We start from the raw sequence: 144,179 nt of genomic DNA, 5'->3' as shown, positions 1-144,179 counted from the left end.
GTTATTATTATAACTTACACTTTTCAAATTAATGTTGACTATGTTTGACCAAGGTTGACTTTTGAGTTGACTTTCGGTTGACTTTGACTTTCAGTTGACTTCTGTTGACTTTCTAAATAAGGAAACTTTCCTAACTTCAAAACTTTCTAAAAATAGAACTTTCTAAATTTGGAAACTTTCCAAAAATAGAAACTTTCCAAAAATAGAAACTTTCCAAAAATAGAAACTTTCCAAAAATAGAAACTTTCCTAAAATAGAAAACTTTCCAAAAATGGAAACCTGCTAAAAATAGAAAGTGTGTGTCCGTATGCTGTTCCAGTCAAACCGATGCTTGCCGAGTGTTATTCTATGTCTACTTGCAACATGTACAATAGCTATCATACTAAGACTTGACCTAAGTTAGTTATTTATTTCGACCTGCTTTATTTATAGGTCGGCGTTGTGATCTTTCTTGGTCACTTTACTTTACTTGCTGTTCGCTTGTTTGTGAGATTTCTTCAGTTGCTATTTAAGGTGAGTTATAGTCCCATTTTTCTATTTAAATCTTTTGGGATAAGAATACATGCAATTTATTTTATATTTTGGACAAGTGGAAGTTGGTTTAAATTATTCATTGTGAGTTGAACAAAAATATTCCCTAGTCTGGTAACTGTAATCACTGGTTTCTACTGGTGAACGCGAATCCTATGGATAGATCTATCGGGTTTGACAACCCCATTTCGAGCTAGTCGCGCTAGCAATTTATAATCGGAATGTTTAGTACTTCGTATTTTGTTGTAGATACACTTGTTCGGTGTATATTATTTATTGTGTTTGGCAAGGGTAAATAAAGGGTTAAGTGGTTACCAGGTGGCTCACGGAAAATGGAATAATGTTTTATTATATGTTTTCTAGCATATAATTTGGTGGTTTAAAAAGGAGTTTTATGTTTTCAAACATAAATTTTTATTGTTTAAATTAAATATTGTTTGCAATATTAAACCTATAATTCACTCAACATTTTTGTTGACAGTTACTCGCATGTTTTATTCTCAGGTTCATGATTGATTGCTTCCGCTGTGCTTATAGAGTCTGCATATTTATGATGGCAGCTTTTGTTAAACATTAACTTGCATTCTATTTTGTTACATTAAAAAGTGGTTGTTTGTTGACTTTATTTTGGTCAACTTTTGGTTAAAGTATTATTATATAGTTTTTCTAAACTTATACATTTTAGTAGATTTCCTTTATAGGAAATCATTTTTAAATAAAGAATGCAAGGTTGTTTTATTAAATTCATATAGATTTTCGATCAAGCTGTGGGACCAAGTGACGGAGCCGTTAAGTGTTTTGACGGAGTCGCCACAGTTGGTATCAGAGCTCTGGTTGTAGGGAATTAGGCTGCATTGATGTCGTTACCCGGGTCAATAGGGTGCATTAGTGAGTCTAGTCTACAGCCCGGCCTATTATATATTATTATATGTGATTATTTGTGTCGTGTTGGTATGTATATTGTTATCATACATACATTTCTATTATGTTCTGAATCCGGGAGGAACTCCCATTCCGATTTAAACGTATTCTCCGACTCATGCGAGTTCATCTTTTAAAGGAACACCTCGGTTAGTGAAACCGAGGGGGTGTCATTCTTGACTTCTGGAATTCTCGACATTTCTATGTCATAATTAGTGTTTATTGATATAACGTTTAAGTTACATTACGTGTTCTAGAATTCTCGGCATTTCTATGTCATCTATTATGGTTATGTATATAACGTTTGAGTTATATTACGCGAGATGTCATTCTTAACTTCTAAATGCTCGGCATTTCAATGTCAGCTATTATGTTTAGGTATATAACATTTTTGTTATATTACGTGCATTTGTGCCGTTGTGCCTATGTGCTTTGGTTGTTGAAACGGAAAACGTCATTCTTACTTTTAGAGATTCTTGGTACTTCGAAGATATTTTTATGTCATCGTTACTCCTATTCATTACTTTCGATGTCTTTGTCTCTTGTGCTATCCTTAGCACATTGTTAAGAAATTGTTTTAGGGAAATTGTGTTGAAATTCGAGGTTGACCACGTGTCCTGACCTTATGTAGTGATATTGGAATGGAACTATGAGTTAGTGAAATATAATGGCGTCAGGCCAACGTGATTATATTACTTTAATTCATAAAAAGTCCCAATATTGTGACATGAGGAATAGAAAGCGAGTCAAAGAAAATTTGTACACCACTCATTCGGAAATTCTAACGTTATTACATGAGTAAGGAAGATACTCATTATCTTATTTGTTGATATGCGGGAGACTCATCTTAACCGAACTACCTACCCCATGTTTTATCATTTATAACTCGCTTGTTAGTGACAGCTTCGCACGTGAATAGTTTTGACCCAAGGACTTGTGTTCTGATAAAAGTCAAGACATTATTTAACTCATTGGTTTTCATGACCTCGTAGCATTTATTGAAGAGATGTCGCAAGACGATTCAAGTCCATCACCCGAGCTTTAACGATCTTACTTCAACTCGTAACCTCTGTGATGCGGATACCCTGCTTTTCATTAAAAATTTTACACATTTGTGTAATTGGGCGGTTCTCACGAGATTTATGGGCGAATAGAAGTAATGAAATACTTTGTCATGTATACTATTTATAAAATCATATATGTACGTATGAATTCAAATGGACAAATTTACCCTTACCTATTTTGGCTAGTATACACTAATTTATACCTTCAAAATTATTTTAAAACCACTCTTATTGAGTTGTCTAGTTAACTCAAATTGATTTACGTAAAATGGTACACGTTGTACATACTTCTAAATTTACTAAGAGCTTCGTTCCATTTATGGGGTTACATTAGACGTTTAAAGCTTTTTCAAAACTTCTTTGATTGATTACATTAGAATTTTCGCATTACTCTATAGAGTGTTTGGATCACATTTCTTCTCATCCTCCGTTTAAGGATGAAAATTTACCATTAAGTCCATTGATAGAAATTCTTACACCAGTTTGGATGCCGGTTTTATAAAATTTATTGGAAAGTCTTTGCGCTCATAGAATTTTCCCTCTGATGGTTGGACATGGCCGAAACGCAGACCGATAAATCAAGTTTCTGGGGTACACTCGATGGTCACCTTATTGTAGAAAAGGCGCTAGGTGGGTTTCTACCCCAACTGTTGTTATAATGGGTATCATGGATATATATTACTCTAGACCGTTTGAGAAGTTTCTACTCTCAATTTTTGCTGTCAACCGCAACACCCTCGTAAACATCAATCCTAGGATTCGATACTTTAGGGTGCACGAAATTATTTTTGGAGATTCATCTCACCTGGAGTCGGCCATTCTTTATAACCCATGATTCGCGTTCTTTTCATCCGCACATAAAATTAAGAGTATGGATGAATCCTAGACTTCCTCGCTCATTGTACAAGGAAGTTCACTCTCGTTGAATTATCACACCTTTCATACGTCTTCCTTTCGGAAATATAATGAAAATTTACTTTGGAGTCCATGATCCTCGTTAACTCCTTTGAGAGAATTGCCTTAAATATCTATGCCACCGATGTGACTACTCCATATTTATTTCTTCCTTCATTATTGCAACTTTATTTCATCCGTCCCAGTTCGTCCCCTTGGGGAGCTCCCGTTTTGTTCGTTGAGAAGAAAGATGGTTCATTTCGTTTGTGTATTGATTATCGTGAATTGAACGAGCTTACTGTTAAAAACCGTTACCCTCTTCCGAGAATTGATGATCTGTTCGATCAACTTCAAGGTTCGTCCGTTTATTATAAGATTGATCTTCGTTCCGGTTATCACCAATTACGCGCTAAAGAAACTGATATTCTGAAAACCGCTTTCTGTACCCGTTATAGTCACTTTGAATTTCTTGTTATGCCGTTCAGATTGACAAATGCACCTGTTGTGTTCATGGACCTCATGAACCGTGTGTGTAGACCCTATCTGGACAAATTCGTTACTGTTTTCATCGACCACATCCTTATTTATTCTAAGAGTGATGAAGGGCGAAGAACATTTGAAGTTAGTGCTTGATCTGTTGAGGAAAGAAGAGTTGTACGCTAAGTTCTCTAAGTGTGCTTTCTGGTTAAGAGAAGTTCAATTTCCTCGGACATATTGTTAGTAAATAGGGAATACAAGTTGATTCTGCTAAGATTGAGGCGATTGAAAAGTGGGAAGTTCCGAAAACTCCTACTCAGATTCGCCAGTTTCTAGGATTAGCAGGCTATTATAGAAGGTTCATTCAAGATTTTTCACGAGTAGCGAAACCTCTGACTGCTTTAACGCATAAGGGGAAGAAGTACGAGTGGAAGAGTGAACAAGAGTCTGCTTTCCAAACTCTGAAGAAGAAGTTAACTTCTGCACCGATATTATCACTACCTGAGGGTAATGATGATTTTGTTATCTATTGTGATGCTTCGTGTCAAGACTTTGGTTGTGTTTTGATGCAACGAAAGAAAGTTATTGCGTACGCGTCACGTCAGTTGAAGATTCACGAGCAGAATTACGTAACCCATGATTTAGAGTTGAGAGCTGTTGTGTTTGCGCTTAAGATTTGCAGACATTATCTATATGGGGTCAAAGGTACATTGTACACTGATCACAAAAGTCTTCAACATATTCTTGATCAGAAACAGTTAAATATGAGGCAACGAAGATGGGTTGAGACGTTAAATGATTATGATTGCGAACTTTTATATCATCCAGGAAAGGCCAATGATGTGGCTGATGCATTAAGTCGTAAAGAAAGGGCTGAACCTCGCAGGCTTAGGGCCTTGAATATGACAATTCAAACAAACCTCGCTAGGCAGATCCTTGAGGCACAATAAGAAGCCTTGAAGGAGGAAAATTTCGTAACGGGAAGGTCAAAGGCCTAAGTAGACAGTTTGAGGTACGAACCGATGGCACTCGGTAATTTTTGCGGGATGCCTTTGGGTTCCGAAGTTTGGTGATCTACGAAAACTTGTTTTAGAGGAGGCTCGTAAGTCTAGGTACTCTATTCATCCTGGTTCAGGAAAGATGTATCATGATCTTAAGGAGCTGTATTGGTGGCCTAATTTGAAAGCTGGTGTGGCTACGTATGTGGCTAAGTGTTTGACCTGCGCTAAGGTTAAAGCTGAACATCAAAAACCGTCTGGACTTTTGGTGCAACCTGAAATTCCCGAGTGGAAGTGGGAAGGTATTAAGATGGACTTTATTACGAAGTTACCGGGAGTTGTGGGTGGTTATGATACAATTTGGGTGATTGTTACCGACTCGCTAAGTCAACTCTTTTCTTTCCAATTAAGGAAACAGATTCAATGAAGAAGTTTACTCGTTTGTATTTGAAGGAGATTATTCTGAGACATGGTGTTCCCGTATCGATTATGTTGGACTGAGGCAGTCCTAACAAGGTGCTCTAGGAACTAAATTGGATATGAGCACCGCTTATCATCCACAGACGGATGGTCAGAGTGAAAGGACCATTCAAACGTAGAAAACATGTTAAGAGCGTGTGTTATTGATTTTGGAAATGGGTGGGATAAATATTTGCCGCTGGATGAGTTTTCTTATAACAGCAGTTATCATGCAAGTATTAAAGCCGCACCATTTGAAGCTCTGTATGGTAGAAAGTGTAGGTCTCCTGTCTGTTGGAATAAGGTTGGGGATGCTCAACTCACATGACCAGAGATCATTCACGAGACTACCGAGAAGATTGCACAGATTAAGGAAAGATTGAGAACTGCCAGGAGTAGGCAAAAGAGTTATGCCGATAAGAGAAGGAACGATATCGACTTTCAGGTCGGTGATCGTGTTATGTTGAAAGTTTCACCTTGGAAGGGTGTGGTACGTTTTGGTAAAAGGGGAAAGTTGAATCCTCGATTTGTTGGACCTTTTGGGATTATTGAGAGAGTTGGACCAGTGGCTTATCATTTGAAATTGCCACAAGAACTCAGTGCTATTCGTGACATTTTTCATGTATCGAATTTAAAAAAAGTGTTTGGCCGAGGCCAATGAAACTATTCTTTTTGATGAACTTCATGTTGATAAGAAACTTTATTTTATTGAAGAACCTGTTGAAATTATGGACCGAGAGGTAAAGACTCTTAAGCAGAGTAAAATTCCCATTGTTCGAGTTAGATGGAACACCGGACACGGTCCCGAGTTCACTTGGAAGCGTGAAGGTCAGATGAAGCAGAAGTAACCGCATTTGTTCCCAGATGCCGAGGAAACCCCTGCACCTGCTTAAATTTCGGGACGAAATTTCCGTAACGGGAAGGTACTGTAACGACCCTACTTTTTCCGTTATCTTTTGCCGTTAATTATTTAACGACCGTTAATTATTTTTCGTGCCACGTCATTTCTATGACCTATATTATTATTTTTGTAATAATATATTAATTATTATGTGTTATATGAATATTTGTATTCATATCTTTAATTGTACGTTTCTACGTGTCGCGGATTTCTATCCGGCGAATCTTTTCGATTTTCAAACCAACGGTCGAACTTTTGGAATTTTAAAATCCAAATTATCTTAAATATGATATTTTGATGTCATATGATTATATATAGTGTTTATATATTTTATTCGTCGCGTATTTGTTATCTCTCCGAAAAATCAATCGCGTAGCGGTGATTTCGCGTTTCGGGCTTCGTTCGGGCATTCGAGCCACAAGACTTCTTTCATTTATCAAGTTGGCCCACAAGTGGGGTCCACCCTTCATAATTCAGCCGAAAATACCATAGGGTAGGGGGGTATTGTGCCATTTTTCCAAACTTGAAGTTTTATTGATCAAAACCTAATCACTACTCTTCATTCTACCCTAAACACATTTTTTTTTTCTTTTTTTCTCAATTCTCCTCTCCTCCTCTCCCATGGCCGTCACCTATCACCTCTAACATCATCACCATCATTTGATTTCTAGCTTGGATCATCAAGTCATTCACATAACCGGATTCTACACAACGATCTCTACGCGTTCATACCATTCAATTCTTGAATAGGGTATAAACCCTAACCCTAGAACTTTTGATTTTTCATTATATTTCTGTATTTTGATTATAAATTAATAGTATGATGATTACTTGTTGTTGTAATGGTGTTTGTATGCATAGAATTACTCGTAAACATATGTTTTCGGTTTGATATAATTTGGACAGCAGCTTTTTCGTGTGTTTCTGACTTTGTAACTGATATAAAAGTTAAAATAAAGTATATAAATGAGTTCCTCTCATCAAGACATTAATTTTAGACACCGGATTCATGTCGTTTCGATTCCCGGAACCCTAGTTACGATCAAAGTGGTATTTTGTTAAGATTGAAATGTGATTTGGTATGAACCAGGTTTGGTCCGACCTTGTGACCATATTTGGTGACTTTAGGGTGTGTTAGTGTGTTAGGACTGATGGTGGGGCGAACTTTCATGTTCGGGTCATCTCAATCCGAGCCACGAATCACCCGTTACGTCTAAAACACGTTTTTGATTTAATTGAAGTTCCAAGTAATGTATTGGCTGTATATCACGACTTGTGGCCTGTTCTTGGTGTGTTCTTGAGTGTACCAAAGTGTCGGGTGGTTTGATTAGGCAGAGATATATGTAAGGCTCGCCGAAAACCGACACCCGGGACTCAAGATACGACCCGATGAACTTTTGATTTAAAATTTATGATTAACTATTGAACTTATGATAAAAATAATGGATTTCATTATCATTTAATTACTTATGATAAAAAAGTAATTATTATTATTTAAGACTTATGATATATATTTATTATATCATTTAATTATTACTTATGATTTAATTAAAATTTTAATTAAACTTTTAATTAATAATACTTTTATTATTAATGGAAAATACTTATGGTAAGTATTAAACTTGTATTATGAGATTATTATAATGAGACTTATAATAAGGATTAAATAATTAATTAATTATTATAAGGCTTAGTTATTATTTAATTATAATTTAATTATTAAATACTTATGATTTAATAATTTTAATTAGAAACTTATGATATAATTAATAATTCATTATTAATTTATAATACTTATGATATGATTTAAAATTTATTATTAATTAATAATACTTGTATTATGACTAATATTTAATTAATTAATTAAATACTTATGTTATATTAATTATATCATTTAAACTTATCTAAACTTTAATAATTCATTTTTATTTAATTAAACTTATGTTAAGACATAATTATACACTTTTGACTTTAATAAACATTATAACCTATGTTATTATTATAACTTACACTTTTCAAATTAATGTTGACTATGTTTGACCAAGGTTGACTTTTGAGTTGACTTTCGGTTGACTTTGACTTTCAGTTGACTTCTGTTGACTTTCTAAATAAGGAAACTTTCCTAACTTCAAAACTTTCTAAAAATAGAACTTTCTAAATTTGGAAACTTTCCAAAAATAGAAACTTTCCAAAAATAGAAACTTTCCAAAAATAGAAACTTTCCAAAAATAGAAACTTTCCTAAAATAGAAAACTTTCCAAAAATGGAAACCTGCTAAAAATAGAAAGTGTGTGTCCGTATGCTGTTCCAGTCAAACCGATGCTTGCCGAGTGTTATTCTATGTCTACTTGCAACATGTACAATAGCTATCATACTAAGACTTGACCTAAGTTAGTTATTTATTTCGACCTGCTTTATTTATAGGTCGGCGTTGTGATCTTTCTTGGTCACTTTACTTTACTTGCTGTTCGCTTGTTTGTGAGATTTCTTCAGTTGCTATTTAAGGTGAGTTATAGTCCCATTTTTCTATTTAAATCTTTTGGGATAAGAATACATGCAATTTATTTTATATTTTGGACAAGTGGAAGTTGGTTTAAATTATTCATTGTGAGTTGAACAAAAATATTCCCTAGTCTGGTAACTGTAATCACTGGTTTCTACTGGTGAACGCGAATCCTATGGATAGATCTATCGGGTTTGACAACCCCATTTCGAGCTAGTCGCGCTAGCAATTTATAATCGGAATGTTTAGTACTTCGTATTTTGTTGTAGATACACTTGTTCGGTGTATATTATTTATTGTGTTTGGCAAGGGTAAATAAAGGGTTAAGTGGTTACCAGGTGGCTCACGGAAAATGGAATAATGTTTTATTATATGTTTTCTAGCATATAATTTGGTGGTTTAAAAAGGAGTTTTATGTTTTCAAACATAAATTTTTATTGTTTAAATTAAATATTGTTTGCAATATTAAACCTATAATTCACTCAACATTTTTGTTGACAGTTACTCGCATGTTTTATTCTCAGGTTCATGATTGATTGCTTCCGCTGTGCTTATAGAGTCTGCATATTTATGATGGCAGCTTTTGTTAAACATTAACTTGCATTCTATTTTGTTACATTAAAAAGTGGTTGTTTGTTGACTTTATTTTGGTCAACTTTTGGTTAAAGTATTATTGTATAGTTTTTCTAAACTTATACATTTTAGTAGATTTCCTTTATAGGAAATCATTTTTAAATAAAGAATGCAAGGTTGTTTTATTAAATTCATATAGATTTTCGATCAAGCTGTGGGACCAAGTGACGGAGCCGTTAAGTGTTTTGACGGAGTCGCCACAGTTGGTATCAGAGCTCTGGTTGTAGGGAATTAGGCTGCATTGATGTCGTTACCCGGGTCAATAGGGTGCATTAGTGAGTCTAGTCTACAGCCCGGCCTATTATATATTATTATATGTGATTATTTGTGTCGTGTTGGTATGTATATTGTTATCATACATACATTTCTATTATGTTCTGAATCCGGGAGGAACTCCCATTCCGATTTAAACGTATTCTCCGACTCATGCGAGTTCATCTTTTAAAGGAACACCTCGGTTAGTGAAACCGAGGGGGTGTCATTCTTGACTTCTGGAATTCTCGACATTTCTATGTCATAATTAGTGTTTATTGATATAACGTTTAAGTTACATTACGTGTTCTAGAATTCTCGGCATTTCTATGTCATCTATTATGGTTATGTATATAACGTTTGAGTTATATTACGCGAGATGTCATTCTTAACTTCTAAATGCTCGGCATTTCAATGTCAGCTATTATGTTTAGGTATATAACATTTTTGTTATATTACGTGCATTTGTGCCGTTGTGCCTATGTGCTTTGGTTGTTGAAACGGAAAACGTCATTCTTACTTTTAGAGATTCTTGGTACTTCGAAGATATTTTTATGTCATCGTTACTCCTATTCATTACTTTCGATGTCTTTGTCTCTTGTGCTATCCTTAGCACATTGTTAAGAAATTGTTTTAGGGAAATTGTGTTGAAATTCGAGGTTGACCACGTGTCCTGACCTTATGTAGTGATATTGGAATGGAACTATGAGTTAGTGAAATATAATGGCGTCAGGCCAACGTGATTATATTACTTTAATTCATAAAAAGTCCCAATATTGTGACATGAGGAATAGAAAGCGAGTCAAAGAAAATTTGTACACCACTCATTCGGAAATTCTAACGTTATTACATGAGTAAGGAAGATACTCATTATCTTATTTGTTGATATGCGGGAGACTCATCTTAACCGAACTACCTACCCCATGTTTTATCATTTATAACTCGCTTGTTAGTGACAGCTTCGCACGTGAATAGTTTTGACCCAAGGACTTGTGTTCTGATAAAAGTCAAGACATTATTTAACTCATTGGTTTTCATGACCTCGTAGCATTTATTGAAGAGATGTCGCAAGACGATTCAAGTCCATCACCCGAGCTTTAACGATCTTACTTCAACTCGTAACCTCTGTGATGCGGATACCCTGCTTTTCATTAAAAATTTTACACATTTGTGTAATTGGGCGGTTCTCACGAGATTTATGGGCGAATAGAAGTAATGAAATACTTTGTCATGTATACTATTTATAAAATCATATATGTACGTATGAATTCAAATGGACAAATTTACCCTTACCTATTTTGGCTAGTATACACTAATTTATACCTTCAAAATTATTTTAAAACCACTCTTATTGAGTTGTCTAGTTAACTCAAATTGATTTACGTAAAATGGTACACGTTGTACATACTTCTAAATTTACTAAGAGCTTCGTTCCATTTATGGGGTTACATTAGACGTTTAAAGCTTTTTCAAAACTTCTTTGATTGATTACATTAGAATTTTCGCATTACTCTATAGAGTGTTTGGATCACATTTCTTCTCATCCTCCGTTTAAGGATGAAAATTTACCATTAAGTCCATTGATAGAAATTCTTACACCAGTTTGGATGCCGGTTTTATAAAATTTATTGGAAAGTCTTTGCGCTCATAGAATTTTCCCTCTGATGGTTGGACATGGCCGAAACGCAGACCGATAAATCAAGTTTCTGGGGTACACTCGATGGTCACCTTATTGTAGAAAAGGCGCTAGGTGGGTTTCTACCCCAACTGTTGTTATAATGGGTATCATGGATATATATTACTCTAGACCGTTTGAGAAGTTTCTACTCTCAATTTTTGCTGTCAACCGCAACACCCTCGTAAACATCAATCCTAGGATTCGATACTTTAGGGTGCACGAAATTATTTTTGGAGATTCATCTCACCTGGAGTCGGCCATTCTTTATAACCCATGATTCGCGTTCTTTTCATCCGCACATAAAATTAAGAGTATGGATGAATCCTAGACTTCCTCGCTCATTGTACAAGGAAGTTCACTCTCGTTGAATTATCACACCTTTCATACGTCTTCCTTTCGGAAATATAATGAAAATTTACTTTGGAGTCCATGATCCTCGTTAACTCCTTTGAGAGAATTGCCTTAAATATCTATGCCACCGATGTGACTACTCCATATTTATTTCTTCCTTCATTATTGCAACTTTATTTCATCCGTCCCAGTTCGTCCCCTTGGGGAGCTCCCGTTTTGTTCGTTGAGAAGAAAGATGGTTCATTTCGTTTGTGTATTGATTATCGTGAATTGAACGAGCTTACTGTTAAAAACCGTTACCCTCTTCCGAGAATTGATGATCTGTTCGATCAACTTCAAGGTTCGTCCGTTTATTATAAGATTGATCTTCGTTCCGGTTATCACCAATTACGCGCTAAAGAAACTGATATTCTGAAAACCGCTTTCTGTACCCGTTATAGTCACTTTGAATTTCTTGTTATGCCGTTCAGATTGACAAATGCACCTGTTGTGTTCATGGACCTCATGAACCGTGTGTGTAGACCCTATCTGGACAAATTCGTTACTGTTTTCATCGACCACATCCTTATTTATTCTAAGAGTGATGAAGGGCGAAGAACATTTGAAGTTAGTGCTTGATCTGTTGAGGAAAGAAGAGTTGTACGCTAAGTTCTCTAAGTGTGCTTTCTGGTTAAGAGAAGTTCAATTTCCTCGGACATATTGTTAGTAAATAGGGAATACAAGTTGATTCTGCTAAGATTGAGGCGATTGAAAAGTGGGAAGTTCCGAAAACTCCTACTCAGATTCGCCAGTTTCTAGGATTAGCAGGCTATTATAGAAGGTTCATTCAAGATTTTTCACGAGTAGCGAAACCTCTGACTGCTTTAACGCATAAGGGGAAGAAGTACGAGTGGAAGAGTGAACAAGAGTCTGCTTTCCAAACTCTGAAGAAGAAGTTAACTTCTGCACCGATATTATCACTACCTGAGGGTAATGATGATTTTGTTATCTATTGTGATGCTTCGTGTCAAGACTTTGGTTGTGTTTTGATGCAACGAAAGAAAGTTATTGCGTACGCGTCACGTCAGTTGAAGATTCACGAGCAGAATTACGTAACCCATGATTTAGAGTTGAGAGCTGTTGTGTTTGCGCTTAAGATTTGCAGACATTATCTATATGGGGTCAAAGGTACATTGTACACTGATCACAAAAGTCTTCAACATATTCTTGATCAGAAACAGTTAAATATGAGGCAACGAAGATGGGTTGAGACGTTAAATGATTATGATTGCGAACTTTTATATCATCCGGGAAAGGCCAATGATGTGGCTGATGCATTAAGTCGTAAAGAAAGGGCTGAACCTCGCAGGCTTAGGGCCTTGAATATGACAATTCAAACAAACCTCGCTAGGCAGATCCTTGAGGCACAATAAGAAGCCTTGAAGGAGGAAAATTTCGTAACGGGAAGGTCAAAGGCCTAAGTAGACAGTTTGAGGTACGAACCGATGGCACTCGGTAATTTTTGCGGGATGCCTTTGGGTTCCGAAGTTTGGTGATCTACGAAAACTTGTTTTAGAGGAGGCTCGTAAGTCTAGGTACTCTATTCATCCTGGTTCAGGAAAGATGTATCATGATCTTAAGGAGCTGTATTGGTGGCCTAATTTGAAAGCTGGTGTGGCTACGTATGTGGCTAAGTGTTTGACCTGCGCTAAGGTTAAAGCTGAACATCAAAAACCGTCTGGACTTTTGGTGCAACCTGAAATTCCCGAGTGGAAGTGGGAAGGTATTAAGATGGACTTTATTACGAAGTTACCGGGAGTTGTGGGTGGTTATGATACAATTTGGGTGATTGTTACCGACTCGCTAAGTCAACTCTTTTCTTTCCAATTAAGGAAACAGATTCAATGAAGAAGTTTACTCGTTTGTATTTGAAGGAGATTATTCTGAGACATGGTGTTCCCGTATCGATTATGTTGGACTGAGGCAGTCCTAACAAGGTGCTCTAGGAACTAAATTGGATATGAGCACCGCTTATCATCCACAGACGGATGGTCAGAGTGAAAGGACCATTCAAACGTAGAAAACATGTTAAGAGCGTGTGTTATTGATTTTGGAAATGGGTGGGATAAATATTTGCCGCTGGATGAGTTTTCTTATAACAGCAGTTATCATGCAAGTATTAAAGCCGCACCATTTGAAGCTCTGTATGGTAGAAAGTGTAGGTCTCCTGTCTGTTGGAATAAGGTTGGGGATGCTCAACTCACATGACCAGAGATCATTCACGAGACTACCGAGAAGATTGCACAGATTAAGGAAAGATTGAGAACTGCCAGGAGTAGGCAAAAGAGTTATGCCGATAAGAGAAGGAACGATATCGACTTTCAGGTCGGTGATCGTGTTATGTTGAAAGTTTCACCTTGGAAGGGTGTGGTACGTTTTGGTAAAAGGGGAAAGTTGAATCCTCGATTTGTTGGACCTTTTGGGATTATTGAGAGAGTTGGACCAGTGGCTTATCATTTGAAATTGCCACAAGAACTCAGTGCTATTCGTGACATTTTTCATGTATCGAATTTAAAAAAAGTGTTTGGCCGAGGCCAATGAAACTATTCTTTTTGATGAACTTCATGTTGATAAGAAACTTTATTTTATTGAAGAACCTGTTGAAATTATGGACCGAGAGGTAAAGACTCTTAAGCAGAGTAAAATTCCTATTGTTCGAGTTAGATGGAACACCGGACACGGTCCCGAGTTCACTTGGAAGCGTGAAGGTCAGATGAAGCAGAAGTAACCGCATTTGTTCCCAGATGCCGAGGAAACCCCTGCACCTGCTTAAATTTCGGGACGAAATTTCCGTAACGGGAAGGTACTGTAACGACCCTACTTTTTCCGTTATCTTTTGCCGTTAATTATTTAACGACCGTTAATTATTTTTCGTGCCACGTCATTTCTATGACCTATATTATTATTTTTGTAATAATATATTAATTATTATGTGTTATATGAATATTTGTATTCATATCTTTAATTGTACGTTTCTACGTGTCGCGGATTTCTATCCGGCGAATCTTTTCGATTTTCAAACCAACGGTCGAACTTTTGGAATTTTAAAATCCAAATTATCTTAAATATGATATTTTGATGTCATATGATTATATATAGTGTTTATATATTTTATTCGTCGCGTATTTGTTATCTCTCCGAAAAATCAATCGCGTAGCGGTGATTTCGCGTTTCGGGCTTCGTTCGGGCATTCGAGCCACAAGACTTCTTTCATTTATCAAGTTGGCCCACAAGTGGGGTCCACCCTTCATAATTCAGCCGAAAATACCATAGGGTAGGGGGGTATTGTGCCATTTTTCCAAACTTGAAGTTTTATTGATCAAAACCTAATCACTACTCTTCATTCTACCCTAAACACATTTTTTTTTTCTTTTTTTCTCAATTCTCCTCTCCTCCTCTCCCATGGCCGTCACCTATCACCTCTAACATCATCACCATCATTTGATTTCTAGCTTGGATCATCAAGTCATTCACATAACCGGATTCTACACAACGATCTCTACGCGTTCATACCATTCAATTCTTGAATAGGGTATAAACCCTAACCCTAGAACTTTTGATTTTTCATTATATTTCTGTATTTTGATTATAAATTAATAGTATGATGATTACTTGTTGTTGTAATGGTGTTTGTATGCATAGAATTACTCGTAAACATATGTTTTCGGTTTGATATAATTTGGACAGCAGCTTTTTCGTGTGTTTCTGACTTTGTAACTGATATAAAAGTTAAAATAAAGTATATAAATGAGTTCCTCTCATCAAGACATTAATTTTAGACACCGGATTCATGTCGTTTCGATTCCCGGAACCCTAGTTACGATCAAAGTGGTATTTTGTTAAGATTGAAATGTGATTTGGTATGAACCAGGTTTGGTCCGACCTTGTGACCATATTTGGTGACTTTAGGGTGTGTTAGTGTGTTAGGACTGATGGTGGGGCGAACTTTCATGTTCGGGTCATCTCAATCCGAGCCACGAATCACCCGTTACGTCTAAAACACGTTTTTGATTTAATTGAAGTTCCAAGTAATGTATTGGCTGTATATCACGACTTGTGGCCTGTTCTTGGTGTGTTCTTGAGTGTACCAAAGTGTCGGGTGGTTTGATTAGGCAGAGATATATGTAAGGCTCGCCGAAAACCGACACCCGGGACTCAAGATACGACCCGATGAACTTTTGATTTAAAATTTATGATTAACTATTGAACTTATGATAAAAATAATGGATTTCATTATCATTTAATTACTTATGATAAAAAAGTAATTATTATTATTTAAGACTTATGATATATATTTATTATATCATTTAATTATTACTTATGATTTAATTAAAATTTTAATTAAACTTTTAATTAATAATACTTTTATTATTAATGGAAAATACTTATGGTAAGTATTAAACTTGTATTATGAGATTATTATAATGAGACTTATAATAAGGATTAAATAATTAATTAATTATTATAAGGCTTAGTTATTATTTAATTATAATTTAATTATTAAATACTTATGATTTAATAATTTTAATTAGAAACTTATGATATAATTAATAATTCATTATTAATTTATAATACTTATGATATGATTTAAAATTTATTATTAATTAATAATACTTGTATTATGACTAATATTTAATTAATTAATTAAATACTTATGTTATATTAATTATATCATTTAAACTTATCTAAACTTTAATAATTCATTTTTATTTAATTAAACTTATGTTAAGACATAATTATACACTTTTGACTTTAATAAACATTATAACCTATGTTATTATTATAACTTACACTTTTCAAATTAATGTTGACTATGTTTGACCAAGGTTGACTTTTGAGTTGACTTTCGGTTGACTTTGACTTTCAGTTGACTTCTGTTGACTTTCTAAATAAGGAAACTTTCCTAACTTCAAAACTTTCTAAAAATAGAACTTTCTAAATTTGGAAACTTTCCAAAAATAGAAACTTTCCAAAAATAGAAACTTTCCAAAAATAGAAACTTTCCAAAAATAGAAACTTTCCTAAAATAGAAAACTTTCCAAAAATGGAAACCTGCTAAAAATAGAAACTTTCTAAAAATAGAAAGTGTGTGTCCGTATGCTGTTCCAGTCAAACCGATGCTTGCCGAGTGTTATTCTATGTCTACTTGCAACATGTACAATAGCTATCATACTAAGACTTGACCTAAGTTAGTTATTTATTTCGACCTGCTTTATTTATAGGTCGGCGTTGTGATCTTTCTTGGTCACTTTACTTTACTTGCTGTTCGCTTGTTTGTGAGATTTCTTCAGTTGCTATTTAAGGTGAGTTATAGTCCCATTTTTCTATTTAAATCTTTTGGGATAAGAATACATGCAATTTATTTTATATTTTGGACAAGTGGAAGTTGGTTTAAATTATTCATTGTGAGTTGAACAAAAATATTCCCTAGTCTGGTAACTGTAATCACTGGTTTCTACTGGTGAACGCGAATCCTATGGATAGATCTATCGGGTTTGACAACCCCATTTCGAGCTAGTCGCGCTAGCAATTTATAATCGGAATGTTTAGTACTTCGTATTTTGTTGTAGATACACTTGTTCGGTGTATATTATTTATTGTGTTTGGCAAGGGTAAATAAAGGGTTAAGTGGTTACCAGGTGGCTCACGGAAAATGGAATAATGTTTTATTATATGTTTTCTAGCATATAATTTGGTGGTTTAAAAAGGAGTTTTATGTTTTCAAACATAAATTTTTATTGTTTAAATTAAATATTGTTTGCAATATTAAACCTATAATTCACTCAACATTTTTGTTGACAGTTACTCGCATGTTTTATTCTCAGGTTCATGATTGATTGCTTCCGCTGTGCTTATAGAGTCTGCATATTTATGATGGCAGCTTTTGTTAAACATTAACTTGCATTCTATTTTGTTACATTAAAAAGTGGTTGTTTGTTGACTTTATTTTGGTCAACTTTTGGTTAAAGTATTATTGTATAGTTTTTCTAAACTTATACATTTTAGTAGATTTCCTTTATAGGAAATCATTTTTAAATAAAGAATGCAAGGTTGTTTTATTAAATTCATATAGATTTTCGATCAAGCTGTGGGACCAAGTGACGGAGCCGTTAAGTGTTTTGACGGAGTCGCCACACTAGGTCAAAAAAAGAAACAAGTAGTAAAACATGAAAGTAATTTGTGAAATGAGCTAAACCACCCCCTATGTGGGATTTTCGGCCAAAAGAGGGGTAACATGGGCCCCTTAGTGGGCCAATTTGATAAATGGAAGAATTCTTGTGGCCCTAGTGCCCGAACGAAGCCCGAAGCGCGAAAACACCGCTACGCGATTAAATATTCAGAGAGATAACGCGTACGCGAAAAATAAAATATATAAAACTATATATATTCATATGACATCAAAATATCGTATTTAAAATAATTTGGACTTAAAAATCCTAAAAGCTTGACCGTTGGTTTGAAAACCGAAAAGATTCGCCGGATAGAAATCCACGACACGTAGAAACGTACAACTTAAAATATGAATACAAATATTCATATGACACATAATAATTAATATATTATTACAAAAATAATAATATATATCATAGAAATGACGTGGCACGAATAACAGTTAACGGTCGTTAAATAATTAACGGTAAAAGATAACGGAAAGAGTAGGGTCGTTACAATTACATACAACGATAATTGGTGTAATTGTTAACAAAGTATTAAAACCTTGGATTGCACGTAGTCGATAACCTGGTGTATTCATTAAACTAAGTATTAAAACCTTGTTACAGTTCGAATCTCCAATTAGTTGGAATATTTGATTTCGGGTATAAGATTAATTTGACGAGGACACTCGCACTTTATATTTATGACCGATGGATCGTTATGGAAAAAACCGTATGGACATATCGAATAAACCAGGACAAAGGACAATTAACCCATGATAATAAATTAAAATCAACACGTCGAACATCATGATTACGGAAGTTTAAATAAGCATAATACTTTTATTTCATATTTCATCGTACTTTTATTTGCCGTCATTTTATTACTCGCAATTTTATATATTGCTTTTTATTTATCGTTATTTATTTTACGCACTTTAATTATTGCCATTTATCTTTACACCTAAAAATATAAAATCGACAAACCGGTCATTAAACGGTAAAACCCCATTTTTATAATAATAATACTACCTATATATAATTATATATATTTATATAAATATAGTTATATAAAAATATAGTACGTTTTCAATTAGCTCCATGTGGAATGAACCGGACTTAATAAAAACTATACTACTCTACGATTAGGTACACTGCCTATAAGTGTTGTAGCAAGGTTTAGGTATATCCATTCTTTAAATAAATAAATAACTTGTGTAAAATTGTATCGTATTTAATATTATTTCGTAGTAAAATAATAACTATTATGTAGCCCCTCACTATAACGTCAAGTTTTTGGCGCCGCTGCCGGGGACGCCGAAGCAAAACGCTATATTTTTGTAAACTATATTTTTGTAAAAATATATTATTTCGTATTTCGTAAAAATATTTTGTATTTATAATAAGTGTTAAAAACATTAAAAAGAAAAAAATAATATATATATATCTATTTAAGTGTTCAAGTAAAAAAAAAGAAAATATATTATTATATAATTTATATAAAGTATAAAAGTGTTTTTTTTAGTTCTTAAAAACATAAGTTTACTTTAATAAATATTTTTAGGGTTTAATTTAATTATTATTATTTTAGGGTTTAATTTAATTATTGTTTTTATTAATTAATCTAATTAGGGTTTATATTTAATATTAATTAGTCATAGTTTAATTAAAGTTGTATTTTAAGTTTTAAGTGTTAATTAGTTTTATAAATACTTTTATACAATAATAAAAATAATATTTTTATAAAAATTGTATTTTAATAACTTTAAGTATTATTTTTATATTTCGTATCTTTTTAATCGTTTATTCGTAATATTTATATTTTTCGCTCGTAATTAGTTTAAGTTATAGTGTTTGCCGTCGTTATTTTTATACTTTTAGATTTTTAGGATTTGCCGTAAAATCCCTTAAGTACTTTTTCTTTAGACTAAAAATTAGGAGCTTTAGAATTTTACGACGTCGCTTATCGTTTTAGTATTTAATAAAATTTAGTGCCTAATTAAGATATTTCCGTTTTGGATATAGAATTTCTTTTAAGTTTTAATACCTTTAGACGCAACTTTTAATATTTAATTTTTAGAATTTTAAGTTTCGACGCGCTACTTTCTTATTTTATTTTTCAATTTTTTATTTTTCGACGTTTTTCGACGCTACTCTTTTTCTTTCTTATTTCTAGCCGCTCTAGTTTTTAGGACTTAGAATTTTCTCTATTTCTTCTCTAATAATTCAAAACGAAAAGTTATTTTAAGCGGTTAAATTGATAGACATCCAAATTTTCTGCTTCGTAGTAATAGTTGGATTTGTTAGTGGCTGAGTTGTGAGCTTCCGATTTAAAGGGTTCTGGTTCCCTGCTACATCTTTTGGCTATTCGAAACGTGGGCAAAAGCAAAAAAGTCTATTAATTTGATAACTTATATAATTTTTCTATCTTTTTATAACTAATAGGATATTCTGTGAATGCACCGATCAAAACGTTCACCACCTTTCATACGTTCACTACCTGTAACTCGATCAAGACATCTAGCCAATATTGTCGCCGATGATTTTTCTTTAGAATCGTCATCAAGTCGACCAAGTAATCCAATTCAAATTTCCGATAATCCATTTTTTAAACCCGACTTCACAATTGAGAACCCGGAGGATATTCAAGGACAATTCAGAGATCCTGAACCACTAATCATTCCTCCTGAACCACAAACCGTTAAATCAGATTCTTCTAGTAATTCGGATTCAAAAAATTCAATTATGGAAGTAACGGAACCTCTAAGTATGGAAGACCGAATGAGAGCCACACGCACTGGCCAAGGTCACGCCATTATTAAGCCAGACATTAATGCGCCAGATTATGAAATCAAAAGACAAATCCTACACATGGTAACTAATCAATTCCAATATAGCGGTACGCCAAAAGAAGATCCAAACGAACATCTTCGAACCTTTAATAGGATCTGTACTCTATTCAAAATCAGGGAAGTTGAAGATGAACAGATCTATCTCATGTTGTTTCCCTGGACTTTAAAGGGAGAAGCCAAAGATTGGTTAGAATCTTTACCTGAAGGGGCGATTGACACATGGGATGTTTTAGTTGAGAAATTTCTTAAAAGATTCTTTCCGGCATCCAAAGCCGTGAGACTTTAAGGAGAAATAGTTACGTTCACACAAAAGCCAAATGAAACTCTATATGAGGCGTGGACAAGATTCGGAAAGTTGTTGAGAGGATGTCCACAACATGGTTTAGACACTTATCAAATAGTACAAATATTCTACCAAGGTGTCAACGTTGCTACACGAAAAGACATCGACACAACAGCTGGTGGTTCCATTATGAAGAAAACCGCAACCGAAGCTCACAAAATCATTGATAACACAGCTTCCCACACGCATGAGTGGCACCAGGAAAAAGATATTTTTCGTTCATCTAAAGCGGCTAGAGCCGATTCTAGCCATGACTTTGATTCCGTTTCCGCAAAAATAGATGCTTTCGAAAGACGAATGGAAAAGATGAATAAAGATATTCTCGCAATACGAATCATTTGTGAGCAATTAAGTGGACCACACTTAACGAAAGATTGTCACATTGAGCAAACAATGGAACAACGTGAGAATGTTTTCTACATGAACCGAAGGCATGGAAATAATTATCAAAATAATTATCAACTGCCAAGGCCAAACTTCAATCGAAATCAAAACATTCTTTACAATCCAAATGGACCCAACAATAACTCGTACAACCAACAAGGTCCAAATAACCAACCAACTCAAAATAATATTTTCAATCAACAAAGACCTAGCTTGTATAAACCACCACAACAAACCGAAGAGAAAAAGCCAAATCTGGAAGAAATGATGGCAAAGCTAATGAAATCTCAAACACAATTCATTACATCTCAAACCCAAACGAATGAGAGGTTTGATCAGTCATTAAGAATTCAACAAGCTTCCATTTTGAATCTAGAAAAACACTGTAAGACCCAAATATTTATTGTACATAATGTATTTATGGTGTACGATGCGTGTATGAAGGGTACGTGTTGCTTGCTCGAACGCCAAAGGAAACTGGACGTTGTCTGAAGTGACAAGGTGTGTACGTATCTTTTCAACCCAAAATAAAGTTTGTGTTGATGTTTCAAAGCCTTACCATTGGAAAGGAAATCTTATTACGTTTCCAACGATATTTGATTCATCGAAAACGGAGCTACGGTCAAAAAGTTATGGCCAAAACAAGTTTCTGAAAACTGACCTGTAGGTTGGAGCGGCGCTCCACCTTTCAGCGCGGCGCGCCGAACCCGTCTGATGCAATTTTCAGCCTTTTTTAAAGGTTTAAATGAAGGGTACTTTGGTCTTTTTACTTGGGGTCGATTTGGGGTCATCAAAGCTGATCTAGAACTCCATTGGAGCTCATTTCTCACCCACACAAACACTCTCATCCACATATAGAGAGAGAGGAAGAGTTCTAGAGTGAAAGAGCTTGAATTGGAGAAGAAGGAGCTTGAATTGATTAAAGTCTCGGGTTTTAAAGTTGTTCACCTCGTTTCTAGCAACGTTTTGGTTGTTGTGATAAGTTTTAACTCCGAATTTCATTGTTTGATTTGATATTCAAAGTTAGGGTTTGAACTTAAATTGTTAAGAAACCCATTTAAACTCATGAAATGAGTTTAGTGATGCTAGTAATCAGGTTTATTGTTAGTGTTGGTGGATTTCGGGTTGGTGAACAAATTGGCCTTGATTAGGACTTGTAATTGGGTTTAATCACTAGGTTTAGTGATTATGGAAGTGTTGGAACACTTTTAGGTGTGTTTGGTTGACTAATTTTGACTAGAGTCAAAATTAGGGTTTGGTGATGATTATGATCCAATTGTCGATTTAATAAGGTTTATAAACTTAAAATGGATTAAGTTGAAGTATAAAACCGGATTAAATATGTTTTGGTGTCAAAACTTGTAATTGGTGAGATTTTGACTTTATGGGTCAAAATTAGGGTTTATGGGCGATTTTGAGAACGATAGGTGTTTAACACTTGTGTTCGGGTTTAATTGGCATATTAGGACCATTCTCACTTATGTTAGTGATAATTGGTTAGTTTGGGCACGGTTGTGCTTGGTAGTGCATTTGGGTCGAAATTGCACTAAGTGTTGTTTTGGGTTGGTTTGTAAATCTACTCTAAGTGTGTTGATGTATTTGTGAAAATGGAATAGGTACTTTCCATTGATGAGTTGCGGATTATTCGGTGGCATTCTTCAAGGCTACAAGGTGAGTGTTAATATCCTATATGCATATGTATGTGTAGGATGGGTGCGGGTCGGGTGAAGTGGTTCTCGATTATAGAGCTCACTTCACATATAGGTGGATTTGATGGACTTGTGTATAGGTCCAATTGGCACGGTTGTGCGTTATGGTTGACCACCTTTGGCGAGGTGCACACTTTGTGTGTACTTTATCACATGGGCATGTGATGTGGATTATATAACCCCAGTGGCGAAGGGTTAATATTGTGAGTGGAGTAATTATACATGTATGTATATGGTATATTTATTTGTAAGCTATGGTGTGACCCACGGAGCCAGGAATGCCATAGTGTGTGTGTGAATGTGCTATGATGTGAACCACGGTGCCGGTAGCATCATAGTGCATGTTTGAGATGTGAACCACGGAGCCGATAGCATCGGAGTGTGAACCACGAAGCCGGTAGCACTATAAAATGAGGTGTGAACCACGGAGCCGGTAGCACCAAAGTGTGAACCACGGAGCCGGTAGCACTATAAAAGAGTATGACTCAAATGCGTAGTGACGTGAACCACGGAGCCGGTAGCGTCATAGCATTGCGTACGGTGTGAACCACGGAGCCGGTAGCACCATGACGCGTTTATGGTTAACCATATAGTTGTTTATGTATATGTTGTGATGTATCGTATTATGTTGTTGGATATTGTTAGCATGTTAAATATCGAATACGTATAATGTTGTATTGTCGTGATGTAGCTAACCCTCCGGGTGTAGCTTATTGGCATTGTTCACATCGTTGCTGGTGAACTTATATTTTGTTGATATATCTTTAGCTCGTTGCTTAGTGATCGTACGGTATGCTTAGACTAGCTTGCCTTTATGCTTGGATGCTCCGGTATGCGGTATTTGGTTTTGTGTGGCGTGTCCATTTTATGCATACATATGTATGTAGTATATTCTCACTCACTAAGCGTTAGCTTACCCTCTCGTTGTTTACCTTTTTATAGATTTGCATGGATTCGGTGGCTCGGGTAAGCGTGGGACTAGTGGACTCGCGTAGGTGCTTTAGAAGGCTTGCTTTTGGATTGATTAGGATTGGGTAGCGTATCCCCAATCGCCATGCTCGGCTTTATTTTGTGTTAAAAGTCGTGTGGTCAAAAACTTGAAATTGGTACTTAAAGGGTAATTTGGGCATATGTGGGCCCAGTGTCGTAAAACCCTTTTTATTAATGGAACGTGTTAGTTTTATCTATTACAATATGTTGTGAAAACCGTTTAGTCTAAATGTGTCGGGAAGTGGTCAAACATTTTCGCATTTGGGACTTTTTGGGACAGCAGCCTGTCCAGGCCCTTTTGCGCGCCGCGCGGGGTCATGGCGCGCCGCGCCATGTGCTGCACAAAGAAATTTATTTTTTTTATTCCGCGTAATTGGTTGGTTAACGGGTTGGGTTTTTACAAGTGGTATCAGAGCGTGGTCTAAGGGATTTAGGTGACTTGAGATAGGTACCTAGACTTAGACTTTTGTGTGTGCTTAATTTGTTGCGGGACTTGTAGGATTACGGGTCGGAATAGGTTATAGTTAGTGCCTTGTTTGTAGGTGGACTAACGTTTATATTAGTAATGTGGATATTATTAATATACTTTTGTGTTGTGATAATAATTCTCGCGTGTGTTTATATCGCGTAGAATTTTGTTTGTGTTTGTTTATATCATCAAGAGAGGCGGTCGTTATACTAACAAGTTGATACGGCGTGTATGCATAATAAGGACTTGCAAACCTTATTACGGGTGCAAATCATGTCTAACAAGTGATGTACGACGAGTGTTTAGCAAGATGGGACGGTGTTGTGCGTGTGGTCTATACGTTCGTGATCTAATCGTTTGCATCCCTTAGAATGAAAATGGAAAATGGATGCAGAACGAGTGAGCCTATTCACGAAGGGAAGGATGATTTAACATTAAAGATTGAGGCCGTGTTTGAGAAATATGTCTCAGTTTTCACCGGCAAAGTTAGGGAAGTAACTAAGGAGTTGGTCGAAGGACAAATGACGGAAATGGTCCGAGACCAAGCGACTAAAGTTGTAAAGGAAGAGTTTGAAAAGAGGTTTCCCAAACCTCGAGGTAGTGATGATGAAGATGTACATGCAAGGTTAGGATTACATGGTGCTCATGGTAAGAGGGCACGAAGTACGCCTGAAGGCGTCGGAAATGTGAAGAAGAAGAGTAAGAAGGGTTACAAGCTCACGTGCTTTAAGTGTGGGGAATGGGGTCATTTGGCACAAGATTGTATGGTAGTACCTTTAGGCTCAATCAGGTGTTTCATTTGTCGGATGGAGGGACACCGGAAGTCAGAGTGTTCCGAATCGCATGACGATCGGGTTAGGAGGTTAGAGCGCGAATACATGATGGGTAGTGGAGCACGAAAGCCCAACAGCGCTACATCAGGTACCTTTAGTACGAAATTATATGTTGTTCGTTTGTAATAACATGCGGTATGCGCGTAAGTCTTAGCTAAACTTTATTCTCCGTTGGAGATAATTCACAGCAAGCAGGCGGTTTACGTTTATGGTTTCGGTTTGCTCTCAATAGAGTGTATAAGTAGAGTGTTGTGCCTTGATCCTATGGTGCAAATCCTTGGGTGCTTAAGCATTTTGGTTGGTATCGGGTCGTTAAGCTCGTTTGAGTGAGACCCTTAAAGTCTCAATGGTGTTGTGCATGTTACTGATATGGGTGACGTTCCTAATGGAAGTACCCTATGGTGACGTTTGATTATCGGGCGAAGGGCGTAAGACTTGGTGCAACCAAGCATTCCTTAGTATTTGGGAAATGTTTCTACCAAACCATGGAAATGGGTTTTGGTGTTCGGTCGTTAAGCGCGTGTTCGCTTTCGCGTTGAAGTTGATGAACCATGAGGTTCGTCGAGTGGATTGAGATTCTTGAAATCGAGTGTTGATCTCGATGTATGTTGGTAAAGGAGTCTACGTGACGCGACATTAGGTGCCTTTTTATACCTACTACCGTGGTGTTCGACTTCGATTGTGTCGCGGTTACATTGTACTTAGGGTACCGAAGTGAAACCCTTAGGTACATGAGCGATCAGGTGAAATTCAAAAAAAACTAAAGCAATTGGATGATTGCGAGTGTATAGTTCGTGTAAATTGTGGTACACTTTTTGTTCGAAGTGTTTAAGGATAGGTTAGGATCCTTGGTATGCTCAAAATTGAAGGAAGACGTGGTGATGGGCCGTGTGAACCCAATTATTGGTAAAGTCTGCCTTTGGTAGCATTGTACGGGTGTACGAGATGCGGTTATGGAACGTAGTTCCAAGTGGGGGAGTTACACTCCCGCACGCGGAGGTTTTAGTGTGAGATTTCGGACAATGCTTTTGGTAGATCCAAAATTTGTGTCGGGACCTAGATTTGGTCGATTTGTGGTAGAGTACAATTTCGGATAAATTGTACTTATGATTTTGGATTTGAAATATCACCAAGGTAGTAATGTTGTAAATCTCGTTGAGAGATAATGGACGGGTATGGTGAGCAAGGTGAAATCCCTCGGTTAAGGGATGTGCGTATCGGATCCTCTTTTAGAGAATTTTTGTTTTGTGCCTATGTTTGATATAGGCGGTTCTTGCTCGATTGTGTGAATGGTTAGTGGTATCCGTTAGGATTCACTATGGCGTAGCAGAGCGCAATGTTACGCTACTCGTTGTTCGAGGCCAAAAGGGATCGTGGATTGGTGGAGCATGACCTTCGGGGTCCTCTGACTTCATCATGAGATCGTTGATTGGTGAAGCATGACCTTCGGGGTCCGCTGACTTCATCATGAGATCGTTGATTGGTGAAGCATGACCTTCGGGGTCCGCTGACTTCATCATGGGTGTAGTGTTATATCGGTGAAGCATGACCGTTGACGGGGTCCGCTGACTTCATCCGGTGTTGAATGATCTATCGGTTGTTTTATACATCGATGGTGGGGTCGTAAGGACCATGTGGTGTGATCTATCGGTTGTTTTATTCACCGATGGTGGGATCGTGAGGACCAGGTTGTGTGATTAGTAGGGCGATAGCCGTGTTTCGCTCACATGTTGTTACGGGTGTGACAATAGTCGATTTTGTGCACCTTAGGTTTAGCGTTTCCATAGTCGTTTTGGGCGCTTTTGGTTTTAGCCATTGCTTATGATGTTAGGATAGTGGCGTATTGGGTGTATTGCGCACTACAAAGGATGTTTAGTGGTAAGTGTAATCCGTAAGGATTCATGTGGTTCGATCTTCAACATTCGGATCGTTGACTTTAGGTTGAGGCTTGGTCATTTATTGCGTTGTCCTTGGTAAAGGTACGCTAAGGAATTGATATCTCGGTACGAGATTGGTTAAGTTTTTCCCGATATGGGAAAAAGAGCAGGTTTTAGTGCTCGGATAGTGGTTTTGATAAATCGCGGGTGACGATTTTAGTTGTTAGAGGTGATTCATTGGGAAGAATTGTCTAGGAAAGTTCGGATTGGAACTTAGGATTGAGGGCCGTTGAGAAGTTCTGGATTGGTTAAGTGGAGAAGATCATGAGGATGTGATCGAGTTTAAGTGGGGGAGAGTTGTAAGACCCAAATATTTATTGTACATAATGTATTTATGGTGTACGATGCGTGTATGAAGGGTACGTGTTGCTTGCTCGAACGCCGAAGGAAACTGGACGTTGTCTGAAGTGACAAGGTGTGTACGTATCTTTTCAACCCCAAATAAAGTTTGTGTTGATGTTTCAAAGCCTTACCATTGGAAAGGAAATCTTATTACGTTTCCAACGATATTTGATTCATCGAAAATGGAGCTACGGTCAAAAAGTTATGGCCAAAACAAGTTTCTGAAAACTGACCTGTAGGTTGGAGCGGCGCTCCACCTTTCGGCGCGGCGCGCCGAACCCGTTTGATGCATTTTTCAGCCTTTTTTAAAGGTTTAAATGAAGGGTACTTTGGTCTTTTCACTTGGGGTCGGTTTGGGGTGATCAAAGCTGATCTAGAACTCCATTGGAGCTCATTTCTCACCCACACAAACACTCTCATCCACATATAGAGAGAGAGGAAGAGTTCTAGAGTGAGAGAGCTTGAATTGGAGAAGAAGGAGCTTGAATTGATCAAAGTCTCGGGTTTTAAAGTTGTTCACCTCATTCCTAGCTACGTTTTGGTTGTTGTGGTAAGTTCTAACTCCGAATTTCATTGTTTGATTTGATATTCAAAGTTAGGGTTTGAACTTAAATTGTTAAGAAACCCATTTAAACTCATGAAGTGAGTTTAGTGATGCTAGTAATCGGGTTTATTGTTAGTGTTGGTGGATTTCGGGTTGGTGAACAAATTGGCCTTGATTAGGACTTGTAATTGGGTTTAATCACTAGGTTTAGTGATTATGGAAGTGTTGGAACACTTTTAGGTGTGTTTGGTTGACTAATTTTGACTAGAGTCAAAATTAGGGTTTGGTGATGATTATGATCCAATTGTCGATTTAATAAGGTTTATAAACTTAAAATGGATTAAGTTGAAGTATAAAACCGGGTTAAATATGTTTTGGTGTCAAAACTTGTAATTGGTGAGATTTTGACTTTATGGGTCAAAATTAGGGTTTATGGGCGATTTTGAGAACGATAGGTGTTTAACACTTGTGTTCGGGTTTAATTGGCATATTAGGACCATTCTCACTTGTGTTAGTGATAATTGGTTAGTTTGAGCACGGTTGTGCTTGGAAGTGCATTTGGGTCGAAATTGCACTAAGTGTTGTTTTGGGTTGGTTTGTAAATCCACTCAAAGTGTGTTGATGTATTTGTGAAAATGGAATAGGTACTTTCCATTGACGAGTTGCGGATTATTCGGTGGCATTCTTCAAGGCGACAAGGTGAGTGTTAATATCCTATATGCATATGTATGTGTAGGATGGGTGCGGGTCGGGTGAAGTGGTTCTCGGTTATAGAGCTCACTTCACATATAGGTGGATTTGATGGACTTGTGTATAGGTCCAATTGGCACGGTTGTGCGTTTTGGTTGACCACCTTTGGCGAGGTGCACACTTTGTGTGTACTTTATCACATGGGCATGTGATGTGGATTATATAACCCCAATGGCGAAGGGTTAATATTGTGAGTGGAGTAATTATACATGTATGTATATGGTATATTTATTTGTAAGCTATGGTGTGACCCACGGAGCCGAGAATGCCATAGTGTGTGTGTGAATGTGCTATGATGTGAACCACGGTGCCGGTAGCATCATAGTGCATGTTTGAGATGTGAACCATGGAGCCGGTAGCATCGGAGTGTGAACCACGGAGCCGGTAGCACTATAAAATGAGGTGTGAACCACGGAGCCGGTAGCACCAAAGTGTGGACCACGGAGCCGGTAGCACTATAAAAGAGTATGACTCAAATGCGTAGTGACGTGAACCACGAAGCTGGTAGCGTCATAGCATTGCATACGGTGTGAACCATGGAGCCGGTAGCACCATGACGCGTTTATGGTTAACCATATAGTTGTTTATGTATATGTTGTGATGTATCGTATTATGTTGTTGGATATTGTTAGCATGTTAAATATTGAATACGTATAATTTTGTATTGTCGTGATGTAGCTAACCCTCCGGGTGTAGCTTATTGGCATTGTTCACATCGTTGCTGGTGAACTTATATTTTGTTGATATATCTTTAGCTCGTTGCTTAGTGATCTTACGGTATGCTTAGACTAGCTTGCCTTTATGCTTGGATGCTCCGGTATGCGGTATTTGGTTTTGTGTGGCGTGTCCATTTTATGCATACATATGTATGTAGTATATTCTCACTCATTAAGCGTTAGCTTACCCTCTCGTTGTTTACCTTTTTATAGATTTACATGGATTCGGTGGCTCGGGTAAGCGTGAGACTAGTGGACTCGCGTAGTTGCTTTAGAAGGCTTGCTTTTGGATTGATTAGGATTGGGTAGCGTATCCCCAATCGCCATGCTCGGCTTTATTTTGTGTTAAAAGTCGTGTGGTCGAAAACTTGAAATTGGTACTTAAAGGGTAATTTGGGCATATGTGGCCCCGGTGTCGTAAAACCCTTTTTATTAATGGAACGTGGTAGTTTTATCTATTACAATATGTTGTGAAAACCGTTTAGTCTAAATGTGTCGGGAAGTGGTCAAACATTTTCGCATTTGGGACTTTTTGGGACAGCAGCCTGTCCAGGCCCTTTTGCGCGCCGCGCGGGGTCATGGCGCGCCGCGCCATGTGCTGCACAAAGAAATTTTTTTTTTTTATTCCGCGTAATTGGTTGGTTAACGGGTTGGGTTGTTACAGACACGTAGGTACTCTTGCTAGCTTGATGAGTGAGAGGGAACAAGGAAAGCTACCGAGTAATACTGAAGTAAATCCTCGGAATGAGAATGTTAATATGGTGTCAACAAATTCTGAAAAACCATCATCGGAAGATGGGAAGGTTTTAGATGTGAGTAACAATGAAGAAGTTACGCCACCACCACCACCCGAGTATGTAAAGCCAGTGGTGGCACCATACAGACCACTCATCCCATTTTCAAGAAAAGGAGTTGAGTATGAGCAAGTAGTAGGTAATAAAGTTTGTGATACCTCTGGAAAGAAGAAGAAGAATAAGAAAGTGCAAGAAACAAAAACCGTAAAAGTAAACCAGGTAAAGACAGATCCACCAATACCTCCACCAAGGTTGCGTGATCCGGGTGAATTTATTGTTCATTGTCTACTTAGTGATTGTGTCATGTATGATGCACTAGCAGATTTAGGTGCGAGTGTGAGTGTTATGCCTCTTTCATTATATAAGAGATTAGGAGTAGGTGAGTTAAGTCCAACAGAAATGAGTGTTTGACTCTTTGATCAAACCATTAGGCACCCAGTTGGAATTGCTGACAACCTACCCGTTCAAGTGGATAATTTAACGTTTCTAGTCGAATTTGTTGTTATTGACTTAGAAGAGGACTCAAACATTCCTTTAATTTTAGGTCGACCATTCTTAGCGTCCATCGAGGCATTTATTGATGTAAGAAAGGGTAGAATGACACTTAGTGATGGTGAAAAATCGATCACCTTTGTGAGTCGAAAGTCTAAATCTCCACCAACCAAAACCGTTGAACCAGTAAAAATGATCGATGAGAAGCACATTGTTTTACCAACTTCAACGGTAGTGCTTAACAATAATAAAACGCCTAAGTGTGGGGAAGATGAAGTAACACCTAATGATGACTTGATAACAAAGAACCCCATTGTTGATGCGAAATTAAATGACCCCGTTATTAACAGTTCAATGAAGAAACTTATTAAACGGATTCGCGATGCTAGAACCAAAGGGAACTTTAAGTTATGTAACCGGTTAGTATCCAATCTATCGCCCAAAGAAAAGGTAAAACTAGTTGAATTTGTGGATATTACACAAGAATTCGACCAATGGCTTAAAGCAAAATTCACATATATGCAAGTTGATTATGGTCCAAGAGAAATTGACGATGAAGTTAATCACAATTTCGACACCACAGCTACCTAAGTGTGGGGAGATTCAAATGTTCTAAAAAGAAAATGTTGTCTAGAGTTAGTTGTTCTATTCTCGTGTAGTTCCAAGAATGGAATCCGATTGGTCTTTTCCGCTAGCAGACATTAAAGAACTAGTTTTCTCCCCCCATTCTGATTTTTTTTTTTGTTTTGTAGGTTTTATTTAAAATTTATATGTTTTCTTTATTTAAGTTTTGTGTGAATTTAAAAACAAAATTTACTTTATTTCATTAAGTTAAAAAAATGATTTCTAAAATTCGTCGTGAGTTGAAGACTAGGTCGTTGAACCGAAATTGCTTTACCCAAGGGCGGGACGAGAAATTTTATTATCATTATTTTTAATCTTATTGATTTAAAGTATGCAAAAAACATTTAAAAAATCCAAAAATCTTTGCTTTTAAAACAATCGCTTTAAAATGACAAATTTTAAAATTTTGTCGAGGGACGGATTAGGTAAACGTACCGAAACGACCTCGTCCTAAATACCAAGGAAAACAAATTTTTAAAATTAATTAATTATTTGTTTTATAAGTAAAAGGTTTTATTAAAAAAAAGTATGTATATATTTGTTTGTAGTTTATTTTATAAACAGGGTAAAAACAGCGAACTTTCAAAATCTAACATTAAGTTCAGCAAAAGTAATAATTTTGACGACAAAACGAAAAACAAATGTGATGTAACAACAGACGGAATGAACAAATGAAGTGCACCATTTATCATTCAAAGCATACAACAATATGTTTGGAAACTTTGGTAAAATTTTAATCATCTTTTTACACTAATCACCCTCAATAATTTAAATTGTTACTGATTTCTTACAAATGAGGGGATTGCAAGATCTTAAGTGTGGGAAGGGGTTAAATTCTTTCGGATTTTAAAATTTTTTGACTTAAACACTTGGTTACCATTAAAAATACTAGTAGCGCAGTAGTTGTATTAGAATCTAGTGCTCTCTGATAATAAAGAACAGCCCTAGTCTTATATACTGACCGCCCAATTCTAGTAAAATTTTACAAAAAGTTTTAAATAAATGAATTCAAAATCATATTTATACAAATTTATGAACGATAAAACTAGGTGTTAACACCGAAATTATTGTTACCTCGGAAAGGACATAAATTGAGAAAAAACCTAAAATGTTTGAATTCATTTAATAATGGAATAGAGGAGATTAAAAAGACAAAGAAAATAAAATAAAAGCCAAGTGTGGGAAAAATTTACCAAGTTATTCAAATTACATATCACATATTTTTGTACAAATAATTGAATATACTTTTGTTTTGAATGATTTTATCAGTTTTACCCGATTGCTTATAATATATTTGAAAGAAATGTACCACTTGATTTAAAGGGAAGTAAAGTCTTTCGAGAAAAAAGACACACGCTTCTTGATTTAGGTCAGGAAGTTGTCGTCCAGACCAGCTGTAGGTTGACGAAAAATCTTGAAAAGTCATCTCTAAAATCAGCAGGAAATCCACGGACCTCGGCATCAAACAGGGTCGCCAAGTGGTCAGACTTATCCTAACCATGAGAGGATCTGTCTCGTAAAATGGGGAGGGCACCGTGCAAATTAGCTTGATAAGACTAATGAATCAGACCCCAGAAAGGATAATCTTCTTAAAAATTAAAAATCAACATTTAAGCCTGATATTACACAATCCTAGAGATTGACCTTAAAGATTGAGAATTACAAACTCATGGAATTCGATGATATCTAAACTCGAGCTTGAACGAGAAAATATTTTGATCAAAATTACAAACCGATTTGTTTTCTAAAAACCTATTTTCAATGCGCTCATTACCATTGAATGTAAAATCCTAAGAATTCACCAGAATTCATTAGGTTACCTGAACCAAATCGGGTGTCAACCGTAAGAACGGTGGTTGCATAGCATGGTCAAAGACAGGACCTTGTGCCAGACCAAAAAACTATAGGGTGATCTTTACTATTGCTCCTACAAAGGATAGTAATTGCATCCGACACGATATAGACCATAATTAAAAGCATGTCACGGGACATTGCCTTAACAGTTGCTTGTTCAACGCTTTCCTTTACAACCGGACGGTAGTTTATCGAAAGGTAATATACAGAGCAAGTATACTGGAAGTGTTGCTTTCCCAATACAAGGTTAGCAAGTGGGTGACACAAAACCGCAAGTTTTGAGCTAAAATTTTCAAATCTGAAACCCACAAAACCTACAAAAACAATTTGCAAACACCGGTGAAGGGTTATTCCAGAAAACTTATCTAGGGTAAAAGCTAGATTAAATTTTCAAAAGATCAAATGTTTTCATAAAGATCCAATTTCCTTAAGGATCTAAATTTTCATAGTCATGTGGGACTGTAAACCACATCGTTATTATCATTGTTCATACTGCCGTATTGAAATTACTGATGTACAAAGTGTGAACAATAAAGAAGTGATTCAAGTATGTTTTTATTCAAGTACTATATTGCTTGAGGACAAGCAACGTTCAAGTGTGGGAATATTTGATAATGCTAAAAATGAACATATATTTCATAGCATTATCCCTCAAGAAAGACAAGCTTTTAGTTGCAATTGTCCTATTTACAAGTGATATTCGTTTAAATAATAAAAGGTGAAGACAAAAGGTAGATTCGATGAATTGAAGACGCAAACGACCAAAAAGCTAAAAAGTACAAAGTACAATCAAAGAGGTTCAAATTATTGATGAGAAACGCCTAAAAATGACAAGAGTACAAGCCGTGAAACGTAAAGTACAAGATATTAAATCGTACGAAAAGGCGTTCGAAAATCCAGAACCGAGACATGAACCAACTTTCAATGCACGACGCAACGGACCTAAAATTACAAGTCAACTATGCACACAAATATAATATAATATAATATATAATTAATTATGTAAATTATATATATATTATATTTATATATTATAAAAATAAACGTCGGCAGCCTAGGATCCAATTTGTGTGAGTTGGAATGCGAACCTTCGCACTCGCGGAGCTGTGAAGCACAAAAGCTCCGCACTCGCGGAGCTGTACAGTTCAAAGTGGGCCTATAAAAGCTCGCGAATTCTGCTCGATGAACCATCCCTTTTTCTTTCTTTCTATGTACGTAAAATATATATATTTATATTTATAATTTTAATTTTAATTTAATTTAATAATAATAAGGTTATAGTGGCGAATGTTTTAAGTTTGTAAGTCGAAACTCTGTCCGTGTAACGCTACACTATTAATAATCACTGTAAGCTATGTTCTTCCTTTTTTAATTTAATGTCTCGTAACTAAGTTATTATTATGCTTATTTAAATCGAAGTAATCGTGATGTTGGGCTAAATATTAAGATGGGGTTATTGGATTTTGTACCATAATTCGGGTTTGGACAAAAGACCGACACTTGTGGACATTGGACTTCGACTATTAATAGATGGGGGTATTGTCTAATTGAGCAACAACTCATTGGAATCTGTCGAACCTATCTTCAAATTTGTTAATCTAATAATTATTAAAATGATTACGAATATCCTATTTAGTGACGTTTATACGACATCCTTTACAATCATTTAATTAATTATTCGGGTTGGGTAATTGATTATTCAAACTGATCAATTGGATAAATTAATATTCTTATCTCATTAAAACAGGAGTGGATTACATACAACGATAATTGGTGTAATTGTTAACAAAGTATTAAAACCTTGGATTGCACGCAGTCGATAACCTGGTGTATTCATTAAACTAAGTATTAAAACCTTGTTACAGTTCGAATCCCCAATTAGTTGGAATATTTGACTTCGGGTATAAGATTAATTTGACGAGGACATTCGCACTTTATATTTATGACCGATGGACCATTATGGACAAAAACCGTATGGACATATCGAATAAACCAGGACAAAGGATAATTAACCCATGATAATAAATTAGAATCAACTCGTCGAACATCATGATTACGGAAGTTTAAATAAGCATAATACTTTTATTTCATATTTCATCGTACTTTTATTTACTGTCATTTTATTACTCGCAATTTTATATATCGCATTTTATTTATCGTTATTTATTTTACGCACTTTAATTATTGTCATTTATCTTTACATCTAAAAATATAAAATCGACAAACTGGTCATTAAACCATAAAACCCCCTTTTTATAATAATAATAATACTACCTATATATAATTATATATATTTATATAAATATAGTTGTATAAAAATATAGTACGTTTTCAATTAGCTCCATGTGAAATGAACCGGACTTACTAAAAACTACACTACTCTACGATTAGGTACACTGCCTATAAGTGTTGTAGCAAGGTTTAGGTATATCCATTCATTAAATAAATAAATAACTTGTGTAAAATTGTATCATATTTAATATTATTTCGTAGTAAAATAATAACTATTACGTACCCCCTCGCTATAACATCAAACAGTCAATCAAACCATTATGCAACTGTTGCATCTCTTTTTCTTTTCGCGAATACCATCAGCTGATACAGTGATGTTTAATCTACGACTGTTAATGAAGAAGGTTATGGTGATAGATGAATTATAAAGATGGTGTATGATAATAAAAGGTTGATGACTACCAACCTGCTACCAGTCGTTCTTTTTCTGTTTCTTCAAACAGAAAACAAACCCCATTAATAATTCAATGATTGATTATTAATTGCTTTTACGATTAAAAAGAGGAATAGAAGGGGGACAAGATGGGGTAACTAATAATACACATGTTTCCTGTCATCATATATTTTTTTATAAAAGCCACCCAACAAATATAAAGTATCAAAAAGGAACGAATCCTTTATTTGTTTTATCAACTTGAGCCGAAATCTAGCTATTGTTCTCTATTGGGTCGATGAGTTTATGCTTGCTTTGGACGGTTGTTTGGGCCATATGTGATTAAAATGGATTTACAAAAATGGGATTTGTTATTGGGCCAAGATCAGTCCCATGTTGCTGTACGATGGTGATAGAAAACAAAAATGAGTTTGATGTCATTATGGTGATACAAATATGATGATGATTATGTACATGAAGTGATAATGAGATGTTATGATAATGATCATGATATCGACAATACGATTATGAATATGATAATTCAATAATGGGCATGATAAATAATATCAATAATAATACATGAAATATTAATCGAATGACGAATGAATAACAGTTATGATATCGTTTGATGATCGTGAGTATAATATAGATTATAAGGGGATGACTTAGATATGATGGTGATCATAGAATTATGATTATAATTATGATGAGTATGAGAACGAAAATGACGTGATTTGGATGATAATCGAGATGGTATAAATCTTACTTTTATTATCATTATCATTATTGTTAGAATTATTAATATTATTAAAATATAAGTATTATTATTATTATTATTATTATTATTATTATTATTATTATTATTATTATTATTATTATTATTATTATTATTATTATTATTATTATTATTATTATTATTATTATTATTATTACTACTATTATTACTATTATTATTATTACAACAAATATTATTATTACATATAACAAATTATTCATTTTTGATATAACATATATATATATGTATATATATATATATATGTATATATATATATATATGTATATATATATATATATGTATATATATATATATATTACACATTAATTATTTTAAATATATATATACAAATTAAATATATAACATATATAATTTTTGATATATATATATATATATATATATATATATTACACATTAATTATTTTAAATATATATATACAAATTAAATATATAAGATATATAATTTTTGATATATATATATATATATATATATATATATATATATATATATATATATATATAAATTTGTACGATTACGATTATGTGTGTTAATATATATACTTGATATAGGTTCGTGAATCCAAGGCCAATCCTACATTGTTCAGTATCGTCTTATAATATTTTTACTACAAAATATTGTATTGTGAGTTTCATTACTCCCTTTTTAAATGCTTTTGCAATATATATTCTCGGGACTGAGAATACATGCGTTTTTATAAATGTTTGACGAAATAGACACAAGTAATCGAAACTACATTCTATGGTTGAATGATCGAAATCGAATATGCCCCTTTTAGCTTGGTAGCCTAAGAATTAGGGAACTGGCCCCTAATTGACGCGAATCCTAAAGATAGATCTATTGGGCCCAACAAGCCCCATCCATGTTGCAGATGCTTTAGTACTTCGAAATTATCATGTTCGAAGGATGTCCCGAAATGATGGGGATATTCTATATGCATCTTGTTAATGTCGGTTACCCGGTGTTCACCATATGAATTATTTTTATCTCTATGTATGGGATGTATATTTATGAGAAATGGAAATGAAAATCTTGTGGTCTATAAAAATGATAGAAATGAATATTAATGATAAACTAATGAACTCACCAACCTTTTGGTTGACACTTTTAAGTATGTTTATTCTCAGGTTTGAAAGAGATCTTCCGCTTTGCATTTGCTCATTTTAAAGATATTACTTTGAGTCATTCATGACATATTTCAAAAGACGTTGCATTCGAGTCATTGAGTTCAACAAGATTATTATTAGGTAGATGACAGATTAACTCATTTATAGTTTGGATATATTATGAAATGGTATGCATAACTGTCAACTTTCGTTGTAATGAAAGTTTGTCTTTTGAAATCGAATGCAATGTTTGTAAAACATATCATATAGAGGTCAGTACCTCGCAATGGGACTAAATGTTGAAGACTTCATCCAGATGGATTAGGACAGGTCTCTACAGGTGGTATCAGAGCTGGTATAACCGCGTCCAGTTGTGGCGGGTTAGTCGTAAAAGAGGTTCTCACAGTGTGACCTGTGGCGAAGCATTGGCTCTTACCCCTTACGATCCCTTACGAGGGTTGGCAGAAGCCGAGAGGCGGGCCCTAAAATCAGTATCTGAGGTACACTTAGTGATCGCCAGATAGTTAAGGCACTGGGTAGGATGGTGGTTGTCCCCAACTGTATCTACAGGTGGTATCAGAGCGGTGGTCTTAGCAAACCAGGCCTTGCATTAGTGTGTCTAACTAGTAGTTGTTAGGATGCATTAATGAGTCTGGACTTCGACCTAGTAGTTGTTAGGGTACATTAATAAGTCTGGACTTGAACCTGGTCTGCATGTCAAAAGTTTTGCTTACCATTCTTGGTCAAAAAATATCTACTTATCATTTTTAGTCTCGACACGTCTTATTGAAATTATTGCAAAGATGGTGTACAGACGAGTTCATATTTTAACATATCTGTTACTGTGAACGTTTCTTTATATCTTCTAAAGATTTCCTCTGTGATTTATGGAATTTTGGTATTATATATACATATGTAAATTATGTATTGGAGAGTACGAATCTAAATCATATAACCTATTTCATATCAAAAGAAAAAATTATCTCCCTAAATATACAAGATGGATCCAGTACCTAATGCAAATTTCTTAAACTCCGACAGCTATTCCGATATGGATATTCACCTGAACTTCGAAGACAGTGTAATCGGAATGGATCAACCAATCAGCCATCACCTATTCTGGATGAATTGGGGATGGTTCGTAGCCTACTTAATCATTGGAGATAAGAAGAAGGTGATCCCTTCCATCCCGCACATTTCCCACTTGGCAAAGAACCTGAAGCACTTACCGGCGAACCTGTTCGTAATACTATTTTCTCTCTCATTTCCAGGGTATCTCATCATGACTATATACTATCCTAAATTCTAGATCTTATTCATCCACTTACCCGAATCGACAATCATCCCGGTGTAATAGAAGAAGTCAACAAGCTTCGCGCTCGGGTAGTAGCTTTGGAGAATATGGTGCAAAGGTTACAAGCACCAGCAGCAGCACCGGTAGCAACAGTACCACCATCAGCAACACCAACAGTACCATCACCACCGCCAACAACAACATCCGCATCCCACACTTCAACATCACAACCTATACCCCGAGCATCAACGTCATACGCACCATAGATACCAAGTAGTATCAACAACAATAACCGATGAAGTATTAATCTATAACTTCATTGGAGAAACATTCTGTGGCTATTATGTAATCTCCAAAGTCTTAGAGATTATTTATTCTAGCCTTAACCATAAATCAGATGTGTGGACCGAGACGATAAAAGGAAGTGTAAAAACCCTGACAAGGATAGTGCACGAATTACAAACTAGACTTGTTTACCAGCAGCATCAACAGTACCGTCAGCATCACCAGCAAAGTCAGTGCGGTCAGCATCGTCAGAATCAGCAGCATCTACAACATCACAAGCTCCGCCAAATCCATAATCACCGCAAACATCATCACTAATCAACAACGCGTATATTGTATCAACGAGTTATGACGTATTAACTCATTCCCTCTGAAGAAATTATATGTATATTTTATATATATATATTTTGAGATCAAAATAAATCTTTTCGTACTAAGCTATTATGTATGAATTAAATAAGGGTAGATACTACTCGATTAAATTCATATTACTAATATGCTAAGATGTACATCCTTTCTTAACAACTTAACCATCGTTAAATATGATCTCTGTTTTAACTCAATGAATTCCGTTTCATAATAAAATAAGTGTATTATTCAATTACATGTTTGATTTTACACTTTCGATATACTCAAAACTTTCTAGAAAACATCATTCGTACCTTGTGAAGTTAGCAAGAGTTCTATGAGCATCAACATGATTCACTAAGGAAATATCCATAAAAATAAATAATGAAGTATTGATCACATTAGTGAAATACTATGTGAAGATTATGTAATCTCTAATGTTAGAGATTATTCATTCCTAATTCCAGCCTAAGATCAAATGAGTTAATTTTGTATTAACTCATCAAATTTGTATTACATCTGAAGAAAATATACATATATTTTCATAAAGACTGTAATAAGATTTCCTGGTACAAAATTGTACTTATGAAACTTTTAATGGGTAAGTAATACCCGAGAGATATATAAATTCACAATTAGTATGTTACATTCTTTGATTCTGATTCAGCAAATCATCAACTATACTCACTATTTTCACAACGATATACATTCTTTCATAAAAATCAAAACAGCCGTTCTCATTCAAATTTAATTTCATATTCTGATTTTGAAAGATCAGAATCCAACTCAAGACTCAACATGAGACATCGCTCTTAAATCTCTACATCTTTCAAAGCTATACTTTGACTTCAAAAATTGTGCTAGAACATCACTTCTACCCATAAAAATATTTGTATCATTCAAAATTCTAGAACATCATATGTATATTAACGATTACAATCTGTGTTCAAACCCTTCATGATTCTTGAAACCCCTCAATTAAGAAACAATCGAGAGGATGATCCAACCACACGTCCTCTACGAAAAGAAGGACTAACGCATATAGTCATGCACCTGGAAAATTCTAGGAACCTAAGTAGAAGTTTGAAACGAATTTATGATCCCTTGGCATTGTTATTATCGAAAATTACTTTACAATCCCTCTCCAAATTAGCCAATTTTGTCACATCTCCAGCAGATCAACTTCGACTTTCATTTGGATTAGCCTTGTTATAACCTTGATATATAAGTTTTCCTTTCATCATCGTTTCCAGGGAACCGTTTATATTCTACCACATTAACAGTAAATTTACCAGCAACTTTATTGATCTTTGACTTTCCAAAAAAAATCATTAGATTTATCAAAACCTCATCATATACTCATCTGCATCTTGTAACAAGAATTGTCATACCAATTATCGAGAATCAGCAATCAGTATTTTGAAATCTCGCAGCATGTCTACATCAACAGTTATATGTATACGTATAACATTTATCTTTTAGAATTATGATCTTCCATTCTGAAATTTTGAAAAGCACCTAGTCTGCGAATCAATACTCAAAATGTTGAAAAAGCTGAATGAAGCAACAAAAACTGTAAACGACCTTAATAGCCAAAAGTTTGTTGATAAAGAATAATGTGTTGGTAAAGCTCAGGAAAAGAGAAGGTTTGGAACTAGAAAACGGATTGAGCAAACCATAAAGGAGGCTGTGGACAAATCACAAAGACTAAACCTGCCTTTAAAGAATCCAAATGATTCAGTATCTGCTGAAGTCATTAATGAATAACTTGCTAATAACTCTACACTTTTACGGAAAAACTTCATCATCATCCATCGATATTAGAAATTCTAAGATATCATCGTATCTTTCATTATAAATATCTTCGATATTCTGAAGATATTTTCATAACTATTCTTATCTGAAATCATTTATCTCTTCACGATATTAGTGATACATCAGAAAGGAAACTGTTTTAGTTTCTAATTTCTGAAAAAAAATCCGAACTTAAATTATGAATGATTTTGAAGTAGTGTTAGAAACTGATGCATGAGTTAGTATAATATAATGACACTTGATCAACGTGATTATATTACAGTATGTCATGCTGAGTTTCAAAATGAAAAGTGATGATTCACAGACCATAACGTCATCATGTGCCATGTTACATGACTCTTACATTCTACTAAATCTCTAAACAAAATCAAGAACATGTTTTCTTGATAATTCTATCTTTTCCAGTGACTTCTGATAATTTGGCAAATGTTTTGGAGATATGAATTGAAGTATAAAAGATGGGAATAATGGAACGAAAGAAGTTCATTTATAGTGAAATATCAGACAGAGCAATCAAGACATATCATCGCATTTAACCAAAGAGGATCCTAATCTCCTTAATTACCGAAGGACCAAATCTTATTACGAAGATTTTCTCTAAATCCCTTGAATTCCGGAAATCAATCGTGACTACGTCACCGGTTAAGACGAACCTTCATTTACTCATTTCACTCTTTCGTGATAGCTTCAATCGTACTCTTTACAAAATAAAATTGTTTTATCCATATTACTCACTGATGATAAAACTCTAATTTTCAGCTTATATACGTCATGAAAACATACTTATTATCATCCATGACGATCCTAATCAAATTTCGGGATGAAATTTCTTTAACGGGTAGGTACTGTGACTACCCGGAAATTTCTGACCAAATTTAAACTTAATCTTTATATGGTTTTGACGTGATAAGCAAAGTCTATAATGTTGAGTCACAAAATTTTTGAACTATTTTCATGAATGCATTTGACCTTCGACTGTTCCCGATGATTCACGAACGTTTATTTGTAAAGAGAAATGTATGTATTTAAATATATATCAAATAATGGTAATTTATAATATTACAAAATTTAGTTATTTGAATTAATTATGTAAAATAAAGTAATATATGATATCATAATTTAAATGTATTTATATATATAAATAAAGTATATTGAATATATATATTTGATTTCGAATTTATTTAGTAAACGATAGTAGCACTCAATTGTCATTCGATTGATAGTAAACGAGTTAAAAAGGAACTTATATGATTTTCAAAATAAACGGACCACGATATAATGTCTGTGTTAAAACGTCGGTAAGTTAAGACAAGAATGAAGCTGCTAACATTGGATACTGAAAAGATTATGTATATTTTATTATATATTTACATTCACAAGATGATTGAATCCATTAATTGATTGTATGTTTGTCACTGTGTTTAATTGAGATATAGTGTTTTATTTCACTCTCATGTATCATGAATGATACATATAACTATTATATACTTCAGTTTTATTGAATGCATCACAAACACTTTGCAATATATTCTTTCCAAAACAGAAGTAAACAAATCTCCATTTGGCTTTATAGAGTAGGTTATGTACGGAGTATTTGCTTTTTAAATGGTGCTTATGCATTTAAACATTTCATATACTCCTTATTAAAATAATTAATTTCACCACATCAAACCTCTATCCCCTTTGGGTATCTTCACTTGCTTTTTGCTAAACTACCAACACCATCTTGCTTACAACCTCCGATTGTCATAACATCAATCACAATACACAAAAACCGTTAGATATTTTCTTTTATGATAATGAGAAACCCAAGATCGAATACCTCTATGCTTACTTCTAATTGCTTACCGATCACCTTTCATTCTCACTTGTTAGCCGAAGAACCACCCATATCGCTGTAAGTTTATTTTGTTTCTATTCCGGTTTAACCCAAGAACACTCACACAAACCATGGTTTATCTTGCATATTTCTTTTTAGGCTTCGACAATCCACCTCACCACCGTCACCCTAATACAACTGCTATCATCACTAAAAACCCATTGCCACCTCCCTCATCCTTTAACACCACCATGATCGCCAACAAGTCATTAACCCTCATGTTTAGATCATTGTCGCTACCATGTAGAAATCGTAATCAATACCAACACAAACACCCACTTCCGATCACCACTATTGCATCACCTCCTCCTGTTATTCTCCAACGACAACCAAGCAATCACCATCTCCACATCTCTTATATCTTCTCTCTCTCTCTCTTAATATGTTTCTGTCCTTTCACGAAAACCACCAAGTACTCGATTTCTTTTTATGTTTTTGATCCACCTATAAACACCACCCAACTAGTTGTGTATTTGATTTCTTATCACGAGCAAGCCATCATCAATCATTTTCCTTGATAACTAATCATGTCGTGCAGCCAGGGGCGGAGCCACTTAGTAGTTAGTGGGTGTACGTGCCACCACTGAAAATGGTAAATAAATTAGCGATTCGATACATCCAGAAATTAATTGGTAGATAATATATGCTTTGACTGTAGTTACAGAAAAGAAAACTGAGAATTTGAGTTTTCATGGAAGAGAGCATAAATTTGGTTTGGTGGGGAAGAAGAACCCATATGTCCCATAGCCAATCACAATTGCACACATTGTAAACACTTTTGACTATTTTTCTCTTACACCCCTACAAATGTAATCTTTTAACTTTTCACCCCATTATTTTTAAGTAATAAGCTTTTGATTATAAGTATACTTAGAAATCAATATTAAAATCTAACATTTGTTTTTATGTTTTTCTTTTTTAATTGTATACATTTTTTAAGATGCAAAAAGAAGCTGTAGTATTCAATTTTGGTTAAACATCATTTTTATCATTGAAATTAAAAATAACACCTAAATTCTTAATATTAAACTTTTCTTTTATTGATATTTTAGTTAGTTAAATTTTACTCTAAATATATATATATATATAAAGTAAATTTATTATTTGTGCCACCACTGAAAATATTTTCTGGCCTCTGCGTACAGCTGCAAATTCCATGGTTACTGCTCCTGTTTTATTTGTACGATTGCAGCCCATATTTTTGTTCTATTTAAATTCCATCAACTCATAATCTCACTGTTGTTTACTGTTATGTTTCTGGTTCAAAAAGAACACCACCAAAACCACCTCAATCACTACCTTCACACACCATTGAAACAACCCATCTACTATACATCGAAGACCTATTTAATCACCATTTTTTTTTTACTTTACTGCTGCTGCTACAGCCCCTTTTGACGTCGACTACAACTGATTGTATTATCTATTTTCAACTCTATGAACAATCAATCAAACCATTATGCAAATGCTGCATCTCTTTTTCTTTTTGCGAATACCATAAGCTGATACAGTGATGTTTAATCTACGACTGTTAATGAAGAAGGTTATGGTGATAGATGAATTATAAAGATGGTGTATGATAATAAAAGGTTGATGACTACCAACCTGCTACCAGTCGTTCTTTTTCTATTTCTTCAAACCAAAAACAAACCCCATTAATAATTCAACGATTGATTATTAATTGCTTTTACGGTTAAAAAGAGGAATAGAAGGGGGACAAGATGGGGTAACTAATAATACGCATGTTTCATGTCATAATATATTTTTTTTTAATAAAAGCCACCCAACAAATATAATGTATCAAAAAGGAATGAATCCTTTATTTGTTTTATCAACTTGAGCCAAAATCTTGCTATTATTCTCTTTTGGGTCGACGAGTTTATGCTTGCTTTAGACTGTTGTTTGGGCCGTATGTGATTAAAATGGATTTACAAAAATGGGATTTGTTATTGGGCCAAGATCAGTCCCATGTTGCTGTACGATGGTGATAGAAAACGAAAACGAGTTTGATGTCATTATGGTGATACAAAGATGATGATGATTATGTTCTGATAATGCTAAAAACGAACATATATTTCATAGCATTATCCCTCAAGAAAGACAAGCTTTTAGTTGCAATTGTTCTATTTACAAGTGATATTCGTTTAAATAATAAACTGTGAAGACAAAAGACAGATTCGACGAATTGAAGACGCAAATGACCAAAATGCTAAAAAGTACAAAGTACAATCCAAGTGGTTCAATTTATTGATAAGAAACGTCTAAAAGTTATAATAGTATGAGCCGCAAAACGCAAAGTACAAGATATTAAATAGTACGAAAGGACGTTTGAAAATCCGGAACCGGGACCAGAGTCAACTCTCAACGCGCGACGCAATGGAGCTAAAATGATAAGTCAACTATGCATATAAATATAATATAATATATATAATTATATAAAATTATATATATATATATATATATGTATATATTTAATAAGTGTAGGCAAGCTTGCAAACAAAAGTACCTGAGCTGTAAAAGAAGGGATCGCATGGAGTCCTGTAGCTGCCCACATTCTATAAATTGCACGAATTTTGGCCGAGTTTATGACACATCTTTTTCTAATCTCACTCTCACAAATATATATATATTTATATTTATAATTTTAATTTTAATTTAAGATTAATAATAATAAGGTTATGTTAACGAATGTTGTAAGTGTGTAAGTCGAAATTCTGTCCGTGTAACGCTACGCTATTAATACTCATTGTAAGTTATATTCAACTTTTTAAATTAATATCTCGTAGCTAACTTATTATTATGCTTATTTAAATCGAAGTAATCATGATGTTGGACTAAATATTAAAGACGGGGTAATTGAGCTTTGTACCATAATTGGGGTTTGGACAAAAGACCGACACTTGTGGAAATTGGACTATGGACTATTAATGGGTTTTATATTTGTTCAAATGAATGATAGTTCGTCAATTTAATATATAGATTTACAATTTGACGTATCTATAAATAACCATATACACTCGATCGGACACGATGGGCGAGATATTTATAAATACTAATAATCGTTCGTTTAACCGGACACGGGAATGGATTAATAGTCAATGGACTCATTAAAACAGGGGTGAATTATATACAAGGACACTTGGCATAATTATTAACAAAGTATTAAAACCTTGGGTTACACGCAGTCGATATCCTGGTGTAATTATTAAACAAAGTATTAAGACCTTGTTACAGTTTTATTCCTCAATTAGTTGGAATATTTGACTTCGGGTATAAGGATAATTTGACGAGGACACTCGCACTTTATATTTATGACTGATGGACTGTTATGGACAAAAACCAGATGGACATATCGAATAATCCAGGACAAAGGACAATTAACCCATGGTAATAAATTAAAATCAGCACGTCAAACGTCATGATTACGGAAGTTTAAATAAGCATAATTCATTTATTTTATATCTTATCGCACTTTTAATTATCGTACTTTTTAATTAGAGCAATTTTATTTATCGTCATTTTATTTATCGCACTTTAAATTATCGCACTTTTATTATCGTTATTTACTTTACGTTTTAAATTAAGTTGTATTTATATTTAATATTTTACATTAGGTTTTAATTGCAACTTAAAACATAAAATCGACAAACCAGTCATTAAACGGTAAAAACCCCTCTTTTATAATAATAATAATAATACGACTTATATATATATATATATATATATAGTTTAAAAATATTGCGGTAAACTTGGCTAGCTCCCAGTGGAACGAACCGGACTTACTAAAAACTACACTACTGTACGATTAGGTACACTACCTATAAGTGTTATAGCAAGGTTTAGGTATATCCACTCTATAAATAAATAAATAACTTGTGTAAAATTGTATCGTATTTAATAGTATTTCGTAATAAAAATATAACTATTTCGTATACGCTGCTGCACACATCAAGTATTTTTGGCGCCACTGCCGTGGAATTCATCAACGCCGAAAGCGAAACGCTATATAAAAAAATAATATATATCTATATTTTTAAGTTTAGTTAAATTAAAAATTTTATATTTTTATTTATTGTGAAAATTTATAATAAGTAAATTTTTCCTAATTATAAGTTTTATATAAATATTTTATAAAAATTAAAATCAGAAAAAAAATAATATATAAAAGTAATCGGGCCAACACTGTAGCATCCCAACAAAGTGGCCTGGTATCCGAAGTCATGCGACCGCATGACATTTTAACTAACACTCTATGCGATCGCATGGAGTGACTTGACAGGTCTGGTACCTAGTCCAACCAGATTAGGGTTTTTGTTTAATTTAATTATTATTATTAACCCTAATTAGGTTTTAGTTGGTTTTTAGTTTTAGTTTTATTAATTAATTTGTATTTTAATTTTTTATTAGTTTTAAAATTAATAATTTTATAAAATAATAATATAAAATTATATTTTTATAAAAATTATATTTTTATAATTATAATTTTAAGTTTTATTTTTATATTGTATATTTTAATCGTTTAATTCGTAACTTTTATAATATTCTTCATTCGTAACTAGTTTTAAGATATAGTTTTTGCCGTAGTTTAATTTTATTTCTAGAATTTTAAGACTTTGCCGTAAAATCCCTTAAGTGCTTTTTCTTTAGACTAAGATTTAGGTGCTCTAGAATTTTATGACGTCGCTTATCGCTTAAATATTTATTAGATTTTAGAGCCCTTTTAAGTTATTGCCGTTTTGGATATAGAATTCCTTTTAAGCTTTAATACCTTTAGATGCAACTTTTAATATTTAGTTTTTAGACTTTTGAGTTTCGACGCTTTTCTTTCTTATTTTTATTTTTCAACCTTTTATTTTTCGACCGCTTATTTTTCGACATTTTCCGACGCGCTCTTTTTCTTTCTTATTTCTCGATGCTCTAGTTTTTAGGACATAGAATTTTCTATTTTTTCTCTAAAATTTCAAAATGAAAAATTATTTTAAGCGGTTAAATTGATAGACATCCAAAATTTTCTGGTTCGTAGTAATAGTTGGATTTGTTAATGGCGAGTTGTGGGCTTCCGATTTAAAGGGTCCTGGCTACCTGCTGCATCTATTGGCTATTCGAAACGTGGGAAAAGTCAGAAAAGTCTATTAATTTGATAACTTATATAATTTTTATCTTTTATAACTAATAGGATATTCAATGAATGCACCGAGCAAAACGTTCACCACCTTTCATACGTTCACCACCTGTAACTCGATCAAGACATCTAGCCAATATTGTTGCTGTTGATTTTTCTTTAGAATCATCATCTAGTCGACCAAGTACTCCAATTCAAATTTCTGATAATCTATTTTTTGAACCCGACCTCACAATTGAGAATCCGGAGGATATTCAGGGACAATTCAGAGATCCTGAACCACTAATCATTCCTCCTAAACCACAAATCACTCATCCAGAGATTCTCGAGGAAGAAACCATTAAATCAGAATCCTCTAGTGATTCAGATTCAACAAATTCAATCATGGAAAATATGGAACCTCTAAGTATGGAAGACCGAATGAGAGCTAAACGCACTGGCCAAGGTCACGCAATTACTCAACCAGACATTAATGCACCAGATTATGAAATCAAAGGATAAATCCTACACATGGTAACTAATCAATGCCAATTTAGTGGTGCGCCGAAGGAAAATCCAAATGAACATCTTCGAACCTTTAATAGGATTTATACTCTATTTAAGATCAGAGAAGTTGAGGATGAACAGATATATATCATGTTATTTCCCTGGACTTTAAAGGGAGAAGCCAAAGATTGGTTAGAATCATTACCTGAAGGGGCGATTGATACATGGGATGTTTTAGTTGAAAATTTTCTTAAACAATTCTTTCTGGCATCTAAAGCCGTGAGACTTCAAGGAGAAATAGTTACGTTCACACAAAAGCCAAATGAAACTTTATATGAGGCGTGGACAAGATTTTGGAAAGTTGTTGAGAGGGTGTCCGCAACATGGTTTAGACACTTGTCAAATAATACAAATATTCTATCAAGGATGCGACATTACTACACGAAAAGACATCGACATAGCAGCTGGTGGTTCCATTATGAAGGAAACCGCAACTGAAGCTTACAAAATTATTGATAACACTGCTTCTCACTCACATGAGTGGCATGAAGAAAAATATATCGTTAGATCATCTAAAGCGGCTAGAGCCGTTTCTAGCCATGACTTTGATTCCATTTCCACAAAGATAGATGCTTTCGAGAGACGAATGGAAAAGATGACTAAAGATATTCACGCTATACGATTTAGTTGTGAGCAGTGTGGAGGACCACATTTGACAAAAGATTGTCTCAGTATTGAAAAAACAATGGAACAAAGAGAGAATGTTTCATATATTAACCAAAGGCCTGGAAATAATTATCAGAATAATTATCAACTGCCAAGACCAAAATACAATCAAAACCAGAATTATAACTGAAAAGTTCCATACATCAACCAACAAGGTCCTAGCAATCAACAAGTATCTAATAATACTTACAATCAGCAAAGACCTATTTTTCCAAATAAACCACCACATACCGATGATAAAAAGCGAAATCTAGAAGACATGATGTCAAAGCTAGTTGAATCTCAAACTCAATTTTTCACATCTCAGAAATAAACGAATGAACAAAATGCTCAAGTATTTAGAAATCAACAAGCTTCTATTCAAAATCTAGAATAAGAAGTAAGTAACTTAGCAAGGTTGATAGGTGAAAGAAAACCGGGGAGTCTACCTAGCGATACAAATGCTAACCCCCGAAATAAAACAGCTAAAGCCATTACCACGAGAAGTGGAATTACACTTAAACCACCTGAAATACCTGTAATTTCTGATGACTCTATTCCCACTACACAGGCACCACAATCTGAGCAAAAAAAGGAAACAGAACCGGTAGTTGAAAAGGTTAATGAAGAGAATACAGTTAAGGCAAAACCTTATGTTAAACCATACCAACCACCACTTCCTTACCCGAGTAAACTGAGAAAAGAAAGACTTGAAGCCGAGCAATCCAAATTCTTGGATATGTTTAAACAGATAAATGTAAATCTTCCTTTCATTGATGTGATTTCAGGAATGCCAAGATATGCTAAATTTCTGAAAGATCTAATCAAAAATAGAAAGAAAATGGAAGAACTTTTGGTTGTTACTATGAATGCTAATTGTTCTGCAGTATTGTTGAATAAGATACCAGAAAAATTATCTGATCCAGGAAGTTTCACAATTCCATGTTTTCTGGGTAGTCTTAGTTCAATAGAAGCATTGGCAGACTTAGGTGCTAGTATAAATTTAATGTCGTATTCACTATACGCTAAACTAGACGTCGGAGAATTGAAACCAACACGAATAAGGATACAACTAGCCGATCGAGTAGTAAAATATCCTAGAGGGATAATGGAGAACATGCTAGTTAAAGTTGGTACTTTAGTATTTTCAGTAGATTTTGTTATTCTGGACATGGAAGAAGATTCTCGAGTTCCTCTCATATTAAGAAAACCATTCTTAAACACGACTAAAGCAATAATAGACGTGTTTGGTAAAAAAAACTGACCCTAAGTATAGAGGACGAGAGTGTTACCTTTTTAGTTGATAGAGCCATGCAACAAACGCAATCTACAGATGATACATGTTATTATATTCAAACTATAGATTCACATGCAGAATTGTTAGAATAATTTCTAGAATTACAAGGAACAGGAGAATGTTCTTTAGGAGAAGGAACTGAACTAATTGATGAAACTGAAATGTTAGCCGCACTTATGGCTAATGAATATGAACCAACAACAGAAGAACTTCAAATGCTAAAAGAGGAAGACAGATATCGATACAAATCATCGATAGAAGAACCACCGACATTAGAGTTAAAGCCACTTCCAAACCATTTAGAATACGCTTATTTACATGGTGAATCTGAATTACCTGTAATAATATCATCTTCTCTTACAGAAAATGAAAAATCTCAACTCATTTCTGTGCTAAAAGCTCATAAACCAGCTATTGCATTGAAGATTCGTGACATTAAAGGCATAAGTCCTTCGTATTGCACACATAAAATCCTTATGGAAGAAGGCCATAAAACGTATGTGCAACGCCAACGAAGACTAAATCCAAACATGCAAGATGTTGTTAAGAAAGAAATTATTAAACTGCTTGATGCAGGTTTAATTTATCCAATCTCTGATAGTCCATGGGTAAGCCCAGTTCCATGCGTACCAAAGAAGGGTGGCATGACTGTCATCACAAATGAAAAAAATGAGCTTATTCCTACTAGGACTGTAACAGGATGGCGTGTCTGTATTGATTATAGAAAATTAAATGACGCCACCAGAAAAGATCACTTTTCATTACCTTTCATTGATCAAATGTTGGAAAGATTAGACGGAAACAGTTACTATTATTTTCTTGACGGTTTTTCTGGATATTTTCAAATTCCAATAGCACCCGAGGACCAAGAGAAAACCACATTCACGTGCCCTTATGGTACTTTTGCTTACAAACGCATGCCATTTGGACTTTACAACGCCCCTGCAACCTTTCAAAGGTGCATGATGGCAATTTTTCACGACATGATAGAAGAATGCATGGAAGTTTTCATGGATGACTTCTCAGTCTTCGGTAATACTTTTGAAACATGTCTAGTTATTCTTGAACGAATGCTTATTAGATGTGAGCAATCAAATCTAGTTCTTAATTGGAAGAAATGCCATTTCATGGTTAAAGAAGGCATCGTTCTTGGTCATAAAATTTCAAAGGAAGCAATTGAAGTAGATAGAGCTAAAGTAGATGTAATTGCTAAACTTCCACATCCCACCAAAGTTAGAGGAGTTAGGAGTTTTCTAGGGCATGCCGGTTTTTACCGACGTTTCATAAAAGATTTTTCTAAAATTACTACTCCCATGAATAAACTCCTTGAAAAAGATGCGCCATTCATCTTTTTAGATGAATGCATCAAATCTTTTAATATTCTTAAAGAAAAACTCACTAATGTCATGATAACTTCAAATTGAAATTTACCATTTGAACTTATGTGCAATGCAAGTAATTTTGCAATGGGAGCCGTTTTAGGACAAATGATAGAAAAATGATTTCAACCTATTTATTACGCTAGTAAGACGTTACAAGGAGCACAAACAAATTACACAACTACTGAAAAAGAACTCCTTGCTATTGTCTTTGCTTTTGACAAATTTCGTTCATATCTCGTTCTAGCTAAAACGGGGGTCTATACCGAACATTCTGCTCTTAGATACCTATTTTTGAAACAAGATGCCAAACCACGATTAATCCGTTGGATCTTACTCTTACAAGAGTTCGATATTGAAATCCGAGACAAAAAGGGAGCAGAAAATCTCGCTGGTGATCATCTTTCTCGTCTTGAAAATCCCGAATTAGAAGTTCTAAATGAATCGGCTATATAAGACAACTTTCTTGATGAATATCTATTGAAGATAGATTATAATGAAATTCCATGGTTTGCAGACTATGCAAACTACTTAGTATGTGGATTCCTTGAAAAAGGGTTGTCGTACCAAAAACAAAAGAAATTCTTTAGTGATATAAAATACTATTTCTGGGAAGATCCACATTTGTTTAAAAGTTGTCCCGACGAAATAATATGCCGATGTGTATTCGAAGATGAAGCTAGTCAAATCTTAAACCATTGTCACACAAGACCAACAGGAGGGCATTATGGGCCTCAACTCACAGCAAGAAAAATTACGACGCTGGATTCTATTGGCCTACAATTTTCAAATATGCACACCTTCTTTGTAAATCCTGTGATGCTTGTCAAAGGGCCGAAAAAATAAGTCAACGTGATGAAATGCCACAAAATGTCATTCAAGTATGTAAAGTATTTGACGTTTGGGGTATTGGCTTTATGGGTCCATTTCCAAAATCTCATAATAATCTCTACATTCTCGTTGCCATTGATTATGTATCTAAATGGATGAAAGCATAAGCTTTCCCAACTAACGATGCACGAGTTGTAGTCAACTTCTTAAAATGTCTTTTTGCTAGGTTTGGAACACCGAAAACTTTAATAAGTGATCGGGGTACTCATTTTTGTAATAATCAACTTGAGAAAGTTCTCAAAAGATATGGAGTAACTCATAAAATCTCAACCGCTTATCATCCACAAACAAGTGGACAAGTCGAAAATACCAACCGAGCATTAAAACATATGCTAGAGAAAACCGTAGGATCAAATCCAAAGGAATGGTCCATGAAATTGGAGGATGCACTCTGAGCTTTTAGAACAGCCTACAAAACTCCAATTGGCACCACACCTTTTAAACTCTTTACGGAAAAGCATGTCATCTTCCAGTTGAAATTGAGCACAAAGCATTTTGGGCTTTGAAGACATGTAATCTTGATTTGCATGAAGCCGGACGTCTACGGTTAAGTCAACTAAACGAATTAGAAGAATTAAGACATGAAGCATACGAAAATTCGTTAATCTATAAAGAAAGAAAGAAGAAATGGCATGATAAAAGAATCAGAATTTCAAAAGAATTTAAGGAAGGAGACAGAGTTCTTCTTTTCAATTTACGATTCAAGCTATTTCCGGGAAAATTGAATTCAAGATGGTCTGGACCATTCATAGTCAAAAGAGTTTTCCCATACGGAACAGTAGAATTAATAAATTCAAATGGGATTGAATTTAAGGTTAATGGTCACAGAGTTAAACATTACATAGATAATCCAATGGAAGTTGAAGAAGAAATTAATCACAATTTCGACACCACAGCTAACTAAGTGTGGGAAGGTTCGAATCTTTTAAGAGTAATATGTATTCCTGTTAGAGTTAGATATTCTGTTTTCGTGTAATTTTCGAGAATGGAATCCGCATGGTCATTCCCTAGCAGACCCTAAAGAACTAGTCTTCTCCCTCCATTCTGAATTTTTATTTCTTTTAGGTTTTACGAGATGAAGAATTCCTTTTATCTGAACCATGGTCTACTACTACACGCTATGATTACTAAACGTAATAATAACACTTTCCCGAGTGAACTGGTATCATTCATAAGAGGAAAAATGGACGAAGTAAGGAAAGAACTCAGGAAAGATCATCATAAGACACATTTTGGTAAAGAAAAATCAAAATTCGCAACAAAAAGAAGAGCACGACACCTTGAAAGATATCATAAATGCGGAAAATGGTCACACGAAGGTAAATGTTCGAACAATCAAACATATTCAAATACCGAATTTGTTACTCTATGCAGAGAAGGACCGTTCATATGTTTAGAAGAAAAGTTATTGAAGAATCGAGGTTACGCTTATGTAGCTATGGAAAACCAAATCACAACACTCTCCTATGAGTCAGCTAAAGCAGGTCTCTGAGAATTCTTTCTCACAGGTAAAAATGTATAGTTTTTATTTGTTTTTATTTATTGCTTTTAACCTTTTGATAATAAACGCTGAATCATTCGCTATAAAGTATTAAATTGATATTCAATAAAACTCGGTATGCGAAACCGAAATTATTGATATCATACAAAAATTTATTACATCACTGCGAAATTTACCGTTTATTCTTAAGGTATAAATATCTTTAATTAATCAATCTAAAATATTTCAGAAATTCGTCAGGAGTAAAACTAGGTAATATTGCCAAAATTACTTTACCCAAAAGAGGGGCGTATATTTTTGATAATATTTGATTGATTAAAGTGGGATAAAAGACCAAAAAGATGTTTAATTTTAATTTTTTTACCTTGTTTTTAAATTAATATTAAATTATTATTGTAAATTTTTAAAATCAATATATTTAAGTTTTTAAATATTTTAATATTTTTAATATAAGTTTGTAAAACTAATATATTTAAATATTAATAATATTTGTATGAAATTTTATTATGCATTTTAAATTTAAGTTTGGTGTGAATTTAAAAACAAAATTTACTTTATTTCATTGAGTTAAAAATATGATTTCTAAAATTCGTCGTGAGTTGAAGACTAGGTCGTTAAACTGAAATTGCTTTACCTAAGGAAGGGACGAGAAATTTTGTTATCATTATGTTTAATCTTATTTGAGTTAAAGTATGCCAAAAACATAAAAAAAAAAAAAAAAAAACTCAAAAATCTTTGCTTTTAAAACAACGCTTAAAAATGACAAACTTTAAAAATTTTGTCGAGAGAAGAACTAGGACAACGATCCGAAACGCCCTCATTCTTAAAAGAAACAAATTTTTAAAATTAATTTAATTATTTATTTTATTAAGTTAAAGGTTTTTATAAAAAAAAAAAAAAAAAGGTCAGACCCATGCGATCGCATGGGATTTTCACTTCCCAGCCATGCGATCGTATGGCCAGGAAATACTGGGCAGAAACAAAAGAGCAGCGAGCTGTTCTGTCTTCACAAATACACACACACATTCATACGAAAACTCTCCCAAACACCGTCAAAAATTCGCCATTTTTCACCAAAATTCACCCAATTTCTCACAATAATCCGCTACAATCATGCCTTTTCTCAGATGGGGAAGCAAAAAGGTAAAGATTTCAACCCTAAAACTCTTTAAATTTGAATTTTAGTGTTCTTGAGCTAAATTTTACCTAATTTAATTTTGTTAATTTCTAGTGTAATTAGAGTTAAATTGTTAGTATATTATGCATGTATAACCTAGATTGATGCTATTTAACATGATTTGAAGCCAAAAACTTAAAAAAATTTAGAAATCTAGGGTTTGTGTTCTTGAGCAATTTGGGACTTTTTGATATAAATAGGTTATGGCCGATTTTTGTCATGAATTAGTGCTAAATTAAGTAATGTAACATGTTTAGGTAGCTAAATAATCCAAACATTGATCCTAAACATGATTTTTGACAATTAAAGTGGACTTTTTAAGTCTAAAATTCATGAACTTGATTAAATTGATATAAATGCCATTTGAAACTTGTTTAATGGCTAGTAATGATTATTTTGACATGTTATTTGAGTTGAATGCTTATGAACTTTGTAAACATTTTCATACATGCTTATTTGAAAAAGTGTAGAATTGATAAAAATATAAAAATGAGCATGAGTTTAATATGGATTAAACATGTCATTGTAATTGTTTTAAGTTGTTATTTTGCTAACACTAATGCATATTTGGATGCACAAATTTTGTGTTTAATGTGTTTTGCAGAAATATACCGAATCTGGCGGTGCATCATCATCCAGACAACCTGAAAACGAACCACAGCCAGAAATGCAATATGAGCCACAATATGAACCAGAACCTGAACAGGAATAACAACAAGAACAACAATATCATAATGATCAACACATACCATATTATGATCCGGAACAAGAATATGTTAATGCCTACGTACAATTTCCGATTCATCCAATAACAGAACACCCAACGATTCATGAAGAGCTGTTGCATCCCAATTTGAGATTTGATCGAAGCTGGAGAGCTTACCCGGCGTACCAAAGTAACAAATTTAAACTGTTAATGAAAAATGTAGAAGTACCGAGGGTAATCGATTGGGAGCCTTTGGAAAGGGTCCAACTAGCTAACCCAGTTAGACTGCTACTGATCCAATGGTATGGGAACTCTTCTTTTCCTGATTGGGAACATTTATTCACCATTCGTAGGCAGTATATAAGGAATGGTGTGTTGAGATTATGAGTATTATATCACTTGATACGGATGTAGTTAGGTTAGACGATAGGAATTTTCTTAGATTTTTACTTGGCCGTAGGATGTATAGGATGTCCATGCTGGACATGGCCAGAGCTTTACAGATTTACACTCCCGCTGAATTACTATTGCCTGATTGTAAAAATTTGATTTATCATGGTGAAAGGGTAGATAGAAATTTTGACGCTGACGCCGTCTGGAGGCGTATGTCAAATTATAATGTTTTTACGCGGGGAGGAAGACACTCCTATTTAAATATTAACAAAGCAGAGCTTCGTATTATACATAGATTTTTAGCTAATTCGATTACACAAAGAGGTAACAACAAAGAGAAAATGACCTTACACGATTTATTTTACCTTAAGTGTATTCGAAATACTAGAAGCTTTGTTAATATCCCCTACTGTGTTGGTTTTTATCTGTCCAAAATGGTGGAAGGTATACAGGACGGGGGAATAATTGGAGGAGGTATTTTTATTACTCTCATTGGAGAGTATTTAGGTGTAGATAGGGAACAAGGGGGTCCACTGATGGTGTGTAGGGAATAGGATGGGACTTTAGGATTATGGTTCTATCAAGGTGCAAAGGTATTAAAGAGCAGACGCAATCAGGCAGTACCATATCAGGGCCCTCATCCACAGGTAGAGAGAGGTTCAAATGAGGAAATAGAGGAAGCGGATGACATTAGGGATGTCATTAGGGAGGCTGTTACTGACGTTTACCCGCGTATAGATGAGGTAGAAATGACAAACGAGGCTAGACATAGTCAGTCGTAGCAGTGGCACGCCGAGAGTGTGTACGAGCATTCCAGGCAATGACAGTATGATAGATGGCACTATCATCAGCATCAGATCATGAGACAGCTATCATCTCAGGTACCAAATAACTACGTACCGACCCGACCTGCTTACTATTTGCCACACCAGTCCGATATGCGACCACCATTTACTCGCTACGACCCCAACCAAGCCTATCAGTACACCTATAACCAACCATGGAACCCGATCGACGACATGAACTGGACCCCCTATCCAGATTGATACAGTTCCCGTTGGTGATTTTTATCTTTTATTATTTTTATTTACTTATTTTTAAAATATATAATATTGTGATACTTTTATGTAATTTTTTTAACATTTTTTTATTTTGTTACTAATATTTCGTATTTATAATTTGAAAGTGGGATGTTAAGTCCCATTTCAAATTACCATGCATGTTTATATTTGTATTGTATGTATTTTATTTCATGTACACAACAGGGTAAAACAGCGCATTTTCAAAGACTGGCATTAAGTTCAGCAAAAGTAACTAATTTTGACGATAAGATGTAAAATATATGTGAAATAACAACTGCAGGAATGAACAAATGATGTGCACCATTTATCATTCAACAAACAAACGCCAATATGTTTGGAAACTTTGGTAAAATTTAATCATTTTTCTACGCTAATTACCCTCAATAATTTAAATTGTACTGATTTCTTGCAAATGAGGGCATTGCAAGATCTTAAGTGTGGGAAGGGTTAAATTCTTTTGGATTTTTAAAATTTTAAATTTAAACACTTGGTTACCATTAAAAATACTAGTAACACAGTAGTTGTATTAGAATCTAGTGCTCTCTGATAATAAAGAACAGCCCTAGTCTTATATACTGACTACCCAATTCTAGTAAAATTTTTAAAAATTTTTAAATAAATGAATTCAAAATCATGTTTATACATATTTATGAACGATAAAACTAGGTGTTAACACCGAAATTATTGTTACCTCGGAAAGGACATAAATTGAGAAACAACTCAAAACGCTTGAATTCATTTAAAATGGAATAGAGGAAAATAAAAAGGCAAAGAAAGGAAAATAAAAGCCAAGTGTGGGAAAAATTTACCAAGTTATTTAGAACATATATCACATATTTTTGTACAAATAATTGAATATACTTTTGTTTTAGACGATATTAATCAGTTTTACCCAGTTTATTGTAATATAAATAGAATTTAAAAGGAAGTAAAGTCTTCCTAGAAAAAGACACGCGCTTCTTGATTTAGGTCAGGAAGTTGTCGTCCAGACCAGTTGTAGTATCTACGAAAAACCTTGAAAAGTTTTCTCGAAAATCAGCTGGAAATCCACGGACCTCGGCATCAAACAGGGTCGCCAAGTGGTCAGACTTATCCTAACCATGAGAGGATCTGTCTCATACAATGGGGAGGCACCGTGCAAATTTGCTTATAAGACTAATGAATCAGATCCCCAGAAAGGATAATCTCCTTAAAGATCAAAAATCAGCTTTTAAGCCTGATATTACTCAATCCTTGAGATTGACTTTAAAGATTGAGAATTACAAACTCATGGAATTCGATGATATCTAAACTCGAGTTTGAACGAGAAAATATTTTGAACAAAATTACAAACCGATTTGTTTTCTGAAAACCCATTTTTAATGCATTCATTACCATTGAACATAAAATCCTAGGAATTCACCCGGAATTCATTAGGTCACCTGAACCAAATCGGGTGTTAACCATAAGAACGGTGGTTGCATAGCATGGTCGAAGACAGGACCTTGTGCCAGACCAAAAAAATTATAGGGTTATCTTTACTATTGCTCCTACAAAGGATAGTAATTGCATCCGACACGATATAGACCATAATCAAAAGCATGTCACGGGACATTGCCTTAACAGTTACTTGTTCAACGCTTTCCTTTACAACCGGACGGTAGTTTACTGAAAGGTAATATACGGAGCAAGTATACTGGATGTGTTGCTTTCCTAATACAAGGTTAGCAAGTGGGTGACACAAAACCATAAGTTTTGAGCTAAAATTTTCAAATCTGAAACCCACCAAACCCACAAAAATATTTTGCAAACACCGGTAAAGGGTTATTCCAGAAAACTTGTCTAGGTTAAAATCTAGATTGAATTTTCAAAAAGATCAAATGTTTTCATAAAGATCCAATTTTCTTAAGGATCTAAATTTTCATAGTCATGTGGGACTGTAAACCACAACGTTACTATCATTGTTCATACCGCCGTATTAAAATCACTGATGTACAAAGTGTGAAGAATAAAGAAGTGATTCAAGTATGTTTATATTCAAGTTCTATATTGCTTGAAGACAAGCAACGCTTAAGTGTGTGAATATTTGATAATGCTAAAAACGAACATATATTTCATAGCATTATCCCTCAAGAAAGACAAGCTTTTAGTTGCAATTGTTCTATTTACAAGTGATATTCGTTTAAATAATAAAAGGTGAAGACAAAAGACAGATTCGACGAATTGAAGACGCAAATGACCAAAACGCTAAAAAGTACAAAGTACAATCTAAGTGGTTCAATTTATTGATAGGAAACGTCTAAAAGTTACATGAGTACGAGCCGCAAAACGCAAAGTACAAGATATTAAATAGTACGAAAGGACGTTTAAAAATCCGAAACCGGGACCAGAGTCAACTCTCAACGCGCGACGAAACGGAGATAAAATGACAAGTCAACTATGCATATAAATATAATATAATATATATATAATTATATAAAATTATATATTATATATATATATATATATATATATATATAAAATAAGTGTCGGCAAGCTTGCAAACAAAAGTACCTGAGCTGTAAAAGAAGGCCATGCGATCGCATGGCCAGGAAGACCAAAACCCATGCGATCGCATGGAGTCCCGTAGCTGCCCACATTCTATAAATTGCACGAATTCTGGCCGAGTTTATGACACATCTTTTTCTAATCTCTCTCTCACAAATATATATATATTTATATTTATAATTTTAATTTTAATTTAAGATTAATAATAATAAGGTTATGTTAACGAATGTTGTAAGTGTGTAAGTTGAAATTCTGTCCGTGTAACGCTACGCTATTAATACTCATTGTAAGTTATGTTCAACCTTTTTAAATTAATGTCTCGTAGCTAAGTTATTATTATGCTTATTTAAATCGAAGTAATCATGATGTTGGACTAAATATTAAAGACAGGGTAATTGGGTTTTGTACCATAATTGGGGTTTGGACAAAAGACCTACACTTGTGGAAATTGGACTATGGACTATTAATGGGCTTTATATTTGTTTAACTGAATGATAGTTCGTTACTTTAATATATAGATTTACAATTTGACGTATCTATAAATAACCATATACACTCGATCGGACACGATGGGCGGGATATTTATAAATAATAATAATTGTTCATTTAACCAGACACGGGAATGGATTAATAGTCAATGGACTCATTAAAACAAGGGTGAATTATGTACAAGGACACTTGGCGTAATTGTTAACAAAGTATTAAAACCTTGGGTTACACGCAGTCGATATCCTAGTGTAATTATTAAACAAAGTATTAAGACCTTGTTACAGTTTAAGTCCCCAATTAGTTGGAATATTTAACTTCGGTTATAAGGATAATTTGACGAGGCCACTCGCACTTTATATTTATGACTGATGGACTGTTATGGACAAACACCAGATGGACATATCGAATAATCCAGGACAAAGGACAATTAACCCATGGTAATAAATTAAAATCAACACGTCAAACGTCATGATTACGGAAGTTTAAATAAGCATAATTCCTTTATTTTATATCTTATCGCACTTTTAATTATCGTACTTTTTAATTATCACAATTTTGTTTATCGTCATTTTATTTATCGCACTTTTATTATCGTTATTTACTTTGCGCTTTAAATTAAGTTGTATTTATATTTAATATTTTACATTAGGTTTTAATTGCAACTTAAAACATAAAATCAACAAACCAGTCATTAAACGGTAAAAACCCCCTTTTATAATAATAATAATAATAATAATAATAATAATACGACTTATATATATATATATATATATATATATATATATATATATATATATATATATATATATATATATATATATATATATATATATATATATATATATATATATATATATATATATATATATCTTTATACAAATATAGTTTAAAAATATAGCGTTAAACTTGGCTAGCTCCCTGTGAAACGAACCGGACTTACTAAAAACTACACTACTGTACAATTAGGTACACTGCCTATAAGTGTTGTAGCAAGTTTTAGGTATATCCACTCTATAAATAAATAAATAACTTGTGTAAAATTGTATCGTATTTAATAGTATTTCGTAATAAAATATAACTATTTCGTATACGCTGCTGCACACATCATGTACATGAAGTGATAACGAGATGTTAAGATAATGATCATGATATCAACAATAGGATTATGAAGATGATAATTCAATAATGGGCATGCGAAATAATATCAATAATAATACATGAAATATTAATCGAATGACGAATGAATAACGGTTATGATATCGTATGATGATCGTGAGTATAATATAGATTATAAGGGGATGACTTAGATATGATGGTAATCATAGAATTATGATTATAATTATGATGAGTATGAGAACGAAAATGACGTGATTTGGATGATAATCGAGATGGTATAAATCTTACTTTTATTATCATTATCATTATTGTTAGAATTATTATTATTTTTAAAATATAAGTATTATTATTATTATTATTATTATTATTATTATTATTATTATTATTATTATTATAATAATTATTATTATTATTAATATTACTATTAATATTATTATTATTATTACAACAAATATTATTATTACATATAACAAATTATTAATTTTTGATATAATATACATATATATATATTATTATACATTAATTATTTTAAATATATATATACAAATTTAATATATAAGATATTTAATTTTTGATATATATATATATATATATATATATATATATATATATATATAAATTTGTACGATTACGATTATGTGTGTTAATATATATACTTGTTATAGGTTCATAAATCCAAGGCCAACCCTGCATTGTTCAGTATCGTCGTATGAATATTTTTACTACAAAATATTGTATTGTGAGTTTCATTACTCCCTTTTTAAATGCTTTTGCAATATATATTTTTGGGACTGAGAATACATGCATTTTTAAAAATGTTTGACGAAATAGACACAAGTAATCGAAACTACATTCTATGGTTGAATGATCGAAATTGAATATGCCCCTTTTATCTTGGTAGCCTAAGAATTAGGGAACTGGCCCCTAATTGACGTGAATCCTAAAGATAGATCTATTGGGCCCAACAAGCCCCATCCATGTTGCGGATGCTTTAGTACTTCGAAATTATCATGTCTGAAGGATGTCCCGGAATGATGGGGATATTCTATATACATCTTATTAATGTCGGTTACCAGGTGTTCACCATATGAATGATTTTTATCTCTGTGTATGGGATGTATATTTATAAGAAATGGAAATGAAAATCTTGTGGTCTATAAAAATGATGGAAATGAATATTGATGATAAACTAATGAACTCACCAACCTTTTGGTTGACACTTTTAAGCATGTTTATTCTCAGGTTTGAAAGAAATCTTCCGCTGTACATTTGCTCATTTTAAAGATATTACTTGGAGTCATTCATGACATATTTCAAAAGACGTTGCATTCGAGTCATTGAGTTCAACAAGATTATTATTAAGTAGATGACAGATTAAGTCATTTATAGTTTGGATATATTATGAAATGGTATGCATATCTGTCATCTTTCGTTGTAATGAAAGTTTGTGTTTTGAAAACGAATGCAATGTTTGTAAAACATATCATATAGAGGTAAGTAGCTCGCAATGGAACCAAATGTTGAAGACTTCGTCCAGATGGATTAGGATGGGTCTCTACATAAACTTGTTTAATTGAAATTACACTTATATAATAGAGTTTGATACTGTTAGGCTTAATCAAAGATCCTTTGTTTGGATGTGTTTAATTAATAATTACATAAAAACTAAGTAGTAATTGACTTTCAGCTAGTAACTTGAGTTGATCTACTTGATGTTTAATAGCTTATATAATTTGTCAGTCTATTTGCATATTAATCCGCATCATAAGGTTGATATGTATCATGTAATTGAATTGAATGTTAAGAATTGAGATATTAGTCATGTACATCACATGTCTAGTCATGTACATCACATGTCTAGTATATGCTTTAAGTCCTGCATATTAAATGATATGTAACACATGTCTTAACCTGCTTAAGAATAATAATTGGTCTATGATTATTATCTTGATTTGTGTTAATATAAGTTATGAAACTTGCTTAATATGATTCTCGTATAAGTTATTCGTTCATGTAGCTGCTTTTATTTATAATTGTTTAATTTGAATCTTTACTTTATTGCTTTATTTTGTTTATCTTAAATCATCTCTTTCCTAAGAGATAAGAATCTATCCAATAAAAGACATAAAAATATACCAATAGTTCTTTAATAAGAGCTAAGCTATAAACAACTTATAATGCATCTACGCTCTCTTGGGACGATAACCTAAAATACTACCTTGATCGGGTTTTGTTGCTCGTTAGAGTGTTAAAAGTGTAATAATAAAGGTTATACAAATTCAAAAGTTTGAAAGACAAATTAAGCACTACACACTTTTGCACGTCACTTTCGTTTAATCCAAAACCTTATTCCCATTATGGCAACCTAGACATCATCCACTTTACGTTAAATAGCGGTGAGTTCGTATAAGTCATACGTTATCTTTTGATCATAACCTTCACCCATTATGTGCGTATAGAAATACGACACTCTTATGTATTAATAATATGATATTAATAAGTTTATTGTTATCGTATTAATAATTCGATTATCTTTATTATTTATTTAAGTGTATATAAGTTTAGGTTTATTATATATATTATTGTATTTTATGAATTATTAAAGTATATGTATGTATAATATATATTATATATTTTATGTGACGACCCGAAAATTTCCAACCAAATTTAAACTCAATCTTTATATGATTTCGATACGATAAGCAAAGTCTGTAATGTTGAGGCTTAAGAATTTTGGAACTATATTCATGTAATCAACTACCCTCTGACTATCTCCGATGATTCACGAACAATTGTTTGTAAATAAATATATAAATATGTATATATATATATATATATATATATATATATATATATATATATATATATATATATATATATATAAATGTAAATATATGCAGTAATTTGAAATTATAAAATATAATTTAAACATTAGAATTAGATATGTAAACTAAGATACAAAATAATTAAGTACAATTTAAAATGAATCTATATATAAAGACATATGAGATCTATGTATAATTATTATATATATTATAATATATAATAAAGAATCAATAAAAGTTACTATATAATATATTATATGATTATTAAATATTACATAATTAATAATATATTATTAACAAATTTATATATAGTTGTTATAATAAGATTATTATTACTTTCATTATTATTATTAATAATAATACTAATATTAATATTAATAATTAATATTAGTATTAGTTATACTATTATAGATAATATATAGATGTGAAATTTAATGCATTTAATTTGTTATCTTTACTAATATTATTATTACTTTCACTACTATTATTAGAATATGTATCTAATACTAATAATAGTGTTATTATTATTATTTTGTATAATACATAAATAGGAAATTTGATATAATTGATTTGTTATATAACTACTATTATTATTAGAATTATTATGATTAGTTTTATTAATTAATAAATCCAATAAAGATTGCTATATAAACATGTATTTAATACACCTAACTTAACTATATTAATATTTTTATTTATAATGAATATATTTATTAAAATAATGAAACCTATAAATTATTAGATATAAAAATGTTATCACTAATAATAATATATAAATTTGTTCGAGCACATGTATATGTTTTAATATATATATGAATGATATAGGTTCGTGAATCTAAGGCCAACTTTGCATTGTTCAGTATCGTCGTATGATTATTTTTACTACAAAATATCGTATCGTGAGTTTCATTTGCTCCCTTTTTAAATGCTTTTGCAATATATATTTTTGGGACCGAGAATACATGCGCTTTTATAAATGTTTGATGAAATAGACACAAGTAATCGAAACTACATTCTATGGTTGAATGATCGAAATCGAGTATGCCCCTTTTAGCTTGGTAGCCTAAGAATTAGGGAACTGGCCCCTAATTGACGCGAATCCTAAAGATAGATCTATTGGACCCAACAAGCCCCATCCGTTGTTGCGGATGCTTTAGTACTTCGAAGTTATCATGTCCGAAGGATGTCCTCGAATGATGGGGATATTCTATGTGCATCTTGTTAATGTCGGTTACCAGGTGTTCAATCCATATGAATGATTTTTATGCATGATGTTTATGAGAAATGGAAATATGAAATCTTGTGGTCTATTTAAAATTATGGAGTGAATGTTTATGATAAACTAATGAACTCACCAACCTTTTGGTTGACACTTTTAAGCATGTTTATTCTCAGGTATGAAGGAATTCTTTCGCTGCGCATTTGCTAATTTTAGAGATATTACTTGGAGTCATTCATGACATATTTCAAAAGACGTTGCATTCGAGTCGTTGAGTTCATCAAGATTAATATATAGTCATTCATAGTTTGGATATATTAAGAAAGGATATGCATATCTGTCAACTTTCGATGTAATGGAAGTTTGTCTTTTAAAAACGAATGCAATGTTTGTAAAATGTATCATATAGAGGTCAGTACCTCGCAATGAAATCAATTGATATGAATCGTTTATAATTTATATGAACGGGTCCTTTCCGTTGGTATCAGAGCGGTGGTCGTAGCGAACCAGGTCTTGCATTAGTGTGTCTAACTAGTAGTTGTTAGGATGCATTAATGAGTCTGGACTTCGACCTAGTAGTTGTTAGGATACATTAATAAGTCTGGACTTGAACCTGGTCTGCATGTCAAAAGTTTTGCTTACCGTTCTTTGTCAAAAAATACCTACCTATCATTTTCAGACTCGACACGTCTTATTGAAATTATTGCATAGATGGTGTATAGACAAATTCATATCCCATGACATTAAATCTTGTCTGACACGTTTCCTTGCTTCCCTCCGTAATCTATGGGATCTTCTGTACTATATATAGGTATTCTATGTAATTAGAATATCATCTGATACCCGAAAATCATTTCATATCGAAAACCCTTTATCTAACCGTACAAGATGGAACTCTTAACTAGTTCAAGTTCTTCGAATTCCGATAGCTATTGCAATATGGATTTTCGCTCGAGCTCTGAAAATAGTGTTACCGAAATGGATCAACCAATCAGTCATCATCAATTCTGGATGAATTGGGGATGGGTTCATAGCCTACTTAATCATTGGAGACAAGAAGAAGGTGATCCCTTCCATCCACCACATTCCCCTCTTGGCAAAGAACCTGAAGCACTTATCGGCGAACCTATTCGTAATACCATTTTCTCTCTCATTTCCAGAGTAGCTCATCACGATTATATTCTATCTACAATTCTAAACCTTATTCATCCGCTCGTCCCAACCCATAATCATCCTGGAGTATTGGAAGAAGTCAACGAGCTTCGCGCTCGAGTAATAAATTTAGAGAATATGGTACAAAACTTATTAGCTTCAACAACACCACCGGCACCAACAGTACCACCAACAACCCAAGTTTCAACATCACACGTCTCAACATCACAATTCATACCTCGAACTTAATCATCGTTCTACGAATCGTTCTACATCATTTATCTTCGTTCTACATGACGATTATGTAATTTCTATTGTTTTAGAGATTATATATTCTAGTTCTAACGATAAATCAAATGAGATTAACATCATATTGACTCATTAAATCCATGATTACATCTGAAGAAAATATATATGTATATATGTTTTCACAAAGATTGTAATTAAAAATTCTTTTGTACAAACTGTTAACGGTGAAAATATTTTAACGGGTAGGTAATACCCGAGGAATATTTAGATTTCACATTAATAAGTTACACTGTACATTCTTAGAATCCGATTCAATAGTCTTTTACTATCATACTTACATCCACAGATATACGAATCCGATCACCACAAAATAACCATTTTCATTCAATTTCATATTTGGATTTTGACTTATCAGAATCCAACAAGTGGCTTAATGAAGAAAACATTGGACAAAAATAAAATTTGTTAGAAACAAACAAATTAACTATGAGAAATTTTGTTAAGAAAACCAAGCTAACAAATCCTAGCTAACTGTTAATTCCTTATTACATTTATTTATCGCAATTTTAATTCTCGTAATTTTATTTATCGTCATTTAATTTATGTTATTTACTTTACGCACTTTAAATATCGTCAGATAAATCAGGACACATATACAATGTTTTGACATATCATATCGACGTCATCTATATATATTATTTGGAATAACCGTAAGTCACTCTATATTGCGGTAATGCTCGAGTTAGCATATAAAGGGTCGAGGTTGATTCTAAAATAATATATATACTTTGAGTTGTGATCGAGTCTGAGACATGTATACAATGGGTCACGATACGTATTAATTAATTCGAATATTATATATGAATTATTGAATTACTAACTGTGGACTACCAACATTGGACAATTAAAATGAATTAAAATATTGATTATAACTTATGAAACTAAATATCTCTTCAAGTTTGCCACTTGATTTCATCTTAAACCTCATTTGTATTTTGACGATTACAATCTGCGTTTAAACCTTTCATAATTCTTGAAAACAACTCAATCGACAGAATGAACCAACTGCATCTCATCTACGGAAGGAAAGATTTATGCATATAGTTATGCACCTGGAAACACTCAGAACCTGAGTAAATGTTTAACACGTATCTGTGATAGCTCCTTTGGCATTGTTATTATCGAAAATAACATTGCAATTCTTTTTCAAATTAGCCAATTTTGTCACAGCTCCAACAAATCAACTTCAAGTTTTCATTCGAATAAACCTTATTATAAAGATTACCCCTTCATCATCGTTACCGGAGAACCGTTTATATTATACCACATTAGCAGTAAACTTACCAGCAACTTCATTAATCATTGGCTTACGTCTCTCCGAAAAACCATTATATTTGTTCATTAAAACCCTATCATATACTCATCTGCATCTTGTAACGAGAATTGAAATACCAATTAATGAGAATCAGCAATCGGTATTTTAAATCTCGCAACATTTCTACATCAACAGTTATATGTATGCATATAACATTTAGCGCTTAGAATTATGATCTTCCATTCTGAAATTTTTGAAAAGCACCTAGTCTACGAATCAATACATTGAATTCTGAAAAAGCTGAATAAAGCAGCAAAAACTATAGATAACCGTAACTGTCAAAAGTTTGATGATAAAGATTATTGTGTTGGTAAAGCACAGAAAAAGAAAAGGTTTAGAACTGGAAAAAGTATTGAGCAATCCATTAATGAGGCTATGGACAAATCACAAAGACTAAATCTTCCTTCAAAGAATCCAAATGATTCAGTATCTGCTGAAGTCATTAATGAATACCTTGCTCCTGACTCTACACTGTTACGAAAAAATCTTCATCATCATCCATCGATATTAGAAATTCTAAGATATTATCATATCTTTCATTATAATATCCTCGATATTTCTGAAGATATTTTCATAACTATTCTTATCTGAAATCATTTATCTCTTCATACTATCAGTGTTACATCATAAAAGAAACTGTTTTAGTTTCTAAATTCCGAAAGAAAGAAAAAAATTCGAATTTAAAATATAAATGTTTTGAAGTAATGTTGGGAACTGAAGCATGAGTTAGTATAATATAATGACACTTGATCAACGTGATTATATTACAGTAAGTCATGTTGAGTTTCTAATGAAACATGATGATTCACAGACCATACCGTCATCATGTGCCATGTTACACGACACTTACATTCTACCTAATCTCCAAACATATCTCCCTGATAGTACTATCTTTTCTTTTGAATTCTAGTAATTTGACAAATCAAATTGTGCTATTACAATTTCTTTCTTAGAACATTAACTATGTTCATTCCAAAATTCATATCTATGAATTCTGGACCATTATTCGCTTAACTTAAAGTCGGGAAGAGGAAAACAAAAGGATGGAACTCCAAAATATAAAGGAAATGAAGGGAATGGATTTATAGTGAGATATTCGACAGAGCAATTAAAACAGATTATTGCATTTAACCAAAGAAGATCTTAATTTCCTTAATTATCGAAGAATCAAATCTTATTACGAAGCTTTTATCTAAATCCTTGAATTCCAGAAATCAACCATGACTACGTCACCGGTTAAGACGAACCTGCATTTACTCATTTCATTTTTTATGATAGCTTCACTCGTACTCTTCGAGTAATCGAATTATCTTATCCATATTACTCAACAGTAATAAAACTCTAATTATCATCTCATATTCGTCAGGAAAACATTCTTATTGTTAGTCATGATGATCTCGATCAAATTTCGAGACGAAATTTCTTTAACGGGTAGATACTGTGATGACCCGAAAACTTCCAACCAAATTTAAACTCAATATTTATATGATTTCGACACGATAAGCAAAGTCTGTAATGTTGAGTCTCAAGAATTTTGGAACTATATTCATGTAATCAACTACCCTCTGGCTATCTTCGACGATTCACGAACAATTGTTTGTAAATAAATATGTATATATATATATATATAATTGTAAATATATGCAGTAATTTGAAATTATAAAATATAATTTAAACATTAGAATTAAATATGTAAATTAAGATACAAAATAATTAAGTACAATTTAAAATGAATCTATATATAAAGACATATGAGATCTATGTATAATTAATATTTATATTATATTATATAATAAAGAATCAATAAAAGTTACTATATAATATATTATATGATTATTAAATATTACATAATTAATAATATATTATTAACAAATTTATATATAGTTGTTATAATAAGATTATTATTACTTTCATTATTATTATTAATACTAATACAAATATTAATATTAATAATTAATATCAGTATTAGTTATAGTATTATAGATATATAGATGTAAAATTTAATGCATTTAATTTGTTACCTTTACTAATATTATTATTACTTTCACTACTATTATTAGAATATGTATCTAATACTAATAACAGTGTTATTATTATTATTATTTTGTATAATACATAAATAGGAAATTTGAAATAATTGATTTGTTATATAACTACTATTATTATTAGAATTATTAGTATTGTTGTTATCATATCGTAATTAGTAGTACGATTACAATTTTAGTTATTATTAATGATTATTTATTTTTAGCTTTATCAATATTAGTATTATTATTGATATTATTAATATCATTATAACTACTATTATTAGAAAATAACACAATTTATTATTATTATCATAAATAATATTAGTATTTCTATTATTATTATTATTATTAGTAATTCGATTATTATTCGGTATTATTAATATAATTACTATTAATTAGTATTATTATTATTATTAATATATTAATTAATTAATAATATTAATTATACATAATAGTATAACAATGGCATGTAACAGAATTTGGTTTATTATGTATCTGTTTTATTCGATTGTTTGAAAACTGGATACCACTTGTCTGTAACTCGATTCATGTCTATATCACAAATCAATTAGAATCTAATTTAACTGTTAAATCATGTACTAAACACATTATATAATACTAACCTTCACTACAATTCAGAAATTAAAAACAAAAATAAAAAGAAAACCATAGTCGACCTCTGTTCTTGAAGGATTTTGTCAAAACCTCGAATTTGAGTTCCATTTCAAAATCTATAAATGCAAGATTGTTAGGAATCATCTAGTTAAACTATATGTAGGTTTCCAATCATCAATTCTTCCTATTTATTTCGAATTTTGAAGTCAAAGTTTATTTCCAAAAAGTTAACTGAATTGTTCATCATAAAATTCGAATTCAGTTTGATGTTTATGGATCAATTGATGATCCAGAATGATTCTATGAATGATTTAAAACACAATTCATGTTAGAATTTTAACCTAAAACAATCTAGAACTTGAAATTCGATTTAGTGTTCTTAGTGTTCTTGACAAGGATTATCAATAGCTTGAAATCGTATGAATTTTAAAAATGTAAAAATGCTGTTTGGTTAGGATTTATTTAGTTGAACTTTCTGTAAACTTTCACCTTCCAATTTCTCAAAACGAATTCAAATTTATGAGTCAAAGTTTTTGAAACAAAAAGTCAACAATTGTTCATCAATTAAATTCAAATTTTTTGTGATGATTCGAGTTAAACTAATGATTCCAATAGTTTCTATGAAGGATTTAAAAACTATTTTATGTTATAATCATAAATCATTACGTGATCAAATTCGAGATTTTATTTATTTATTTATTTTTTTTTACTATCACGACCAGCAGGTATCTGTTTGATTTTTTTTCTTATTTTTCGTTTTCTAAAATAATACCAATAATTGAAATTAATAGTTATAATTAGTTGTAGTATCAAAATATTGGAAGTGGAGATTGGAAACTAGATTGGTCGATTAAATTCTAATGAAGAAGAAGAATTAGGAGGATATTTAATACGGATTAAGTATTTTTGGAAACGGATATAAGCAGGAAAACTTAAATGGTGGTGTGGTTTGAATAAGTTGTTGGTTATCGAGAGATCTTGGGTTCGAGTCCCTGATGAGGCAGTATTTTTTTAGGCCGATTTTCTTGAAGGTAGTCTACTTTCTTTTAATATTATTATTATTATTATTATTATTATTATTATTATTATTATTATTATTATTATTATTATTATTATTATTATTATTATTATTATTATTATTATTATTATTATTATTATTATTATTATTATTATTATTATTATTATTGTTATTGTTATTGTTATTATAATTAGCGTTATTATTATTATTGCTATAATTGTTGAAATTATTATTTAGGGTTATTATTACAAGTATTATAGTTATTATCATTATTATTATTACCAAAATATGTATTAGTTATCATTTATTATTATCATAATTATAATTACAAATGTAATTATTATTATTATTATTATTATTAGTATCATTGTTGTTACTAATATTATTATCATCATTTAAAATATAAGGTTATCATTTATTTACTAGTATAAGTATTAATATTATAAATATTATTACGAATATTATATTATCATCATTATGAAAATAATGAAATTTATTATTATTCTCATAAAAAATAGTATTAGTATCACTTTATAATTATTAGTATTATTATCATTATTATTATTGTTATTATTATTAACATAAGTATTATTATTAATATTATCATTATTATTACTTTTACCATTATTATGATTACTACAACTATAATATTATTACTATCAATATCATTATCAGAATTACTATTATTAAAAACTATTACCATTATTATCAAAATTATTTTTATTATAAAGAATTATTACGATTAGTATTATTAATTAATAAATCCAATAAATATTGCTATATAAACATGTATTTAATACACCTAACTTAACTATATTAATATTTTTATTTATAATGAATATATTTATTTAAATAACGAAACCTATAAATTATTAGATATAAAAATGTTATCACTAATAATAATATATAAATTTGTTCGAACACATGTATATGTTTTAATATATATATATGAATGATATAGGTTCGTGAATCCAAAGCCAACTTTGCATTGTTCAGTATCGTCGTATGCATATTTTTACTAAAAAATATCGTATCGTGAGTTTCATTTGCTCCCTTTTTAAATGCTTTTGCAATATATATTTTTGGGACTGAGAATACCTGCGCTTTTATAAATGTTTGACGAAATAGATACAATTAATTAAAACTACATTCTATGGTTGAATGATCGAAATCGAATTTGCCACTTTTAGCTTGGTAGCCTAAGAATTAGGGAATTAGCCCCTAATTGACGTGAATCCTAAAGATAGATCTATTGGGCTCAACAACCCCTTCCGTTGTTGAGGATGCTTTAGTATTTCGAAATTATCATGTTCGAAGGATGTCCCGGAATGATGGGGATATTCTATATGCATCTTGTTAATGTCGGTTACTAGGTGCTCACCATATGAATGGATTTTGTACCAGTGAGTAGACCTGCACTTTGAAACGAAAAATGAAAATCTTGTGATCTATAAAAATGATGGAAATGAATATTGATGATAAACTAATGAACTCACCAACCTTTTGGTTGACACTTTTAAGCATGTTTATTCTCAGGTTTGAAAGAAATCTCCCACTGTGCATTTGCTCATTTTAGAGATATTACTTGGGGTCATTCATGGCATATTTCAAAAGACGTTGCATTCAAGTCGTTGAGTTCAATAGAGATTATTATTAAGTAAATGACAGATTAGGTCATTTATAGGTTGGATATCATGAAATGGTATGCATGCCTGTCAACCTTCGATGTAATAAAAGTTTGTCTTTAAAAACGAAAGCAATGTTTCTAAAATGTATCATATAGAGGTCAAATACCTCGCGATGAAATCAACTATTGTGAATCGTTTATAATCGATATGAACGGATCCTTTCATTTTACAAGGTATATGTATAATATTAAATATTTATTATATATGTTAAATAAATATTTAATTATTATTTAAATGTTTATTTTCTGATTTTTATATTTAGAATTAATGTAATTAATTAATTTATATTTTGTATACATTATATATTCCAAAAATAGATATATACTTCCCTAAATTCGTTTTGAATTTAATTAAATATTAAATAATTAAGTTATAATTTTTATAAGTTTCCTTATATTTATAAATCTGTAGAAAAATTTTATAAAAATATTATACCTTATTTTTATATTTATTTTGTATTTATCTTTGATTATATTTTTATAATTTTCTCTGATCTATATAAGTTTTATAAACTAAAAAAAATTATATATATTTTATTTTTGGTTAAAAATATTTATTACGAATTTTACATTGTTTTTACGTTTAAATACTACATGATTCGTATTTAATTCTAAATAATATTCCATAAACTATCAAAATTATTTTTATAGATCATAATACTTATAATACTAATTATAACATATAAACATAATTAATTTCGAATTTTATAAAGAATATACAATAAATATAGATATAATCGATAATATTAAAAAAAAAAGTACCTCAAATTTTCTTCAAGGTTTTGAGAGAATAACTTAAGTTTTTGTTTTTGGCCAGAAAAAATGAATTAGGAGCCATGTATTTATAGGTAAAAATGATTGGTGAAAAGAAAAAAAATAAAATAAAATAAAGGTGCCAATTTTGACACAAAAAAACATGTTAAAAATGTTTTTAGTAAGTTTTTGTCTTTGAAAATATTTAGTCAAAATTCATGGGCTCATTATTTAATTAATAAAAAAAATCTTATTTCCTTTTTTTTATAAGCTAAAAATATATATAATGATTAAAATAACTTATCATTTAATTAATAATTATGTTACGTATAGTTTTAAATATAATACGCATTAATATTAATATTAACTAAAGTTATTTTATATAATTAGTGTAAACTTTAGTTAACAAAACGTGTCGACTAAAATTTTTTTTTTTTGATCAACATCGAATTTAATCATATATTACGTATGGATAACAACCCTAGGGGAAAATTAGTCAATTCAAATATGGAAATGTGAGGGTTGTTATAAGTTTGTTATCATCTTTATTGATGATATTCTTATTTATTCCAAAAATGAACAAGAAAATGAGCAACATTTAAGGTTGGTGCTGGAACTGTTGAAGAAAGAACAGTTATACGCAAAGTTTTCTAAGTGTGCCTTTTGGTTAAAGGAAGTATAATTCCTTGGTCACATTGTCAGCAGTGAAGGAATTCAGGTTGATTCAGCCAAGATTGAAGCCATTAAAAAGTGGGAGACCCCAAAGACTCCAACGCAAATACGCCAATTTTTGGGTCTTGCTGGCTATTACAAAAGGTTTATTCAAGATTTTTCCCGGATAGCCAAACCATTGACATCATTAACACACAAAGGGAAGAAGCACGAATGGACTTCTGAGCAGCAAGCTGCATTTCAATTATTGAAGAAGAAATTGACTACATCGCCTATTTTATCATTACCTGAAGGAAACGACGATTTCGTGATTTATTGTGACACTTCGCGACAAGGTTTTGGCGGTGTCCTCATGCAACGAACAAAGGTTATTGCTTACGCTTCTTGACAGTTGAAAACTCATGAACGGAATTATAGGACACATGATTTGGAGGTAGGAGCGGTTGTTTTTGCATTAAAAATGTGGAGACACTATTTATATGGGGTCAAATGTACGGTGTACACTGATCACAAAAGTCTTCAACACATATTCGATCAGAAACAATTGAATATGAGGCAACGAAGGTGGGTTAAGCTAATAAATGACTATGATTGTGAAATTCGTTATCATCCAGGGAAAGCAAATGTAGTAGCAGATGCTTTAAGCAGGAAGGAAAGAGAGCTGATTCGAGTACAAGCAATGAATATGAAGATTCGTACGAACCTCACTATCTAAATTAAGGAGGCTCAACAAGGAGCCCTTTCTGAAGAAAACTTTGAAAATGAGATGCTTAAAGGGTTAGATAAACAGCTTGTTACACGGGAAGACAGAACCCGATACTTCGCTGGACGCATTTGGGTACTGAAGTTTAAAGGGTTAAGAAAACTGGTTTTGGATGAGGCCCATAAGTCGAGATACTCGATACATCTAGGAGCTGGAAAGATGTATCAAGATCTAAAAGCACACTTTTTGTGGCCGAATTTGAAGGCTGACATTGCAACATACATTGGAGAATGTTTGACTTGCTCCAAAGTCAAGGCAGAACATCAGAAACCATCAGGTTTGCTTCAACAACCAGAAATCCCAGAATGGAAATAGGAATGTATTACTATGGATTTCATCATGAAGCTACCAAAGACTGCATGGGGTTATGACACCATTTGGGTAATTGTCGATCGTCTCACCAAATCTGCACATTTCCTACCTATGAAGGAAACGGATAAGATGGAGAAATTGGTACGATTATACATGAAGGAAGTTGTTTCAAGAAATGGAGTACCTATCTCCATTATATCCGATCGCCACAGTAGGTTTATGTCAAGGTTTTGGCAATCACTACATGAATCTCTAGGGACTCGTCTAGATATGAGAACTGCATATCATCCTCAAACCGATGGGCAAAGTGAAAGGACCATTAAGACTCTTCAAGACATGCTTAGAGCATGTGTGATCGATTTCAGAAATGGATGGAATAAATATTTACCATTGGCAGAATTCTCGTATAACAACAGTTATCATATGAGTATTAATGTTGAACCATTCGAAGCACTTTATGGAAGAAAGTGTCGATCCCCTATCTATTGGAACGAAGTAGGTGACAGATAATTGACTGGTCCCGAGATCATACAGGAGACTACTGAAAAGATTGTACAAATCAAGGAGAGATTGAAGACCGTCCAAAGTCGTCAAAAGAGCTATGTTGATGTTCGAAGGAAGCCGTTAGAATTTCAGGTTGATGACATGGTTATGTTAAAGGTGTCACCATGGAAAGGAGAGATACACGTTGGTAAGAGGGGTAAATTGAACCCAAGATACGTAGGACCATTCAAGATCATCGAACGTATTGGACCGGTGGCTTATCGACTTAAGCTACCACAACAACTTGCTGGAGTACACAATACATTTCACATCTCAAACCTAAGGAAATGCCTTGCATAAGAAGACCTCACTGTTCCTCTTGAAGAAATCCAAATCGACGAGAAACTGCATTTTATAGAAGAGCATGTCGAAGTTATGGACCTGGAAGTCAAGCGACTCAAGCAAAGCAACATACCAATTGTTAGAGTCTGATGGAACGCTCAGAGAGGACCCGAGTTCACTTGGGAATGAGAAGATCAGATGAAGCATAAGTACCCACATCTCTTTACTGATATCATGCGTTGAATAGGTACTACTCTAAATTTCGGGACAAAATTTCTTTAACGGGTAGGTACTGTGACGACCTGGATTTCTCCGAATACTTGATCATACTATTTACATGATTTAATAATTCCGACTTGATAAGAAATGAATTTTAATACGTCTTGAACCTCCGGAAAGAGTTTTATATAAGCATTTGACCACCCTTTTATTCCTACGAATAACGAATGTCATAACTTGTATTAATTATATATATGTATATATGTATATATATATATATATATATATATATATATATATATATATATATATATATATATATATATATATATATATTTAACTTAAAAATATGATAATTATATCTCAATAAGTATATTAACAAGGTATTATATATACATTTTCATACTACTAATTTAGAGAGTTTTCGAACAATACATATGTTACTATTTAAACGATGTAATTAACTTATGTTAAAATGTATTTATATACAATGTATTATGAGTATAAATACAACCTTAAAAGTAAATACACTTAATAATATACAAATACATATAAAGGATAGCTATACACGTATTTATGTTCATTTTTCTCAAGAATCCTACTCGTATTCATACAGTATATATACACGTATTATACGAAGCTTCTAGAAGTATTTACTATTGATATATACTAATAAAAATCTGTATTAATAGAGTATTATGTCATGCATGACCTCATGGTATTTAACTTATCCTATATATTTTTCATAAAACAACAAATTACAAGTAGTATATAAAGGCCTTACATGGTATATTTTTTTACACACATTTACATCCATTCTACTTTCAATTCTCTTCAGGTATTCTCTTATTCTTTCTCTCTAAAAACACTCTCTAATATCCTCTCTTCAAGTTCTAATAAACCTTCATCATCCACAACAAAAACTAGTTACAAAAACAATCCATAAACATCATATAAGAAGTGAACAAAAACACTTTCATTTGGTTCAAGTTTTGCTTCCAAGTTTGATATTCTTTAAGCAACCTTTCAAGGAGTCTTTCAAGTTCAAGAAACACTTTTAATATTCAGTAACTTCCCTTCTTAATTCAAGGTATTAACCTTACTCAGAGCTTTGTTCAATTCATATAATTATAGCTATCTATATAAGAGTTTATAAAGTAGAACATAGTTTAGTTAATTCTAAACTTATTCGAAAATAAGTTAATCCTTCTAACTTTAATTTTAAAAACAACTTAAAACATGTTTTATATCTATATGATATGCTAGCTTAATGAGTTAAAACTTGGAAACACGAAGAACACCGTAAAATCGGACATACGCCGTCGTAGTAAAACCGGAGGCTGTTTTGGGTTGGATAATTAAAAACTATCATAATCTTTTATTTAAAAGTTGTTCTTCTGGTAAAATTATATTTCATATGAACATGATAAAATATCCAAAAATCATGGTTAAACACAAAGTAGAAGTATGCTTTTCAAAATGGTCATCAAGATATCGTTCTTTCGACGAAAATGACTACCTCTTTCAATTATGGACTTGTAACCTGTAACTATGACTATAAACCACTACTTTTTCAGTTTAGTTCTAAAAATTAGAGTTCGTTACGAAACCATAGCAATTTGATTCACTCAAAACGGATTTGTAATAATGAAGTTATGGGCAAAACAATATTGGTTAAAAATGACTAGAATGATTACGGGATTAATTCATTAAAATCTATACTAACCATATCCTAGCTAACTTTTCTTGTTTTATACATGTATTCTAACATGGCATGAGTTACACAATACGTCAGATAAATCGAAAGACACCACATACTCAATACGTTGAGATAACTTCAAAGACAATAGCGGTATCGTGGGTCATGATTGAGTCTTATACAATACGTGTATACTATGTCTTGATTATTTCAAGGTGATGTATCAATCTATATATTTACGACTAACTGTGGACTACTAACTGTAGACTACTAATTGTGGACTACTAATGTTGGACTGTTAACTTGACAACTTAAACAATCACACGTGATTGAAAATATAAACTTAAACAATCACACGTGATTAAAAATATGAACTTAAACAATCAAACGTGATTGAAATTATGAACTTAAACAATCACATGTGATTGAAGATATGATATGAACTTGCTATATTAATTTTGTTCACATGTATTATTATCTGAATCATTATTACTGTTATAGGTTCGTGAATCCAAGGACGACAACCATATTTTTAATAAGTTGAAAACTTAATATTAATATACATTTACTACCGTGAGTATATAGTCCCATTTTTAAACTCTAAAAATATTTTGGGATGAGAATACATGCATTTTATGTTTTACGCTATGGACACAAGTACTTAAAATATATTCAACGTTGAGTTGTACCACCTTGCATATTTTCCCTAATAGCTTGGTAACTAATATTTACATGTTGTAAGAACATGTAATCGCGAATCCTATTGATAGATCTATCGAGTTTGATAACCCCAACCGGGCTAGTCTCTCTAGTATCGTAAACAGTTGCATAGCACTTCATTTTTACTACACTTGGTACAGTGTAGGGAGATTTCATAATAAAGGGAATATGCCATATTAATGGTTAAGTATGGTTACCGAAGCGCTCAACAACTTATAGAATATCTTTATTGAAATATTTATAACTATGAAATCTTGTGGTCTATATTTATATCGATGCTAGCTTTAAACCTATATATCTCACCAACCTTTGTGTTGACTGTTTAAGCATGTTTATTCTCAGGTTCTTAAAAAAGTCTTTCCCTGTTGCATTATCTGAGCAAGCTGTGCATGGAGTCTCATACTTTTATTTAAATGAAGTGTTGCATTCAATAAAACCTTTGTCATGTATTATATTTGACTGTTATGTCACGTGTGTAGTATTTGAAAACCGATGTATTATGGGGATTATTCCTTAAATAATCGCCCAATTGTTTAAAATATGCATTATGTATAATAATGGTGTGATTTTTATGAAAAGAATGCAATATTTTCTAAAACGTATCATATAGAGGTCAAATACCTCGCTATGGGACCAATGAATAACGTACTGCGTTTATAGTAATATGGATGGGTAGTTTCACAAATGTAAATGTCTTGACAAAAAGTCAAGCTGGACTCCAATCCAGGGTATGCACCAAGCAAGCACATAGTCATCAAAGTTACAGAAGTAAAATACCTCTAAGAACCTGAGATAAAACATGAAAATGATCAACAAAATTGTTGAGTGAATCTACCAGTTTAATAAATCAGTTATCTTTTGTTAAACCACTAGATTTTGTTCAAAGCAGTAAAATTTATACATCTGTTATGAGCACTTGAATATAAAGCTTTAATCCGCGGATAGATTTTTCGATACACGAATTCCTTTACCCTATATAGCATACACTGATCCAGTATATGGTTACACAGCAATAAGCACTCGTTCATTGAGTGAGTTTTGTCAAACCTAACGGATCCGTCCCTAAAGTTCGAGCTCACAAATGTAATTAATATATTCAAGCTAAGGGATTTTTGGATCGAACTCATATGTATGTTCAGTTTTTGTACTCGTGTCTATTGCGTAAAACAATTTAAAATCAACATGTTATCTCATTCCAAAACGTAAAAGTGTATGGGACTGTAGACTCACCTAGAGTGCACTTCAACAAACACAAGTAATGAGTATTCAAATTACTACAACTGAGTAATGTAACCTAAATATACTAATATATAGTTACATAAGTCTATTTCAATAGAGTAACTCACAGTACATTTGCCCTATTGCTCAGACTGATGCAATTGTAAAGTAAAAGTCAGCTAGTCATGCAGGTTAAAGGAAAGTCAAACTTGGTCAAGTTGGTCAACCTAAGTCAACTACATTAGTAGGTCATATCAATGATATTACAAAGTCAAACCAAGGTCAACTCATAAGTTTCACGCATTCGTTTAGCAAATTAACTTTTACTAGTTTGGTTATCGTACGTGTTCACAATGGCCATGCAATCGGACAAGCATTGTTCACAAATGACACATCAAGAAATTATGATAAACTCCAGATCATAATTACATGTCATAAGCTTTCTAAAAAGACCTACGATTCCTAGAACTCACGTAGCATGCAAATCTTTCTAGTTCAGTTTCTGTTCGCGTATTAGTTTCATAAAAATTATCATTTAATATAGAAAATAGTAAATCAAAAATGACCAATTATATATGGTCACAAACACCTCAAATTATCAGTGTTCAAAAGAGCTAAGCAAACCATGTAGCCAATTTGTACAGTTTTGCCCAACAAGTCAGACTTTTCGATTTAGATAGAATTCAGACCTATGGTTTCGGCGCACATATAACACATTGCAATTAGAGTTTTCCGAGATAGACATACAAATGATATATGCTACATAACGTACAATTAACAACATATCAGAAGCTCAAGCTCCAAAAATATTTTCTACTTCATGTTAGGCCATTAGATGTACAAACGAGACAGATTCAACTCCATTCAGGTAGTCATTTTCGGGGTCGATTATACGAGCATCTAGAGACAATTATCACATGAGTTCTACATGAAATATTAAGTACTAATCATGAAATTTTCAAAATATAAAAGCTTGTTTTCCAGAAATCATGTTAAGTAGTCGTTTAACTCAAAAGAAAATCGTTGTTTAGCAAGTTTTACCACAAACGTTCTTTTATCGACTTCGAGCTGTTTTCAACCTCTATTGAATTTGCACAATTTTCTCTGTAGTCTCGTGAATAATCTCAAGACGTGTCTATTGACTATCCCCTAATTCACTATAGCATAAGGGTGATCTACACTTCCTCCCGTATAACATCTCGAAAGGCGCGGCCTCAATACTCGTGTGATAACTGTTGTTGTACGAGAATTCTGCCAGTGGTAGATGTCTATCCCATTCATTTCCAAAGTCAATAATACATTCTCTCAACATGTCCTCTAAGGTTTGGATGATTCTTTGGCCATCTGTCTGGGGGTGATACACTGTACTCATATCAATTCGAGTTTCCATTGCCTTTTGCAATGTTTGCCAAAATCTAGAAGTAAACTTGCTGTCGCGGTCGGAGATAATAGAAATAGGCATACAATGTCTGTAAATCACTTCCTTTAGGTAAACATGTGCCAACTTCTCCATCGTATCTCTTTCATAATAAATTAAATAAGTTTTTATTAAAGTATTTAAATATTATAAATAATTATTTTATAAAAATTCGATCGTTTCGCAGTCTCGTGTGACCTCTGTTGCAGTATTCAAAACCGTATCATTTTCTCAGTATTTCAAAACATGAAATCGGTTTTTGGGTTAATATAATTGATGTTATGCGAGGTGTATATAAAATAGCTTATATTTTTACAGGAAAAACTATTAAATACGATACAATTTTACACAAGATATTTATTTATTTAGAGAATGGATATACTTAAACCTTGCTACAACAATTATAGGCAGTGTACCTAATCGTACAGTAGTGTAGTTTTTAGTAAGTCCGGTTCGTTCCACATGGAATCTTTTAATCAAAGCTTAACGCTATATTAGTTTTATTTTATAAAAATACAAATATATATATAAGTAATATTATTATTATAAAGGGGGGTTTTTACCTTTTAATGACCGGTTTGTCGATTTTAAAAACTTAAGTCGCAGTTAAAACCAAATGTAAAATATTAAAAATAAATACAAGACTTAATTTAAAGCGTAAAGTAAATAACGATAATGAAATTGTGATAAATAAAAGTGCGATAAAATAAACTTGCAATAATGAAAAAGTACGATAATTAAAAGTGCAATTAAATACAATAACAATAAATAAAAGTGCGATAATTAGAAGTGCAATTAAATATAAAATAAAGGAAATTAAATATGAAATAAAAGAATTATGCTTATTTAAACTTCCATAATCATGATGTTTGACGTGTTGATTTTAGTTTTATGCCCATGGGTTAATTGTCCTTTGTCCTGGATTATTTAATATGTCCGTCTGGTTTTTGTCCATAACAGTCCATTAGTCATAAATATAAAGTGCGTGTGTCCTCGTCAAATTATCCTTATACCCGAAGTTAAATATTCCAACTAATTGGGGACTTAAACTGTAACAAGGTTTTATTACTTTGTTTAATAATTACACCAGGATATCGATTGCGTGTAACCCAAGGTTTTAATACTTTGTTACCAATTATGCCGAGTGTCCTTGTACATAATTTCACCCTTGTTTTAATAATTCTAGTGACTATTAATCCATTCCCGTGTCCGGTTAAATGAACGATTATTCGTACATACAAATACCCCGCCCATCGTGTCCGATCGAGTGTATATGGTTATTTATAGGGACGTCCAATTGTAAATCTTTATATTAAAATTAACAAATTATCATTTAGTTAAACAAATATAAAGTCCATTAATAGCCCATAGTCTAATTTCCACAAGTGTCGTTCTTTTGTCCAAACCCCAATTATGGTACAAAGCCCAATTACCCAATTTTAATATTTTTAGCCCAACATCATGATTACTTCAGATTAAATAAGCATAATAATAACTTAACTACGAGACATTAAATTAAAAAGGTTGAACATAACTTACAATGATTAAAAATAGCGTAGCGTTACACGGACAGAATTTCGACTTACACCCTTACAACATTCGCTAGCATACCCTTATTATTAGAATTAAAATTAAAATTAAAATTAAAATTATAATATATATATATATATATATATATATATATATATATATATATATGTTTACGAGATAGAGAGAAAGATATGGATATATGGTACACCAAAGCTCGAAATTTATAGGCCTGTGAACTAAAAAAGTTGGCCATGCGATCGCATGGATTTTGTGCCTCCAGACCATGCGATCGCATGGTGGTAGGTGACAGCACAAAATTCTTGTTTTCTTGTTTGTCGACGTTTTAATTAAATAAATATAATATATAAATAATTATAAGAATTATTTAAATATTATATTATACTTATGTGCATAGTTGACTTGTAATTTTTAGTCCGTTGCGTCGAGCGTTGAGAGTTGACTCTGGTCCCAGTTCCGGATTTTTGAACGTCCTTGCGTACAATTTAATATCTTGTACTTTGCGTTTTGAATCTTGTACTCTTGTAATTTCGAGACGTTTCTTATCAATAATTGGAACCTCTTTGATTGTATTTTGTACTTTTGAGCTTTTTGGTCATTTGCATCTTGAATTCGTCGAATCTGTCTTTTGTCTTCACATTTTATTATTTAAACGAATATCACTTGTAAATACGACAATTGCAACTAAAAGCTTGTCTTTCTTGAGGGATAATGCTATGAAATATATGTTCGTTTTTAGCATTATCAAATATTCCCACACTTGAGCGTTGCTTGTCCTCAAGCAATGTAGTCTTGAAATACTAGAATCACTTCTTTATTCTTCACACTTTGTACATCAGTGATTTCTTTACGGCGGTATAAACAATGGTAGTAACGATGTGGTTTACAGTCCCACATGACTATAAAATTTAGATCCATTAAGGAAATTGGATCTTTATGAAAACATTTGATCTTTTTGAAAATTAAATCTAGCTTTTACCCTAGATAAGTTTTCCGGAATAACCCTTCACCGGTGTTTGCAAAATATTTTTGTGGGTTTGGTGGGTTTCAGATTTGAAAATTTTAGCTCAAAACTTGCGGTTTTATGTCACCCACTTTCTAACCTTGTATTGGGAAAGCAACACGTCCAGTTTACTTGTTCCGAATATTACCTTTCGGTAAACTACCGTCCGGTTGTAAAGAAAAGCGTTGAACAAGCAACTGTTAAGGCAATGTCCCCTGACATGCTTTTAATTATGGTATATAACGTGTCGGACGCAATTACTATCCTTTGTAGGAGCAATAGTAAAGCTCACCCTTATAATTTTTTCGGTCTGGCACAAGATCCTGTCTTTGACCATGCTATGCAACCACCATTCTTACGGTTGACACCCGATTTGGTTCAGATAACCTAATGAATTCCAGGTGAATTCCTAGGATTTTACGTTCAATGGTAATGAACGCATTGAAAATGGGTTTTCAGAAAATAAATCGGTTTATAATTTGATCAAAATATTTTCTCGTTCAAGCTCGAGTTTAGATATCATTGAATTCCATGAGTTTGTAATTCTCAATCTTTAAGGTCAATCTCTAGGATTGAGTAATATCAGTCTTAAAAGCTGATTTTTGATCTTTAAAGGAGATTATCCTTTTTGGGGATCTGATTTATTAGTCTTATCAAGCTAATTTGCACGGTGCCCCCCATTGTACGAGATAAATCCTTCTCATGGTTAGGATAAATCTGACCACTTGGCGACCCTGTTTTATGCTGAGGGCCGTGGATTTCCTGCTGATTTTAGAGATGACTTTTCTAGATTTTTTATCAACCTACAGCTGGTCTGGACGACAACTTCATGACCTAAATCAAGAAGCGCGTTTCTTTTCCGGAAGACTTTACTTCCTTTTAATGATGGAATTGATTCATCGTGTAGATCCATCTTTCTTACAGTAAATCGGGTAAAACTGTTTAGTTTAGTCCAAAGCAAAAGTATCTTTAATTATTTGTTACAGAAATATGTGACATATGTTTAAAATAACTTGGTAAATTTTCCCACACTTGGCTTTTATTTTCCTTTTTATTGTCCTCTATTCCATTTTAAATGAATTTTAACATTTTGATTTGTTTCTCAATTTATGTCCTTTCCGAGGTAACAATAATTTCGGTGTTAACACCTAGTTTTATCGTTCATAAATATGTATAAACATGATTTTGAGTTCATTTAATTGAAAATTTTGAAAAATTTTACTAGAATTGGGTAGTCAGTATATAAGACTAGGGCTGTTCTTTATTATCAGAGAGCACTAGATTCTAATACAACTACTACGTTACTAGTATTTTTAATGGTAACCAAGTGTTTAAAGTAAAAAAATTTAAAAATCCAAAAGAATTTAACCCCTTCCGACACTTAAGATCTTGCAATGCCCTCATTTGCAAGAAATCAGTAACAATTTAAATTATTGAGGGTGATTAGCGTAGAAAAATGATTAAATTTTACCAAAGTTTCCAAACATATTGGCGTTTGTTTGCTGAATGATAAATGGTGCACATCATTTGTTCATTCCTTCTTGTTGTTACATCACATTTGTTTTTCGTTTTGTCGTCAAAACTAGCTTTTGTTGAACTTAATGCCAGTCTTTGAAAATGTGCTGTTTTACCCTGTTTTGTACAATCAACAATATACATACATACAAATATAAACATGCATGGCAATTTGAAATGGGACTTAATATCCCACTTTCAAATCCTAAATGTGAAATATTAGTACACAATAATAATAAAAATGATAAAAATTACACAAATATATCCAATAACATAAGTTTAAACATGAAAAAGTCAAAAGATAAAAACATAACAATCATAAAAATAACCAAATGGAACTAAATCAGTCTGGATATGGGTTCCAGTTCATCTCATCAGGTGGGTTCCATTGTTGGTTATAGGTGTTTTGATAGGCTTGGTTATAGTCATACCGGTTAAAGGGTGGTCGGATATCGGGGCTGTGTGGCGGAAAATAAGCAGGTCGAGTAGGTACATAGTTATTTGGAACCTGATATGATAGCTGGCTCATGATTTGGTGCTGATGAACTAACCAGCTATCGTGTTGGCATCACCTATAATCCTCGTATACTCGCTCGGAGTTCCACTGCTCATACATACTATGTCTGGCCGTGTTTGTCATTGCTTCCTCATATATACGAATGTGGACGTCAAGAATAGCATCTCGAAAGACATCCCTAATGTCTTCCGCCTCCTCCATTTCCTCGTCTGAGCCTCTCTCTACCTGAGGATGAGATCCCTCATAGGGTACTGCCTGGTTATGTCTACTTTTCAATACCTTAGCACCCACATAAACTTTCAATCCTAAGGGCTCAACCTGTTCTCTACAAAGCTGTAATGGACCCCCTTGGTTCCAATCAACACCTAAATACTCTCCAATGAGAGTAACAAAAATACCTCCTCCTATTATACTCCCGTCCTGCATTCCCTCTACCATTTTAGATAAATAAAAAGCAACACAGTAAGGGATATTGACAAAGCTTCTAGGATCCCGAATACACTTTAGGTAGAATAAATCATGTAAGGTAATTTTTTCTTTATTATGACCTCTCTGTCTAATCGAGTTAGCTAAAAATCTATGAATAATACAAAGCTCGGCTCTGTTAATATGTGTATAGGAGTGTCCTCCTGCTCGTGTAAAAACATCAAAATGTGACATACGCCTCCAAATGGCGTCAGCGTCAAAGTTGCTATCTACCCTTTCACCATAATGAATAAAGTTTGTACAATCGGGTAGTAGCAACTCACCAGGAGTATATATCTGTAAAGCCCTGGCAATGTCCAGCATGGACATTCTGTACATCCTACCGCCAAGGATAAACCTAAGAAATCTTCTATCATCTATTCTAACTATATTTGTATCAAGTGATACAGTACTCATCAACTCAACACACCATTCCTTATATACAGGTCTACGAATGGTAAAAACACGTTCCCAATCTGTAAAAGAAGAACTGTCATACCTTTGAACCAAAAGCTGTCTAACACGGTCAGCTAGATGGACCGTTTCTAAAGGAACCCAATCGATTACCCTTGGCACCTCTACATTTTTTGTTACCAATTTGAATTTTTTCCTTTGATATGTCTCGTAATCTCTCCATCTCCTATCAAATCTCAGATTAGGATGCAGAGTGTGCTCAGGAATCGTTGGGAATTCTACTGGCGGCCTCATTGGGAAAACTATGAATTCATCAACAAACTGTACCGGATCATAATACGGTATGTGCTGATCAGGCTGTTGTTGTGGTTCTTGTTGTGGTTCTTGTTCGTGTTGCATTTCTGGTTCTGGTTCTGGTGCTTGTGCTGGTCGTCTAGATGATGATGCTCCTGAACCTCCAGTATCGGCTTTCTGCAAAACACATTAAACACAAAATTTGTGCATCCAAATATGCATTAGTGTTAGCAAAATAACAACTTAAAACAATCACTATAACATGTTAAATCAAAATTAAACTTATACACATTTTCACAATTTTTCACAATTCTACACTTTTCAAATAATCACATATGAAAATGTATACAAAGTTCATATAGTTTTAACTCAAATAACATGTCAAAATAGTCATTACTAATAATTAAACAAGTCTCAAATGGCAATTACATCAAATTAATCAAGTTCATGAATTTTGGACTTAAAAAGTCCACTTTAATCTCCAAAAATCATGTTTAGGATCAATGTTTGGATCTTTTAACTACCTAAACATGTTACACTACTCAATTTAGCAATAATTCATGACAAAAATCGGCCATAACCTGTTTATATCAAAAAGTCTCAAATTGCTCAAGAACACAAACCCTAGATTTCTAAAAATTTTGAAGTTTTTGGCTTCAAATCATGTTAAATAGCATCAATCTAGGTTATACATGCATAAAATACTAACAATTTAACACTAATTACACTAGAAATTAACAAAATTGCATTAGGTAAAATATTGGTAATTGTCACAAAAACTAGCAAATTTATGAGTTTAGGGGTGTAATTTTTACCGTTTTGCTGAAGAATGAGAATCTAGGCATGATTAGAGCAAGAAAAATGACGAATTACGGTGGAAAATTGGCGAAATTTGGTGAAGATTTGAGAGAGTTTCGTGTTTGTGTGTGTTGTGTGAAGAAGACAGACCCGCTGTCTGTTTTGAGTCTGGCCTGCATTTGGTCCCCATGCGATCACATGGGTTCCAAGTGCAAACCCCATGCGATCGCATGGGGTGCCGGCTATAGTACTTTCAGCTTTTTTTTTATATGTAAAACCTTATACTTTATAAAACATATAATTAATAAAATTCTAAAAATTTTATTTTCCTTTAGGAGCGAGGGCGTTTCGGATCGTTGTCCTAGTCTGTCCCTCGATAAAATTTTAAAATTTGTCAAATCAAAGCGCAGTTTTTAAAAGTAAAGATTTTTGGGTTTTTTAATGTTTTTGGCAAACTTTAATTCAATAAGATTAAAAATAATGATAATAAAAGTTCTCGTCCCTTCCTCGGGTAAAGCAATTTCGGTTCAAAGACCTAGTCTTCAACTTACGACGAATTTTAAAAATCATATTTTTAACTTAGCGAAATAAAGTAAATTTTTGTTTTTAAATTCACACCAAACTTAAATTTAAAATGCAAAAAAAAAAAAATTCACACCAAACTTAAATTATATTTTTGTTTTTATACATACAAACTTATATTAATTTTTCAAATATTTACAATTTTAAATAAGTTTACAATATTAAATTAATAATTATATATTAATTGTAAAAAAATGGTAAAAATAAAATTAAAAATCTTTTTGGCTTTTATCCCACTTTAATCAATCAAATATTATCAAAAATATACGCCCCTCTTTTCGGTAAAGTAATTTCGGTTCCATGACCTAATTTAACTCATGACGAATTTTTGAAATATTTTGGGTTGATTGATTAAAGATATTTATACCTTAAGAATAAACGTAAAATTTCGCAGTGATGTAATAAATTTTTGAATGATATCAATAATTTCGGTCGCCAAACCTAATTTCATTGAATACCAATTTAATACTTTATAGCGAACAAATTAGCGTTTATTATCAAAAGGTTAAAAATAAAAATAAAAAATAAAAACTGTACAGACTTACCTGTGAGATAGTATTCTTAGTGATACGATCTATCCCACTCATAAGATAGTCGGTTTAATTGGTTTTCCATGGTTGCATAGGCGTAACCTCGAGCATTCAGTGTTTTTTCTTCTAAACATATGAACGGTCCGTCTCTGCATAAAGTAACAAATTCGGTGTTTGAATAGGTTTGATTATTTGAACATTTACCTCCATGTGACCATTTTCCGCATTTGTGACATCTTTCTAGGTGTCGTGCTCTTCTTTTCGCTGCGGATTTTGATTTTCCTTTACAAAATTGTAACTTATTATCTTCGCATCTGGATTCTTTTCTTACTCCATCCAATCTTTCTCTGATTACTGATACTAGTTCATTTGGAAGTGTATCATTATTACGTTTAGTGATCAAAGCGTGCAGCATTAGACCATGGTTTAGTTCACAGGAAGTCTTCATTTCGTAAAAACCTAAAAAAAAAATAAAAATTCAGAATGGGGGGAGAAGACTAGTTCTTTAGGGTCTGCTAGGGAAAGACCATTCGGGTTCCATTTTCGACAACTACACGAAAACAGAAAATCTAACTCTAACAGAAATACATATTATCCTTTAAAGACTTGATTCTTCCCACACTTAGTTAGCTGTGGTATCGAAATTGTGATTAACTTCGTTGTCGTCTTCCATCGGACTATCTATGTAATGTTTAACTCTGTGACCATTAACTTTAAATTCAATTCCATTTGAATTTATTAATTCTATCGTTCCGTATGGGAAAACTCTTTTGACTATGAATGGTCCAGACCATCTTGATTTCAATTTTCCAGGAAATAGCTTGAATCGTGAATTGAAAAGAAGAACTCTGTCTCCTTCTTTAAATTCTTTTAAACTTCTGATTCTTTTATCATGCCATTTCTTTGTTCTTTCTTTATAGATTAACGAATTTTCGTATGCTTCATGTCTTAATTCTTCTAATTCGTTTAGTTGACTTAACCGTAGACGTCCAGCTTCATGTAAATCAAGATTACATGTCTTCAAAGCCCAAAATGCTTTGTGTTCAATTTCTACTGGAAGATGACATGCTTTTCCATAAACGAGTCTAAAAGGTGTGGTTCCAATTGGAGTTTTGTAGGCTGTTCTAAAAGCCCAAAGTGCATCCTCCAATTTAATGGACCATTCCTTCGGATTTGATCCTACGGTTTTTTCCAGAATACGTTTTAAAGCTCGGTTGGTATTTTCAACTTGTCCACTTGTTTGTGGATGAAATGCAGTGGAGATTTTATGAGTTACTCATATCTATTAAGAACTTTCTCAAGTTGATTATTACAAAAATGAGTTCCCCGATCACTTATTAAAGCTTTCGGTGTTCCAAACCTTGCAAAAAGACGTTTTAAAAAGTTGACTACAACTCGTGCATCGTTAGTTAGGAGAGCTTATGCTTCCGCCCATTTAGATACATAATCAATGATTACGAGAATATATAGATTATTATGAGATTTTGGAAATGGACCCATAAAGTCAACACCCCAAATGTCAAATACTTCACATACTTGAATGACATTTTGTGGCATTTCATCACGTTGACTTATTTTTCCGGCCCTTTGACAAACATCACAGGATTTGCAAAGAAGGTGTGCGTCTTTGTAAATTGTAGGCCAATAGAATCCAGCATCATAAACTTTTCTTGCTATTAGTTGAGGCCCATAATGCCCTCCTGTTGGTCCTGTGTGACAATGGTTTAAAATTTTACTAGCTTCATCTCCGAATACACATCGGCGTACTATTCCATCTGGACAACTTTTAAACAAATGTGGATCTTCCCAGAAATAGTGTTTTATATCACTGAAGAATTTCTTTCGTTTTTGATTCGATAATCCTTTTTCAAGGAATCCACATACTAAGTAGTTTGCATAGTCTGCAAACCATGGTATTTCATTATAATCTATCTTCAATAGATATTCATCAGGAAAATTGTCTTGTATGGCCGATTCATTTAGAACTTCTAATTCGGGATTTTCAAGACGAGAAAGATGATCAGCGGCGAGATTTTCTGCTCCTCTTTTATCTCGGATTTCAATATCGAACTCTTGTAAGAGTAAGATCCAACGGATTAATCTTGGTTTGGCATCTTGTTTCGAAAATAGGTATCTAAGAGCAGAATGGTTAGTATAGACCATCGTTTTTGATAGAACGAGATATGAACGAAATTTGTCAAAAGCAAAGACAATAGCAAGGAGTTCTTTTTTCAGTAGTTGTGTAATTTGTTTGTGCTCCTTGTAACGTCTTACTAGCATAATATATAGGTTGAAATCGTTTTTCAATCCTTTGTCCTAAAACGGCTCCCATTGCAAAATCACTTGCATCGCACATAAGTTCAAACGGTAGATTCCAATTTGGTGTTATCATGATCGGCGCATTAGTGAGTTTCTCTTTAAGAATATTAAAAGATTTGATACATTCATCTGAAAAGATGAATGGAGCATCCTTTTCTAGGAGTTTATTCATAGGAGTGGCAATTTTAGAAAAATCTTTTATGAAACGTCGGTAAAAACTGGCATGCCCTAGAAAACTTCTAACTCCTCTAACATTGGTGGGATGTGGAAGTTTAGCAATTACACCTACTTTAGCTCTATCCACTTCAATTCCTTCTTTTGAAATTTTATGTCCAAGAACGATGCCTTCTTTAACCATGAAATGGCATTTCTCCCAATTAAGTACTAGATTTGATTGTTCGCATCTAATAAACATTCGTTCAAGATTAACTAAACATGATTCAAATGTATCACCGAAGACTGAAAAGTCATCCATGAAAACTTCCATGCATTCTTCTATCATGTCGTGAAAAATCGCCATCATGCACCTTTGAAAGGTTGCAGGGGCGTTGCAAAGTCCAAATGGCATGCGTTTGTAAGCAAAAGTACCATAAGGGCACGTGAACGTGGTTTTTTCTTGGTCCTCGGGTGCTATTGGAATTTGAAAATATCCGGAAAAACCATCAAGAAAACAATAGTAACTGTTTCCGGCTAATCTTTCCAACATTTGATCAATGAAAGGTAAGGGAAAGTGATCTTTTCTGGTGGCGTCATTTAATTTTCTATAATCAATACAAACACGCCATCCTGTTACAGTTCTACTAGGAATAAGCTCATTTTTCTCGTTTGTAATGACAGTCATGCCACCCTTCTTAGGCACGAATTGAACTGGGCTTACCCATGGACTATCAGAAATCGGATAAATTAAACCTGCATCTAGCAGTTTAATTATTTCTTTTTTAATAACATCTTGCATATTTGGATTTAGTCTTCGTTGGCGTTGCACATACGTTTTATGACCTTCTTCCATAAGGATTTTATTTGTGCAATACGAAGGACTTATTCCTTTAATATCATGAATCTTCCATGCAATGGCTGGTTTATGAGTTTTCAACACAGAAATGAGTTGTGATTTCTCATTTTCAGTAAGAGAAGACGATATTATTACAGGTAATTTAGATTCACCAGGTAAATAAGCATATTCCAAATGGTTTGGAAGTGGCTTTAACTCTAATGTCGGTGGTTCTTCTATCGATGATTTATATCGATATCTATCTTCTTCTTTTAGCATTTGAATTTCTTCTTTTGTTGGTTCATATCCATTAGCTATTAGTGTAGCTAACATTTCAGCTTCATCAATTGGTTCAGTACCTTCTCCTAAAGAACATTCTCCTGTTCCTTGTAATTCTGGAAATTCTTCTAATAATTCTGCATGTGAATCTATAGTTTGAATATAATAACATGTATCATCTGCAGATTGCGGTTGTTGCATTGCTCTATCAACTGAAAAGGTAACACTCTCATCCTCTATACTTAGGGTCAGTTTCTTACCAAACACGTCTATCATTGCTTTAGCCGTGTTTAAGAATGGTCTTCCTAATATGAGAGGAACTTGAGAATCTTCTTCCATGTCCAGAACAACAAAATCTACTGGAAATACTAAAGTACCAACTTTAACTAGCATGTTCTCCATTATCCCTCTAGGATATTTTATTGATCGATCGGCTAGTTGTATGCTTACTCTTGTTGGTTTCAATTCTCCAAGGTCTAGTTTAGCGTATAGTGAATACGGCATTAAATTTATACTAGCACCTAAGTCTACCAATGCTTCTATTGAACTAAGACTATCCAGAAAACTTGGAATTGTGAAACTTCCTGGATCAGATAGTTTTTCTGGTATCTTATTCAACAGCACTGCTGAACAATTAGCATTCATAGTAACAGCCGAGAGTTCTTCCATTTTCTTTCTATTTGAGATTAGATCTTTCAGAAATTTAGCATATCTAGGCATTCCTGAAATCACATCAATGAAAGGAAGATTGACATTTATTTGTTTAAACATATCCAAGAATTTGGATTGCTCGGCTTCAAGTTTCTCTTTTTTCATTTTACTCGGGTAAGGAAGTGGTGGTTGGTATGGTTTAACATAAGGTTTAGTCTTAACTATGTTATCTTCATTAACCTTTTCAACTACCGGTTCTTTTTCCTTATCTTGTTCAGGTTGTGGTTCTTGTGGAGTAGGAATAGCTTCATCAGAAGTTACAGGTATTTCAGGTGGTTTAAGTGTTGTACCACTTCTTGTGGTAATGGCTTTAGCTGTTTCATTCCGGGGGTTAGCATTTGTATCACTAGGTAAACTTCCCGGTTTTCTTTCACCTATTAACCTTGCTAGGTTACTTACTTCTTGTTCCAAGTTTTGAATAGAAGCTTGTTGATTTCTAAATGCTTGAGCATTTTGTTCATTCGTTTGTTTCTGAGATGTGAAAAACTGCATTTGAGTTTCAACTAGCTTTGTCATCATATCTTCTAAATTCGGCTTTTTATCATCGGTTTGTGGTGGTTTGTTTTGAAAATTAGGTCTTTGCTGGTTGTAAGTATTATTGGATACTTGTTGATTACTAGGACCTTGTTGGTTGTTGTATGGAATATTTCGGTTATAATTCTGGTTTTGATTGTAAATCGGTCTTGGCGGTTGATAATTATTCTGATAATTATTTCCAGGCCTTTGGTTTAAGTATGAAATATTCTCTCTTTGTTCCATTGTTAGTTCAATACTGAGACAATCTTTTGTCAAATGTGGTCCTCCACACTGCTCACAACTAATTCGTATTGAGTGAATATCCTTAGTCATCTTTTCCATTCGTCTCTCGACAGCATCTATCTTTGCGGAAATGGAATCTAAGTCATGGCTAGAATCGGCTCTAGCTGCTTTAGATGATCTAACGATATCTTTTTCTTGGTGCCACTCATGTGAGTGGGAAGTAGTGTTATCAATAATTTTGTAAGCATCAGTTTCGGTTTTCTTCATAATGGAACCACCAGCTGCTATATCGATGACTTTCCTTGTAGTGATGTCGCATCCTTGGTAGAATATTTGTACTATTTGACAGGTGTCTAAACCATGTTGCGAACATCCTATTAATAACTTTCCAAATCTTGTCCATGCCTCATATAGAGTTTCGTTTGGTTTCTGTGTGAACGTAACAATTTCTCCTTCAAGTCTTACGGCTTTAGATGCCGGAAAGAATTGTTTAAGAAATTTTTCAACTAAAACGTCCCATGTATCAATCGTCCCTTCAGGTAACGATTCCAACCAATCTTTGGCTTTTCCCTTTAAAGTCCAGGAAAATAACATGAGATATATCTGTTCATCCTCCACTTCTCTTATTTTAAATAGTGTGCAGATCCTATTAAAGGTACAAAGATGTTCGTTTGGATCTTCCTTCGGCGCACCACTAAATTGGCATTGATTAGTCACCATGTGTAGAAATTGTCCTTTGATTTCATAATCTGGCGCATTAATGTCAGGATGAGTAATTGCGTGACCTTGGCCAGTGCGTTTAGCTCTCATTCGGTCTTCCATACTTAAAGGTTCCGGATTCTCCATAATTGAATTTGTTGAATCTGAATCACTAGAGGATTCTGATTTAATGGTTCGTTCCTCAACAATCTCTGTTTGAATGATTGGTGGTTCTGGAGGAAAAATTAATGGTTCAGGATCTATGAATCGTCCCTGAATATTCTCCGGATTCTCAATTGTGAGGTCGGGTTCAAAAAATGGATTATCGGAAATTTGAATTGGAGTACTTGGTCGACTGGATGATGATTCTAAAGAAAAATCAACAGCGGTAATATTTGCTAGATGTCTTGATCTAGTTACAGGTGGTGAACGTATAAAAGGTGGTGAACGTCTTGCTCGGTGCATTCACTGAATATCCTATTAGTTTTTAAAAGGAAAGAAAAATTATATAAGTTATCCAATTAATAGACTTTTCTGATTTTGCCCACGTTTCGAATAGCCAAAAGATGCAGCAGAGGGGCAGGATTCGTTTGGTCTCAATATAATTGAGTACTGTTTGGCTCCAATAACCCGATCCACGTACAAATCCAACTATTACTACGAACCAGAAAATTTTGATGTCTATCAATTTAACCACTTAAAATAAATTTTCGTAATTTTAAGAAATTTAGATAAGAAGTAGAATAAAATCTATGTCCTAAAACTAGAATAGCGAGAAATAAGAAAGAAAAAGAGCGCGTCGAAAAAGGTCGAAAAAGAAAAGAATTGAAAAATAAAAGGCGTCGAAAAATAAGAAAGAAAAAGAAAATGACTATAAAACTTTAAAAATACTCGACTAACCCAACCTTATTACTATCACTAACTTAAAATTAAAATTGCAAATTGAGATTACTAATTGGAGTGATAATTGATACATAGGTAAAAGGCGTCGAAAAATAAAAATAAGAAAGTAGCGCGTTGAAACTTAAAAAGGAACTAAAAACTAAAAGTTGCGTCTAAAAATATTAAAGCTTACAAGTAAAACTATATCCCAAATGACAATAACTTAAAAAGGCGTCGCAAAATTCTAAAGCACCTAAATCTTAGTCTAAAGAAAAAGCACTTAAGGGATTTTACGGCAAAGCCTAAAAATCTAGAAGGTAAAAAAAATAACTATGGCAAAAACTATATTTAAAAACTAAATACGAACGAAAAATACAAATATTACGCTAAAAACAATTAAAAAGGAATAAAATATAAAAATATACTAAAAGTTGTAAAAAGTACAATTTTTATAAAAATATTATTTTTATATTATTTATTTTATAAAAGTATTAATTTTATAAATTATTAAAACTAATTAAACATAAAAATACAAATTAAATAAACTAAACTAAATTAACTAATAAAATACTAAACCCTAATTAGGATTTAAGTATAATTAATAATAATACTACGTAATGATTACTGAATTGGTCAACCCTGGCGTGTCTGCAGGGCTAATGCGATCGCATGAGTTCTAAGCTACCCGGCCATGCGACCGCATGGACTAGGGTTTCGGGCCACAGAGTGGGCTGCTACAGTACGGGCCGAATATAAATTTTTTTTTTTGCTGTATTTATTTTTTTCTGTTTTAAATATTTTTATAATATATTTATATAAATTAAATAAAACTTATATTTTTGTAAAATAAAGATAAAGAAAATTTTTATATAACTTACAAACTCTTAAAAATATTTATATTTTTTTTTCTTTTTATATTTTTGAATATTTAAAACGTATTTTTACAAAAGTGTATTTTTTTTATAAAAGTAAACTAAAATAAAAATCTTTTTTTTTATATTTAGCGTTGCGGTTCCGGATTTTAAGCTAGATTTTGTTCCCCGGCAGCAGCGCCAAAAATACTTGATGTTATGCGAGGTGTATATAAAATAGCTTATATTTTTACAGGAAAAACTATTAAATACGATACAATTTTACACAAGATATTTATTTATTTAGAGAATGGATATACTTAAACCTTGCTACAACAATAATAGGCAGTGTACCTAATCGTACAGTAGTGTAGTTTTTAGTAAGTCTGGTTCGTTCCACAGGGAATCTTTTAATCAAAGCTTAACGCTATATTAGTTTTATTTTATAAAAATACAAATATATATATAAGTAATATTATTATTATAAAGGAGGGTTTTTACCGTTTAATGACCGGTTTGTCGATTTTAAAAACTTAAGTCGCAGTTAAAACCAAATGTAAAATATTAAAAATAAATACAAGACTTAATTTAAAGCGTAAAGTAAATAACGATAATGAAATTGTGATAAATAAAAGTGCGATAAAATTAACTTGCGATAATTAAAAAGTACGATAATTAAAAGTGCAATTAAATACAATAACAATAAATAAAAGTGCGATAATTAGAAGTGCAATTAAATATAAAATAAAGGAAATTAAATATGAAATAAAAGAATTATGCTTATTTAAACTTCCGTAATCATGATGTTTGACGTGTTGATTTTAGTTTTATGCCCATGGGTTAATTGTCCTTTGTCCTGGATTATTTAATATGTCCGTCTGGTTTTTGTCCATAACAGTCCATTAGTCATAAATATAAAGTGCGAGTATCCTCGTCAAATTATCCTTATACCCGAAGTTAAATATTCCAACTAATTGAGGACTTAAACTGTAACAAGGTTTTATTACTTTGTTTAATAATTACACCAGGATATCGACTGCGTGTAACCCAAGGTTTTAATACTTTGTTACCAATTATGCCAAGTGTCCTTGTACATAATTTCACCCTTGTTTTAATAATTCTAGTGACTATTAATCCATTCCCGTGTCCGGTTAAATGAACGATTATTCGTACATATTAATACCCCGCCCATCGTGTCCGATCGAGTGTATATGGTTATTTATAGGGACGTCCAATTGTAAATATTTATATTAAAATTAAAAAATTATCATTTAGTTAAACAAATATAAAATCCATTAATAGCCCATAGTCTAATTTCCACAAGTGTCGTTCTTTTGTCCAAACCCCAATTATGGTACAAAGCCCAATTACCCAATTTTAATATTTTTAGCCCAACATCATGATTACTTAGGATTAAATAAGCATAATAATAACTTAACTACGAGACATTAAATTAAAAAGGTTGAACATAACTTACAATGATTAAAAATAGCGTAGCGTTACACGGACAGAATTTCGACTTACACCCTTACAACATTCGCTAACATACCCTTATTATTAGAATTAAAATTAAAATTAAAATTATAATATATATATATATATATATATATATATATATATATATATATATATATATATATATATATATATATATATATATATATATATGTTTACGAGATAGAGAGAAAAATATGGATATATGGTACACCAAAGCTCAAAATTTATAGGCCTGTGAACTGAAAAAGTTGGCCATGCGATAACATGGCTTTTGTGCCTCCAGACCATGCGATCACATGGTGGTAGGTGACAGCTCAAAATTCTTGTTTTCTTGTTTGTCGACGTTTTAATTAAATAAATATAATATATAAATAATTATAAGAATTATTTAAATATTATATTATATTTATGTGCATAGTTGACTTGTAATTTTTAGTCCGTTGTGTCGAGCGTTGAGAGTTGACTCTGGTCCCGGTTCCGGATTTTCGAACGTCCTTGCGTACAATTTAATATCTTGTACTTTGCGTTTTGAATCTTGTACTCTTGTAATTTCGAGACGTTTCTTATCAATAATTGGAACCTCTTTGATTGTATTTTGTACTTTTGAGCTTTTTGGTCGTTTGCGTCTTCAATTCGTCGAATCTGTCTTTTGTCTTCACCTTTTATTATTTAAACGAATATCACTTGTAAATAGGACAATTGCAACTAAAAGCTTGTCTTTCTTGAGGGATAATGCTATGAAATATATGTTCGTTTTTAGCATTATCAATAATCATATATTAATTATAGTAGTTCATCATGAACTTAAATATGCATTTAATTCAATTAAATACATAGAACATGAAATGTCCAGTTCTTATTGATTAAAAACGTTCCATATTAATTGATTTCGTTGCGAGGTTTTGACCTCTATATGAGACATTTTTCAAAGACTGCATTCATTTTTAAAACAAACCATAACATTTATTTCATAAATAAAGGTTTAAAAAGCTTTACGTAGATTATCAAATAATGATAATCTAAAATATCATGTTTACACACGACCATTACATAATGGTTTACAATACAAATATGTTACATCGAAATCAGTTTCTTGAATGCAGTTTTTACACAATATCATACAAACATGGACTCCAAATCTTGTCCTTATTTTAGTATGCAACAGCAGAAGCTCTTAGTATTCACCTGAGAATAAACATGCTTTAAATGTCAACAAAAATGTTGGTGAGTTATAGGTTTAACCTATATATATCAAATCGTAACAATAGACCACAAGATTTCATATTTCAATACACATCCCATACATAGAGATAAAAATCATTCATATGGTGAACACCTGGTAACCGACATTAACAAGATGCATATATAAGAATATCCCCATCATTCCGGGACACCCTTCGAATATGATATAAATTTCGAAGTACTAAAGCATCCGGTACTTTGGATGGGGTTTGTTAGGCCCAATAGATCTATCTTTAGGATTCGCGTCAATTAGGGTGTCTGTTCCCTAATTCTTAGATTACCAGACTTAATAAAAAGGGGCATATTCGATTTCAATAATTCAACCATAGAATGTAGTTTCACGTACTTGTGTCTATTTTGTAAATCATTTATAAAACCTGCATGTATTCTCATCCCAAAAATATTAGATTTTAAAAGTGGGACTATAACTCACTTTCACAGATTTTTACTTCGTCGGGAAGTAAGACTTGGCCACTGGTTGATTCATGAACCTATAACAATATATACATATATATCAAAGTATGTTCAAAATATATTTACAACACTTTTAATATATTTTGATGTTTTAAGTTTATTAAGTCAGCTGTCCTCGTTAGTAACCTACAACTAGTTGTCCACAGTTAGATGTACAGAAATAAATCGATAAATATTATCTTGAATCAATCCACGACCCAGTGTATACGTATCTCAGTATTGATCACAACTCAAACTATATATATTTTGGAATCAACCTCAACCATGTATAGCTAACTCCAACATTCACATATAGAGTGTCTATGGTTGTTCCAAAATATATATAGATGTGTCGACATGATAGGTCGAAACATTGTATACGTGTCTATGGTATCTCAAGATTACATAATATACAATACAAGTTGATTAAGTTATGGTTGGAATAGATTTGTTACCAATTTTCACGTAGCTAAAATGAGAAAAATTATCCAATCTTGTTTTACCCATAACTTCTTCATTTTAAACCCGTTTTGAGTGAATCAAATTGCTATGGTTTCATATTGAACTCTATTTTATAATCTAAACAGAAAAAGTATAGGTTTATAGTCGGAAAAATAAGTTACAAGTTGTTTTTGTAAAGGTAGTCATTTCAGTCGAAAGAACGACGTCTAGATGACCATTTTAGAAAACATACTTCCACTTTTAGTTTAACCATAATTTTTGGATATAGTTTCATGTTCATAATAAAAATAATTTTCCCAGAATAACAACTTTTAAATCAAAGTTTATCATAGTTTTTAATTAACTAACCCAAAACAGCCCGCGGTGTTACTACGACGGCGTAAATCCGATTTTACGGTGTTTTTCGTGTTTCCAGGTTTTAAATCATTAAGTTAGCATATCATATAGATATAGAACATGTGTTTAGTTGATTTTAAAAGTCAATTTAGAAGGATTAACTTTTATTTGCGAACAAGTTTAGAATTAACTAAACTATGTTCTAGTGATTACAAGTTTAAACCTTCGAATAAGATAGCTTTATATGTATGAATCGAATGATGTTATGAACATCATTACTACCTCAAGTTCCTTGGATAAACCTACTGGAAATGAGAAAAATGGATCTAGCTTCAAAGGATCCTTGGATGGCTTGAAAGTTCTTGAAGCAGAATCATGACACGAAAACAATTTCAAGTAAGATTTCCACTAGAAATAAGATTGTTATAGTTATAGAAATTGAATTAAAGTTTGAATATGATTATTACCTTGTATTATAAAGATAACCTACTATAAGTAACAAAGGTTTCTTGATCTTGGATGATTACTTGGAATGAATTTAGAAAATTTGGAAGTAAACTTGCAATCTTGGAAGTATTCTTGATTTTATGAAACTAGAACTTTTGGAATTTATGAAGAACACTTAGAACTTGAAGATAGAACTTGAGAGAGATCAATTAGATGAAGAAAATTGAAGAATGAAAGTGTTTGTAGGTATTTTTGGTCGTTGGTGTATGGATTAGATATAAAGGATATGTAATTTTGTTTTCATGTAAATAAGTCATGAATGATTACTCATATTTTTGTAATTTTATGAGATATTTCATGCTAGTTGCCAAATGATGGTTCCCACATGTGTTAGGTAACTCACATGGGCTACTAAGAGTTGATCATTGGAGTGTATATACCAATAGTACATACATCTAAAAGCTGTGTATTGTACGAGTACGAATACGGGTGCATACGAGTAGAATTCTTGATGAAACTGAACTAGGATGTAATTGTAAGCATTTTTGTTAAGTAGAAATATTTTGATAAGTGTCTTGAAGTCTTTCAAAAGTGTATGAATACATATTAAAACACTACATGTATATACATTTTAACTGAGTCGTTAAGTCATCGTTAGTCGTTACATGTAAGTGTTATTTTGAAACCTTTAGGTTAACGATCTTGTTAAGTGTTGTTAACCCAATGTTTATAATATCAAATGAGATTTTAAATTATTATATTATCATGATATTATGATGTATAAATATCTTTTAATATGATATATATACATTAAATGTCGTTACAACGATAATCGTTACATATATGTCTCGTTTCAAAATCATTAAGTTAGTAGTCATGTTTTTACATATGTAGTTCATTGTTAATATACTTAATGATATGTTTACTTATCATAATATCATGTTAACTATATAAATATCCATATATATATATATATGTCATCATATAGTTTTTACAAGTTTTAACGTTCGTGAATCACCGGTCAACTTGGGTGGTCAATTGTCTATATGAAACCTATTTCAATTAATCAAGTCTTAACAAGTTTGATTGCTTAACATGTTGGAAACACTTAATCATGTAAATAACAATTTCATTTAATATATATATAAACATGGAAAAGTTCGGGTCACTACAGTACCTACCCTTTAAATAAATTTCGTCCCGAAATTTTAAGCAGTTGGAGGTGTTGACGTATCTTCTGGAAATAAATGCGGGTATTTCTTCTTCATCTGATCTTCACGCTCCCAGGTGAACTCGGGTCCTCTACGAGCATTCCATCGAACCTTAACAATCGGTATCTTGTTTTGTTTAAGTCTCTTAACCTCACGATCCATTATTTCAATGGGTTCTTCAATGAATTGAAGTTTTTCATTGATTTGGATTTCGCCCAACGGAATAGTGAGATCTTCTTTAGCAAAACATTTCTTCAAATTTGAGACGTGGAAAGTGTTATGTACAGCCGCGAGTTGTTGAGGTAATTCAAGTCGGTCAGCTACTGGTCCGACACGATCAATAATCTTGGATGGTCCAATATACATTGGATTTAATTTCCCCCGTTTACCAAATCAAACAACGCCTTTCCAAGGTGAAACCTTAAGCATGACCATTTCTCTAATTTCAAACTCTATATCTTTTCTTTTACTGTCCGCGTAGCTCTTTTGTCGACTCTGGGCGGTTTTCAATCTTTGTTGAATTTGGATGATTTTCTTGGTAGTTTCTTGTATTATCTCCGGACCCGTAATCTGTCTATCCCCCACTTCACTCCAATAAATCGGAGACCTGCACTTTCTACCATAAAGTGCTTCAAACGGCGCCATCTCAATGCTTGAATGGTAGCTGTTATTGTAGGAAAATTCTGCTAACGGTAGATGTCGATCCCAACTGTTTCCGAAATCAATAACACAAGCTCGTAGCATGTCTTCAAGCGTTTGTATCGTCCTTTCACTCTGCCCATCAGTTTGTGGATGATAGGCAGTACTCATGTCTAGACGAGTTCCCAATGCTTGCTGTAATGTCTGTCAGAATCTTGAAATAAATCTGCCATCCCTATCAGAGATAATAGAGATTGGTATTCCATGTCTGGAGACGACTTCCTTCAAATACAGTCGTGCTAACTTCTCCATCTTGTCATCTTCTCTTATTGGCAGGAAGTGTGCTGATTTGGTGAGACGATCAACTATTACCCAAATAGTATCAAAACCACTTGCAGTCCTTGGCAATTTAGATGAAATCCATGGTAATGTTTTTCCATTTCCATTTCGGGATTTCGGGTTGTTGAAGTAGACCTGATGGTTTCTGATGTTCAGCTTTGACCTTAGAACACGTCAAACATTCTCCTACATATTTAGAAATATCGGCTTTCATACCTGGCCACCAAAAATGTTTCTTGAGATCTGATGTCTTAGCAGAGTGGTATAAAATATTATTAAATTTTACAAGGAAATACTATTAAATACGATACAATTTTACACAAGATATTTATTTATTTATAGAATGGATATACTTAAACCTTGCTACAACACTTATAGGCAGTGTACCTAATCGTACAGTAGTGAAGTTTTTAGTAAGTCCGGTTCGTTCCACAGGGAAATCTTTAAACAAAGCTTAACGCTATATTAGTTTACTTTTATAAAAATACAAATATATATATAAGTAATATTATTATTATAAAGGGGGGTTTTTACCGTTTAATGACCGGGTTGTCGATTTTAAAACTTTAGTCGTAGTTAAAACCAAATGTAAAATAATAAATAAATACAAGACTTAATTTAAAGCGTAAAGTAAATAACGATAATGAAATTGCGATTAATAAAAATGCGATAAAATAAACTTGCGATAATTAAAAATGTACGATAATTAAAATTGCAATTAAATACAATAAAAATAAAAATGCGATAATTAGAAGTGCAATTAAATATAAAATAAAGGAAATTAAATATGAAATAAAAGAATTATGCTTATTTAAACTCCCGTAATCATGATGTTTGACGTGTTGATTTTAGTTTTATGCCCATGGGTTAATTGTCCTTTGTCCTGGATTATTTAATATGTCCGTCTGGTTTTTGTCCATAACAGTCCATCAGTCATAAATATAAAGTGCGAGTGTCCTCGTCAAATTATCCTTATACCCGAAGTTAAATATTCCAACTAATTGGGGACTTAAACTGTAACAAGATTTTAATACTTTGTTTAATAATTACACCAGGATGTCGACTGAGTGTAACCCAAGGTTTTAATACTTTGTTATCAATTATACAAAGTGTCCTTGTACATAATTTCACCCCTGTTTTAATTATTCTAGTGGCTATTAATCCATTCCCGTGTCCGGTTAAATGAACGATTATTCGTACATATAAATACCCCGCCCATCGTATCCGATCGAGTGTATATGGTAATTTATAGGGACGCCCAATTGTAAATCTTTATATTAACATTAACAAACTATCATTTAGTTAAACAAATATAAAGCCCATTAATAGCTCATAGTCTAATTTCCACAAGTGTCGTTCTTTTGTCCAAACCCCAATTATGGTACAAAGCCCAATTACCCAATTTTAGTAATTAGCCCAACATCATGATTACTTCGAATTAAATAAGCATAATAATAACTTAGCTACGAGACATTAATGTAAAAAGGTTGAACATAACTTACAATGATTAAAAATAGCATAGCGTTACACGGACAGAATTTCGACTTACACCCTTACAACATTCGCTAACATACCCTTATTATTAGGATTAAAATTAAAATTAAAATTAAAATATAAATTATATATATATATTTTACGTATATAGATAGAGAGAATGATATATATGATGATTAAAAATGCTCAGAATTTGGTTGCTTTTATAGGGACTTTCAAAACTTGGGGCTCCGCGACTCGCGGCACTTTTGGCCTTCAAACTCCGCGAGTCGTGGAGTTTGAAATTACAGCTCACCCATTTTGGAGTCTCTTTTGCCGACCGTTTTTATTTATTTATATAATACATAAATAATTATAAGAATTATTTAAATATTATATTATATTTATATGCATAGTTGCCTTGTAATTTTTAGTCCGTTGCGTCGAGCGTTGAGAGTTGACTCATGTCCCGGTTCCGGATTTTCGAACGTCCTTGCGTACAATTTAATATCTTGTACTTTGCGTTTTGAATCTTGTACTCTTGTAATTTCGAGACGTTTCTTGTCAATAATTGGAACCTCTTTGATTGTATTTTGTACTTTTGAGCTTTTTGGTCGTTTGCGTCTTCAATTCGTCGAATCTGTCTTTTGTCTTCACCTTTTATTATTTAAACGAATATCACTTATAAATAGAACAATTGCAACTAAAAGCTTGTCTTTCTTGAGGAATAATGCTATGAAATATATGTTCGTTTTTAGCATTATCAAATATTCCCACACTTGAGCGTTGCTTGTCCTCAAGCAATATCGTCTTGAAATACTAGAATCACTTCTTTATTCTTCACGCTTTGTACATCAGTGATTTCTATACGGCGGTATAAACAATGGTAGTAACGATATGGTTTACAGTCCCACATGACTATAAAAATTTAGATCCATTAAGGAAATTGGATCTTTATGAAAACATTTGATCTTTTGAAAATTAAATCTAGTTTTTACCCTAGATAAGTTTTCCGAAATAACCCTTTACCAGTGTTTGCAAAATATTTTTGTGGGTTTGGTGGGTTTCAGATTTGAAAATTTTAGCTCAAAACTTGCGGTTTTGTGTCACCCACTTGCTAACCTTGTATTTAGAAAGCAACACGTCCAGTTTACTTGTCCCGTATATTACCTTTCGGTAAACTACCGTCCGGTTGTAAAGGAAAGCGTTGAACAAGCAACTGTTAAGGCAATGTCCCCTGACATGCTTTTAATTATGGTCTATAACGTGTCGGACGCAATTACTATCCTTGGTAGGAGCAATAGTAAAGCTTACCCTTATTATTTTTCGGTCTGGCACAAGGTCCTGTCTTTGACCATGCTATGCAACCACCGTTCTTACGGTTGACACCCGATTTAGTTCAGGTGACCTAATGAATTCCAGGTGAATTCCTAGAATTTTACGTTCAAAGGTAATGAACGCATTGAAAATAGGGTTTTCAGAAAACAAATCGGTTTATAATTTTGATCAAAATATTTTCTCGTTCAAGCTCGAGTTTAGATATCATTGAATTCCATGAGTTTGTAATTCTCAATCTTTAAGGTCAATCTCAAGGATTGAGTTATATCAGGCTTAAAAGCTGATTTTTGATCTTTTAAGGAGATTATCCTTTCTGGGGATCTGATTCATTAGTCTTATCAAGCTAATTTGCATGGTGCCCCCCCATTTTACGAGATAAATCCTTCTCATGGTTAGGATAAATCTGACCACTTGGCGACCCTGTTTAATGCTGAGGTCCGTGGATTTCCTGCTGATTTTAGTGATGACTTTTCTAGATTTTTCGTCAACCTACAGCTGGTCTGGACGACAACTTCATGACCTAAATCAAGAAGCGCGTTTCTTTTTCGGAAGACTTTACTTCCTTTTAATGATGGAATTGATTCATCGTGTAGATCCATCTTTCTTTTCTTTCATCGGGTAAAATAGTTTAGTTTAGTCCAAAGCAAAAGTATTTTCAGTTATTTGTTACAGATATATGTGATATATGTTTAAGATAACTTGGTAAATTTTCCCACACTTGGCTTTTATTTTCCTTTTTATCGTCCTCTATTCCATTTTAAATGAATTTTAACATTTTGGTTTGTTTCTCAATTTATGTCCTTTCTGAGGTAACAATAATTTCGGTGTTAAAACCTAGTTTTATCGTTCATAAATATGTATAAACATGATTTTGAGTTCATTTAATTGAAAATTTTTAAAAATTTTACTAGAATTGGGTAGTCAGTATATAAGACTAGGGCTGTTCTTTATTATCAGAGAGCACTAGATTCTAATACAACTACTGCTTTACTAGTATTTTTAATGGTAACCAAGTGTTTAAGATAAAAATTTTAAAATCCGAAAGAATTTAACCCCTTCCAATACTTAAGATCTTGCAATGCCCTCATTTGCAAGAAATCAGTAACAATTTAAATTATTGAGGGTGATTTGTGTGAAAATGATTAAATTTTTACCAAAGTTTCCAAATATATTGGCGTTTGTTTGCTGAATGATAAATGGTGCACATCATTTGTTCATTCCGTCTTGTTGTTATTTCACATATATTTTGCATCTTGTCGTCAAAATTAGTTGCTTTTGCTGAACTTAATGCCAGTCTTTGAAAATGCGTTGTTTTACCCTGTTGTGTGCATAAGATAAACTGCAAACATATATACATATTTTTGAAGTTTGGTATATTACCCCACATTCAAAAATTATTAAAATCTAAGAATAAAAGTTAGAAAATTATAAAAACTATTACAATATTAACATAAGTATTAAACGTATCAATCATTAAAAATTACAAAATAAAAAAAAAACTAAGTAGACTAGGGATGATACTGGTACCAATAGGGGTTCCAAGATAACCATAGGTGCTATAGAATGCTTCGGCAGGGTTATACGTAGGATACGGTGGTTGCATCTCTATAGACCAGGGAGGGAATATGGTTTTTGGTGTAGGAATATAGTTTCTACCTATATGTTGGCAATGAGCTATGATTTGGTTCTGATGAACTTGCCAATCTTCAAATGCTCTCTGTCTAGCATTTTCGTACTCCTGTGAAGCTATAAACCTTTGCATTTCTTGCATCTCATTTCCCCCTCCTACATTACCTTGCTGTTGGTTTCTCTCAATCTGTGGATGTCTACCATGGTATGGTACTGCGGCGTTATTTCGCCTCTTCAAAACTTTCGCACCATGGTATACATTTAAACCTATTGTATCGCGGGGTTCTGGTTCTTCTACTAATAATCCCCCCCGACTTATATCCACACCGAGATATTCAGCAATCAAAGTAATAAAAATACCACCTCCTATTATGCTATGCGGTCTCATCCCCCTAACCATAGCTGATAAATAATAACCCACACAATAAGGTATACTTACAGCGCTTTGTGGGTCTCGAATACACATATGGTAAAACAAATCCTGTTCATTTACCTTTTCCTTGTTCTTACCTCTTTGTGTAATCGAATTAGCTAAAAACCTATGAATTACTCTTAATTCAGCTCTATCTATATCCAAATAAGAGTAATTTCCCCCTTTGAAACGGTGATGGCTTGTCATTTGACTCCACACACCGTGTGTATCAAAATTTTCATCTATCTTTCTACCATTTAGTATCAACCCTCTACAATCGGCAGATGCTAACTCCTCAAGCGTATATATATGTAAAGCCTGAGCCATGTCTAGTAAAGACATGTGGCGCATCGAACCTCCTAACAAAAATCTAATAAAAGATCGATCGGTTAAACTAGCTACCCGATCATTCAACTCTATACTACACAACAATTCTTTACACCATACTTTATATACAGGTCTACGCATGGTGAATAAACGTACCCAGTCATTAAAAGTAGAATTACCATACCTCTGTACAAGTAATTCCCTAATTGGCCCGGCCAATTCTACAGCTTCTAAGGGTCCCCATTCTATGACCCTCGGTACCTCAACAACTTTGGAATGAAGAGTATGCAAACCCCTTTGGTATTTTGGATAATCTATCCAAAGTCTGTCAAATCTCAGGTTCGGGTGCAACTCTTCCAAGTGCATATCAGAAAATGTCATGACCAGATGAGGTATATCTTGCTTGTAGTAGTTATCCACCTCCTGTTGTTCCACATTCTCAGCAGGAGCATTGCGAGCTTGGGATGAAAATTCATCCCTTTCAGTCTGCAAAACACATCAAACACAATTTTTGTGCATCCAAATATGCATTAGTGTCAGCAAAATCATCAATCAAAATAATTACAATGACATGATCAATTTATATCAAACTTAAGCTTATTTTCATATTTTCATCAAATCTACACTTTTTCAAATAAGCATATACGAAAATTTTCGCCAAGTTCATAAGCATTCAACCCAAATAACATGTCAAAATAATCATTACTAGCAATTAAACAAGTTTCAAATGGCATTATCTCTCAAAAATCAAGTTCATGAATTTTAGACTTGAAAAAGTCCACTTTAATTCTCAAAATCATGTTTAGGCTCAAAGTTTGGATCATTTAACTACCTAGACATGTTACACTACTTAATTTAGCAACAATTCATGACAAAAATCGGCCATAACCTGTTTATATCAAAAAGCCCCAAATTACTCAAGAACACAAACCCTAGATTACTCAAAATTTGAAGTTTAAGGCTTCTAATCATGTTAAATAGCATCAATCTAGGTTATACAAGCATAATACATAAACAATTTAAGCATAATTACACTAAAAAGCATCAAAATCAAATTGGGGAAAAAATTGCTCAAGAACACTAATTTTCGGATTAAATGGTGTTTAGGTGTAGAAATTTACCGTTTTTCTTGAGTAATTCCTTGATAGCATCCTTCTCAACATGATTTTAGTAAAAAATTTGGTGATTAACGGTTAAAAATTGTGATTTTGGGGTGTATTTTTCGGGTTTTTCGTGCAGTATATTCGCAGTTTGTTTGAGTTTGTGGTGTGCAACTGAGTTGTTCTGCGTTTTTATTTTTTTCCGATTTTCGGTCCTCCCGCGACTCGCGGTGAATTACCCTTCAAACTCCGCGAGTCGCGGAGTTTGCTTTTTTTTTTTTTATATCTTATACTAATTAAAACAATTAAGTAATTAATTTTAAAATTTTGTTTCCCTTGTTATTTAGGACGAGGTCGTTTCGGATCGATGTCCTAGTCCGTCCTTAGACAAAATTTTAAAATTTGTCTTTTTGTAGCGATTGTTTTAAAAGCTAAGATTTTTGGTTTTTTTTTTAATGTTTTTGGCATACCTTAATTCAATAAGATTAAAAATAATGATAATAAAAGTTCTCGTCCCTCCCTTAGGTAAAGCAATTTCGGTTCAAAGACCTAGTCTTCAACTTACGACGAATTTTAAAAATCATATTTTTAACTTAATGAGATAAAGTAAATTTTTGTTTTTAAATTCACACAATTTAAATATAAAATTCAAAATTAATATTAAAAATTCACACCCAACTTACAACTTGAAATGCATAAAATTAAAAATTCATATTTTTAAAAATTAAAAAATTACACCAAACTTAATTTAAAAATTCATATTATAAATTCACACCAAACTTATATTAATTTTTCAAATATTTACAATTTTAAATATATTGTTTTTACAAAGTTTACAATATTAATTTAAGATTTAAATATTAATTTTAAAAACATGGTAAAAATAAAATTAAAAATCTTTTTGGCTTTTTATCCCACTTTAATCAATCAAATATTATCAAAAATATGCGCCCCTCTTTTCGGTAAAGTAATTTCGGTTCCAAGACCTAATTTAACTCATGACGAATTTTTGAAATATTTTGGGTTGATTGATTAAAGATATTTATACCTTAAGAATAAACGTTAAATTTCGCAGTGATGAAATACATTTTTGAATGATATCAATAATTTCGGTCGCCAAACCTAATTTTATTCAATACCAATTTAATACTTTTTAGCGAACAAATTAGCGTTTATTATCAAAAGGTTAAAAATAAAATAAAATAAAAACTGTACAGACTTACCTGTGAAATAGATTTCTTAGTTATATGATCTATCCCATTCATAAGATAGTCGGTTTAATTGGTTTTCCATAGCTACATAGGCGTAACCTAGAGCATTCAGTGTCTTTTCTTCTAAACATATGAACGGTCCGTCTCTGCATAAAGTAACAAATTCTGTATTTGAATAGGTTTGATTATTTGAACATTTACCTCCATGTGACCATTTTCCGCATTTGTGACATCTTTCTAGGTGTCGTGCTCTTCTTTTCGCTGCGGATTTTGATTTTCCTTTACCAAATTGTAACTTATTATCTTCGCATCTGGATTCTTTTCTAACTCCGTCCATTCTTTCTCTGATTACTGATACTATTTCACTCGGAAGTGTGTCATTATTACATTTAGTGATCAAAGCGTGTAGCATTAGACCATGGTTTAGTTCACAGGCAGTCTTCATTTCCTAAAAAAAATAAAAATTCAGAATGGGGGGAGAAGACTAGTTCTTTAGGGTCTGCTAGGGAAAGACCATTCGGGTTCCATTTTCGAGCACTACACGAAAACAGACAATCTAACTCTAACAGAAATACATAAATCCCCTATACTTAGTTAGCTGTGGTGTCGAAATTGTGATTAACTTCGTTGTCGACTTCCATCGGACTATGTATGTAGTGTTTAACTCTGTGACCATTAACTTTAAATTCAATCCCATTTGAATTTATTAATTATATCGTTCCGTATGGGAAAACTCTTTTGACTATGAATGGTCCAGACCATCTTGATTTCAATTTTCCAGGAAATAGCTTGAATCGTGAATTGAAAAGAAGAACTCTGTCTCCTTCTTTAAATTCTTTTGAACTTTTGATTCTTTTATCATGCCATTTCTTCGTTCTTTCTTTATAGATTAACGAATTATCGTATGCTTCATGTCTTAATTCTTCTAATTCGTTTAGTTGACTTAATCGTAGACGTCCAGCTTCATGTAAACAAGATTACATGTCTTCAAAGCCCAAAATGCTTTGTGTTCAATTTCTACTGGAAGATGACATGCTTTTCCATAAACAAGTCTAAAAGGTGTGGTTCCAATTGGAGTTTTGTAGGCCGTTCTAAAAGCCCAGAGTGCATCCTCCAATTTAATGGACCATTCCTTCGGATTTGATCCTACGGTTTTCTCTAGAATACGTTTTAAAGCTCGGTTGGTATTTTCAACTTGTCCACTTGTTTGTGGATGATATGCGGTGGAGATTTTATGAGTTACTCCATATCTTTTAAGAACTTTCTCAAGTTGATTATTACAGAAATGAGTACCCCGATCACTTATTAAAGCTTTCGGTGTTCCAAACCTTGCAAAAAGACGTTTTAAAAAGTTGACTACAACTTGTGCATCGTTAGTTGGGAGAGCTTGTGCTTCTGCCCATTTAGATACATAATCAATGGCTACGAGTATATATAGATTATTATGAGATTTTGGAAATGGACCCATAAAGTCAATACCCCAAATGTCAAATACTTCACATACTTGGATGACATTTTGTGGCATTTCATCACGTTGACTTATTTTTCCGGCCCTTTGACAAGCATCACAGGATTTGCAAAGAAGGTGTGCGTCTTTGTAAATTGTAGGACAATAGAATCCAGCATCATAAACTTTTCTTGCTGTTAGTTGAGGCCCATAATGCCCACCTGTTGGTCCTGTGTGACAATGGTTTAATATTTTACTGGCTTCATTTCCAAATACACATCGGCGTATTATTCCATCGGGACAACTTTTAAACAGATGTGGATCTTCCCAAAAATAGTGTTTTATATCACTGAAGAATTTCTTTCGTCTTTGGTACGATAATCCTTTTTCAAGGAATCCACAAACTAAGTAGTTTGCATAGTCTGCAAACCATGGAATTTCTTTATAATCTATCTTCAATAGATATTCATCAGGAAAGTTGTCTTGTATGGCCGATTCATTAAGAACTTCTAATTCGAGATTTTCAAGATGAGAAAGATGATCAGCGGCGAGATTTTCTGCTCCTCTTTTATCTCGGATTTCAATATCAAACTCTTGTAAGAGTAATATCCAACGGATTAATCTTGGTTTAGCATCTTGTTTTGAAAATAGGTATCTAAGAGCAGAATGGTCGGTATAGACCACCGTTTTTGCTAGAACGAGATATGATCGAAATTTGTCAAAAGTAAAGACAATAGCAAGGAGTTCTTTTTCAGTAGTTGTATAGTTCGTTTTTGCTCCTTGTAACGTCTTACTAGCATAATATATAGGTTGAAATCGTTTTTCAATCCTTTGTCCTAAAACGGCTCCCATTGCAAAATCACTTGCATCGCACATTAGTTCAAATGGTAGATTCCAATTTGGTGTTATCATGATCGGCGCATTAGTGAGTTTCTCTTTAAGAATATTAAAAGATTTGATACACTCATCTGAAAAGATGAATGGAGCATCCTTTTCTAGGAGTTTATTCATACGAGTGGCAATTTTTGAAAAATCTTTTATGAAACGTCGGTAAAAACCGGCATGCCCTAGAAAACTCCTAACTCCTCTAACATTGGTGGGATGTGGAAGTTTAGCAATTACATCTACTTTAGCTCTATCCACTTCAATTCCTTCTTTTGAAATTTTATGTCCAAGAACGATGCCTTCTTTAACTATGAAATGGCATTTCACCCAATTAAGTACTAGATTTGATTGTTCGCATCTAATAAGCATTCGTTCCAGATTAACTAGACATGATTCAAATGTATCACCGAAGACTGAAAAGTCATCCATGAAAACTTCCATGCATTCTTCTATCATGTCATGAAAAATCGCCATCATACACCTTTGAAAGGTTGCAGGGGCGTTACAAAGTCCAAATGGCATGCGTTTGTAAGCAAAAGTACCATAAGGGCACGTGAATGTGGTTTTCTCTTGATCTTCGGGTGCTATTGGAATTTGAAAATATCCGGAAAATCCATCTAGGAAACAATAGTAACTATTTCCGGCTAATCTTTCCAACATTTGATCTATGAAAGGTAAGGGAAAGTGATCTTTTCTGGTGGCGTCATTTAATTTTCTATAATCAATACATACACGCCATCCTGTTACAGTCCTAGTAGGAATAAGCACATTTTTCTCATTTATAATGACAGTCATGCCACCCTTCTTAGGCACGCATTGAACTGGGCTTACCCATGGACTATCAGAGATTAGATATATGAAACCTGCATCTAGCAGTTTAATAATCTCTTTCTTAACTATATCTTGCATATTAGGATTTAGTTTCGTTGGCGTTGCACATACGTTTTATGACCTTCTTCCATAAGGATTTTATGTGTGCAATACGAAGGACTTATTCCTTTAATATCATGAATCTTCCATGCAATGGCTGGTTTATGAGCTTTCAACACAGAAATGAGTTGTGATTTCTCATTTTCAGTAAGAGAAGACGATATTATTACAGGTAATTCAGATTCACCATGTAAATAAGCGTATTCCAAATGGTTTGGAAGTGGCTTTAACTCTAATTTCGGAGGTTCTTCTATCGATGATTTGTATCGATATCTGTCTTCTTCTTTTAGCATTTGAATTTCTTCTGTTGTTGGTTCATATCCATTAGCTATAAGTGTAGCTAACATTTCAGCTTCATCAATTGGTTCATTACCTTCTCCTAAAGAACATTCTCCTGTTCCTTGTAATTCTGGAAATTCTTCTAATAATTCTGCATGTGCATCTATAGTTTGAATATAATAACATGTATCATCTGCAGATTGCGGTTGTTGCATTGCTCTATCAACTGAAAAGGTAACACTCTCATCCTCTATACTTAGGGTCAATTTCTTACCGAACACGTCTATCATTGCTTTAGCCGTGTTTAAGAATGGTCTTCCTAATATGAGAGGAACTTGAGAATCTTCTTCCATGTCCAAAACAACAAAATCTACTGGAAATACTAAAGTACCAACTTTAACTAGCATGTTCTCCATTATCCCTCTAGGATATTTTATTGATCTATCGGCTAGTTGTATGCTTATTCTGGTTGGTTTCAATTCTCCAAGGTCTAGTTTAGCGTATAGTGAATACGGCATTAGATTTATACTAGCACCTTAGTCTGCTAATGCTTCTATTGAACTAAGACTACCCAGAAAACATGGAATTGTGAAACTTCCTGGATCAGATAGTTTTTCTGGTATCTTATTCAACAGCACTGCTGAACAATTAGCATTCATAGTAACAGCCGAGAGTTCTTCCATTTTCTTTCTATTTGAGATTAGATCTTTCAAGAATTTAGCATATCTAGGCATTCCTGAAATCACGTCAATGAAAGGAAGATTTACATTTATCTGTTTAAATATATCCAAGAATTTGGATTGCTCGGCTTCAAGTTTCTCTTTCTTCATTTTACTCGGATAAGGAAGTGGTGGTTGGTATGGTTTAACATAAGGTTTATCCTTAGCTGTGTTATCTTCATTAACCTTTTCAACTACCGGTTCTTTTTCCTTTTCTTGATCAGGTTGTGGTTCTTGTGGAGTAGGAATAGCTTCATCAGAAGTTACAGGTATTTCAGGTGGTTTAAGTGTTGTACCACTTCTTGTGGTAATAGCTTTAGCTGTTTCATTCCGGGGGTTAGCATTTGTATCACTAGGTAGACTTCCCGGTTTTCTTTCACCTATTAACCTTGCTAGGTTACTTACTTCTTGTTCCAGATTTTGAATAGAAGCTTGTTGATTTCTAAATGCTTGAGCATTTTGTTCATTAGTTTGTTTCTGAGATGTGAAAAACTGCGTTTGAGTTTCAACTAGCTTCGTCATCATATCTTCTAAATTCGGCTTTTTATCATCGGTTTGTTGTGGTGGTTTGTTTTGAAAATTAGGTCTTTGCTGATTGTAAGTATTATTGGATACTTGTTGATTGCTAGGACCTTGTTGGTTGTTGTATGGAATATTTCGGTTATAATTCTAGTTTAGATTGTAAATCGGTCTTGGCGATTGATAATTATTCTGATAATTATTTCCAGGCCTTTGGTTTATGTATGAAATATTCTCTCTTTGTTCCATTGTTAATTCAATACTGAGACAATCTTTTGTCAAATGTGGTCCTCCACACTGCTCACAACTAATTCGTATTGAGTGAATATCTTTAGTCATCTTTTCCATTCGTCTCTCCACAGCATCTATCTTTGCGGAAATGGAATCTAAGTCATGGCTAGAATCGGCTCTAGCTGTTTTAGATGATCTAACGATATCTTTTTCTTGGTGCCACTCATGTGAGTGGGAAGCAGTGTTATCAATAATTTTGTAAGCATCAGTTTCGGTTTTCTTCATAATAGAACCACCAGCTGCTATATCTATGTCTTTTCTTGTAGTGATGTCGCATCCTTGGTAGAATATTTGTACTATTTGACAGGTGTCTAAACCATGTTGCGGACATCCTCTTAACAACTTTCCATATCTTGTCCATGCCTCATATAGAGTTTCATTTGGCTTCTGTGTAAACGTAACAATTTCTGCTTGAAGTCTTACGGCTTTGAATGCAGGAAAGAATTGTTGAAGAAATTTTTCAACTAAAACATCTCATGTATCAATCGCCCCTTCAGGTAACGATTCCAACCAATCTTTGGCTTCTCCCTTTAAAGTCCAGGGAAATAACATGAGATATATCTGTTCATCCTCCACTTCTCGGATTTTAAATAGTGTGCAGATCCTATTAAAGGTACGTAGATGTTCATTTGGATCTTCCTTCGGCGCACCACTAAATTGGCATTGATTAGTCACCATGTGTAGAATTTTTCCTTTGATTTCATAATCTGGCGCATTAATGTCTGGATGAGTAATTGCGTGACCTTGGCCAGTGCGTTTAGCTCTCATTCGGTCTTCCATACTTAAAGGTTCCAGATTCTCCATAATTGAATTTGTTGAATCGGAATCACTAGAGGATTCTGATTTAATGGTTCGTTCCTCAACAATCTCTGTTTGAATGATTGGTGGTTCCGGAGGAAAGTTTAGTGGTTCAGGATCTATGAATCGTTCCTGAATATTCTCCGGATTCTCAATTGTGAGGTCGGGTTCAAAAAATGGATTATCGGAAATTTGAACTGAAGTACTTGGTCGACTGGATGACGATTCTAAAGAAAAATCAACGGCAGTAATATTTGCTAAATGTCTTGATCTAGTTACAGGTGGTGAACGTACAAAAGGTGGTGAACGTCTTGCTCGGTGCATTCACTGAATATCCTATTAGTTTTTAAAAAGGAAAGAAAAATTATAATAAGTTATCCAATCAATAGACTTTTCTGATTTTGCCCACGTTTCGAATAGCCAAAAGATGCAGCAGAGGGGCAGGATTCGTTTGGTCTCAATATAATTGAGGACTGTTTGGCTCCAATAACCCGGTCCACGTACAAATCCAACTATTACTACGAACCAGAAAATTTTGAAGTCTATCAATTTAACCACTTAAAATAAATTTTCGTAATTTTAAGAAATTTAGATAAGAAGTAGAATAAAAATCTATGTCCTAAAAACTAGAATAGCTAGAAATAAGAAAGAAAAAGAGTTCGTCGAAAAAGGTCGAAAAAGGAAAATGGTTGAAAAATAAAAGGTGACGGAAAAATAAAAGAAACTTATAAAACTTAAAAATACTTGACTAACCTAACCTTATTACTACAACTAACTTAAAATTATAATCGCAAATTGAGATTACTAATTGGAATGATAATTGATACATAGGTAAAAGTCGTCTAAAAATATTAAAGCTTACAGGAAAAACTAAATCCCAAATGAAAATAACTTAAAAAGAAGCTAGAATCTAAAAACTGCGTCGCAAAATTCTAAAGTACCTAAATCTTAGTCTAAAGAAAAAGCACTTAAGGAATTCTACGGCAAAGCCTAAAAATCTAGAAGTAAAAATAACTATGGCAAAAACTATGAATTAAAACTAAATATGAGCGAAAAATACAAAAGTTACGCTAAAACGATTGAAAAGGGACAAAATATAAAAATATACAAAAAGTTGTAAAAAGTACAAATTTTATAAAAATATTATTTTTATATTATTTTATAAAAGTATTAATTTAAATATATAAATAAAACTAATTAAAACTTAATATAACTAAATGATTAAAATTAAATATTAATTTAATTAAAACCTAAATCTTAATTAATTAATAATAATAATTATTACTCCGTATTAATTGCAGTTAGGGTTTCTGGCAGGCGTGTCAGAAAAAGCTCCGCGAGTCGCGGTATTTCAAGCACCAAACTCCGCGAGTCGCGGGGATCCAAATTTCAACTCTGGCACAGTTTTAAATCGACGCGTTTTTTTTTATGTTTTCTAATTTTCTGTTTTTATATAAATAAAAGATATTTAAATAAAACTTATATTTTTATAAACTAAAATAAAAATAAAGAAACTTATAAAACTTTTAACAAACTCTTAAAAATATATAAATTTTTGTTTTTCTTTTTATATTTTCGAATATTTAAAACGTACTTTTATAAAAACGAATTTTAATAAAAGTAAACTAAAAATCTTTTTTTTTTATATTAGCGTTGCGCTTCCGGCGTTTAAGAGAGTTCCCCGGCAGCGGCGCCAAAAATACTTGATGTTAAAGCTAAGGGGTATAAAATATTATTAAATTTTACAAGGAAATACTATTAAATACGATACAATTTTACACAAGATATTTATTTATTTATAGAATGGATATACTTAAACCTTGCTACAACACTTATAGGCAGTGTACCTAATCGTACAGTAGTGTAGTTTTTAGTAAGTCGGGTTCGTTCCACAGGGAAATCTTTAAACAAAGCTTAACGCTATATTAGTTTACTTTTATAAAAATACAAATATATATATAAGTAATATTATTATTATAAAGGGGGTTTTTACCGTTTAATGACCGGTTTGTCGATTTTAAAACTTTAGTCGCAGTTAAAACCAAATGTAAAATAATAAATAAATACAAGACTTAATTTAAAGCGTAAAGTAAATAACGATAATGAAATTGCGATTAATAAAAATGCGATAAAATAAACTTGCGATAATTAAAAAGTACGATAATTAAAAGTGCAATTAAATACAATAACAATAAAAATGCGATAATTAGAAGTGCAATTAAATATAAAATAAAGGAAATTAAATATGAAATAAAAGAATTATGCTTATTTAAACTCCCCTAATCATGATGTTTGACGTGTTGATTTTAGTTTTATGCCCATGGGTTAATTGTCCTTTGTCCTGGATTATTTAATATGTCCGTCTGGTTTTTGTCCATAACAGTCCATCAGTCATAAATATAAAGTGCGAGTGTCCTCGTCAAATTATCCTTATACCCGAAGTTAAATATTCCAACTAATTGGGGACTTAAACTTTAACAAGATTTTAATACTTTGTTTAATAATTACACCAGGATATCAACTGAGTGTAACCCAAGGTTTTAATACTTTGTTATCAATTATACCAAGTGTCCTTGTACATAATTTCACCCCTGTTTTAATTATTCTAGTGGCTATTAATCCATTCCCGTGTCCGGTTAAATGAACGATTATTCGTACATATAAATACCCCGCCCATCTTGTCCGATCGAGTGTATATGGTAATTTATAGGGACGCCCAATTGTAAATCTTTATATTAATATTAACAAACTATCATTTAGTTAAACAAATATAAAGCCCATTAATAGCTCATAGTCTAATTTCCACAAGTGTCGTTCTTTTATCCAAACCCCAATTATGGTACAAAGCCCAATTACCCAATTTTAGTAATTAGCCCAACATCATGATTACTTCGAATTAAATAAGCATAATAATAACTTAGCTACGAGACATTAATGTAAAAAGGTTGAACATAACTTACAATGATTAAAAATAGCGTAGCATTACACGGACAGAATTTCGACTTACACCCTTACAACATTCGCTAACATACCCTTATTATTAGGATTAAAATTAAAATTAAAATTAAAATATAAATTATATATATATATTTTACGTATATAGATAGAGAGAATGATATATATGATGATTAAAAATGCTCAGAATTCGGTTGCTTATATAGGGACTTTCAAAACTTGGGGCTCCGCGACTCGCGGCACTTTTGGCCTTTAAACTCCGCGAGTCGCGGAGTTTGAAATTACAGCTCACCCATTTTGGAGTCTCTCTTGCCGACGGTTTTTATTTATTTATATAATATATAAATAATTATAAGAATTATTTAAATATTATATTATATTTATGTGCATAGTTGCCTTGCAATTTTTAGTCCGTTGCGTCGAGCGTTGAGAGTTGACTCATGTCCCGGTTCCGGATTTTCAAACGTCCTTGCGTACAATTTAATATCTTGTACTTTGCGTTTTGAATCTTGTACTCTTGTAATTTCGAGACGTTTCTTGTCAATAATTGGAACCTCTTTGATTGTATTTTGTACTTTTGAGCTTTTTGGTCGTTTGCGTCTTCAATTCGTCGAATCTGTCTTTTGTCTTCACCTTTTATTATTTAAACGAATATCACTTATAAATAGAACAATTGCAACTAAAAGCTTGTCTTTCTTGAGGAATAACGCTATGAAATATATGTTCGTTTTTAGCATTATCAAGATCCTTGTACATCTTCCCCGTTCCAGGATGTATTGAGTATCTGGTTTTATAAGCTTCTCTAAGTACCATTTCTCTCATATCTCCAAATTTTGGTACCCAAATCCTTTCAGCCCTATACCGGGTTCTGTCTTCCCGAATATTAAGATGCTTCTTCGATCCTTTGGGTATTTCATCCTTTAAATTTCCCTCTTTTAAAACTCCTTGTTGCGCCTCCTTTATTTGAGTAGTAAGGTTATTGTGAATCATTATATTCATAGATTTTACTCGAATGGGTTCTCTGTCCTTCCTGCTCAAGGCGTCGGCTACCATATTTGCCTTCCCCGGGTGGTAACGAATCTCAAAGTGGTAATCATTCAATAATTCAATCCACCTACGCTGCGTCCTATTCAGTTGTTTCTGATTAAATATGTGCTGAAGACTTTTGTGGTCGGTATATATAATACTTTTGACCCCATATAAGTAGTGCCTCCAAGTCTTTAATGCAAAAACAACCGTGCCTAATTCCAAATCATGCGTCGTATAATTTTGTTCGTGAATCTTCAATTGTCTAGACGCATAAGCAATCACCTTTGTTCGTTGCATTAATACACAACCGAGACCTTGCTTTGATGCGTCACACTAAATCACAAAATCATCATTCCCTTTAGGCAATGACAATATAGGTGCCGTAGTTAGCTTTTTCTTCAATAACTGAAACGCTTTCTCTTGTTCATCCTTCCATTCAAATTTCTTCCCTTTATGCGTTAATGTAGTCAAGGGTTTTGCTATTCTGGAAAAGTCTTGGATGAACCTTCTGTAGTAACCAGCTAGTCCTAAAAATTGACGTATATGCTTCGGAGTTTTTGGGGTTTCCCACTTTTCAACGGTTTCGATCTTTGCCGGGTCCACCTGGATACCTTCTTTGTTCACTATGTGACCGAGGAATTGAACTTCTTCCAACCAAAATGCACACTTTAAAAACTTAGCGTACAGTTTTTCTTTCCTCAATACTTCTAGCACTTTTCTCAAATGTTCTTCATGCTCTTGATCATTCTTTGAGTAAATAAGTATGTCATCGATGAAAATAATGACAAACTTGTCACGATATGGCCCACACACTCGGTTCATAAGGTCCATGAACATAGCTGGTGCGTTAGTCAATCCAAACGGCATAACCATAAACTCGTAATGACCATAACGCATCCTAAAACCAGTTTTTGGAATATTATCCTCCTTTACTCGCATTTGATGATATCCAGAACGTAAATCGATCTTCGAATAAACCGACGAGCCTTGTAGTTGATCAAATAAGTCGTCAATTCTCGGCAGTGGATAACGGTTTTTTTGATGGTAAGTTTGTTCAACTCTCTGTAGTCAATACACAACCTAAATGTACCATCCTTCTTCTTGACAAACAAAACAGGAGCTCCCCATGGTGATGTGCTTGATCGAATGAAACCACGTTCTAATAGTTCTTGCAGTTGGCTTTGCAGTTCTTTCATCTCGCTGGGTGCGAGTTTATAACGAGCACGAGCTATTGGTGCAGCTCCTGGTACAAGATCTATTTGAAATTCAACAGATCGATGTGGAGGTAGTCCCGGTAATTCTTTCGGAAATACATCGGGAAATTCTTTTGCGACGGGAACATCATTGATGCTCTTTTCTTCAGTTTGTACTTTCTCGACGTGTGCTAGAACAGCATAGCAACCTTTTCTTATTAGTGTTTGTGCCTTCAAATTACTAATAAGATGTAGCTTCATGTTGCCCTTTTCTCCGTACACCATTAAGGGTTCTCCTTCTTCTCGTACAATGCGAATTGCATTTTTATAACATATGATCTCTGCTTTCACCTTCTTCAGCCAGTCCATGCCAACTATTACATCAAAACTCCATAACTCTACTGGTATCAAATCAATCTTAAATATTTCGCTACCCAGTTTAATTTCTCGATTCTGGCATATATTATCTGCTGAAATTAATTTACCGTTTGTTAATTCGAGTAAAAATTTACTATCCAACGGCGTCAATGGACAACTTAATTTAGCACAAAAATCTCTACTCATATAGCTTCTATCCGCACCCGAATCAAATAAAACGTAAGCAGATTTATTGTCAATAAGAAACGTACCCGTAACAAGCTCCGGGTCTTCCTGTGCCTCTGCCACATTAATATTGAAAACTCTTCCGCGGCCTTGTCCATTCGTGTTCTCCTGGTTCGGGCAATTTCTAATAATGTGGCCCGGTTTTTCACATTTATAACAAACTACATTGGCATAACTTGCTCCGACACTACTTGCTCCGCCATTACTCGTTCCGAGACCATTTGTTCCTTTCGTTCTGTTAACCCCTGGTCCGTAGACCTCACACTTCGCCGCGCTATGACCATTTCTTTTACACTTGTTACCAAATTTGGTGCAGAACCCCGAGTGATACTTTTCACACCTTTGGCATAGCTGCTTCTGATTGTTGTTGTTGTTGTTGCAGTTGTTATTGTTGTTGGGATGATTGTTGTAGTTGTTGTTGTTGTTGTTGTTGTTGTTGTTGTTGTTGTTGTTGTTGTTGTTGTTGTTGTTGTTGTTGTTGTTGTTGTTGGGCCGTTTGTTGTAGTTGCGATTGATGTTGCGTTTGTTGGGATAATAGTTGCGATTATTATTGTAATTGCTGTTGTTGTTGTATTGATGATTCTTATCACCGTTTTCCTCCCACTTTCTTTTGACTTGCTTCACATTGGCCTCTTCAGCCGTCTGTTCTTTAATTCTTTCCTCAATCTGGTTCACTAGTTTGTGAGCCATTCTACATGCCTGTTGTATGGATGCGGGCTCGTGTGAACTTATATCTTCTTGGATTCTTTCCGGTAATCCTTTCACAAACGCGTCGATCTTTTCTTCCTCATCTTCGAACGATCCCGGACACCAGAGGCACAATTCTGTGAATCGTCTTTTGTACGTGGTAATATCAAATCCTTGGGTTCGTAACCCTCTAAGTTATGTCTTGAGCTTATTGACCTCGGTTCTGGGACGGTACTTCTCGTTCATCAAGTGCTTGAATGCTGACCACGATAGTGCGTACGCATCATCTTGTCCCACTTGCTCTAGATAGGTATTCCACCATGTTAACGCAGAACCTTTGAAGTTATGCGTAGCGTACTTCACTTTGTCCTCTTTAGTACACTTACTTATGGCAAACACCGATTCGACCTTCTCGGTCCACCGTTTCAATCCGATCGGTCCTTCAGTTCCATCAAATTCCAAAGGTTTGTCGGCAGTGAATTCTTTGTAGGTGCATCCTACATGATTTCTTGTACTGCTAGATCCAAGGTTATTGTTGGTATGTAGCACAGCCTGTACTGCGGCTATGTTTGAAGCTAGAAAAGTACGGAATTCCTCTTCATTCATATTCACGGTGTGTCGAGTAGTCGGTGCCATTTCCTTCAAAATAGTCAAATGGAACAAGTTAATCATACAGAATATTAAGAGTAGTTAATAGTATTTCGTAGCATAATATGAACTCATTTATAAAAGCTTTTTCTTCATATTAGCGTTTTATAAGTTTAAATTCGGGTAGTACCTACCCGTTAAGTTCATACTTAGTAGCTAATATACAATTCAACTACTACAATTCTATATGAAAAACTGATTATAATAATATTTCGCGTTCAAATTTTTATACAATATTTTACAAACTTACAATACCGCTTATTTTACATAAAGCATGAAATATAGCACACAATAACTTTGATACAAGATAGTTGTGAAGATAATTCTAGCTAGTACACAAGTCGTTCAGCAAAGGCAATAAATACACGTAATTCATACGTCCAGAAACAAGTCATGCATTCTGGTTTTACTAGAACTACTTCCCATCCTTGGTCTTGTGGAACATAACCGTTATGGCCGTTGATAAGACAGCGTGTTGTAACGTCATCAAAGGGACGAGGGTTACGTAATGACCAACAGTCTCGTAATAACCTAAAAACCTCATTTCTTACCCCAATTACCGACTCCGTCACTTGTGGGAACGTTTTGTTTAATAGTTGTAGCCCGATGTTCTTTTTCTCACTTTGGTGAGAAGCGAACATTACTAACCCGTAAGCATAGCATGCTTCTTTATGTTGCATGTTAGCCGCTTTTTCTAAATCATGAAGTCCTATATTCGGATACATTGAGTCAAAATAATTTCTTAACCCGTTGCGTAAAATAGCATTTGGGTTCCCCGCAATATATGCATCAAAGTAAACACATCGTAACTTATGGGTTTCCCAATGTCATTCTTGGAACGTTCTTCGAATGTCTTACAAACTGATTTCGCCGTAAATAGTTGTGCCGAAGAATTCTGACCGACTCTAGACAAGATTTCATCAATCATGTCTCCGGGTAGGTCTCTTAAAATATTGGATTGTCTACAAATTTTGTGTTTTTATACTGTAAAATAGACAAGAGTTAGATTCATAAAAAAAAATACTTATTAATACAAGCAATTTTTACATATATCATAAAGCATAAGCACACTATATTACATATATTACACCATACGAATACAACTATCTTATTCCGACTCCCTCATTTCTTCTTCTTCGGTTTTGGTTCGTTTTGCCAAGTTTCTAGGGATATATGATGTTCCCCTAATACTAGCTGTCGTTTTCCACAACGGTTTAGAAAAACCTGGTGGTTTAGAGGTTCCCGGGTCATTGTTACAACTTAAGGACTTCGGGGGTTGACGATACATATAAAGTTCATCGGGGTTGGAATTAGATTTCTCTATTTTTATGCCCTTTCCCTTATTATTTTCTTTTGCCTTTTTAAATTCAGTTGGGGTAATTTCTATAACATCATCGGAATTCTCGTCGGAATCCGATTCATCGGAGAATTGGTAATCCTCCCAATATTTTGCTTCCTTGGCGGAAACACCATTGACCATAATTAACCTTGGTCGGTTGGTTGAGGATTTTCTTTTACTTAACCGTTTTATTATTTCCCCCACCGGTTCTATTTCCTCCTCCGGTTCCTCCTCTTCCGGTTCTGATTCTTCTTCCGGTTCTTCTTCGGGAACTTGTGAATCAGTCCAATACATATTCGACTCTTCGTTATTATTAGGTGAGTCAATAGGATTTGTGCTAGAGGTAGACATGTATCACACAATATCAAACATGTTAAGGGATTAATATATCACATAATATATACATGTTAATAATATATAGTTTCCAACAAAAATGTTAAGCAATCATTTTTAAAGAAAACACGGTCGAAGTCCAGACTCACTAATGCATCCTAACAAACTCGATAAGACACACTAATGCAAATTTTCTGGTTCTCTAAGACCAACGCTCGGATACCAACTGAAATGTCCCATTCTTATTGATTAAAAACGTTCCATATTAATTGATTTCGTTGCGAGGTTTTGACCTCTATATGAGACATTTTTCAAAGACTGCATTAATTTTTAAAACAAACCATAACCTTTATTTCATAAATAAAGGTTTAAAAAGTTTTACGTAGATTATCAAATAATGATAATCTAAAATATCCTGTTTACACACGACAATTACATAATGGTTTACAATACAAATATGTTACATCGAAATCAGTTTCTTGAATGCAGTTTTTACACAATATCATACAAACATGGACTCCAAATCTTGTCCTTATTTTAGTATGCAACAGCGGAAGCTCTTAGTATTCACCTGAGAATAAACATGCTTTAAATGTCAACAAAAATGTTGGTGAGTTATAGGTTTAACCTATACATATTAAATCGTAACAATAGACCACAAGATTTCATATTTCAATACACATCCCATACATAGAGATAAAAATCATTCATATGGTGAACACCTGGTAACCGACATTAACAAGATGCATATATAAGAATATCCCCATCATTCCGGGACACCCTTCGGATATAAATTTCGAAGTACTAAAGCATCCGGTACTTTGGATGGGCTTTGTTAGGCCCAATAGATCTATCTTTAGGATTCGCGTCAATTAGGGTGTCTGTTCCCTAATTCTTAGATTACCAGACTTAATAAAAAGGGGCATATTCGATTTCGATAATTCAACCATAGAATGTAGTTTCACGTACTTGTGTCTATTTTGTAAATCATTTATAAAACCTGCATGTATTCTCATCCCAAAAATATTAGATTTTAAAAGTGGGACTATAACTCACTTTCACATATTTTTACTTCGTCGGGAAGTAAGACTTGGCCACTGGTTGATTCACGAACCTATAACAATATATACATATATATCAAAGTATGTTCAAAATATATTTACAACACTTTTAATATATTTTGATGTTTTAAGTTTATTAAGTCAGCTGTCCTCGTTAGTAACCTACAACTAGTTGTCCACAGTTAGATGTACAGAAATAAATCGATAAATATTATCTTGAATCAATCCACGACCCAGTGTATACGTATCTCAGTATTGATCACAACTCAAACTATATATATTTTGGAATCAACCTCAACCCTGTATAGCTAACTCCAACATTCACATATAGAGTGTCTATGGTTGTTCCAAAATATATATAGATGTGTCGACATGATAGGTCGAAACATTGTATACGTGTCTATGGTATCTCAAGATTACATAATATACAATACAAGTTGATTAAGTTATGGTTGGAATAGATTTGTTACCAATTTTCACGTAGCTAAAATGAGAAAAATTATCCAATCTTGTTTTACCCATAACTTCTTCATTTTAAATCCGTTTTGAGTGAATCAAATTGCTATGGTTTCATATTGAACTCTATTTTATGAATCTAAACAGAAAAAGTATAGGTTTATAGTCGGAAAAATAAGTTACAAGTCGTTTTTGTAAAGGTAGTCATTTCAGTCGAAAGAACGACGTCAAGATGACCATTTTAGAAAACATACTTCCACTTTGAGTTTAACCATAATTTTTGGATATAGTTTCATGTTCATAATAAAAATCATTTTCCCAGAATAACAACTTTTAAATCAAAGTTTATCATAGTTTTTAATTAACTAACCCAAAACAGCCCGCGGTGTTACTACGACGGCGTAAATCCGATTTTACGGTGTTTTTCGTGTTTCCAGGTTTTAAATCATTAAGTTAGCATATCATATAGATATAGAACATGTGTTTAGTTGATTTTAAAAGTCAAGTTAAAAGGATTAACTTTTATTTGCGAACAAGTTTAGAATTAACTAAACTATGTTCTAGTGATTACAAGTTTAAACCTTCGAATAAGATAGCTTTATATGTATGAATCGAATGATGTTATGAACATCATTACTTCCTCAAGTTCCTTCGATAAACCTACTGGAAATGAGAAAAATGGATCTAGCTTCAAAGGATCCTTGGATGGCTTGAAAGTTCTTGAAGCAGAATCATGACACGAAAACAATTTCAAGTAAGATTTCCACTCGAAATAAGATTGTTATAGTTATAGAAATTGAATTAAAGTTTGAATATGATTATTACCTTGTATTATAAAGATAACCTACTGTAAGTAACAAAGGTTTCTTGATGATGGATGATTACTTGGAATGGATTTAGAAAACTTGGAAGTAAACTTGCAATCTTGGAAGTATTCTTGATTTTATGAAACTAGAACTTTTGGAATTTATGAAGAACACTTAGAACTTGAAGATAGAACTTGAGAGAGATCAATTAGATGAAGAAAATTGAAGAATGAAAGTGTTTGTAGGTGTTTTTGGTCGTTGGTGTATGGATTAGATATAAAGGATATGTAATTTTGTTTTCATGTAAATAAGTCATGAATGATTACTCATATTTTTATAATTTTATGAGATATTTCATGCTAGTTGCCAAATGATGGTTCCCACATGTGTTAGGTAACTCACATGGGCTGCTAAGAGCTGATCATTGGAGTGTATATATGATGTGCAGCTGGGTGTATATAAAATAGTTATTAATTTTAGCAGAAAATACTATTAAATACGATACAATTTTACACAAGATATTTATTTATTTAGAGAATGGATATACTTAAACCTTGCTACAACACTTATAGGCAGTGTACCTAATCGTACAGTAGTGTAGTTTTTAGTAAGTCCGGTTCGTTCCACAGGGAAATCTTTAAACAAAGCTTAACGCTATATTAGTTTACTTTTATAAAAATACAAATATATATATATAAGTAATATTATTATTATAAAGGGGGGTTTTTACCGTTTAATGACCGGTTTGTCGATTTTAAAACTTTAGTCGCAGTTAAAACCAAATGTAAAATATTAAAAATTAATACAAGACTTAAATTAAAGCGTAAAGTAAATATCGATAATGAAATTGCGAATAATAAAAGTGCGATAAAATAAACTTGCGATAATTAAAGAGTACGATAATTAAAAGTGCAATTAAATAAAATAACAATAAAAATGCGATAATTAGAAGTGCAATTAAATATAAAATAAAAGAAATTAAATATGAAATAAAAGAATTATGCTTATTTAAACTTCCGTAATCATGATGTTTGACGTGTTGATTTTAGTTTTATGCCCATGGGTTAATTGTCCTTTGTCCTGGATTATTTAATATGTCCGTCTGGTTTTTGTCCATAACAGTCCATCAGTCATAAATATAAAGTGCGAGTGTCCTCGTCAAATTATCCTTATACCCGAAGTTAAATATTCCAACTAATTGGGGACTTAAACTGTAACAAGATTTTAATACTTTGTTTAATAATTACACCAGGATGTCGACTAAGTGTAATCCAAGGTTTTAATATTTTGTTATCAATTATACCAAGTGTCCTTGTACATAATTTCACCCCTGTTTTAATTATTCTAGTGGCTATTAATCCATTCCCGTGTCCGGTTAAATGAACGATTATTCGTACATATAAATACCCCGTCCATCGTGTCCGATTGAGTGTATATGGTAAATTATAGGGACGCCCAATTGTAAATCTTTATATTAACATTAACAAACTATCATTTAGTTAAACAAATATAAAGCCCATTAATAGTCCATAGTCTAATTTCCACAAGTGTCGTTCTTTTGTCCAAACCCCAATTATGGTACAAAGCCCAATTACCTAATTTTAGTAATTTGCCCAACATCATGATTACTTCGGATTAAATAAGCATAATAATAACTTAGCTACGAGACATTAATGTAAAAAGGTTGAACATAACTTACAATGATTAAAAATAGCGTAGCGTTACACGGACAGAATTTCGACTTACACCCTTACAATATTCGCTAACATACCCTTATTATTAGAATTATAATTAAAATTAAAATTAAAATATAAATTATATATATATATATTTTACGTATATATGGAGAGAAGAGAAAGATAGATGGATATTTTTGGTTCACCAAAGCTCGATTTTTATAGGCATGTGGGCTGGAACTGGGGCTCATGCGATCGCATGGATTTATGCCTTCCAGGCCATGCGATCGCATGGCCAGCTGGGGAGGCTCATTTTTGGTTGTTTTCTTCTGCCGACGGTTTTATAAATAATATAATATATTAAATAATTATAAGAATTATTTAAATATTATATTATATTTATGTGCATAGTTGACTTGTAATTTTTAGTCCGTTGCGTCGAGCGTTGAGAGTTGACTCTGGTCCCGGTTCCGGATTTTCGAACGTCCTTGCGTATAATTTAATATCTTGTACTTTGCGTTTTGAATCTTGTACTCTTGTAATTTCGAGACGTTTCTTATCAATAATTGGAACCTCTTTGATTGTATTTTGTACTTTTGAGCTTTTTGGTCGTTTGCGTCTTCAATTCGTCGAATCTGTCTTTTGTCTTCACCTTTTATTATTTAAACAAATATCACTTGTAAATAGAACAATTGCAACTAAAAGCTTGTCTTTCTTGAGGAATAATGCTATGAAATATATGTTCGTTTTTAGCATTATCAAATATTCTCACACTTGAGCGTTGCTTGTCCTCAAGCAATATCGTCTTGAAATACTAGAATCACTTCTTTATTCTTCACACTTTGTACATCAGTGATTTCTATACGGCGGTATAAACAATGATAGTAATGATAGAACCATGGTTAAAGGTGGGTGTGTCATCCACAATTGCCTCGGGTTTAGGTCAACGGCACTTGCAATCAAATAGCCGATTTACTTTCGGTTTCCAAAGCAAAGTGCACATTTGAAAGGCGGTTTACAGTCCCACATGACTATGAAAATGTAGATCCTTAAGGAAATTGGATCTTTATGAAAATATTTGATCTTTTGAAAATTCAAGCTAGCTTTTACCCTAGATAAGTTTTCCGGAATAACCCTTTACCGGTGTTTGCAAAATATTTTTGTGGGTTTGGTGGGTTTTAGATTTGAAAATTTTAGCTCAAAACTTGCGGTTTTGTGTCACCCACTTGCTAACCTTGTATTTGGAAAGCAACACGTCCAGTTTACTTGTCCCGTATATTACCTTTCGATAAACTACCGTCCGGTTGTAAAGGAAAGCGTTGAACAAGCGACTGTTAAGGCAATGTCCCCTGACATGCTTTTAATTATGGTCTATAACGTGTCGGACGCAATTACTATCCTTGGTAGGAGCAATAGTAAAGCTCACCCTTATGATTTTTCGGTCTGGCACAAGGTCCTGTCTTTGACCATGCTATGCAACCACCGTTCTTACGGTTGACACCCGATTTGGTTCAGGTGACCTAATGAATTCCAGGTGAATTTCTAGGATTTTACGTTCAATGGTAATGAACGCATTGAAAATAGGGTTTTCAGAAAACAAATCGGTTTGTAATTTTGATCAAAATATTTTCTCGTTCAAGCTCGAGTTTAGATATCATCGAATTCCATGAGTTTGTAATTCTCAATCTTTAAAGTCAATCTCAAGGATTGAGTAATATCAGTCTTAAAAGCTGATTTTTGATCTTTTAAGGAGATTATCCTTTCTGGAGATCTGATTCATTAGTCTTATCAAGCTAATTTGCACGGTGCCCCCCCATTGTACGAGATAAATCCTTCTCATGGTTAGGATAAATCTGACCACTTGGTGACCCTGTTTGATGCTGAGGTCCGTGGATTTCCTGCTGATTTTAGAGATGACTTTTCTAGATTTTTCGTCAACCTACAGCTGGTCTGGACGACAACTTCTTGACCTAAATCAAGAAGCGCGTGTCTTTTTCGGAAGACTTTACTTCCTTTTAATGATGGAATTGATTCATCGTGTAGATCCATCTCTTCTTTTCTTTCATCGGGTAAAATGGTTTAGTTTAGTCCAAAGCAAAAGTATTTTCAGTTATTTGTTACAGATATATGTGACATATGTTTAAGATAACTTGGTAAGTTTTTCCACACTTGGCTTTTATTTTCCTTTTTATCGTCCTCTATTCCATTTTAAATGAATTTCAACATTTTGGTTTGTTTCTCAATTTATGTCCTTTCCGAGGTTACAATAATTTCGGTGTTAACACCTAGTTTTATCGTTCATAAATATGTATAAACATGATTTTGAGTTCATTTAATTGAAAATTTTGAAAAATTTTACTAGAATTGGGTAGTCAGTATATAAGACTAGGGCTGTTCTTTATTATCAGAGAGCACTAGATTCTAATACAACTACTACGTTACTAGTATTTTTAATCGTAACCAAGTGTATAAAGATAAAAATTTTAAAAATCCGAAAGAATTTAACCCCTTCCCACACTTTAGATCTTGCAATGCCCTCATTTGCAAGAAATCAGTACAATTTAAATTATTGAGGGTGATTAGCGTAGAAATGATTAAATTTTACCAAAGTTTCCAAACACATTGGCGTTTGTTTGCTGAATGATAAATGGTGCATATCATTTGTTCATTTCGTCTGTTGTTACATCACATTTATTTGTCATCTTGTCGTCAAAATTAGTAGCTTTTGCTGAACTTAATGCCAGTCTTTGAAAATGCGCTGTTTTACCCTGTTTTGTACAATCGACAATATACATACATACAAATATAATCATGCATGGCAATTTGAAATGGGACTTAATATCCCACTTTCAAATTCTTAATATGAAATATTAGTACACAATAATAATAAAATAATAAAAATTACACAAATATATCCAATAAAATAAGTTTAAACATGAAAAAGTCAAAAGATAAAAACATAAAAATCATAAAAATAACCAAATGGAACTAAATCAGTCTAGATAGGGGTTCCAGTTCATCTCATCGGGTGGGTTCCATTGTTGGTTATAGGTGTTCTGATAGGCTTGGTTATAGTCATACCGGTTAAAGGGTGGTCGGATATCGGGGCTATGTGGCGGAAAATGAGCAGGTCGAGTAGGTACATAGTTATTTGGTACCTGATATGATAGCTGACTCATGATTTGGTGCTGATGAACTAACCAGCTATCATGTTGGCGTCGCCTATAATCCTCGTATACTCGCTTGGAGTTCCACTGCTCATACATACTATGTCTTGCCGCGTTCGTCATTGCTTCCTCATCTATACGAACGTGGACGTCAAGAATAGCATCTCGAAAGACATCCCTAATGTCTTCTGCCTCCTTCATTTCCTCGTCTGAGCCTCTCTCTACCTGAGGATGAGATCCCTCATAGGGTACTGCCTGGTTACGTCTACTTTTCAATACCTTAGCACCCACATAAACTTTCAATCCTAAGGGCTCAACCTGTTCTCTACAAATCTGTAATGGACCCCCTTGGTTCCTATCATCACCTAAATACTCTCCAATGAGAGTAACAAAAATACCTCCTCCTATTATACTCCCGTCCTGCATTCCCTCTACCATTTTAGATAAATAAAAAGCAACACAGTAAGGGATATTGACAAAGCTTCTAGGATCCCGAATACACTTTAGGTAGAATAAATCATATAAGGTAATTTTTTCTTTATTATGACCTCTTTGTGTAATTGAGTTGGCCAAAAATCTATGAATAATACGAAGCTCGGCTCTGTCAATATGTGTATAGGAGTGTCCTCCTGCTCGTGTAAAAACATCAAAATGTGACATACGCCTCCAAATGGCGTCAGCGTCAAAGTTACTATCTACCCGTTCACCATAATGAATCAAGTTTGTACAATCGGGTAATAGCAACTCACCAGGAGTATATATCTGTAAGGCCCTGGCCATGTCCAGCATGGACATTCTGTACATCCTACCGCCAAGGATAAACCTAAGAAATCTTCTATCATCTATCCTAACTATATTTGTATCAAGTGATACAGTACTCATCAACTCAACACACCATTCCTTATATACAGGTCTACGAATGGTGAAAATACGTTCCCAATCTGTAAAAGAAGAACTGCCATACCTTTGAACTAAAAGCTATCTAACACGGTCAGCTAGATGGACCGTTTCCAAAGGGGCCCAATCAATTACCCTTGGCACCTCTACATTTTTTGTTACCAATTTGAATTTGTTCCTTTGATATGTCTCGTAATCTCTCCATCTTCTATCAAATCTCAGATTAGGATGTAGAGTGTGCTCAGGAATCGTTGGGAATTCTACTGGCGGCCTCATTGGGAATACTATGAATTCATCAACAAACTGTACTGGATCATAATAAGGTATGTGCTGATCAGGCTGTTGTTGTTCCTATTGCGGTTCTTGTTCGTGTTGCATTTCTGGTTCTGGTTCTGGTGTTTGTGCTGGTCGTCTAGATGATGATGCTCCTGAACCTCCAGTGTCGGCTCTCTGTAAAACACATTAAACACACAAATTGTGCATCCAAATATGCATTAGTGTTAGCAAAATAACAACTTAAAACAATCACTATAACATGTTAAATCAAAATTAAACTTATACACATTTTCACAATTTTTCACAATTCTACACTTTTCAAATAAGCACATATGAAAATGTATACAAAATTCATAAGCATTTAACTCAAATAACATGTCAAAATATTCATTACTAATAATTAAACAAGTCTCAAATGGCAAATATATCAAATAAATCAAGTTCATGAATTTTGGACTTAAAAAGTCCACTTTAATCTCCAAAAATCATGTTTAGGATCATTGTTTGGATCATTTAACTATCTAAACATGTTACACTACTCAATTTAGCAATAATTCATGACAAAAATCGGCCATAACCTGTTTATATCAAAAAGCCCCAAATTGCTCAAGAACACAAACCCTAGATTTCTAAAAATTTTGAAGTTTTTGGCTTCAAATCATGTTAAATAGCATCAATCTAGGTTATACATGCATAAAATACTAACAATTTAACACTAATTACACTAGAAATTAACAAAATTGCATTAGGTAAAAAATTGGTAATTATTACAAAAACTAGGAATTTATAGAGTTTAGGGGTGTAATTTTTACCAATTTGCTGAGGAATGAGAATCTAGGCATGATTAGAGCAAGAAATTTGATGAATTACGGTGGAAAAATGGCGAAAATTGGTGAATTTTTGGAGTTGGTTCGTGAATGTGTGTGTGTTTTGTGGATGAAGAGCAGACCCGCTGCTGTATGTATCAGGCCTGGATTTCAGCTCCATGCGATCGCATGGAGTTGAAGTGTAAAACCCATGCGATCGCATGGGGGTCCGGGTACAGTGTTTTCAGGTTTTTTTTTTTTTTTTTTTTTTTTTTTTAAAGTAAAGATTTTTGGGTTTTTTAATGTTTTTGGTTTACTTTAATTCAAAAAGATTAAAAATAATGATAATAAAAGTTCTCGTCCCTTCCTCGGGTAAAGCAATTTCGGTTCAAAGACCTAGTCTTCAACTTACGAAGAATTTTAAAAATCCTATTTTTTACTTAATGAGATAAAGTAAATTTTTGTTTTTAAATTCACACAACTTAAATATAAAATTCAAAATTAATATTAAAAATTCACACCAAACTTAAAATTTGAAATGCATAAAATTAAAAATTTATATTTTAAAAATTAAAAATTCACACCAAATTTAATTTAAAAATTCATATTATAAATTCACACCAAACTTATATTAATTTTTTCAAATATTTCAATTTTAAATATATTGTTTTTACAAAGTTTACAATATTAATTTAAGATTTATATATTAATTTTAAAAACATGGTAAAAATAAAATTAAAAATCTTTTTGGCTTTTTATCCCACTTTAATCAATCAAATATTATCAAAAATATGCGCCCCTCTTTTCGGTAAAGTAATTTCGGTTCTAAGACCTAATTTAACTCATGACGAATTTTTGAAATATTTTGAGTTGATTGATTAAAGATATTTATACCTTAAGAATAAACGTTAAATTTCGCAGTGATGTAATAAATTTTTGTATGATATCAATAATTTCGGTCGCCAAACCTAATTTTATTTAATACCAATTTAATACTTTTTAGCGAACAAATTAGCGTTTATTATCAAAAGGTTAAAAATAAAAAAAATAAAATAAAAACTGTACAAACATACCTGTGAAATAGATTTCTTAGTTATATGATCTATCCCATTCATAAGATAGTCGGTTTAATTGGTTTTCCATAGCTACATAAGCGTAACCTCGAGCATTCAGTGTCTTTTCTTCTAAACATATGAACGGTCCGTCTCTGCATAAAGTAACAAATTCGGTATTTGAATAGGTTTGATTATTTGTACATTTACCTCCATGTGACCATTTTCCGCATTTGTGACATCTTTCTAGGTGTCGTGCTCTTCTTTTCGCTGCGGATTTTGATTTTCCTTTACCAAATTGTAACTTATTTTCTTCGCATCTGGATTCTTTTCTAACTCCGTCCATTCTTTCTCTGATTACTGATACTAATTCACTCGGGAGTATGTCATTATTACTTTTAGTGATCAAAGCGTGTAGCATTAGACCATGGTTTAGTTCACAGGCAGTCTTCATTTCGTAAAAACCTAAAAAAAATAAAAATTCAGAATGGGGGGAGAAGACTAGTTCTTTAGGGTCTGCTAGGGAAAGACCATTCGGGTTCCATTTTCGAGAACTACACGAAAACAGACAATCTAACTCTAACAGAAATACATATTATCCTTTAAAGACTTGATTCTCCCCACACTTAGTTAGCTGTGGGGTCGAAATTGTGATTAACTTCGTTGTCGACTTCCATCGGACCATGTATGTAATGTTTAACTCTGTGACCATTAACTTTAAATTCAATCCCATTTGAATTTATTAATTCTATCGTTCCGTATGGGAAAACTCTTTTGACTATGAATGGTCCAGACCATCTTGATTTCAATTTTCCAGGAAATAGCTTGAATCGTGAATTGAAAAGAAGAACTCTGTCTCCTTCTTTAAATTCTTTTGAACTTCTGATTCTTTTATCATGCCATTTCTTCGTTCTTTCTTTATAGATTAACGAATTTTCGTATGCTTCATGTCTTAATTCTTCTAATTCGTTTAGTTGACTTAATCGTAGACGTCCGGCTTCATGTAAATCAAGATTACATGATTTCAAAGCCCAAAATGCTTTGTGTTCAATTTCTACTGGAAGATGACATGTTTTTCCATAACCAAGTCTAAAAGGTGTGGTTCCAATTGGAGTTTTGTAGGCTGTTCTAAAAGCCCAGAGTGCATCCTCCAATTTAATGGACCATTCCTTCGGATTTGATCCTACGGTTTTCTCTAGAATACGTTTTAAAGCTCGGTTGGTATTTTCAACTTGTCCACTTGTTTGTGGATGATATGCGGTGGAGATTTTATGAGTTACTCCATATCTTTTAAGAACTTTCTCAAGTTGATTATTACAGAAATGAGTACCCCGATCACTTATTAAAGCTTTCGGTGTTCCAAACCTTACAAAAAGACGTTTTAAAAAGTTGACTACAACTCGTGCATCGTTAGTTGGGAGAGCTTGTGCTTCCGCCCATTTAGATACATAATCAATGGCTACGAGTATATATAGATTATTATGAGATTTTGGAAATGGACCCATAGAGTCAATACCCCAAATGTCAAATACTTCACATACTTGGATGACATTTTGTGGCATTTCATCACGTTGACTTATTTTTCTGGCCCTTTGACAAGCATCACAGGATTTGCAAAGAAGGTGTGCGTCTTTGTAAATTGTAGGCCAATAGAATCCAGCATCATAAACTTTTCTTGCTGTTAGTTGAGGCCCATAATGCCCTCCTGTTGGTCCTGTGTGACAATGGTTTAATATTTTACTAGCTTCATCTCCAAATACACATCGGCGTATTATTCCATCTGGACAACTTTTAAACAAATGTGGATCTTCCCAGAAATAGTGTTTTATATCACTGAAGAATTTCTTTCGTTTTTGGTACGATAATCCTTTTTCAAGGAATCCACAAACTAAGTAGTTTGCATAGTCTGCAAATCATGGGATTTCTTTATAATCTATCTTCAATAGATATTCATCGGGAAAATTGCCTTGTATGGCCGATTCATTTAGAACTTCTAATTCGGGATTTTCAAGACGAGAAAGATGATCAGCGGGGAGATTTTCTGCTCCTCTTTTATCTCGGATTTCAATATCAAACTCTTGTAAGAGTAAGATCCAACGGATTAATCTTGGTTTAGCATCTTGTTTTGAAAATAGGTATCTCAGAGCAGAATGGTCGGTATAGACCACCATTTTTGCTAGAACGAGATATGATCGAAATTTGTCAAAAGCAAAGACAATAGCAAGGAGTTCTTTTTCAGTAGTTGTATAGTTTGTTTGTGCTCCTTGTAACGTTTTACTAGCATAATATATAGGTTGAAATCGTTTTTCAATCCTTTGTCCTAAAACGGCTCCCATTGCAAAATCACTTGCATCGCACATTAGTTCAAATGGTAGATTCCAATTTGGTGTTATCATGATCGGTGCATTAGTGAGTTTTTCTTTAAGAATATTAAAATATTTGATACACTCATCTGAAAAGATGAATGGAGCATCCTTTTCTAGGAGTTTATTCATAGGAGTGGCAATTTTAGAAAAATCTTTTATGAAACGTCGGTAAAACCCAGCATGCCCTAGAAAACTCCTAATTCCTCTAACATTGGTGGGATGTGGAAGTTTAGCAATTACATCTACTTTAGCTCTATCCACTTCAATTCCTTCTTTTGAAATTTTATGTCCAAGAACGATGCCTTCTTTAACCATGAAATGGCATTTCTCCCAATTAAGAACTAGGTTTGATTGTTCGCATCTAAGGAGCATTCGTTCCAGATTAACTAGACATGATTCAAATGTATCACCGAAGACTGAAAAGTCATCCATGAAAACTTCCATGCATTCTTCTATCATGTCATGAAAAATCGCCATCATACACCTTTGAAATGTTGTAGGGGCGTTACAAAGTCCAAATGGCATGCGTTTGTAAGCAAAAGTACCATAAGGGCACGTGAATGTGGTTTTCTCTTGATCTTCGGGTGCTATTGGAATTTGAAAATATCCGGAAAATCCATCTAGAAAACAATAATAACTATTTCCGGCTAATCTTTCCAACATTTGATCTATGAAAGGTAAGGGAAAGTGATCTTTTCTGGTGGCATCATTTAATTTTCTATAATCAATACACACACGCCATCCTGTTACGGTCCTAGTAGGAATAAGCTCATTTTTCTCATTTGTAATGACAGTCATGCCACCCTTCTTAGGCACGCATTGAACTGGGCTTACCCATGGACTATCAGAAATTGGATATATCAAACCTGCATCTAGCAGTTTAATAATCTCTTTCTTAACTACATCTTGCATATTAGGATTTAGTCTTCGTTGGCGTTGCACATATGTTTTATGACCTTCTTCCATAAGGATTTTATGTGTGCAATACGAAGGACTTATTCCTTTAATATCATGAATCTTCCATGCAATGGCTGGTTTATGAGCTTTCAACATAGAAATGAGTTGTGATTTCTCATTTTCAGTAAGAGAAGACGATATTATTACAGGTAATTCAGATTCACCATGTAAATAAGCGTATTCCAAATGGTTTGGAAGTGGCTTTAACTCTAATTTTGGAGGTTCTTCTATCGATGATTTATATCGATGTCTGTCTTCTTCTTTTAGCATTTGAATTTCTTCTGTTGTTGGTTCATATCCATTAGCTATTAGTGTAGCTAACATTTCAGCTTCATCAATTGGTTCATTACCTTCTCCTAAAGAACATTCTCCTGTTCCTTGTAATTCTGGAAATTCTTCTAATAATTCTGCATATGCATCTATAGTTTGAATATAATAACATGTATCATCTGCAGATTGTGGTTGTTGCATTGCTCTATCAACTGAAAAGGTAACACTCTCATCCTCTATACTTAGGGTCAATTTCTTACCGAACACGTCTATCATTGCTTTAGCCGTGTTTAAGAATGGTCTTCCTAATATGAGAGGAACTTGAGAATCTTCTTCCATGTCCAAAACAACAAAATCTACTGGAAATACTAAATTACCAACTTTAACTAGCATGTTCTCCATTATTCCTCTAGGATATTTTATTGATCTATCGGCTAGTTGTATGCTTATTCTGGTTGGTTTCAATTCTCCAAGGTCTAGTTTAGTGTATAGTGAATACGGCATTAAATTTATACTAGCACCTAAGTCTGCCAATGCTTCTATTGAACTAAGACTACCCAGAAAATATGGAATTGTGAAACTTCCTGGATCAGATAGTTTTTCTGGTATCTTATTCAACAGCACTGCTGAACAATTAGCATTCATAGTAACAGCCGAGAGTTCTTCCATTTTCTTTATATTTGAAATTAGATCTTTCAAGAATTTAGCATATCTAGGCATTCCTGAAATCACATCAATGAAAGGAAGATTTACATTTATCTGTTTAAACATATCCAAGAATTTGGATTGCTCGGCTTCAAGTTTCTCTTTCTTCATTTTACTCGGGTAAGGAAGTGGTGGTTGGTATGGTTTAACATAAGGTTTATCCTTAACTGTGTTATCTTCATTAACCTTTTCAACTACCGGTTCTTTTTCCTTATCTTGATCAGGTTGTGGTTCTTGTGGAGTAGGAATAGTTTCATCAGAAGTTACAGGTATTTCCGGTGGTTTAAGTGTTGTACCACTTCTTGTGGTAATAGCTTTAGCTGTTTCATTCAGGGGTTAGCATTTGTATCACTAGGTAGACTTCCCGGTTTTCTTTCACCTATTAACCTTGCTAGGTTACTTACTTCTTGTTCCAGATTTTGAATAGAAGCTTGTTGATTTCTAAATGCTTGAGCATTTTGTTCATTGGTTTGTTTCTGAGATGTGAAAAACTGCGTTTGAGTTTCAAGTAGCTTCGTCATCATATCTTCTAAATTCGGCTTTTTATCATCGGTTTGTTGAGGTGGTTTGTTTTGAAAATTAGGTCTTTGCTGATTATAAGTATTATTGGAGACTTGTTGATTGCTAGGACCTTGTTGGTTGTTGTATGGAATATTTCGGTTATAATTTTGGTTTTGATTGTAAATCGGACTTGGCGGTTGATAATTATTCTGATAATTATTTCCAGGCCTTTTGTTTATGTATGAAATATTCTCTCTTTGTTCCATTGTTAATTCAATACTGAGACAATCTTTTGTCAAATGTGGTCCTCCACACTGCTCACAACTAATTCGTATTGAGTGAATATCCTTAGTCATCTTTTCCATTCGTCTCTCCACAGCATCTATCTTTGCGGAAATGGAATCTAAGTCATGGCTAGAATCGGCTCTAGCTGCTTTAGATGATCTAACGATATCTTTTTCTTGGTGCCACTCATGTGAGTGGGAAGCAGTGTTATCAATAATTTTGTAAGCATCAGTTTCAGTTTTCTTCATAATAGAACCACCAGCTGCTATATCTATGTCTTTTCTTGTAGTGATGTCGCATCCTTGGTAGAATATTTGTACTATTTGACAGGTGTCTAAACCATGTTGCGGACATCCTCTTAACAACTTTACATATCTTGTCCATGCCTCATATAGAGTTTCATTTGGCTTCTGTGTAAACGTAACAATTTCTGCTTGAAGTCTTACGGCTTTAGATGCAAGAAAGAATTGTTTAAGAAATTTGTCAACTAAAACATCCCATGTATCGATCGCCCCTTCAGGTAACGATTCCAACCAATCTTTGGCTTCTCTCTTTAAAGTCCAGGGAAATAACATGAGATATATCTGTTCATCCTCCACTTCTCGGATTTTAAATAGTGTGCAGATCCTATTAAAGGTACGTAGATGTTCATTTGGATCTTCCTTCAGCGCACCACTAAATTGGCATTGATTAGTCACCATGTGTAGAATTTGTCCTTTGATTTCATAATCTGGCGCATTAATGTCTGGATGAGTAATTGTGTGACCTTGGCCAGTGCGTTTAGCTCTCATTCGGTCTTCCATACTTAAAGGTTCCAGATTCTCCATAATTGAATTTGTTGAATCGGAATCACTAGAGGATTCTGATTTAATGGTTCGTTCCTCAACAATCTCTGTTTGAATGATTGGTGGTTCCGGGGGAAAGTTTAGTGGTTCGGGATCTACGAATCGTTCCTGAATATTCTCCGGATTCTCAATTGTGAGGTCGGGTTCAAAAAATGGATTATTGGAAATTTGAACTGAAGTACTTGGTCGACTGGATGACGTTTCTAAAGAAAAATCAACGGTGGTAATATTTGCTAAATGTCTTGATCTAGTTACAGGTGGTGAACGTACAAAAGGTGGTGAACGTCTTGCTCGGTGCATTCACTGAATATCCTATTAGTTTTAAAAAGGAAAGAAAAATTATAATAAGTTATCCAATCAATAGACTTTTCTGATTTTGCCCACGTTTCGAATAGCCAAAAGATGCAGCAGAGGGGCAGGATTCGTTTGGTCTCAATATAATTGAGGACTGTTTGGCTCCAATAACCCGGTCCACGTACAAATCCAACTATTACTACGAACCAGAAAATTTTGATGTCTATCAATTTAACCACTCAAAATAAATTTTCGTAATTTTAAGAAATTTAGATAAGAAATAGAATAAAAATCTATGTCCTAAAACTAGAATAGCGAGAAATAAGAAAGAAAAAGAGCTCATCGAAAAAGGTCGAAAAAGAAAAATGGTTGAAAAATAAAAGGTGACGGAAAAATAAAAGAAACTTATAAAACTTAAAACACTTGACTAACCTAACCTTATTACTACAACTAACTTAAAATTATAATCGCAAATTGAGATTACTAATTGGAATGATAATTGATACATAGTAAAAGGTGTC

The sequence above is a fragment of the Rutidosis leptorrhynchoides genome, chromosome 11 (genome assembly GCF_046630445.1).
Source record: "Rutidosis leptorrhynchoides isolate AG116_Rl617_1_P2 chromosome 11, CSIRO_AGI_Rlap_v1, whole genome shotgun sequence".
Taxonomy (NCBI): Eukaryota; Viridiplantae; Streptophyta; class Magnoliopsida; order Asterales; family Asteraceae; genus Rutidosis; species Rutidosis leptorrhynchoides.
This window is presented reverse-complemented; position numbering follows the sequence as displayed.